This window comes from Colossoma macropomum, unplaced genomic scaffold (genome assembly GCF_904425465.1).
Source record: "Colossoma macropomum unplaced genomic scaffold, Colossoma_macropomum, whole genome shotgun sequence".
Classification (NCBI taxonomy): Eukaryota; Metazoa; Chordata; class Actinopteri; order Characiformes; family Serrasalmidae; genus Colossoma; species Colossoma macropomum.
In genome coordinates, this window is record NW_023494801.1 from 23,214,154 (window position 1) to 23,358,332 (window position 144,179).

The 144,179-nt window shown below is 38.7% G+C and overlaps 1 protein-coding gene across 1 annotated transcript; it reads right to left on the reverse strand.

The window, feature by feature from the left end:
• Window positions 1-57,295: 57,295 nt before the first annotated feature.
• Window positions 57,296-59,931, reverse strand: LOC118821331 (transcription factor Sox-8-like). Its single transcript, XM_036589892.1, has 3 exons — window positions 59,244-59,931; window positions 58,436-58,668; window positions 57,296-58,179 (listed from the first exon to the last, which is right to left on the reverse strand). Exons 1-3 carry the CDS (start codon window positions 59,630-59,632, stop codon window positions 57,443-57,445), a joined length of 1,359 nt encoding a protein of 452 aa, XP_036445785.1. The 5' UTR covers window positions 59,633-59,931; the 3' UTR covers window positions 57,296-57,442.
• Between the last annotated feature and the right edge of the window lie 84,248 nt (window positions 59,932-144,179).

Below are 144,179 nucleotides of genomic sequence, written 5' to 3' on the forward strand. Positions count from 1 at the left end.
TTCTATAGAATGGAGCATTTCACATCACAAGTCATCTGTTCAATAGGATATGATATATAACATGAGCACTGGGGCATGGCCTTGTACTCTACTTTTCACAGTTCTTTTCATGAAGGCAGGAGGTGGCAGCAGCTTTCTCATGATATTATTAAGTGGCCTTACCTTGATCCCTTCCTTCTGCACCCACTTCCTAGTTGACTCACCTTTGAAAACACTCATTCATAACATACACAACACATTTGCACACTCATATCCTCTCTATTTCTTTTCTTTCTGACTTTAAGTATGGTTGCTTTGATCCTTTGAAATCTACTGTCTTCCACCTACAAATCTCTTTAGTATTGGCAAATATGTCCAGTTTTCAGCACAATGGCACCTTACAGTTTGCTTTGGGGCTCTTAAGTCTGATTTAAAAACTTATCTTTAATCCATCTGCACTTCAGGGCTCTTAGGCTTGTGGTGCCAGACGTAATCTCATAACAAGAACATCTGGGCACAACCATGAGAAATACACCTCTGAAGTTGTGTGTCACTCTGCAGTTGTCATGTCTGTATCAGGAACTCCAGGTCCTCTCTCTACTACTAACACTATTATATAACACCACTAACTGCTCAAACTCAGACTACTACTGCCAAAGCAAAATAACTAGCGCATTTGGCAAAGCTTATTGGTTTGTGTAGAGTGTTATGATGAGGTTGCCAGTCTTGTGATATCAATTCAGTGTGCAGCAGGGTTAGCTAGCTTGTAGTAATAGTCGTAATTCAGCTCCTTAACCACCCCATAATTCAGAGGATCCATTGACGTTCGAAGGAAAAATATCCAAATGGAAAAAAGTATCAGTTATGGAGCATTTTGCTTTACCACAAGGTGTGACAGCATTTATTTTTGTAATCGGAAAAAAAAAGCTTATCTTCAGAATGACGCCAAGAAGAGAATGGTGACATGACTTCAGAGGTCTATTTTGGATTAAATGTGCTAAATGTAGTAAGGTGAGAACAAATGGAGTGTGATGTTTTTAAACCAATCTAACACCATGTGAGGGCAGAGCTCAGAGTAGGGGGTGATGATGCACCAGACAGCAATGTGACATTGATTCATGAATTCTTTTCACTCAGAATTATCATTTTGGTTGAAACTCATGTATCTTCCATTTTGAAATCAAAAATCGGATCATAAAAGCTTGATATCAGATGATCAAAGCTCATTTTGTTGAGTAGACATATGTGGCATTCATGCTAAGAACGATGACCAGATTTTCTGGACTACTACAGCTATTCCACATAAATCTATCCATATACATTCCCATCAGCCTATTGAAATAATGCTATTACACTGCACTGTCACTCATGAAATTACAGCACCGGTAAGGTAGTTGGATGACCCAGTGTATCAGAGACTCCATGCATAGATAAAGATGACTAGAGGCCAGAGTACCCACAAGTGCTCTTTTTTTATTCATGATTGGCACACTCTATTCATATCGCACAAGGAGGCAAAAAAAGGTAACAAAAACAAAAGGATTAAAAAAACTTGATGGATTCGAACAACTTGATTGAGAAATGTTATCAATTCTAGACAGTTATTCTAGTCACAAAGAATACTAGCTATCCAAGGACTAAACAGGACAATGGTTCTGCCTCCTCTCTCTCTGTATATCACTCTCCAGGTACCAAGACCCCTCCGACCTTAATCTGGTAGCCCCTCCCACACCTGGTCAGGAAGATACCACATTTAAGCAAAAAAACAGTTATCCCCTTCGCTTGGGCCAAGGGTCCTAAGGGTTAATATATATCATGTATTATAAATGAAAATTTATTTACTATGGACCACAAACAAATGTCATTTTTCCCCTTTTAACTCTTTATTTTTATATTGTGAAATAAAATTTTAATCTGCTCTCAGTCTTGTCTCCATCTTGCCCACACCTGGTCTCTGTCTTGACTCGGACTTGCCTCTAATGGTTTTGACTACAGCATTAATCTAGAGTTTGAGAATATGAGTCCAAGGATGACACACAAAGACAGACATGCACACACACACACTCTGTTCCCAGAAAGCAAGCTGTGCTCAGAAAGAAATGTGTGACGTCTCTGTTGATGTCTGGAATGAGACTGCAATAATATTGGCCTATGTCTCTTGAATTATAATCTGCCAGTCAGAACTGCTCACTGACATGTCCTTTTCTGACCTACTCTTCCCCTAGACCTCCACACTGTCCCTTTCAAAAACTATAGTCCTAGATTACACTACCCAAAATCAACAGAATGTACTGATATAGGATTTTCTTTAATACATAATTTCCTAATAATACATAATCAATTAATATTTGAGTGCACAGCTTTGAGTGCAATGCTACTGTAGCTTCAACTTTGGTTTGATTTTGCCACAATTTGTGAGCAGTTTGCTGCAATACACCAGCTGGAGTGTGACTGTGTATGAACATTGATTTCAGGATAATATGATCCACAAGCCAAAATTCAATCAGTTTACTTTGAAACCCTGATTTTCCTGCATTTCGCTTGTTGTCACTTCTTCTGTATTTGTAATTTCATTGAACTGCTAGAAAAACAAAAAAATAGCATGCTCATAGTTTTTCCCCTTTCTACTGAGCCCCTGAAATGACATGCTGTATATTTAGTTAGAATATGGTCACACAAGATACTATCAAGTGAGCACCAGACAATATCAGGTGCTCACCAGATACTATTTGGTGGGCATATTCGAAAGATATTTGGACAGTATTTGGTGCTCACCTGATGGTATTTGGTGTGCACTAGATTTTTACCTAAAAACAAAAACCATGTTCTTTCAGAGGCTCTGTACAGTAAGCAGAGCTGGGCAAATTCCTTTCTAAAGTAGTAATGGCTGAATACTGAATACACTGTCTTAGATATATTGGGTAAATCAAATTTGGTCATTTGATTTATCAGTCTACTCAGGCTTTAGCAGAGCTCAGTAAAACTGAGAGTAATAACTGATCATATTGATTTATCAGTCTACTCAGGCTTTAGCCGAGCTCAGTAACACTAAGATTAATAACTGATCATCACATTAATTTATCAGTCTAATCAGGCTTTAGTAGAGCTCAGTAACACTGAGATTAATAACTGATCATCACATTAATTTATCAGTCTAATCAGGCTTTAGTAGAGCTCAGTAACACTAAGATTAATAACTGATCATCACATTAATTTATCAGTCTAATCAGGCTTTAGTAGAGCTCAGTAACACTGAGATTAATAACTGATCATCACATTGATTTATCAGTCTACTCAAACTTTAGCAGAGCTCAGTAACATTGAGATTATTAACTGATCATCACATTGATTTATCAGTCTACTCAGGCTTTAGCAGAGCTCAGTAAAACTGAGATTAATAACTGATCATCACATTGATTTATCAGACTACTCAGGCTTTAGCAGAGCTCAGTAAAACTGAGATTAATAACTGATCATCATATTCATTTATCAGTCTACTCAGGCTTTAGCAGAGCTCAGTAACACTGAGATTAATAACTGATCATCCATTAATTTATCAGTCTAATCAGGCTTTAGTAGAGCTCAGTAACACTGAGATTAATAACTGAGCACCACATTGATTTATGGGTCTACTCAGGCTTTAGTAGAGCTCAGTAACACTGAGATTAATAACTGAGCATCACATTGATTTATCAGTCTACTCAGGATTTAACAACTTCAGTGTTGGTAAAGAAGCTGTTAGAGTTTGTCTAACAAGCATATTTGTACTGTGTACTGATTCTAACATACTTCATAAACAAGCATTGATGGTTTTAAAAGCTGGAATGGCAGATTATTAAACCTAAATTATTCTTTTTTTTCCTTGTCTTTGATTGTTTAGAATAGCAAATAGTTGCTAGCAATGAGAATCATTTGTCCTGCACTATCCATTAATGTGGATTTATGATCCTCCCCAGGAGACACAGTATCAATGCTGCAGCCACGGAAGTGCATGTGTTGTCATCACCATGTGACAGCTTCCTGTTTTCATCCGCCATCCAGCGCATGTTAATGTGGCTAATTTAGCCAGTGCCTGAAAACACATGGCCTCGTTTACGAACCAAAACAGGCCGGAGCCACTCGTTCTCCCTCTCCAACACAGCCACCCCCCCCCACAACCCTGACTCACAGCGACGGCCTCACTTGAGCTTGGCTTCGAGCTTGTCTCATGCTGAGGTCTCCATCATGGCTGTGACTGCACATGCATGTGGTGCATTTCCGCTAACGAGGCCTCCGTCTCTGCTAAGCGTTATGGCCATGCCGTGCTGTTAGCATCATGCAGTGTGGAGAAGGGCTGGGCGGTAGGCACAGACATAAACAAACACAGCCCGGCTTTCATCAGTGTTACGAAACAGCACTCCACTTGTCCCTCTTACTAGGGTTTCTCTGGGCACTGTGGAAAAAGGAATAAAAAAGAAAAACACCACTCTATTTTGCACTTCGACCATAGTGGTGTACTACTTGTAAACAATGTGGAGGTGTACCTAATCTAATCTTGTCCATTAGTCAGAGAATGAAAATGCCATTTTAGTGGAAACATGCCCCCGGCTAACGACCAATAAGGCAAAAGTCACGGTGCTGTAATCAAACTGAAGGCTTTGACCGCTGAATACAACTTCTTTTTAAAGGGATGCGGTTGTAACTGCAGTGGTGTTACATAAAACAGCATAAATGTCATTGACCTGACTGCTAGTATGGCACTTGTTATAGCTCTCCCACGTAGGACCCATAAAAAGAGCTAGGCAGCATCTTGTTCGATGTCCACAATGAGCAACATAAACCTTTAAATGCCTGGGGTTAGGCTTAGTTTGTTTACAGTTCAGCTTATTTTGACATCATGGTTCAAATAACGTCTAGGCCACATTTGGTAAAATGTAGCAACCACATGCATAAACTTCATGATGGTCATTTTTCAATCAGTGTTAAGGAACTACTGAACTATCCCAGTAAGTAAAAAGGATAAAGGGACTTGAGTATTTAAAGGGCTAAGTCAAGCATTTCCATATAATCTCCTTGGTTTATGGCTCTAACATAATTTATAATTTCATAATAAGGAAATCAAGTTTTGTACTGATGGCAATGTGTCTCCTAAGCAGGGGCCATTTTTCCTAGAATTGATGGATTATGAAGGACTACTGAATGATAAATGATTGTGTTTTGATAGTATAGCATTGTATAGTGTGCTTTTAATGTGTGTATGTTCTAAGTCTGCTATCTAATATGTTGGACAGGATAAATAAAGTTTTAAAGTAAAGTAGGTAAGCAAAGTAAGTCATTTATTTACAACAGATGAACTGACCGTCAATGCAGATAGTAGCAACAAATATTTCACAACATTGCTGGCAGAACGAACATTTAAATCACATTTAGTTAGTTTAGTCATTATTGTTAGAGACTTGGTTGTTAAAATGCTTGGCCTGATGGAACCTAGTGCTAGCAGAATGGATGAATCTGTCTACACTCACTGACTCCAACAGTAAGTACACCTAGCTTGATAATTATTGTTCATTTTATCAGGTCCATTTACTGTGTAGGTGCACTTTGTAGTTCTACAATTACAGATCTGTTCTTCTGCATAATTCGCTAGCCCCCATTTACCCTGTTCATCAACGGTCAAGACTACTATGAGGCAAGTACTATTTGAGTGGTGGTTCATTCTCAGCCTTGCAGTGACATTGACATGGTACTGGATCTATATCTATATCCATGCATATCTTACATACAACATATAGCATCATGATTTGAACATCTTTCTCTAAAAAAACAGTACTGGGGCATTACACCATACGAAAGAAAGTATGACTGGAATGATACCTGGTATCAGGACATATTAGAGGAGAATTTAATCTTATGAATATGGGAGAAGATGGACATTTCAACAAGACAACGTCTCCAGACATACAGCCAAAATAACTCAAGGCTGGTTTCTAAAGAAGAGGGTCAATGTGCTTGCATGGCCTAGCCAGTCTCCTGAGTTGTAACCTCATGACAATTTATGGAGGATTTGCCAGTCTATCAGAGGGACCCTCATAACCTTCAGGAAAATTAAGACAATTTGACAAGAGAAATGGGCCCAAATTGAACCACAAAAAGCTGACTACTTCTTTCCGTAGACGTCTCAAAGCTGTAATTGCCAACAGCTTTACAACAAAGTCATTTGCAGGGTCTATTACTTTTGGCTTACCAATTTAGTCTTTTAAACATACTTTTGTTTATGCATATTAATACAAAAAAAATACTTTTTGTTCATATTTATAAGTACAAGGTCAGAATTTGAGATAGGCATGTACTGTAGAAATATATTAAATAACAAAAACAAAAGTGCCTGAATATGTCCCTCATTCTTTATCATCTAGATTTGATTTCACTGGACATTTAAATTTAGCACACATTCTGGTAAATTAGTTATTGTAAGCCTATTAGGCAGCAGAAAGACATGGAAGAGTTGGAGGGTGGGCTGAGGTGGGTGAGCACACATGCAAGTTTTTATTATACTTGTAACTAGCTAATGTTACAATGGGGAGTGATTTAACAGATATATATATATAATTCCCCACTGGTCTTTAGAGCAATTTCAGTAGAATGTGATGGTGCTACTCTATCTGCATACACTGAAGAAATCTGTAAGGCTACAGATCTGAAATACACTCAACCTGTTGAGTGTATTTCAGATTATTAATTACAGACAATTTTCAAATACATTTTACAAATTACAGATATACAAGAAATGTTTCTACATATTACATTATGCCTGTATGACAAGCTTAAAAACTCTTAAACTGGGGCATCAAGGGCTGCATGTATTGCACCTATATATTGGTGTTACATTTGCACCTTAAGGCCCAACTAAAACTTCGCTATATCAAGTTTTGTTCAGCATTAAAAAAATATGCAGGAAAGCATGTTTGTATGCTTTTATTTCACTTATTAGGCTACTTTGCATGTACAAACTATTATTGACCAACTATACTGGAAACATTGCTAAAAGATTCAGGGGAACGGAATGAGGAATGGAACACTGGAACTGTTGACAGGTCCATTAATGTTTAGGTACTTTTGGAGCTTGCTACAGAAGTACATTCTGACTCCAACCCATCCATATAAAATTATACCAATCCATGTAGTCTTACCAACAGAGGCAGAACCTAAACTAAAATGGTCCATGTCTCATCTGTGCTAAGTTAGCTGAGCGGTTCAGACAGACACACAGTTCTATTGATTGAGCTAGCAGCTGGGAGATGGCCTTCTCTCCATCACACTGTGAGGTCAGACCAGGTGGGACGACCCTGCTGAACCTGTGCTGGCCGCACTCTTACATCCAGCCCCGGATAGAACAGGATCAATCAGGATGACACCGGTGCTGAGGATGACAGATGTGTTCTGGTAACTATCAGATGAAAAAAAAAAAAGACCAAAAAACACACCAACCTAAAAATAACAGCAAGGCAGGTTTATTAACACAATGTTCTCTTGATGTCATGGAAACATAGGCTCTTATAGCACAGCTTTTCCAATACCTGAAAAGACACTTGAATGTGTCTTTGGAGATGTAAGGATGTTTTCCTGATACAAATGGAAGATGAAACTCTCCATAATCAAGACTCTGCCCTGCAAGATCAGCTTCAAGTACTAGCTAGCTCAATATAAGTCTAGCATCATGCTATCACAGCTGTGGCATGTGATTATCTAATCAGCAACATATTGTCAATCATTAACTAGTCTGTTACATATATTATTACCATGGACTACAGGTTCATCAGCTTCCCTCTGATGTCAGAACAGGCGTTTCTATCAGCATCAGGTGCACAACAGTCATTTGCTTTGCAGTCATTTGCTAATATCCTCAAAGTGGCTAAATACTGGAGGCATAGCTTTCTTATAAGCTAAAGATCATCATCATCATCATCATCATCATGACACATGGTTAAAGAGTGGATCTCTTAGCATCAGATAGATGAGGAGCATTCAGAGAAAAAATATGGCTGTAGCATAAAATGGTGACTTTATCAATTACACCTTGTCTGGCCATGGTAGGCTGCTTAGTAGTAACAGCACTAGAGAATGATATCCACAGAAGGAAGGGATGTGGCTAGGAGACAGACACATATATTAATATATTTAGGGTTTTATAGGCCTCATATATATATATATATATATATCGGCATAGAAGGGGACACAGAAGAGGCCATGATTCTGCTGCGGGTAGCGCTCTTTTATGGAAACACCAGCAGAAAGGCACATAACATACACCCAAACCGGGGAGAAGGTCACCAATAGCCATAGGCTTCCACCTTACGGTAGCCCCTCCTTACACACAAGCTGCACCCCAGACACAAAATAACACATAACATGTTTTTTAACTAACAGACAACTACATAAACAGCAATAAGTCCCTTTTCTGGAGGGTACATGCCTTCCATGAGACTCCTTGCATGGCCCTTGGCATGGCCATGCCTATATATATAGTAGTGTCGTGCAGAAGAGGAGTCAGGAGAGGCCATAATTTCTGCTCGAAAATGCCCCTTTATTTTGAACATGGCAGAAAAGCCACTTGCCTAATGCCTGAAATAGCTGAGAAGGTCATTTACAACCCATAAAAATTCCACTCTCCAGTAGACACTTAACTAGGCCAACTAAACCCACCACCCACCACATTAACAGACAGTAAACATATAAACATATCTCAAAATAACAAACAACATAAACAACAATAAATGGTCCTTTTTCCGGAGGCCATGTACCTCCAATGAGACACTTGTAAGCTCCAATGGCAGTGCAGCCAGTACACACACACACACACACACACACATATATATATATATATATATATATATATATATATATATATATATATATATATATATGTGTGTGTGTTTCCAGGCCATGTGCTTTCCAATGCGTCCCTGTTTTTGTGGTTCTGATATTGTATTTCTTGATATCTGTCTTCCATCTATTTTTTTGAGTTATGACTACGTCTAACATTGGTTTTCTTCTTTTTTATATTTTCAGTTTCTTAGTAACTTCTGAAACCTGTGGAATTACACAGGACTAATACATCAGAAATGTCTTATACATTTATCTACAACCAAATGGGTTTATGTGATTGAAAACGTTTATTCCAAACCTTTCAGTCGTAGTTAATCTATTGTCTATAGGTAATCCTCTAAAATAAGGCCATGCTTAGCTGCAAAATAACACTCATAAATGCTACTAATGCTTTACTGTTAACAGTTAACTAAGCAAATACAGGAACATCACTCAGAATTTTATGTTTACAATTTATTAACAATATTTTCCAAATGGTAATGGCAGAAGACAATAAAAATCTGTGAGTTATGTAGTGCCAGAAGCATTAATGCTAGTTTTTTGAATGATTTCCTTCAGGACTGAGCACTTATTAAAGAGCAGACTATTTCAATTTAGAGGTGATGTCAGTCAGGCACATTACAATACAAGGTATTGACTGTTTCATCCTACTTCCCCTCTGAGAGACCCACCAATCATCACATGCAGAAGCCAAGCATCTAGGCAGGACAAAAAATGACTTCCAATAAACGTTGAGATATTTTTCAAATGCAAAATGCCCTCCCGATAGCCTCATAGACTCCCAGTTAAGCCCAGCCTCTAGGCAGGACACAGAATGATGTGAAAGCCTGCTGTCCAATAAACATTGAGCTTTGCTCCATTAAAACACTGTGTATTTGATTCTGATTTAGGAATAAATAAGAACAGATTCTGCAATTGAGTTCAGCTAAAAGGCAGAGAAGCTCATTAAAGCTAGCAAAGACTAATCAAGGAATTCATTAAAACTTAATTATAATTAACCTGTGCTTAAGTAATGATGTGACTTGTACAGGGAAAACACAAAACTTTGCAGTAAACAAGGCCCTTTAGGACTGGATTTATGAAAAGATGCTACAAAGCAGTACCAAACCCAAAATACGTAACTGTTTAGCTCTCCCTGACACCGTCATTTGCTATCTCTTAATAACGTGCAGACAGATGCCAGACAGTCAAAATACGCACCTGCAGTCAATCTCTGCTGGCTATCTGTGAAACCAAACACTGCTAAACAGGAGCACAGTGTCCATTCAATGCACACATACACAGCTGCAGTCACTCCCTTCACACGCGACCCAAGCTACTCTCACGCAACTGCTCTCGACATTGCCTGTCACAGACTCATTCACTTTCTGCCATCTCCATATGCCTCTACCCCACTCATCATATCTGTATATCTGTTATGAATTAATAAGGTTCACTTTTATTTTTGATTAAGAAACACTGACTTTGTTAGTGGTATCTGGTGTCAATTGCATGGCTCTCAGTGGACAAATAGGGCCTGGAAACTATAGTGTTACCTATTTTGGTCAAGCCCAGATTGTTTTTTGCATGCTAACCTTGATGTGGATCACTCCCCCAATTTAGACATGGCCAATTTCCACTAGCTAGCTAGGTCTCCCCTCTGTCATGTGACTCTACCATGCCGGGAGGGTGAAAGACACGAGATGACACAGTGCTTTTTCATGTTGCCTTGCCAGGGTAAGACCTACTAACTGCTAAACATCTCCTGTATGACTCAAGTAAACATACTTTTCAGTAAGAGAATAAAGTTTCTCACTCATTTCGGCTCTTACTCCCGCTTTTCCAGCGTGAAATCCAATCTCACATGCCCATCCTGATTTCACTTCCCTACCCTCTGGCTGAATTAGCAAGTTAAATTGTTTTCAAAATCATCCAAGCCATTACAGTTTGATTTCAAAATCATCTGAGCCATTACATGCATTTAAAACTTTCTCACTGATTTTAACTTGATTGTGTACCAGCTTTGTTGCATCTATTGACGAATATATATGTTCACAAAAAGTCAGGCACATACACATCCTTTTGAGGTTCCGCCCATGGTTCCTCCAATAACATTGAGAGAATTGTGACCGGTAACCCAGGGTAACAAAATCAGAAAGGGGCTGTATGACTAGGCACCTCCTGATTTTACCAAGTCATGGCTGTCCTGAGGGCAACAACTGTGATGAAGCCCTCAGGCCAACAAAACACATCAGCCAATCAAAATCTCTTAGCGTCTGTGACATCATCAGTGTGAGCCTGTTTTCTTTTCAAAAGAAATTTGAAAGAAGGAGCAGAGCTAAATCAGGAGCTGCAAGCAGAGCTAACTGACCTGCTAAAGTTTCTAATCTACACTTCTATCAGACTCCTGCTTATTTTCTTCTGCAAAATGGGTAGTTAGGCACAGATATGTGTAGGTTTTGTTATTTTTGTACAACTTTACCGTGAAAGATAGCAAATGTTAGCTAGCTAGCTAGGTGAGCAGTTAGCCTGTCTTACAGTGAAAGTTATTAATGTTGGCTGCTTAGAACAAAAGTTACCATGCTCCACAACGCATAGCAGCATAATATTATCTGTAAATTTGTACATTATATGTACATTTGTGAAGGTATCTTTTTAATGTAGAGTTTTGAGAGTTTCCATCACAAAAAAACAGATTATTTTCTCATTTGGTCCTTTGTGAGCTCAAAATGGAAAGAAATAGTATTTTTATGAATTGAGTAATAAGCTAAACTGAAATATTTAGGCTGTAATAGCATGTTTTCAACAACATGTTTAGTCATTGAAATTAATGTCTTTGTGTGTTGCTGTGAGTGTTGCCCTGAGTCCATCATCATCATGTATGTTGTCCTGAGTCCATCATCATCATGTGTGTTGCCCTGAGTCCATCATCATCATGTGTGTTGTCCTGAAGGCATCATCATCATGTGTGTTGTCCTGAGTCCATCATCATCATGTGTGTTGCCCTGAGTCCATCATCATCATGTGTGTTGTCCTGAGTCCTTCATCATCATGTGTGTTGTCCTGAGTCCTTCATCATCATATATGTTGCCCTGAGTCCATCATCATCATGTGTGTTGTCCTGAGGGCATCATCGTCATCAAGTGTGTTGTCCTGAGTCCTTTATCATCATGTGTGTTGTCCTGAGTCCATCATCATCATGTGTTGTCCAGAGTCCTTCATCATCATCATCATGTGTGTTGTCCTGAGGGCATCATCTTCATCATCTGTGTTGTCCTGAGTCCATCATCATCGCCATGTGTGTTGTCCTGAGTTCATCATGATCATCATATGTGTTATCCTGAGTCCTTCATCATCATGTGTGTTGTCCTGAGTACATCATCACATGTGTTGTTCTGAGTCCATCATCATCATGTGTGTTGTCCTGAGTCCATCATCATCATCATCGTATGTGTTGTTCTGAGTTCTTCATCATCATGTGTGTTGTTCTAAGTCCTTCATCATCATGCGTGTTGCCCTGAGGGCATCATCTTCATAATGTGTGTTGTCCTGAGTCCATCATCATCATATGTGTTATCCTGAGTCCTTCATCATCATGTGTGTTGTCCTGAGGTCATCATCTTCATCATGTGTGTTGTCCTGAGTCCATCACCATCATGTGTGTTGTTCTGAATCCATAATTTTTGTTTTCTGTTTCCCTGTCTTCATACTACTACTACTACTACAACTACTACTACTACTATCACTACCACTAATAATAATAATAATAATAATAATAATAATAATAATACTTTCTTTGCTTGTAATGCTGCTTTTTTATGTTTAAATCTAATTTCCCCTTCAATAGCTTCAATTAATGGTCAGAAATAACCAAAAAACAATATGTATGTTTAGTTTATTTGCATCTATTGTTGTCTTGCTTTTGTTTTGTTTTTGTTTTTTTTAGACAAAGATGGAGTCTGATGATGATGATGATGATGATGATGATTTTTTTAATGTAATTCATGTTTAGTATGTATTTAACCTCTTATTCTCCAGGGTATATTTGGGTTGGTCCATCTGAATTTACCTGACCAAATTGTAAGGCAAGTTATTCAATTACTGCATGAAATAAATGCATATTTTTATTTTTTATTTTTATTTTTTAAATTCCCCTCAAATTAACAGAAAATGTGTTTTATGATCATACACATATTGCTATATACTTACAATTTACTGCTGCAAGCCAAAAATCTTAGACGCTCTTAGTATTTTATAAAAATAATTTTTACAAAGCAGATCACTGAAGAGACACCATCTGTTTATAGTTTATAACCATGATTTGTGGAAAAATGTGTCGACTTTCAGTACAAAAAAAATGTGACTTCAGCTTCTTCTATTATAAGGGTTCAAAATTACATTACCCATCTATTTGACTGGAAGGAAGACAGTTACAGCTCTCATATGACACCCACCTTTTGAATGTAGCTCATCAAATATGAAAGTTATTAAGAATATGACGAAATGCATTTTGGAACCACTGGTGGTTCCAAGGAGCTTAAGAAGTTAAACAGATTCAGAGGATCAGGATGTGTAATTCTTTATGGTTTGAATAAAACTATACAATATGGTATTTTTACTGACATAATGACAAAGAATGGTGGTTTTATTTAGCTGAAGTTGACTCCTTACAAAATAATTTTGGTTTTTAACATGTTGGGAAGTGAGTCTTTCCCTGGGATGCACTTGCACAACCCAGGAAGACAAAGACCTGGGCTTCATGATGATGCAAAAGTCATGAAGTAATTTAATTTACATGAAAATGATATTTAATCATATATTGGGATATGGGCTCAACAGGAAATTTTAAGTATGTTTTTGTTTGCTATCTTTTAAAATCTGCTACACGACACTTTAAAAGTAATACCATATTATGGATGTACTTCAACACGTTTTTCAACTCCAGCGGACTGCTAAAAAATCTATTGTTCTGATTTTTTTTTTCTTTCCAGGAAAACCAAACAGACGATGAGGAGAAACTTGCATGTGCTCAGCGCGAATTCTGACCTCACTTCAGAAATGCATCATTTTGGCCCATTTGAAACAGACCTTTGCCTCTCTTTTGTTCAGGATTTACTAAACTAGTTACTTTTTCCAATAATGTTATGTTTTATTGGGTTGTTCAATAATAAATTAATTGATTTTGATGTTGATTTTGAGAAATGTTACTTTCTCCTCAAAAACAGAATAAAAACATGTACATCAGATCACAAATTTGTTGACAGGTTTAATTAAGACACACAGTAGCATCATTCAAGTACTTTGTATCCACTTTATTTTCCATGTTGCTGCTTATTTTTACAAACCTTGGTGACTTTTTTTGATTAATCCAAGTTTATATACTTGGACATGCACATGAAAGTGTGACATTTATGATGAACAGCCAAAAAGTGTAACAAGAAGTAGTCGCTAAAGAAGAAAAATAAAATCATACTATCTAAATATGTAGAAAGTAAAGTATTTATACCTTATAAATTTATAGAGCCCCTGTCACCAGGGTTAGATCAAGCTTAAAGTTAGCTGGGTAAGAAGGAATAATGCATGATGAGAGAGAACCCTGGTTTAAGAAAGCTGAGAAAGTCATCTGTAATTTAAATTGTAATTTAACTAATTAGAACTGCAAACAAATGTTCAATCATCAGCAACACACAAATTATCCAGTTATAAATTTGTATAATTTACACAGCTTGTGCTAGTCATTGTTGGTGTGGCTTTTAAGCAAGTTAGTGGTGTGGACTTGTTGATTGTGCGCTAATATCTGAAAAGTTTTCTCATCATTACTTTGTAACAAATGTTTCAAAAGCACAGATTGGAATAACAGTAGCTGGCCAAACTCTGAAAACCTATAAATTTAATTGTACAGTATACAGCTGTATTAAATTCACTTTACCAATCAAATAATTTTCTCACACTGTTTGTATATTTTGAAGTGTTGTATTGTTCTGCCTACAGGGGATTTAAGACCCTTCCAACTGCTTGTAGATCCTGTATTATGTGGTATCTTGTTTGTCGTCCACAGAAGCTCATCAGTGAGGTCATCCCATCTTCAGTTTCTTACTCTGCAGAGAAACTGGGACTTGAGGTGATGAAAAAAGCGTTATGACAAATGATAGAAATTAAATTTTAAAACAAAATACAGCAGAATAGCAAACTAAACATTCTCATACAACCTACAGAATATTTTACATATGCATATTCCTGACAACTGCTGTCCCCTTAGATATGGATACATTTCAAGAAGGCATTTTTGTGACAGCTGAAAATCACTATAAATGGATTAGCAATATGATCTAATCACATCATAATGAAATAAATTACTGTATTATAAGACTAAATATTCTAGATTTTTTCAGAAGTATATACATACCTTTACAAAGTTAGCAACCTGGCGAAGAAACCTCCATGATGTTTCTTCAAATTCTTCTTCCTGTCATACAAATGCATACTTCGAATAGATTAATATGTGGCTTTATATCAGTGTTTTTCTGTGTTAAAACTTACTGGGCGTTGTCTATATTTACTAAACATTTTTGTTCATTTATCCACTTACAAACATCACAACAGAGTTTTAAAAATACTAATGAATGAATAGCATTACATACCATGAAGAATGATTTCAGTATTGAGAAAAACTGCATGAAGTCCTGTCTTGTCTCTGTCTTATCAGGCCATTCATGCCAGATTCTCCTCTTGACAGCCAGTGCATCATGACTATGGCATTCTAAACTGTTTTCTAATGGGCAAAACATGTGGAAGTGCATAGGTTGTGGTAAGTATATTGCATAATTGTGGTCAGAACATTTGGAGCAAATTACAATTACTAATAGTACTTGTAGTAGAATTGAAATAGCATACCGAATATTGTAAGTATTATGTGTCACATCAAAATAGTGTGATTAGAATTCCATCATTAAATGAGGCAGATAGAAAGAACAGCAGATAATTTTAGGATTTATGCAAATAACAAATAATTTACACTTCACATTAATAAAGTACTAAAGACTTACATTTCATTTTAATAAGGACAACATATATGATGATGATGATGATGATGATGATGATGATGGACTCAGGACAACACCCATGATGATGGGCTTAGGACAAAACACAGAATGATGGACTCAGAACAACACACACAATGATGGACTCAGGACAAAACATATGATGATGAAGGACTCAGGTCAACACATATTATGATGATGATGGACTGAGGACAACACATATGACGAACGACTGAGGACAACACATAATGATGATGAAGGACTCAGGTCAACACCTGATGAAGGACTGGACAACACATGATGATGAAGGACTCAGGACAACACACATGATGATGATGGACTTAGTACAACACACATGATGATGAAGGACTCAGGACAACACATATGATGATGATGAAGGACTCAGGACAACACACATGATGATGAAGGACTCAGGGCAACACATATGATGGTGATGGACTCAGGACAACACACATGATGACGAAAGACTCAGGACAACACACATGGTGACGAAGGACTCAGGACAACACACATGATGATGAAGAACTCAGGACAACACATATGATGGTGATGGACTCAGGACAGCACCTATGATGATGATGAAGGACTCAGGACAACACACATGATGATGAAAGACTCAGGACAACACACATGATGATGAAGGACTCAGGACAACACACATGATGATGATGGACTCAGAACAACACACATGATGATGATGGACTCAGAACGACACTCACAGCAACACACAAAGACATTAATTTCAATGACTAAACATGTTGTTGAAAACATGCTATTACAGCCTAAATATTTCAGTTTAGCTTATTACTCAATTCATAAAAATACTATTTCTTTCCATTTTGAGCTCACAAAGGACCAAATGAGAAAATATTCTGTTTTTTTTGTGATGGAAACTCTCAAAACTCTACATTAAAAAGATACCTTCACAAATGTACATATAATGTACAAATTTACAGATATTATGTTGCTATGCGTTGTGGAGCATGGTAACTTTTGTTCTAAGCAGCCAAAATTAATAACTTTCACTGTAAGACAGGCTAACTGCTCACCTAGCTAGCTAGCTAGCTAACATTTGCTATCTTTCACGGTAAAGTTGTACAAAAATAACAAAACCTACACATATCTGTGCCTAACTACCCATTTTGCAGAAGAAAATAAGAAGGAGTCTGATAGAAGTGTAGATTAGAAACTTTAGCAGGTCGGTTAGCTCTGCTTGCAGCTCCTGATTTAGCTCTGCTCCTTCTTTCAAATTTCTTTTGAAAAGAAAACAGGCTCACACTGATGATGTCACAGACGCTAAGAGATTTTGATTGGCTGATGTGTTTTGTTGGCCTGAGGGCTTCATCACAGTTGTTGCCCTCAGGACAGCCGCGACTTGGTAAAATCAGGAGGTGCGTATGACTCGACCCCACGCTGGCATTTTGAATCACGCCTAATGCTATAAATGATTATAATCAACTGGATTACACTGTTGTCCCAAAATTAGGTAGTGCTTAGAAATGAAAATGAAAGAAGGCAATATCAAGTACATAGTTCACTGAATCCATACTTCCAGAAATTTCTAAACGTCAGCTTGCCAAACCAGCAGGAGATTTTCAACACTTCTATCCTTACTTGGCGTATGACTTGCTCTGGGAATTTGAATCGTTAATGTTGATAAATGAGTAACTTCTATGGCCTAGCTACATGAAATGTTAAAGTGCTCTGAAAAATTCACATGGGTACATTTATTCCACTTATTTTTGGCACTCTGTTCATGTATTATTTTATTCATATAGAAATATAATATAATTTGGTCATCTTATTGAAAAAAGTTCTGAGTACAGGCTTCTTCAAGGATCATTCCTCAAGATTTTCCAACAGTTTCAGCCTTTTTCATGTCTAGGCTTATGTGAATCAAAGATCAACTTAGCGTCAAGTATGTCATTTCTTTAGAAACGCATATCTTAGCGTTAGGTAAGCACCTTATTTGGACTAATGAGGGTCTAAAAATATAAGCCTGTGTCTATACGGTCACACAGCATGTGCTGCATGTAATATAGGCAGTGTGTGTTGAAGTGTGTGATGAAAAGCTGTGAAAAAGAGTGACGGCATGTCATACTGAAGTTTATTCATGGAATCATTAGCATGGTATGCTGTTGAACACTGATGATGCAGGTTGTGTCATTATAGCATTTTCACCTTTTCCAGAAATAGGCCAGATCTGTAGACTGACTGCAAAAAGTCCAGTCTTTCACACCTGCATCACAGCACTAGTAAAGTGCTTTTACCGAGAAGGTCTTGTGGAAATTGACGGTTGGTTTATGGGCTCCTGATCTTATAACCTTTAAGGTTGCTTGCAGAAGTGGCAGTTTGTAAAAAAAAAAAAGGTTGTGTAAGTGACTTGCTCACCACAGAACTGAAACCCACTGTGATTACACTGAGTCTTTGATGTTCAGGGAAAAAATGATGTAGCTGTTGACTCATCACAGAACCAGCTGCATTAGGCCGTGGGTTACAGTCTAGTTTGTTCTTTTTTTCTGATGCTTGTTTCTCCGAGGCATGCTGGCTTAGGAAATGTGATTAGCACTTGGCTCTTGCTAGTATGAGAGTGAAATCGGATTCTGGGGTGAGGCTAATGTTGCATCACAGATGGGAAGCTGTTCTTGGATCAAGTCCTTCTGGGACTTATACTAAATGGTAAATATTGATCCTTTTCATTATGTGAAATAAAGTAAAAACTGATTAGTGAGGACACATTAATAAGTTTGGCACAGAATACTTAATGTGCTATTCTATGCAAGCAACGGATTTCTCTTGAGTGCTTACCAAATGATGTAGGCATATGTCTACCCCATGCATTTTAAGTGCCTTTATAGTCTTTGTGACATCTATATATATATATATATATATATATATATATATATATATATTGCTGCTGTCGGAAGAAAACCTTGTATCTCCATTTTTCAGTTTTTGACATAATTTGAAAATGCCTTTTGCCATTTACAACCCCATTTCCAAAAAAGCTGGGACGCTGTGAAAAATGTAAATAAAAACAAATTGCAATGATGTGGAAATCATTTAAACTCTATATTTCATTGAAAATGCTTCAAAGACAACATACCAAATGTTGAAACTGAGAAATTTCATTGTTTTTTGAAAAATATATGCCCGTTTTGAATTTGATGCCAGCAACACATTCCAAAAAAGTTGGGACGGGGGCAACAAAAGGCTGGTAAAGTTGTGTAATGCTTAAAAAGACACCTGTTGGTTGATTGGAAATAGGTCAGTAACATGAATGGAAAAAGCATCCCAGAGAGGCTGAGTCTTTCAGAAGTAAAGATGAGGAGGGGTTCACCACTCTGTGAAAGACTGCGTGATCAAATAGTGCAACAATTAAAGAATAACATTTCTCAACATAAAATAGCAAAGAACTTTTGCTTTTCATCATCTACAGTACATAATAACATGAAAAGATTCAGAGAATCTGGAGAAATCTCTGTATGCAAGGGACAAGGCCAAAAACCAGTATTTGCTGGCCATGATCTTTGGACATTCAAAAGGCACTAAATTAAAAACAGACATGATTCTGTAGTTCTGTAAATACTGCATGGGCTCAGAAAAACTTCTGAAAAACACTGTCTATGAAAACAGTTCAGTGCTGCATCCACAAATGCTAATTAAAACTTTTAAACACAAAGAAGAAAGCATATATAAACAGGATCCAGAAATGCTGCCACCTTCTCTGTGTATCAGTGTACAGTTCAAAAGCCAGTATTCATGGTATAGGGGTGCATTAGTGCACATGACATGGGTGACTGGCACGTCTGTGAAGGCACCATTAATTAACGCTGAACGATATATATATGTTTTGGTAACATATGCTGCCATCCAGATGATGTCTTTCTAAGAGAAGGCCTTGCTTATTTCAGCAAGACAATGTCAAACCACATTCTGCATGTATTACAGCAGCATGGCTCCGTATTAAAAGAGTCTGGGCCCTAAACTGGCTTGCCTTCAGTCCAGACCTGTCATCCACTGAAAACATATGGCACTTTATGAAACGAGAAATACGATACAAGAGACCCCAAACTGTTGAGCAGCGGAAATCCTACGTTAAGCAATAATGGGAAAACATTTCACTTTCAAAACTACAGCAGTCGGTCTCCTTAGTTCCCAAATGCTTACAGAGTGTTGTTAAAAGAAGATGTGATGAAACACAGTGGTAAACCTGCAACTATCCTGAGTTTTTTAGAACGTGTTGTTGGCATCAAATTCAAATTGGGCATATGTTTTTCAGAAAACAATAAAGTTTCTTAGTTTCAATGTTTAAGTTGTTGTCTTTGTACTATTTTCAATGAAATATAGGGTTCAAATATAGGGTATGCACATATATTTTCTTCCATATAGGATACTTGATCTAACTATTGTCTTCAAAAGTCCTTAATTAGCTGACTTGGGTGTGCTAAGTATGACTAGGCCTAAAGCACCAAGTTCATTCTATAGTCAGAGACATGCTCAAATGAAGTCAGGTCTAAACTGTTTTCTCAACAGGAAAAGTGAATGTCATTATCACTAATAGTAGTCTTCCAAAGCTGACGTGTTGTCCTAGGTGCAGTTTCCCTCAAATGTCACTAGATCCTCTGAATTAGGGATCACTAAGTAGTGGAAAATATGAAAATTGCTGCATACATGCTACAAGCCAGCTGACTCTCTAGCAGACTTGACATCACTAAAATACGTAAAGGTAGGTCAACACTATTATCACTAAATAACATCAACTATTCAAATGCTATCCAACGACCGACAAAGCCACTTGACTACTGCAATAATGAAAACTTGCTGGTTTGTGCAAGCATATTTTGGTGACCTTGCTAGTTATATGATGTCAAATATGTGTGCAGGGGTGATAGTTTGCATGTAGAATGTTTAGGACACAATTCGTATTTTGATGAGAGGTGCATCAGTCTAAGTATTATCCCTTGCGAGTTGATCCTGAGTGATGCTACAGCTATCTATAGCCAAAAGTCCAAGAAAGCAATTGGCTTCACTCTCTTTTGGTGAGTTGGATGGCCCTCCCTCTCCCCCCATCAATCAGCATGATGCTAGCTAATGCAGGCAAGTTTTAGTTAACATAACAGAGCTGGCGTTTAGAGCTCTCCTCCAAGCACATCCAGCTGTTCAATGATATTTGCATTAGCAGCAGTTTGAAAAGATGTGGTAGTTGGCTTCAGCTAGCCTTCAGCCTCCTAGCGCTGGTAGTATTGGGTGATTAGGGGATACCTAGCTAGTGGGTAGAATTAGACACAACTAAATTGGGAGGAAACATTGGAAAGATTGTCCCCAAAAATGAAATAAATGACTTTATAATGGGGGAGGGGGTGTACTGTAACATTCTGTCTTGCCCTGCTTTGTCTTTTTTTCTCTTGCCTTTGTTTACATAGGCTATGTGCTTTTGTTGTTGTTCTGATCTTTGTCTCTTCCCTGGTCCTGCCACCTTGTCATTTGTCCCACCTATCTCTTGTCTGTAGTTCTGCCCACTCATTAGTCCTAGCTGTGTCTGGTTGGTTCCATGTGTATTTATATCCCTGGTCAAGCACTTTGTCTTAGCTTGGAGTTTTGTGTTCTCAGACCCTGTTTTCTTTGTCTCCTGTTTGTTTTTTAGACTTCTTCATATTCTTTAGTGTTATTTGTAAAATTCCAACAAAAAAGTTCCTTGTAAAAGTTATTTTTATTACAGCAGTACTCACTGCATGCTGTTCTTCAAACACACAGATTTATATCAGTACATTGAATTGGTGAAACATGGAATGGCATAGCCATGGTCAACAGGTCTTATGATGACAAAGTATACCTTTTGCAGAATGGATTTCAGTTAATGAGTGTAACCTAATGCACCATATTCACAAACTAGTTTTTCCCCTATAAGAGCAGTGCTTTATTCCAGACACTACCACTACACTGACAGTTCTAGTGGGCTTCAATAGAAAAAAATTCCTGGAAAACGTGACAGTAAAGAAGACCACTCCATCTGCTACATGTGTCGCTACCCTCATGTACCAATTAACCTCCAGCCCCAACCTGAAAGAACCAGCGCAGCACAGCTGGGTTAGAGGTGCAAGAGAGCACACAGACTGTGGATAAATTATGCATCCACAGTGAAAGTGTGTACCCTGCTGCTTTTTTTGAGTAATTGCAAGCTCCAGGCACATGCTGTTCAACTGAAACCCATGTTGGAGTAGCTTTCTTTGAAATGAGAGGTCCAGCCATGACAGCTGGATTCTATTCATTTTCGTCTGGAACTAAGTACAGCATGTCTGATTGCCTTCTTACACAACGGATAAAAGAATAAGGAAGCAGATCCTGCATCATCATGTCTCGATGGCTAACCAAACACTACATCAAACTGCACCTTCTGTACTGAAAGTCAAGAGGTCTGTACTTTAACTGTGCCTTCAAATTTCAAAGATGGAAACATTTCTACACTGTAGAAAGGTCTGAGATTTGCACAATTTGCTAATTTCATAACAATTTCCCACTGTGAGTGGCACAGCCCCTTGATTTTGATCAATTTAAAAAATGTATTTATTAAATCAAAAATGTATTAATTTATGCTCCTGTAATGCTTTCTTTTTTACAATCCCCTAAATTCTAGGTGTTAACCAGGTAAGGGTGTGGTACAAGTACTGTGTAATTATTTTGGGTAAGATGTTGGTAAGTGTACAGTCTGTCTAACTAAATTAAATAAATGAAACTAAATGATTAGCAGTTTTACATACACACCCTGAATTGTAATGTATTGTCATTCATTTAGGCAGGAAAGTAAATAAAAACCACCTCAATGTACCTAAACTAAATACCAGATAAGTTATATGGCATAAAATGACAGCACAAAATACAAACATGGTTTTCTGAAGTAAACAGTAAGGACCCACCGTAAGAATCATTGCTTTCTTTTACAGCCCAGATTCAATTTTGTTTATAGGTAATAGACAGACTACATAAGACTCATTGTGCTTTATTTACGTCTGTTTATGTCATATAACTACCTGGTACATTTTACCCTGCAAAAATGGCACAGTGCTTTGGATTTTGGGTAACACTTTATTTAGATTGTCCACTGTAGATGCTCTGTATGTCTTTAGATAACATTCAACTAAACATCTATTAAATGCAACTGAACTTGAAGTTGAGTGTGGAAGATTCTATCCAATCTATCCCTAACACTAAACCTAAACCTAACCATAACTTTAAGGCACAACCTACACCTACTCCTAAACCTAACCCTAACCATAATGTTGCTGGTAATCAGCAATAAGAGTATCACCAGAAATTTTGATAATGATTTAAGTATCTGTAGATCATCTATAGGGGACCATCCAAATAAAGTGTGACTGGATTTTGTACCACATACGCACTGAGTTAATACCTAGAACCTTTAGTGTAATTAAATAAGACTGACTTGGAACTAATCATCATGTTACCTAAAATAGTAACCTAGTGCCACAAATAGCGTAGGACCTAAAAATTACCGGTACTGACATACCACGGAAAACTATTTTTATGTGTTTAAACACGTAAATATTTGTCAAATTAGTTCTATCCAGCAAACATGCTTTCCATGTCACTTTTAATGGCTCTCATAATATTGTAAAGAAGGTCTTCATAGCGACACCTTTTCTATCGTCTTATCAATGTAAGCTGTTCTTAGCATTGAACTGCATTGTTAGTGCATTGCTTATTGTAGAAAGCCAAGTCCTGATCTGTTTCTTTACTGTTGTATGCACCCAAGTCAGAAACATATCAAAACAAAGAGAGAAAAAAATTACTAATAATTTCAATTATGCCAAATATTTGAGTTAGGCTAATCATTAACAGTGGCAAACCTTGAATATTAGAGCTAGGCCTTTAGTTTAGGCCATCAATCAAAGCACTTCTATAATCCTATTTTCCATTAACCATCCCTGTAGGGTAGCATTAAGCTAACAATGGTGCACATTAATATTTTGTGATTGTTTTGATATTAAACATTGACATTTGAAGCTTGTAAAAGACAATAGATATTTAACACTGTAAGTTGCAGTTTTACTCTTTCAGTAAAGAGCCCTGGCATAGAACTGATGCTATTTTCCACTTCTAAGAACAGACTGAAAGACGGCTACTTGCATTCATACATTGGTGGTTAAGCTAATAAATCAGGCCTTCTGTCGAGCTCCTACAGGCCTAGAGCTAGTTTAGATTTATCTAAAATTTAGATTTTGTAAAAATGTATGTATTCTTTCAATTTGGGTTTAAGGACTTGATCCTATACCATAATTGATTCTCTTTAGAGAAGTCTCTAGTTAGTGTCTAGTTGTTTGCTTTGCTGATGAAGGTCCAATTAAGGCACCTCAACTCTCTTGTAGTAAATAAAAACAGTACATCTCTGATCTTTTCATGGACTTTAATCATTAAACAGCCATAGTCTCCAGGCTGACTGTGGTCTCCATTTGGCTGTATAGCTCTTAGCGGCTTCCTTACAGGACAAACCAGACCCACTTAGGAGAAGTCCGGAGCCAGCTGCCTACGATGACAGTACACAACATGTAGATGTTTTGTCAGTCTGTGACGAGATATGGGAATTAGTCTGATTCACTTACGGGAAGAATGGAGACGAACCAGAAGTCAGAGGCCTAGATGGCAGTAAGGATTGCATCGATAGGAAAGCCAGAGCAAAAACAAAAACATGATCATTAAGTCTTGTTAGAGGCTGTGATCTGGGCTTACCAAAAGCAAAGACTGTTTACGCTCATGACACCACTTCCGTTTGATTCTCTTTGTGAAATGGACTACTTGTTTTTTTGGCAGGTCAACTACTTTCAACTGATTTCTCACTAGCCAAATAAATAAAAATTAGATTCCAATTAAAGTAAACCTGACAGCTTTTTTACCTTGTTAGTTCAACATACGCCACTTTAGAGAGGTCAAATATTGTCTCTGACTCACTGACTTTAAGAAGGTGTTCAAGTCTTTTAATTTTCTTCCCATATCAGCCTAAATAGTACTGATGTAGATAATCTTATTGTTTTTGTAGGAATTGAGTCATAATGAGATATATACATAGCGCTGTTATCGGAAGAAATAGTCCAACAGTCCAATAGTAACTTTACAGGAGAAGGAAAAAAACATACTTTACTTTTAATGTAAGTCAATGGAACCAGACTTTGTTCCAAGTCATTTTGGGTCATTTCTTTTGGTCCATTCATCATGAAATTAACACACAATATAAAAGGCAACAGGCATTTTCAAGTTATGTCAAGAACTAAAAAAAGACAAAAATGGAGATACGAGGTTTTCTTCCAACAGCAGCAATATATTACACACACATATTTCAATAGAGAAAAGTTGACCAATGGAGTCAGCAGTCAAACCAACTGCATGTTGTCATTTTCAGCTTAGTACCACACAAAATGGAGGTTCTACAAATATGTTTTAAAATTTGCTTGTTTATTTAGCCCATGATATTTTTAGATGTGAAGCACCTCTTACACCTCAATTGTAACTCATTAACTCACTCTGAGCTGGCTTATGTGCATGGTAGGGAGCTCCACCACCAAAAACTGTAAGTGACTACAACCTGTCTTCACAAATATTTAAGGCTGTTTAATTGACATTGTAGTCCTTATTGGTGCTAGTTCTGTCTAGCACTGCTGCCGTGCTGAATGTAATTATGATAAAGTTCGGAGTTTTAAGTCAGCATGTCATAGTTTTTCATGTTCATGATGTTTTTTGAATGTATTTGTTTAACAAACTTTCAAACATGAATCCATGTTCTTAAAATTGATGTTAAATTCAGTGCAGGAGTGTCTTCTGAAGTCTGAGCAGGACCACCGAATACAATCAAGTGAATCTCACTGATCAGCGTGGCCCAGATCTAAACATTGTTTGTTCTGTTGGACACTGAACTGCTGCTTATTCTTAAAATTATTCACTGATTAAAGAAATTTGATAATGAAATTTTAGCTCAGGTGAAGTTGTAAAGACTTAGTAACATTAACCACAGCTGATTGCCAGTTTAGCTAACCAGACTAGTTTACATGGATATCCTCCTCTAGTTCTGTAGTCAGGTGACACTAATGTCAATAATTGTTATTTTTCTTTTGGGGGTTTGAAACAGAGTAGTGTAACAGCAAGAACATCTCAGATAATATGAGAAGTACATTCTCTGTCAACATGTCTTCATTTAAAAATGGCCAGCTAACCAAAACTAGTTAGCATGTTAGTGTTATGTTATGCCTGCTGGCCTAGAGTAGGATCAAATGTAATAGAATCTCCTCCTAATTCAATACGCACAGTTATGTCCAGCTTAGCAATATTTTGCTATATATTCATTGCTGTTGTCATGTGGTTTTAAACAACAGAGGCTCAAACCTACTCAGATGGAGTGCAAACCTAGGCAAAAGTTCAACTGGACTGACTACAAGAAAGCATAGTTAGGGTTGGAAAATGCTTGAGTGATTGTGCTTTTTACATGGTTTTTATATTCATTTGGAAGATTTGTACTTTACCCAAGTATTAGTGAAATCACGTAGTTGTACTCTCACTTAATTATATTTCCAAGAGGCAAAAATATGCGTACACACTTTATTTGACTCCATATTTCCACTTTTATGTTATTAAAATACTCATGCAGTCTCTTAAGTTTATTTCTCTGTAATTTTCCACCTTCTAGTGCATGACTCAATGCCACATCAATGGATACTTGATTACCTAATTCTGTACAAGGTCAATAAGACACTAAGAGCCTTTGTCAAGAACTCAACTGGAAGTTAACACAAGAAGCCACTTCAAAAACAAACAGCCAGGTGACCATAGTGTGTGACTATAATATACTAGAGATGCTCTGTAATCCTGAATCAGTGATCAGTAAGAGTGGTATGGATACAAGTTCAAGAACAGAGCTACTAATTACCATCTTCTGTACATGGATGACATTAAACTGTATACCAAGACTGAAAGAGACAGTAACTTACCAGGATCTACAATGAGGACATTGGGATATCATTCAGGTTGGAGAAGTGTGGTCAGTTGATAGTAAAAGAATCAATGTGATCAGGATGGAGGCCATAAAACAAGACAGGGCAGCTAAATATCTGAGGATCTTTCCCATGAGGTGGAAAACGTCTATAAGTTCTGTTTAGCAAGCACCATCCATAATAAAGTACAGGCTATATGTCATCTTCAAGCACAGAGCAAAAATCCTAAATGGGATTGTGTACTGTTAGCTACATGCTACTGTCACAGACTTACAATTAAATGTGGATGTGGGGTCAGTGCGACTGTGTTGTCTATACTTTTTTGTATTTGCAACTTTTTCTCATTGATCATGCAAAGTTCTATATTGTTTTCTTTAAAAACGGATAACTTAAGATGTGAGAGCTTGCTTTTCTGGATTGTTACTAGCTCTGAATTCATTATTCTTTTCAAATTACAGTTACCCATGTAGCTGCAGTAAAACTATCAATGTTATTATTTTAGATTAGAAAATGTTTATAACAAAGTGAAAAAATTGAGGAGTTTAAAAACTCTAGTAACATTGCTTTGTCTGATCCACTGATACTAGCACAACACACACTAACATGCTAAGACCACGTCAGTGTCACTGCAGTGCTGAGAATGCACCCAAATTACACCTGCTCTCTGTTGGTTATGTGGGGGTCTTGGCTATTGAAGGATAACAGGATAAAGGCTAACAAGTATGCAGAGAAACAGATGGACTACAGTCTGTAATTGCAGAACTACAAAGTGCACCAATATGGAAAGTGGAGCTGATAAAATGGACAGTAAGTGTAGATACAAGGAGGCACTTTATGAAGGGATCAGTCAATGTATGTGCAGTGATATATTCAGAAACGCTCAGAAAATGAGTTTCTAGTGTAACATAAAGTTTTGGCCTTACTGCCTACTACTAATTCAACTTTATTGTCCTTTGTGTGTACACTTCTGAAGGTGTAGACGTCTACAAAAGCCTCCAAGTCAGTCTGCTTAGCCTACATGTGGGAAAAGGCTGCCATCTGCTGGTGCATAGAAGGGAGAACAGTCTGTCTTAATATCTCTGAAAGCTACACCACATAAGGTTTTACATGTAATGGTTATGCTTATGCTGCCTGATGCCTGAGACATTGTTTTACAATAGTTTTAAGATCACCTTAGATTTTTTTTCTTTCAGATTTAACAGTATTTTACCACTATCAACATTACATATAAAAACTCAGAAGACAGTGTAGATTCACTGATCGTAAATAAAATGGCTTCTTTTGTGTTGTAGACATCACCACAAAAAAGGTGGCCACTTGGCGAGTAAAGGGATAATGTTTCATGCTGAACTCACAACTAGACTGGTAAGTAAACAAGGGAAGGAGTAAAGAGGGAGGAGGAGAGACTATGTGGAGTTTAAATTCATCCTACATATAGCCCCTTTTAAGGGGGAATTCCACTGATTTTTCTAAATGTCTGCATAATTCAGTGAAGATTGAGATTTAATTCAGAAAAACTTGCTGGTGGTAACAGACATGTGGTCACCATGTCTACAACACACATATGACCATTTTATTCACTTTCCAAAACCGCCAGTGAACCTATACGTGTCTTCTGAGTTTGTAATGCTGTTTATACATAATGTTGATAATGGTAAAATAGGAATAAATCAGAAAAATAAGTTTTCTTTGGGGACTATTGTGCCTTACAACACCTTTCATGTATCCCTCCACCATTAAAATAAATTGATTGAAATACATTTTAGGTCAAAATTTTATCACAAAAGTACCAAAAAACAAAAAAAAAAAAAGAAAGAAAAATGAATGCAATAACCTTCTGAGACAGAGCTTCTAAAGGCATTACACTCTTCAGACCTCTGGTTCCTATCACCACCACTGTAAACAAATTCTGATTCAGTTTCTCTAGAAAGAAGCACTTTAGACGACCACTCAAGTCTAAAAGACTTTATTTACATCTTAACCACTTAATAATGCAGAAATTTAGCAAAATTCGGGGAATTAACCTTTAAGTAACATAGCAATTAATCAATAACTAATGACAGAAATAGGAACTAATATTATTTTAGATTGTATTATGTAGTTTATAATCACTGCTAAATTGTTTAGTAATATCTCAGTTATTCTTTAACTAATTAATAGAAATGATAACTAGCATATTGTTTTAGATTTTATTAAGTAATTTATTAATTTGTTAATTAATGTGATGCAACTGAGATAGTAAGAACTAAGCTAGATCCTTTTTAAAAAGGGTTCTATACAGCACCAAAAAGGGTGCTGACAACGAAACAATAGCAAAACCTTTAACCCTTTTTTGGTGACATACAGAAATCTTTTCAAAAAGGTTCTATATAGAACCATTTAGGGCACGTTCTCTATCAATCTAAAGAACTCTTTCATGATGCAAAGAACCTGCTGCTGCATGGGAGAGTAAAGTTAAGTGAAGTTAATGGATTTGTAGAACTGTGCATTAGTAAAGAAGGTTTATGTGCCTGTATGCAATATCCAAAAGAGAAATCACAAGCAAGGTGTGCTCATTACTGTGAGCACTGTGCTTTTGGCTGTATTGTTTGTGTTACTGTTGTTCTGTGTTTTGACCTTTGCTTATGATTCTGACCCTGACATCGGCTTGCCCCTATACTGTTGCCATTGTTGTCTTATATATATATATATATATATTCTACAAACACTGTATGGACAAAAGTATTGGGAGACCTACATATTACACCTACAGGAGCTTTTATGGCATCCCATTCTAAATCCATTGGCATTAATATGGAGTTGTTCCCCCTTTGCAGCTATAACACCTTCCACTCCTCTGGGAAGCTTTCTAGCATCTCTTGATTTTGCCAAGTCGCAACTGTCCTGAGGGCAACAACTGTGATGAAGCCCTAGGGCCAACGAAACACATCAGCCAATCAAAATCTCTTATCGTCTGTGACATCATCAGTGTGAGCCTGTTTTCTTTCCAAATGAAATTTGAAAGAAGAAGCAGAGCTAAATCAGGAAGTGCAAGCTTTCTACAGGATTTTGGGGTGTGTCTGTAGGAATTTTTGCCCATTCATCCAGGAGAGCATTTGTAACGTCAGACTCTGATGTTCGGCGAGAGGGCCTGGCTCGGAGTCTCTGTTCTAGTTCATCCCAAAGCTGTTCAATAGGGTTGAGGTCAGGGCTCTGTGTGGGTCAGTCAAGTTCTTCCACACCAAACCATACCTTTATGGACCTTGCTTTGTGCACTGGGACACAGTCATGCTGGAACAGAAAAGGGCCTTTCCAAACTGTTCCCACAAAGTTGGAAGCATGGAATTGTCCCAAATGTCTTAAGGGGCCTAGGCCAACTCCATAGCATTATCCCTCCTCCACCAAACTTTATAATGGGCGCAGTGCAGTCAGGCAAGTAACGTTCTCCTGGCATTCGCCAAACCTAGACTCATCCATCAGACTGCCAGATAGAGAAGCGTAAGTCATCACTCCACAGACCACGTTTCCACTGCCCCAGAGTCCAGTGGCACCGTGCTTTACACCACTTACTTTTGTCTGTTTAGTGCACCATTAGTTGTCCACCATTCACTCATTCTATTATGGCCCAACCCCAAATGGGTCATAACAAAAATGTGAAAAATGAAATGTATGGTGTGATGTAATAACTCCGTGCAAAATACAAAATGCAGCTGGAATTTCATGCTTGTTTGTTTGTTTTTACCAAAGATATCAAATAAGAATCTGAGGAAGGTGCTAGTACATGGGTCAGGGGAGTGCAATATGATGATATTTTATCAATGTCATGATAAATTTTGCTATGACAGGGTTTTCTGAGCATATTAATGATAACGAGTACTTAAAGAACTGCATGTTTCATTACAAGGAGAGCATAATTAGTCATGTTTGACTGAATTTAGTGGTGCACAATAATCATTGTACTTAGTCCTAGTCTTTGATAGTATTTGTGGCACTACAGGTTCTTTTTTTGTCTATTTCAAGTTATAAAACCTTAGAAAAATGATATGTCATGAAACATATCTTGTATAATGAAATTGTCTTCAGATGTCATGACATTACGTTTTTGCCATTTCACCCACCCCTGGCATCGGCACTAGTAAACTAGACATCTGTTGTCTATGATATGAACCTTTTTATTGACATTAGTATAATGACATGCGCAAGTGTAGTGCTATGGGCCTTTTCTGTAGCATGCACCTTTCTTGCTGAACACTAGATGGCATAACTAATTCAAACATTCAACAGATCAGAATGAAATCTGCTACTTTATGTATTACAGAAGTGTAGATGGCCATTGAGCAAGCCTTTTATACTCATTCCTCTGTTTTCTTGCATTTTTATCATTCTAACTGTTGGTGATCATTTATAATGTCCTTTCACTCTGATAATTTTTAGAAGATTTGATCAATGATAAAAGCTTTTATTAATAGTATTTGTTAGCAGGATGGCAATATTACAGCATTTCCATGTGTGCTGTAATGGTAGATAGGAGATATTTTCTTTGCACTTAGGTCAGGTAAAATATGGAGCCACTAATACTGCAGCTCTGGTCCCCATCCCGCCTTTTTCCAATCTCCCCCGCCCCCCCTGCGGTCCCACCTGCGGGACATCTGTCTCTTGGGGCTCAGCCTGCTTTGACAAACGGAATTCAACTCAACTTTCGGTTGAGAGATAATCATTCCATCTGTTTCAGCCCTCTGCCCCCCTTCCTCCCCTCTTTGCCAGAGTGGAAGTGCACAGATATGTGGGGCGTGTGTAATGCACTCGTTCGCTTGTGGACCACTTTGGAAGCTGCTATCAGAGGCCGTGCTGCTGTTCCTTCGGACTTCAGGAGAGGAGGGAGGGAGTGATATGCTGTTTTTGACACATGGAACGGTGGGGTGAGGGGGGTTCTGGTGATGGAGTTCCAGCTGTTGTTATGGGGCTAGGGCCTTAGCAACAATAACAGCTGCAAAAGGCCAAGAAAGCAAAAGTGATTACACTGCTAAACAGTTGCTCCATGTTGGACATGTCAATATTATCTTAATAACGGGTGCTTCTTGACTGTTGGTGATAGTAACAAGGATCGAGCGGTTAATGGAGCAGTCAGGGCTTGAAAGAATTCCCAGAACTGCAGTATTTTAAACTGATTTGTTCTGTAATTCTTCAATTTAGGCAGCTATTCTCATTCTCTTGCTATGATATTGTAGTAAGGAATCAAAATCACTAAACATTTCACACATTTTTTTTATGTCATGTATGTCAGTCAGTCACTGAGTAAAAAGAGAATGAGACATTTAGTAAGGAAAAAAACTAGTAAAATGTTATAAAAGGTAAGACACTAGATCTGAAAAGAGCCAGAAGAGATGAATATGTGGATATGTATGTATGTGCAGGATCTGAGGCAGCATATAATCATCTATTATTTACAGTATATTACAGATATCCAGAGGGAAGTGGATAGAGGAGGTGATGTTCAAGGTGAGAGGCGTCAGATATAATCTATAATCTATAATCTGTTATCTATAAACGCTTTGCGAAAGAGTGAAATATGCAAAAATGTTATCTAGAAACCTCTCACTTATCTGACAACAACATAACACACATATATAAAACACAAGATAGTAAGAAAGAGGTTGAAGGAAAACAAACAACAAAAAAAGCCAAATATCCCAGGTCTTCGAAAACATTACTGTAATTGTTTGATTTAATGAAAAGTATAACATGCTCAAACAATTTGAATGCAAATTAATTTAAGAGTAGCTAACTACATTTGAATATTCATACAAATACTAAATATATTTCAATAAACCAACAATTATTTTTTTACAGATATAATCAGTTGTGTTTTCATTTCTCAGCAGGTCTGGCACTTACAGGAACCTTTGCGGTACCCATCCTCAGTCCACATTTACTCATTTATTAATGTTTAGTTTTAAATTGAATAGTTGTTCAAACAGTTCATGAGGCAAAGTTGTCAGATTATAATGTGAATTTAAAAAATAAGAATACTAAATAAAATAAATAAAATATACATTTTAAAAGTATGAAAAAGTCAGATAGTAGATAGATGTATACAAAAACATAGTTATTTATAGATACTCTGTGGAAATGATTTCATAGATAATATACAGTTACATATAGCGATAGTTATCTGTTTGTGGTTTGCCTGTTAGAACCATGCATGTTTTGTTTAGTCTATAAAGGTTCCTGGCATGCTAGACTGCAGGTTTAAGGGAAAGCCCCCAAAAGCTCCCAAAAGCGCACACCTTGCTTTACAATTCAAATGATCCTGGTTAATGGATAAGAGTCCAGATGTGTGTTTGTGTGTGTGTGTGTGTGTATGAGTGTGTGTGTGTGCATGCGTATGTGCGTGTGTGTGTGTGTGTGCGTGTGTCCAGAGGGATGCAGTGAGGAATCACTTCTAAGAGCCAAGCACAAGTCTAAAGACTAATGAACTTTCCAAAAAAAGCAAAACAGGGAAAGTCCCTCTAAAATAATTAACCGATTGACATTATGCTTGGAAAGCTCCCGTCCAGCTCTGAACCCTGAGCTCAGTTCATCATATGGTTTTAAGGCATGATTCATTCTGTGTATCTGCTAACGTTTTTCTTTCTGCATGTTGAAGTGTATGGCATCTGGGGTAGGAAATACGCAGCTGAATCTAAAGGGAGCATGGAATTACGGGGGGATTAAAAGCTTTTCTGGAAGAGTGTCAAAAAGTGCTGAATGAGCAAGACTAAACGTCGGGATGGCGGTTGGGCAATCCTCACATGTGCTGCTCACCAATGCACACATAATATCATGTACGCGTGCATGTACAGCAGCATATTTTAGTATTGTGAATATAAGCAGCTTTTTGACACGGATCGGGAAAGGAGGAGGAAGAAGCCAGGGATATAGATGAAAGATAGAGACTTTGAATAAAGAAGAGGAAGGATGGGAAGCAGTGACCATGACAAACAAAAATGAAATAAAATTGATAAAACAAAGTTAAATAAAATAAAATTGAAAAATCCAATTAATAAAAAATGTACATCAGACATCAGCATTAAGTGGGAATTTAGTTTTATTTATATTTTTCTAATGCATAGTATTGTTATATTTAACACTGAAGTTCAAACACTAATAAAACAGCTTTCTCCAAACAGAAAAATATATATGACATTATATTAATTACTTTTAATTTAAGTTAGTATATTTTATTGTAAAGATTGTACATTTCAAAGTTGCTATGCATATTTCTAAAATCATTTTCATGCATTATTTAATTTACAAACTGGGCTGGATTAGAGAAGTAAAGTATTGTTGCTATTTCCTGGTGCTGAAAATCATGTCTTATTATTATTATTTTTAGTGTCATACCTCTTTTAATATAACTCATTATATGATATCAGACTATATATTATGTGTACTGTTCTTAATTACTTGTAAGTGAACTACTGTATAATGCCAGTTTTCTGTCAGGGTTTTATTTTTTTGCAATCCTTTGTTTGATTTTCACATTACTGATAGACTTACAGTACTGTGCAAAATTCAGAGAAAACCCTTCATTAACATAATTTCCTATTAAAACAGCAACTGCAATTAGTACAATTGCAGCATCAGATAAAAAGAAAAAGTATATTTAATTGAAAAGTACACAAAATGCTCAACAGCTAAATACAACACATTTGTCAGTATTTAGTGTTTCCACTCTTTCCTTATTTCAGCTTCAATTATTTTCAAGGGTTCTTGCCTTCAGTTTTTGAGGAAATCTGTGCAGATATTATTACATGCTTCCTGTAAACATCTCCAAAGTTCAGCATTAGTACTCGGTAGCTTTTTACTTCTTTTTACCTCTTATTTTCTAAATAATTTACACATTCAGTGATGTTGAGGTCTGGACTCTGGGGTGGCCAGTCCATTGTTCTGAGAACACCAGCAGCTTCTTTGTTTGAGAAGTACATCTTGATTCTCTCAGCAGTGTACTTTGTCTTATTTTACTCTAAATAATCCAACATTTTCCAGAGGATATTGCATGATGTATTAAAATTAGTTTGTACTTCATGATGACTTCAATCAAAAACTTATCACCAACTCTGGATGTTATACATTCCTAAATGCTGCAGTGATCCTGTAGACATGGTTCAAAAAGTCTTTTATTGCTTTAGCAGCATAAATACTGCCTTCTGTCACTTCCAATGATCTTAAATTTAGATATATTACTCTATAAAACTTTACTCCACATCTCATATGTCCAGTTTTGGTGTTCTTGTGCATTGGTGTTCTTTTTCCTTTTCTCAGTAACAGCTTCTTGACCTTTCAGACTCATAGTGTTGAGTTGTCTTCTCACAGTGCAAGGATGGACAGAAGTAAGAGTGAAGCATTTTCTCTGTTGTTCTGCTATTTATTTGTTAGTGACACTTTTGGTGTTCTATCAGGTCTTGTACAGCTGTTAGGAGTGCCATTTCCTCTATATATTTTTCTATTGTCTTTGCCCTTCCTTATTAGATTCAAAGAAATCGCTTTTAGCCATTTCAGATGCATGAAAAAGAAATATGCAAGGCAGCTGAGGTGAGTTTGGGTAGTTGCTTATGTGAATGTTAATGCCTTTTGAACGTCAATGTCAGTGACTCTTTTAGGACCAGCTTTGCTGTGGAGGACACAGCTTTAACCATCTAGCTTTAAGATTTGAAGGATGAAAGTGTTAAAGTGGCAGTTGGGTGCACAAAACAAAAAACAGACAAATTAAATACTGGTAGATTTGATGTTATACTTAGTATTGAAGGCTTTGGTGTAATGTTCTGTTAAATATATAGCTTTCCTGGTGCTGAACAATGAATGACTCATAGTTAACAACTGTTCTGACCTGTAAATGATATATATATATATATATATATATATATATATATATATATATATATATATATATATATATATATAAAGAAAAAAAAACTTTGAAGAACTTTTCACTGATCTGCACTGAAAATCCCACAATCCCAAAATTATCCAGAGGCACAATAATATCCTTCATCAGTTGGGGATTTGTAACCTCTCATAACCTACAGGTCTTTCAACTTCCGCTCCTCGGCTTGTGTTTACCTCCTTCCAGGAATGGAAACAGGTCTTCTCAGGAATATCAAAGAGAGGAACACAGTGAATGGGCTGTTTTATTAAAAAAGCCACCCACCCAAGACTGGATCACTTTACATATTGAATCATATAATCCCCGTCGTCCTGCCTGCCTCTCGTTCTGCCTGGGAGTGAAACAGTACCTAACAAGCGTAGTGTGTGCATGTGTATGTGTGTGTGTGTGTGTGTGTGTGTGTGTGTGTGTGTGTGTGTGTGTGTGTGTGTGTGTGTCTGTGTCTGAGAGAGAGAGAGAGAGAGAGAGAGAGAGAGAGAGAGAGAGAGAATGTGTTTTGATATTGATCCGTTGGCCCACCACTATAAGTATGGTGGATTTGAGTGAAAAGGGATCCAAATTAAATTAGTTGACTGTTGCCCAATATTTGAAAATGTGTTTGGAAATGCAGAAAAATTGTATTTTTCTTTTGTGAAATCCTCATTGGTGAAAGGCTTCCTCATGTGAAACCAGAGCAGTACACAGCATGTTTGTATATTCTTGTGCTCCCTCACGCCCCCCGCATATGCATTCTTTCATCGCCCCCTATCATTTCATTGTGAATCCTTACGTCCCTTATTCGTTCACTCATTCTTCTCTGGAGTCTGTTATCCTGCCCTCTCTCTCTCCCATATTCACCTCCTGGTCCACGCTCTCTCTCTCTCTCCCCCTAGTTATTTTTCACTCGTAAATCCTTTAAAACAGTCAGGCCGTACCAGGGGCCACCCGACACGCAGGCCCCGCAGCCCCCCTCCCCAGAAAAAAAAGCCAGTTCAAACTCGTTAGCACTTTTAATGAATGGCCGGTCATTAGGAGGCAGGAGCAGGCAGTGCTCACGTCCACTGCTGTCTCGTTCCGCTCCCGATGTCATTCATTCACAGCCAAATGTGGTGACATCATGGCACATTACATCATCAGAGCGCTGCTTCTCCCATAAAATGCATCTGGACTAAATGTGATTGGTAATGCTGTGACCGAAAAGCTCTTCTGATCTGAAAGTAAACAACGCTGATGCAGGACTGAAATGAGAATTCCACCAGTTTTGTAAAATTTCTGCATAAGTAAATCGTTAAAATGTAAACAAAGTCATTCAGAGTGGTTTGAAATGTGAAATGTGCTGCAAGAGAGTCAGAGTCAGAATAGTTTGCAATGGTGATAGGAACCAAACGTCTCAGAAAAAAAGTGACTACGTGAAATGGTTATAAAATACATTGCTTGTTGTCTAACGCATTTTTCAGATAAGCTTTGGACCTAAAATGTATTAAAGGGTGGAAGAGCACATGCAGGCCATTATAAGGAGAAACAGTTCTAGAAAAACTTTGTTTTTTATTTTGCCATTATCAACAATGCATATAAAACTCACAAGAGACATGTGATTGTTTTGGATTGCAAACAGAATGGCTGTATTTGTGTTGTAGACATTTCAGCTCTTGGTTTCTTTTGCCAATCTGACTCTGCACAATTTCACATCAAGATATTCGGAATGACTGTGTTTACATCTCAATGGTTGAATTACACAAAAAACAGTGCAGTTCTACCGTTATTTAGGTCATTCACAAACTGCTTTACTAAAACACCAGTCTCAGTATTAGACTCCCGTCACTTTGCTGGTAAATCTTGGGCCACAGGGTTGTTTGCTACCTGATGTTTCTGGTGCATGCTTTGAAGACAGAATGCAAATGATCACTGATGTCAAGTCAGTGCATCTGTGATGTCATTTCGTAATAGGTCACAATATCTTTATTTAATTTGAACAATATTTGAAGAGTTCCTTTATAGTCACATTAACTTAGCTAAAGACGTCTAACATAGAGAAGAATTCTCCCATTGAACTCTATCTTTTGGCCTTTTGGAAGAGGAACAGAGTGTACGGTTTCATTCTTTCATTGTTCATTCAGGACAACTAAGTTCACAGCATGGCCAGTTTAAAATTGATGACATGAGAAATTAGTGTAAAACAGAGAGATGGCCACAGTTATGTTGGCTCAGGACTATGTGTCACCATGAAACACATGTCTTTAAAACAACATGTTGACCATGCAATACATTTTAAGCCTTTTCTTTAGGACTTGCGTTATGAATGCTGTTCTCCTAACACAATGCCTGGGTAATGATGTTACTTATAGGCCAATGACAGCAACAGCAGCACATCTAAACTTGCCTGAACTGCATACGTTATATCTCTCAGAGCCAATCTGCCCACACATCTATGTACAAACAGCATCAATGACTGGCACAGCATCAGTTCAGTTGTTTTGAATGACTGTGTGTAGGGAAAGAGTGGATGCAATTACCTATGTCAGGCTTTGCTTTCGATTAAGACAGACAGACAGAACGAGAGATAAAAGCAAATCCAGAAACCACAGGCTCCAGCTGCTCTCCTCTCATCATCTCCATGATAGCCTGGCTGAGGTGAGAGCTGTTTTTCCCAGCGCCACAGGCAACCTCTGAACTTCTGTGAACTCCACAACCCTGTTTGTGTTTGATGCCAGTGACTGAACTAGGGTTAGACAGCTATAGATATGCACTGGTGACTCTGGCCACAAGATTCATTGGGTTGGTGGCCAGAGTCACCAGTGCATATCTATATAATTGTGGAAACAAATAACACTTACACATTTTCTTCTCCAAAAAACATTTGTCCACGTCCATTGTATTTTCTTTCATTACACCAGTCAAACCAGGCAATGGTGTGAAGGGATCCTTGTTATTCACAGTGTAGTATCTTCCCACCGACCTACCTTTATCTTCATCAAACTTTGATCAGTTGTCCCTGTGGGTTTGTAATTGGGATCACTGAAGATCATTGCACATTCATGTTGTAAGCTGTGGCTGTGCTGTTGAATATTGTGTTTTCTGAACGAGTTGCCCAGGTAAAGAATGAGCTTGTGGTTTCTATGTGTTGTGTGAACTGATGACAAAGGCTGAAAAATTTGTGGTTCAAAATATTTAATTGCGATCTCTTCTGACCAATATTACAATTGCAGTTTAAGCATTTATGTTCTAGTAACTAAGCTTTATGTAATAAATAAGCTATCCAGCAAAAAAAAGGCATAATATATAAAGTAACTTAAGTTATCCACAAAAGCAGATTGGAGAGGGGATGCTATGGGTATTGCGATTGCAATTTAAATGTAATTATTTTCTATAAATTAAGCTCTGGGCCTGTTTTGGGCCAAGAAAACCAAAACATCCATTTTTTCAGAATTGAGGCTTGAAGACTGTATGTAGTGTGCCCGGCAGCCTGTTTACAAGCTTTGCATTATGTAAAATTTCTCCTTCTCCTCATTGTTGTCTTAAGACAACAATGAATAATGGGTCAATCAATTTTCAATATAAAGCAAGTAATGTTTCAGCCCTACTGATGACATGCTTAAAAGAATATCACATTCTTTTCAAACTCATCCATTCACACAATGTCTTTCTTCCACTCAGCTTCTATTATTTAGATGTATCATCACTGATTGATTCTTTTTTAAATTCTCATGGTAATAAAGGTGATATGGCTAATGGTAATACAGCTATTTTAATAACAGCCATCGTGTCAGGCTATGCTGACAGTTCTAGAAAGATACTGGCACTTGCCATCACGTTAGCTATTGGAGTGCTAACATGACATTACATTTACAAAGTCGGATTTAATGCAATTATGTCCATGTTAGACCAAACAGGCTCATGTGAAATGGTGAAAAGTTACTTTTTTGTTATTAATGGTGGATATTTGTAAATATGTAAAAAATTAAACCATTAGATGGTTTGTTCAATGAAAAAAGAAGTGTTGTGGCCTGGGGCAGGGGAGGATGATGCAGACCAGCCCACTTTAACTGTATTTCTCTTGCTACACACACAGCATTGCCCTCATGCATCATACCTTTTTCTAAAATCTGTGCATTTTCATCTTCTTTTCCTACTCTTATCTTGTATTCATATGCTATGCTGAGATAAACAAGGTGGCTAGATAGCTGACAAAAGTTTTTTTGTCTGAAATATGACAATAATCAAGACAGTTAGTATGCTCCAAACAATGCTAACGTTAGCTAAGTAACTTAATGTCCTGTCAGCATACCTGCTTGAATACCTCCTCATCCTCCTTAACTAGCTTTTCCATACCTGCAGTTCTTGCCACTGCTGTCCATTTTCATGTAATTCACATATGAAAATTGTGAAAACAGTAATAAACTCTGTTTGTCAGTGTCTGTTGTGTTAGCCAGCACCACATCTTCAACAAAATCTCTCAGGGCTGTTATCAGCTTCCTATTGGAATTTCTGTTCTACCTCAAACAGTGTAGCAGTTACAAGAAGCAGTTGCAGGGCTTCTTCTGACACTCCCAATTTCTCACTCTGGCATTGGCCTGTGGCAACAAGAAATAAGCAATGTCAACCCCTGGACCCGGATAACTTAAAACACTCTTATGATAAAGACAGTGACAGTGTTGAAGTTATTGTCAGTGGTTACTGACTGTATGCTACAGATGCAACATAGGTAGATAGAGATTTTGTTTAAAAAACTCATGTATTCTATTAAAGAATCAACTGAAAGGGCCTCACAGGTGGTTCTTCTATGGCATCATCTCAAAGAACCCTTTTGGCACCTTTACTGCCTTCTTTAGCTGAAGTATCACTTTAAGATGCATGACTGCTTTAAGAGGTCACTCTTTTTCATTGTCCCTCTGCATCTAGCAGAAAACACGTGTTTTGCATGGAAAGACGTAAATTGATTCTCTCTCTCTCTCTCTCTCTCTCTCTCTCTCTCGCCTACTTCTTCTTCTCTGAAGAGCGGCGCCACATCGATGGGCCGCGGGTGACCTCTGTAACCGCGGTGGGTTTTCGCGGTTACCTTCTCGCAGCCCTAATGAACCCCTGCAGGCCACTGAAAAAAGAGTAGCTTCCTTTGACCTCCTCGCCACAAGCTCCTCTCTTTCTCTTCAACTCCCTGTGGAGGAGCTCTCCCTGGATCCTCAGGCCAGTCAGCATGGGGCAAGAGAGGTGACTCTGCAGGGGGTGTGCATATGGAGATTTTTTAAGAAGGGTACACAGTAAGGTTAAGGGCTGCTTCCTCTCTGTTTGTATCTCCTGCTGTCTTATTGGATAAAATGAGGATAGAGCTATGATGAATTGAATCGGCAAACAAGATTGTTTGAATTAGGGCCTAACTGACATGAAAACTCTGACTGATACAGATTTCCATACAATATGCTCAAAAATTAAACCTCCTCTCATAGTTTAGTTTTTTTTTAAACAAAGCTTTACTGATTTGTATAACTCTCAGTTCTCAATTATCATATTTCTTCATTTCAAACAGACACTTACAAAGTCTCAAATATTCTAAAATAGGGGCTTATTTTTCTTACTTTTTCTTTCACAGCATTTTTTGTGTGTTAACGTTGATGAAGCATTTTACATATTTATGTTATTTTAACTAATTTATCAGTTCAGCCAGTAATAGAAATGAGCTGCTGGTGGATGTACAGTCATATGCAAAGTTTTTTACATAAGACTGTGTGTAATTTGACCAAGAGCACCCAAGCTTTTACATACGACTGTAAGCTTAGCAGTCTCTATACAGAATGATATATGTGTCTGAAACCACAAAATTTTCAGGAGTGGACTGTTTTCTTCACTTTAAAAGTGTTTGATAACACTACTATCAAACAAGCCACAAATATTTTGAGGGATTTTATCCGTAAGACCTCAGCATCAGTGCTAATTTGTACATAGCTTCATTCATACAGTCTCTGGTCTGTATCTTAGTTGAATTCACCTGTAAAGATGTGAGCAATTTCCTTATCCTTTCAACATTTGTTTTCTCATCACCACTTAGTTAATAAATCTAGTCTCTCAGTTACACCAAACGGCAACAGGGTATCTGACATTTTGGCCTTAGTACCCTAGTAGCTAATGTTATTACACTATTTACAGTGTGCAAGCCTTTTACGTTTTGTTTTCTGTAAAATACCAGAACCGTGTAGGCTCATTAACGCTGCTGTTCACTAAAGCTGTGAGAGAAGCAAGTAGCTGAGATGAGGTTTTATGCATATATAAAATAACTGTAAACATCTGGGGCCTTATTCATTTAAGCCTGCGGTGAAAATGTTCTAACTCTGTGCTTAAGAACAGCCAGTATGCACTAGGAAAAAATGGATATTTATCAAACATATGTATGCACAGCTGTACATGATGAACAGTGATAAGTTCTACACTCCTCAGCTCATACACAGCCAGGCACATTTACATAACGCCCCCAAAATAGATATGGTAAACTCAGTAAACAGTAAGCCTATGAAGCATAGGAAAAGTCAAATTGAACTTGTACATGCAAAAATGTTGTCATTATAAAAATACAGTTTTCCAATTTTAAGTATAAAAGTTTAACATTTAAAATTCACAATTTCACTTTTATTTATTTAATTCAAACATGAAATAATTATTTAACAATAACTACCATGATTTCGGCAGCACGCAGTGGGTAGCGCTGTCGCCTCACAGCAAGAATGGCCTGGGTTCGATTCCCGGCCGGGCAACCAGGGTCATTTCTGTGTGGAGTTTGTCTGTTCTCCCCATGTCTGCGTGGGTTTCCTCTGGGTACTCCGGTTTCCTCCCACAGTCCAAAAAAACATGCAATCAGGCCTATTGGACGTGCTAAATTGCCCCTAGGTGTGAGTGTGTGTGTGAATGTGTATGTCTGTCTGTCTGCCCTGAGATGGACTGGCGACCTGTCCAGGGTGTATCCTGCCTTCTGCCCAATGACAGCTGGGATAGGCTCCAGCGACCCAGAAGGATAAGCGGTTTAGATGATGTGTGTGTACTATGATTTTAATTTCAATATTTTTGTGGCTTTGCTTTTGACAGGTCAATTGCTGCGTGTTACGGCAAGAGTAGATGATTTTGTAGAAACAGGAAGATTGAGCTAGTTCTTGAAAAAAATCCAAACGAAAAAATCTCACAACCTACTTTTAACCCATCTTCCAATGCCACTCCCCCAAAACACATGAACGCACACGGCCCAACTAGTCATGACAGAGAGCTTTGGAAAGCAGTGCATTAGTAGCTAGCTATGCTGGCTACATAATTCAGGAAAATAACAAACTCCCCCATAAACAAACAAAACAGATAGCAACCTTGGTGTTGCTTTCCAGGCCGTTCAGCTATCTCAGGTTTCACTACCTTTGGAAAGCCACACTGATGTTCACTCAGGTTTGACCTTTTGCTTCATCCAACCTGTTTTTGTTTTAAACATTCTTTGCTTCTGTCTTTCTTTTCTTGCTTTCTTTAGCAGTGCAAGCTGTTGTAGGTACCTGTGTAACTTTCTCTGCCATTTTTGTGAGCCTAGCTCGCTACCTTTCAGCTCTGTGTGTGTGTGTGTGTGTGTGTGTGTGTAGAGTAGACCTTTACTATGAGCATAACTTAACTATCATCTGTGTCACCCATCTGCACCACATCTGGACACTGTAAAAAAACAAGATGTGAAACAAGTAATTGATTAATGAATTTGTGAAAAATGTTGCTTTTGTTCACCTGAAGTATTTTCATTTGTTTCCAAGTATGTATTTGACTGCATGTTGTAACACTGAGTATATATTTAAGGTGTAACTAATTAAATGTAACGTAAATGTATAAGCTCATTAGTCAGCAAGCATTTCATCATTTATGCTGAAATAGCTGATAATAAATGAGTTTGTACATCTCATAACCAGGATCTGGATCCTCTGACCTACAATGTCATCAGTCAAAATGTGAATATTGCTACAGCCATGCTATAAGGAAGCTAATGCTTCTGCTCATTCAAATTATGTCTCATAAAAGTAAGTACAGTGCTGTCCTTGAAAGCTGTTTTATAATAACATCAGCTACTCAAAGTGCAGACTACTACTGCCTAAGCAAATTAACCACCACACTTGACAAAGCTTGTGAGGTTGTGAGTCTTGATATCATATCATTGTGCAGCAGTGTAAGCTTGCGTGTAGCAGCGTTTGTATTTTACTTACTACTGAACAACCTTTTGATTCAGAGGATCCAGAGACATTCAGTGGAAAAGTGCACATGAGATAAAACGTATCAATTTTTGTTTACCACAGGGTGTGGTACCGGTCATTTTCTAAAACTCCATTCATTTTTCCCATAGAGAGAAAAGACTTAGAGTTCTCTGTACTTTTGTAGGAATGCTCAAAAGGGGCTTAAAATATTTTTACATAGCTACACTAACAGTAGGCTTTACGCTACTTTTGTGAGGTTAAACTTTAGCTATTTTATTTTTTTAACTAGCAAACTATAGGCTGTAAACACAAATCATTACACCCAGGCCTACAGCAAAAACTACCAAACCATACCAAGAACAAAGTTAGCTTCTGACAAAGACATGGAAGTGTGTATTTTCTCCAGTGTAAATAGGCACTGCAGGTAATGTGGTATTACTACATGACCTGCCGCACTGGAGGAAGGTGTCTCGCATATTGATTGGGAAGACTCTTAGTCTGTCAGTATGAGAAGGAGAAGCCTGTACTTTCAGAAAGAAAAGGTACTAAACTGTCACTCACATTACTGGGTGGTACCTTTAAAGGTACATCTTTGGTACCCTTAGTTAGAGAACATAAATTCACCATATTCTGTTCAGACAGTGGAATGTATACAGTCTTACAATTATCTTGGGACAATTATTGACTCACAATTGAACTTTGAAGCAAACTGTGAAATCATGTGTGCAAAAAGGGGCACTAGCATTTTTATTGTCCCAGGAGACTGTCCTATTTTCACATTGACAAAACCATGATGACCTTATTCTGTCGTGTTTTATTGAATCGATTTTAAGCTCTTTGGTGGCATGGTTTGGAAATCTATCTTCCTGAATCAAATAGTCAAATGGTCTAGTAGGCTGTCAGGTGAGTCACAACCTAACCTAGAGGACTTCTATGCTAGAAAGATAAGGCGGATAACCGATTCAATTTTAAAAGACAAGGTTTATAGCCCCAAAGTGCAGAACTAAGTGATATAAAAATAGCTTTGTTCCAACAGCCATGATCCAGATGAATAAGTTGTAGTAAATATTGCAAAGAGGACTGGAACCTTAAGTACTTTTTATTTTTTTTATGTATGTCATTGTTAGCTGTTTGTGTTGTTTGTAAAATGTGTGTTAAGATGGATGCCCACTTATGCACTGCAAAATAAATCTACCTATGGATACAAATAAAGTTACCTGAATCCAGACTTTTTATCTTATATTTCTATTTTTCTATGAAAGGGTCAAAAAAGGTGCACAGTCGGGCCATAAGAACATTTTATACCTTTGAGGGTACATTTACATTGGACAAAAATGTACTGTATTTACTCCTCCTTTGACCTGCCTACTCTAGGCCTGAGCCCCCACACCCAACCTGCCTTCCCCTCCCCACAACGAATGTATCAATCAACAATGGCTACAGACCACAATCACATGATTTCACAAGCCGAGTTCGGATCACAAAGACCATTCCAACTCATTCCAAAGGTACTGAATGGAGCTCCACCACTACAGAGAACACAGCTCTGCTGCTCCACAGCCCAGTGCTGGGAGCTTTATACCCTTCTACCTAATGCTTGTCATTGGACATGGTGACTTTAGGCTAATGTGCAGCAGCAACAGAGAATCCTATTCTCAGTGCTTTTCTATGGAGATTGTTTTATTGAATTCATTAAATGGAATGGCTGTCTGGATACTACATATATATAGAGTATGTTTAAGTGTATGTGTATGTATGTTTCGGAAGCATCTGGTTTGCCCCTGCATCAAACACCTGTGACCTTCCACAGAGCCCTTCATATAATGCTCTTCTCCACTCACCTACCCCAGCGAGCCTCCTATTGTTTCATTCACCGACAACAGATTTACTTACATAATGAGCCCCGTCCATATCAAAGCATGGGCTGGGAGAGACTGTGGACTCCTTCCAAACTCCCTGAAACAGGCCAAAACCACATGGGAGAACAAACTCTCTTTTCCTCTCTCTCGCCCGCTCCCTCTCTCTCCCTCTTCTCTGCTCATTACCATACAGCGAGAAGATATCGAGTGTGGGGGTAGGAGCATATGTTGTTGATCAAATGGGTATCACTGACTCACTTCATTTTCAAACTATCAAAATGGTGGTCCAATATTTTGCGGTGCGCATTGTGTGGAGAAGCCATCGCTCATTATTTCATTATTTGCGAAGATGTCTCGCTGTTTGCTGTCTTCAGAGGACCTCTTTGATATACAGTCTGTGTAAGGGATATACCGCAGAGTATAGACGGAAATTTATCACAATAGAGTAATTGTTTTCCGTAGCGAGCTGTGTTTAGCCACACGCTGCTAGTCGTGCTAACTGACAGGCTTTGGTGCTCCAACAGGGCTCGCGCATTGCTATGCCAACACAGCGCTAACGTTTAAAACTCCGGTCATGCTGTCCCTGCTTTTCGCTGCCAAACAACAACTCGACTGCAAAAAGAGGAAAAGGAGAAAAAAAGACTTTATCTCCCCCCGTCTCTCTGTGACCCACTCTCTCACCCTCTAGTTCTCTCTCAAAATTTTCTCTCACTTTTTCGCTCTCTCCGCTCCTGCCCTTCCCCTCTCGGTCTATCTCTTTCTTTCTCCACCTCCATCCTGAGAGAGTATGAGAACTCTCCGCAAATGTTCCTCCCACGCGCGACATTCCAGGGGCGACAGAAACCCACACACTGGTGGCGTTCTGTTTAGACGCGGAAACAATGGCTGAAAGTGGGCTACCTTGTAGAACGCAAAGCATTCGACCCAGGCCTGGATGGTTTAGTCGAGTTCCCTGCCGCTCTAGGGCTTGTGTTTGAACATTTCTCAGAGTGGAAGTTCTGATCTAGGATTGTTTTTTTTCTTTCCAACTTTGAACATATGGACCTTTGCTTTTGAGATGGTTGAGAATGGGGCTCTGAACTGTTTTGAGGCACGAAAACATGAAGTAGAAATGAATAGTATATTAGCTAGTAACACTGCATCAACCTCCGGTAAATTACACTACTATGCAAAAGTCAGAGAATCCAGAAAATTCAAGTCAAGTTTCCAAAAATTGGAGTTTATTAAAAGGTGGGACTCTTAACTACCATGCAAAACTGGGTAGCCCAGAATCAAGCTCCACTCTTGCTTCAGATCTAATAAATCCACAGGTGTTTCTGTCCATCCTTCTACTGTGAGAAGACAACTCAGCACTATACTTCTGAAAGGATGGGTAGCTGTCAAGAAGCCATTACTGAGAAAAGGAAATAAACATAAAACAACATTTGCAAATCAAACAAAAAAGCTGTTGGTGTTCTCAGAACAATGGACTGACCACCCCAGATTCCAGACCTCAACATCCCTGAATATGTTTCAAATTAGTTTGATTGTGAGAAGCACAAAACACAACCAACTTCTAAGACTGAACTTTGGAGACGTGGAAAAATTCTTTGAAAAACTGAAATCTCCTGAAAAGAAAGGAAGCTGTAAAGGCGAAGGGTAGACACACTAAATTGAACACTGCAATATTATATTCAGTTGTTGAGGCTTCTGTGAAACGTTCTGTTCAACTTTTTGCAGATGACTCTACAAAATAAAAAAATTATGTACTTAATGGCTGTCTTGACTGGAAATTCAATAAATGAAGAGAGGTTTCTAACTGATACACGGTATTTGTATATTATTATTTCATAAATATTTGTAAGAGTGATTTGCTGATTCACAAATAGTTAAATTGGTGTGTGTGTGTGTTTCAATTCAATCACAGCTGCTGGGTCTAATAGCTTTCCAAATCTACTATACAGTTTGTGTAAAAGGAATAGAAATATAGAAAAAAAGAAAACAGTGTTTTGTTTTATTCTAACTGGTTCTACCCAATGTGGATTGATTGGATTTGTCAACTACTTTTGATTGCCTAGAGAACTTGGATGTTACTTAAAAAAAAACTCAATTGTAACCACTCGAAGGAAAAAGGTTTTTTATGGAACCACAGTCTTCCTATGGCAACTTTTTTGCCACCTTATATTTTAAGCAAGTTCTAATGATCCCTTTCGTAGGGGTTAGAGTTCCAAGCCATTTGGAAGTTTTCTACAAATTTTCTTACTCATGTTAGACCCCAACACATCTCATGAAACAGTTCATACTATGGAAACTGCAAGCACATTGAGAACAAAACAACAGTTCCCTGAATGTACAAATGAGAGAAATTAAATTGAATCTCTCCGAATTGAATTAAATTCCACAGTGCAATGGAGGTAGACATCTTACTGCCTCATTGCTGTCGTCCATCCATTCACAAAGAGCGTCTTTCTCCTCCTGACTATGCTGTTGGACAATCACTGCATACAGCCACCGTTGCTCGCCAGTAACATTTAAGTGGATTATTCAATCAATTCAATCAGTTTAGCTCTATTAAAGTTGTGATATGTCAAATGTCAGCAGGTAGTGCACAGACAGCATGATTCATCTGAGGACACGCAAATCATTGCCCATATTAATCATTTCTGTTCGTGAAAATAATTGTGCAGATGGACTGAGTTAAGGTATCAGCATTTGAAAAGCATTCATCCATTGCTGTCTCTTGTGATGACGAATTGATATAGGACAACAAAGACAAATGATATAGAAAATGTGATTTAGGATGGTGTGTGCAGAACAAATAGACCAATATGCTGATAAAATAAAAATGACAGAAAGAAGGGAACTAAGATCCATATAGGAAATTGCATAATATAAGGATGCAATAAACAGTTGTATATTACTGATTTTCTACTAGTCACATGACGTATGCCTTGTTGAAACTGCATGTTCAGCCCAATAACCACACAGCATTCCACACTTACTGCTATAAATGTTTGTTTTTTTCCGTCACAGATAAAACTGTTACTTCTGAAAGACACCACAGAGCATATTGTTTGTTTGACTTCAGTAAGAGTAAGTCAACTTTATTTATATGTAAGCCTATAGACTGATAAATCAGTGTGATGATCAGTTATTAATCTCAGCATTGCTGAGCTCTGCTAAAGCCTGAGTAGACTGATAAATCAATGTGATGATCAGTTATTAATATCAGTGTTACTGAGCTCTGCTAAAGCCTGAGTAGACTGATAAATCAATGTGATGATCAGTTATTAATATCAGTGTTACTGAGCTCTGCTAAAGCCTGAGTAGACTGATGAATCAATGTGATGATCAGTTATTAATCTGTTACTGAGTTCTGCTAAAGCCTGATTAGACTGATAAATCAATGTGATTGTCAGTTATTAATCTCAGTGTTACTGAGCTCTGCTAAAGCCTGAGTAGACTAATAAACCAATGTGATGATCAGTTATTAATCTCAGTGATAATGAGCTCTGCTAAATCCTGAATGGACTTATAAGTAATTTTGATGATCAGTTATTAATCTCAGTGTTACTAAACTTCGCTAAAGCCTCAGTAGAATGATAATAGTAGACTGTTATTTGTGTCAAAGCTGTTTTGGTAGTCATGTACTGGCCAGCATTTTTTAATTATTAGCTAAAATTAGCACTACAAAAACAGTCATTACTTAAGCATTTGAAAAAGTTATTATTGCTTTGGTAGTGACAAAATGCAATGTTCAATCATTTATTTTAATACATTAAACATAATTAAGGTATAGGGTAATTCAAAGCAAAAGGATTTAAAGTCCAAGTCAGTTAAAAGCCTGAACTGTGTTTTGAACTCTGATTTTGAAACAGTTCAGTAGAATGATCCATATAGCTTGGTGTCATATATCATATAGAGATTTTGAAACAAATGATGCAAATAATAAACTCTGTTCTGCATTCAGCTGGTAACCAGTGAGGGGAGGCCAGGAAGGAAGACTTTTAGGCCAACTGCCGAAAAGACAAGGTTGACTGAGAAAGTCTCATATGCAGTACTGTGTCCAGTACAATTTCAAGTCAAAATGGCCATTATGCACAAGTTATTCATTTTTCAGTGTCAGAAAATAGCAGAAAACATATGTTTAACTGAAAATGACACAAAAACTTACACTTTTTACTTTTGTGCACACTACTGCCACTTTAACTCTTCCATCCTGATAATGTTAAAATCCATTCAAGCAATTACCTAAACACAGCTCAGTTATCTAAGGAGATAAATCATTTGCACAAGGAAATTTTAAAAAATTCAAAAAATTACTACAAGATATAAAGTTATAGGCAAATTCTGAGCACCTCTCATCAATTAAGTTGAAACATGTCCCCTACAAAAACACACTTCTGTACATTTAAATGCACAATTACACTGTTTGCTATCCGGTGTCGACCAGAAAAGGATAGGTTCCCCTTTCGAGTCTTGGTTCCTCTCAAGGTTTCTTCCTCTTGCTCTTAGGGAGTTTTTCCTTGCCACTGTCATCACTGGCTTGCTCATAGGGGCTTGGACCCAGATTTTTCTGTAAAGCTGCTTTGTGACAACACCTGTCGTAAAAAGCGCTATATAAATAAACTTTGCTTGCTTACTTGCTTACTGTTTATTTGCAGAATTTAACATATTAGAGAAAAACTATAACATAAATTATGGCCTGTGCAAAAGGCACATTTAAGGAAAACTAAAATTTGCAGAAATGTGTCATTGAAGTTTGTTCCTATGTCTTAACAACATAAGAAAACATCTGATTTGACCAGTGGTGTTCAAACTTTTGCATATAACTGTGCATATATGAAGGAGTAAATTAATAAATTAAATATATTTGTAACTACATATGAGTAAGTATTCATAAAAAAAAAAAGACTTTATTGACCTATTATCACTCAGAGTCTGAAATGATCAGTTTACAAAGCATTATTTTTAAGATGTGGCTATGTCTGGACATGAAGGAAAAAATGACTGTCAATTTCTTAAATTGAAATAATAATTAAAATAATAATAATGGTACTTAAAACAGACAAACAGTAAACGAGAGTAAACCAGAAATGTACATCAATCTACCATGGAAAGCTATTTCTGTATGTATGAAAACGCTTAAGTAAAGTTACGCTCTCCAGTGGAATGGCAAGTCTGGTTTGCAGAACAGCGATGAGGCATGGCTGGTCAAACTCAGACGAGCTATACACAGAAGCGAGACCCAATATAGAAGTGAGTTCCAGAGAGGGCACACTCTGGCATAGTCAGTTCCCCCTCTTCCTTGAGGCCTGGGCAGAAGCCGGGGAAGTCACTGTTGGTTCTGTCTGGGCTGCTGTTTGCTTTGGCCAAAGCCTGCCAGCAACTGCTGGTAAAACTTAGAGTTTTGTTTAGCTAACCGCAGAACAAGAGGAGTAGGAAAAATAACACTGAATTATGAAGGAAATCATTAAACCACTGACAGAAAGGTTTAAAACAACAGTTTTGGATGATATAAGGACTCCAGAAATGTTGTGTTCTCTCTTTGTATCTTTGATTTTGCAAGATTCAAGTAATGATCTTGTATTCTAACCTTAAGAATGGTATCTCCAGCTTGAAGCGTATACATCATTAAAGAACCTTAACATGATTAATGCTGAATAAATAGTAATATTGGATTATCATTTCCTTAATGCTAACACACTGAATTTTACTACCATTTTTGGTATTTCCAGCTCCACACAAAAAACATTACCTGACCAGCACTAAAGAAAAAGCCATTGGGTTATAAGTTAGTATAATGTCATAATGCCTACAGCAGGGCTGGCAACCCAAAAGAGCCATTTTGTTCTTGGGAGCCATAATATCTTCTGTCAATTTTACCATCTTGTCTGTAAATATGTCTAATTATGTTTTAATGTTTAAGTATAGGGTAACAAATTTAATATAAACAAAAACACACACTCACTTTGCTCTGCTTTAAGCTTTAGCTCAACTACACTGAGTTTTCTTGCACCTCCAGCAGGAAACTTTTTCAAAAGTAGAACAGTTTCTTGTAAAATGTCTCTTAACTTTACGAGGCTGAAGTTAGCTTCTCATTCGCCAGCTTCTTGTTTGAATTTTCCCGTTCCACCTTAAATGGTGTCTGCTGCAATGGAACCAGACATTTTTCCAGGTCACATTGTGTCTTTTGTTTTGGTCCTTTCATCATGAAATTTACACACAATGTAAAGGCCAACAGACATTTTCAGATTATGTCAAAAATGGAGGTACAAGGTTTTCTTCTGGCAGCAGCAATATGTACAACCCCATTTCCAGAAAAGTTCGGACGCTGTGCAAAATGTAAATAAAACAAAATGCTATGCTGTGCAAATCATTGAAACCCTGTATTTCATTGAAAATAGTACAAAGACAATGTATCAAATGTATGCAAGATATATACCTATTTTGAATTTGATGCCAACAATATATTTTAAAAAAGTTGAGAAAGTTGGGGCTACAAAAGGCTGGTAAAGTTGTGTAATGCTAATAAAAACACCTGGTGGTTAATTGGCAACAAGTCATTTACATGATTGGGTATAAAAAGAACATCTCAGAGAGGCTGAGTCTTTCAGAAGTAAAGATGAGGAGGCATCCACAAATGCAAGTTAAAATTCAGCAAAGAAGGAACCATATATAAACAGGATCCAGAAACACCGCCACCTTCTCTGGGCCCAAGCCCATTAAAAATGGACTGAGGGGAAGTGGAAAAGTGTTCTGTGGTCCGACAAATCAACATTTGCATTTTTTTATTTTTTTTTTGGAAATCATGGACACTCAGCTTGTTATCAGTGCACAGTTCAAAAGCCAGTACTCATGATGGTATAGGGGTGCATTAGTGCACATGGTATGGGTGATGTGCACATCTGTGAAGTCACCATTAGTGCTGAACGATATATACATGTTTTGGCAACATATGCTGCCATCCAGACAATGTTTTTTTCAGGGATGACCTTGCTTATTTCAGCAAGATAATGCCAAACCACATTCTGTCCCAACTTTTTTGGAACGTGTTGTTGGCATCAAATTCAAAATGCGCATATATTTTTCAAAAGGCAATAAATTCTCTCAGTTTACACGATATATATTTAAATTATTCATAGTGGAAAATCTGAAATTAATACATTTTTTAACATTTTGTCTTGCAATGGCCTATGGTTCCTACCACCACTGCTGTGCACAATTCACTCAGTAAGCCTCTCTAGTAACATTTACTTATGCTGAAATGTTGAAACATTAGTAGCAATTCAAAGGGACAGAAGTATGCCATACTTGGTCAAACATGAGCTTTGCTCATAAGTGAAATGTTTCATCTTGAAATTCTATGTAGAATATAGGCTAATAATTTCTATATTAATGTATTGTAAATAGAGCTGCATTGTAAAAGCAAGGATGCAACAAGTTGAGTCTGAGAGGCAAGAGCAGTTCAAACAGGGGTGATAATGGCACTTTATGTCCAGTTCATTTCCCTTGCAAATCTGCTCCAAGTTCACACACATGCACGCGCACACACACACACACACACACACACACACACTGCGTCCCCTGAATGAAAAAAGCCAGCTAGGCTCATTAAAAGGGATGAGACTATTACTCTGATAAATGTCCCTCTCTGGAACAATGGGATTTGGTGGGGCAGTAATGGCAGAGCCCCCTGGGTTCAACAAGTTTTTCTTATGCAATTCTCTCTTCCCAACACTCTGCATCTCTTTGAATGATGCAGAAGCAACAGATGGAACACAAGGCACTGAGTGCACGTTTGCACATGCAACACTCGCTCCGCTCCATATGCCCATATGTTCCTATGTGAAAATAGTAATATAACCATAGGAGATGTATTTTGTACCTCTCAGACCTAACTAGTCTATTTTGGTTTGCTTGCTTCCATGTGAATGTTCATGGATGTACAAAATTTGATTCCGAACATGTACTGTGTTAGAACATGTAAATTACACAGTTATCTTGCCTGAGTCACCAATAAAACCATCAGCTCTTTCCTCTGAGCATTTATGTGTTAATGTTTTTAGTAGTTTGGGCCAGGCCAGGACGTAGCGGTCGCTTTTCATGCTGGGCAGCTTATGGGAAAGGCTCTCCACTTCAGCGTTATTGTTTAGCCATTTACAGTAGGAGCTCCTGAAAGGCCAGTTGCTCACTGTGGACGTTTCCTAGTGAAATGAGACCCAAGCACCCTGAAGTGCCTGTTTCAATGAGTTTTATTCACGTCTGCTCCTTCTCAAGAGTTCCTCCTGAAACTATTTGGCGAACAATGGGGGGAGAAGAAGAGTTTGAAGGAGAAAAACAACAAGTCGTTCTCCAACCACCCACATCCCATCTGCTCGCGAAATATCTGTTTTATTATTAACAGTGCCGTTGTCACAGTTATGGTTTTAAGTTTTGCTTGTTGCTGTGGCGGTTGTTGTCATTATTGTTGTTGTTGTTGCTTTTTTTCCTGTTCGAGTTGAACTGCCATATGAAACGGTGCAGTGGGGGAAAAAAATTCCACCCCTATGTGCATCTAATCGTCCATTCACAACCCTCTTAATGACTTGTCAGTTCCCCTGCTCTTCCATTTTCTGTCCAATTAATTCTTTTCTTGCGCTCCGGATAAAGGCAGACAATAGGGCCCCTCCACCACATAATAAATCATTAAAATTCAGCGGCTCTCCGCTGTGGCACTTGGCTTTCTCCCTCCGCCAGTTGGGGAAGGCTGCTTGGCATGCATGCCAGTGCCCAGTTTGAAATTCTACCCTGCAGAAAAGAGCACTGGACAATTCTCCCTTCGCTTCTATTTCAGCTGTAGTTGAACTTTCGGGCCAGTTGGGATATGTTTTCGTGAATTTTCCCACATTTAAAAGATGAGTCATGAAATGTCATGCCAGTGTTTTACGGCTGTGTGTGATGTCTTAGCTAGAAAAGCTTTTAATGAGTGGCCTTCCCACTCTCCGAAATTATAAGTGCCCTCTCCTGTGATCTCTAATAAAAGGTCTTCCATACAAAATAAAAGGCCACCATCATTAGATTAAATAAAATACAGTACTGTTTCCCAAGCCAGTCCTCAGAGCCCCCAGCCGGGTTGGGAAACTCTCTAATGTTTATGGTAAGTGAACTCTTTTTTCTGATAAAACTAATTATTTTAAGATAGAAACTCATGTTCATTAACAGATGAAGCAGCAATCTTTGTTGCAGTATAGAGAAGTTAGCTGCCCTGTATTGTGGAGACTGGTAGTCAATTAGACTAAATGCAGAATCATAATAGACTGAACATCCTTGAACATCCTTAATGGGGGAAACTTTACAACCTGAACTGTTGATTGATTGATTGAGTAAGTGAGCAGCTTAGTTTTTTATAAAATTAATTGGTTTATTAAATCTAAGAACACTGATTAAGCGATTGATTGACTGAATTAGTGCGTTATTTGATTGATTGATTGATTGATTGATTGATTAAGTGACTGAGTGGTTCAATGAAATTAACTGGTTGATTAGATGAAAGAACACTGATTAAGCGATTGGTTGACTGAATTGGTGTTTGGTTGATTGACTGATTGATTGAGTTGTTTACTAAATTAATCGGTTGATTAGATCAGAGTTTCTCAACCCTGGTCCTGGAGACCCACTGCCCCGCACTTTTTAGCGATTCCCTTGCTCCCAATACATCTGATCGAACTACTTAGTTCATAATGAGTTATTAAGTGGCTGTGTAAAAGCAGGAAAAGCACTAAAATGTGCAGTGGGTCTCCAGGACCACGATTGAAAAACACTGGATTAGATAAAAGAACACTAATTGAGTGTTTGACTGATTAGTGTTTTATTTGATTGATTCATTGATTAACTGACTAAGTGCTTGATTGATTAATTGATTGAGAGGTATGATGTGGAGTGAGGAATCAGCAGCTATTGTTAAGAACAACAAAGAAAAACGTGGCTCGAGGCAGCTGTGTTAAAATGAGCGGGGCTTGGACAGCAAACATTTGCACAATCCAAAGGGAAACAGAGAAAGAAGGAAATAATTTTCCGTTAGTACTGTTTTGTTCTTCTTTTCAATCTGACAGTTATTAATATTATCTATGAATTGCTTTTGTATTGTGACATCAAAAGAATGTATAGAAAATGCACATATAACAGAATTCAACCTGTTCCGGAAGTGCTTTTTTTGCTTGAACAAACTCCAGAAAGTCATGGTTCAGGAAAAAAAAGTTTATTGTTTTTTCACAAATATGGCCAGCAATTAAGGTTAGCTTCTTGTAAGAATGCACTTGTTAACACAAAATAATTCACAGCCGAGTTGTTTAAAATGGCACAACAGGAGAAAAAAAGTAGAGAGAACACTGTTTTGCGTCTCACTGCCGCAAGCAACCATGTTAAAAAAAATCACGCTATGAATCTCAAATGGCACCAAATATGAAACTCAAGACATTTCCGAAGCAACAGGTTAAAAACAAAAGGGGGAAATTGAATCGCTCATGTTAATCAATCAAAACAAGACCAACACAAAGCAGCACGCAAGTCTGTCTCTGGTATACGCTGAGCTCTCATATAAAGACTCTTGTTCAGGCTGTATCGAAAAAAAACCCGACACGAAAAAAGGTGGCGATTCTTCAGCTGCTGTTTTTCAAGGCGGAGTGTTCGAACTGCAGCTTTCTGCTTTGGCTCGCGCGAGAGCGTGTAGCGCGCGCTCCCGAACAGCTGACGCGTCACTCACGCGCTCGCGCTCTTCTCTTCCCCGCGTTTCCTTCACCGTGACATCATGACTAATCGCGATTCGGTAAGCGTGCACACACCTGTTGCGTCACGTGGCATCACGATCTGTTGCTTCTTCTAAATAATATGGAATGAAGATGGGCTTTATTTCTGTCTCTTTACTCTTTTCAGGAATGCTGTAGTCTGGAATAATACAAATGATTGTGAAATCAGCACAAAATTCAGTAACTGTATCTGTACTGAACAGCTTTTCATCCCCCCACCACTTCACAACCCCACCCCAAAAAAGAAGCCTTTTTACAACTATACAACTGAAACACAAAGAAATGAAGGAACAATAAACATAAATACATAGGGAATATCTCTAAGTAAGAAGGAAACATTTCTGATTAGAATGAAGGAGGGAGACCAACTGATGCTGAGAAGTTTTAGAGCTGATTTGAAAAGACGGAGCAAACACTACTGCTTTCGTATTTTAAAAATAATTGGTCCCAGTGCACATGTGTGTATTTGTTTCTCCATCTGCTTCGTAAAAGGATTTTGGCTTGCCCGTGTGCTTCTCTCCTAAACAATTCAGTGGCATATACACAGTCATTAGAAAAGAAACATACGACTGCAGGAGCAGGCCTGTATGTGTGGCGGGGAGAGAAACAGTGACAGGTGGTCCTCACAGAGGATTTCCGCTTGCTGTACAAGCACCAATATATCAAGCTCTGCACCAACAGCCCATGATTAAGTGTGTATGTATGGGGCGGGGGGGGGGCATGATCAAACATACAAAATCAGCAGGCACTTTTTTTCTTCTTCTTTTGAATGAGCAAATGTCCCCCTCATTTTCTTGGCCTCTGCTATTCCTTCACAAGTGCATCCGAAGTACGGACCAAGTTCGCCAAGAGAGGACGGCTCACGGCCTTGATAAGGTGGTGTAAACCGGCTGGTCCCAGTTCGTCGTGGGGCTGTGGGAGGGTGGAATGGACAAGCTGTTGAGGATGGGGCCCCCATAGGGTCTCCGTGAAGAGTGGAAGTAGGGGTACTGGTAGAGGCTGGAGGGGTAGCTGGAGTAAGGGCTGTAATAGTTGGGGCTTTGGAGGTCTGTATAGTCACACTGGGAGCTGGGGAAGGAAGTGGCAGCCGAGGTGGCGCAGCTCTGAGCGCTGTAGGAGCTGTAGTCGGGGTGGGAGGGCGAGCCGTGAGAGTGCTCGCTGTAGTGACTGGGACTCAGCTGTTCTGTTTTGATGTGAGGTCTGTGCTGACCCACATCGCTAGCGCCAGGGGACGGTGAGGAGGCCGAGGCCAAGGCCCCTTTGCGGCACCAGCCGGCCCCGTTGGCCCCAGGGTGGGCGTAGGACGTGGTGTAGCTATTGGGGTTGGGTCCGTGACCAGACTCTGAGGCCATGGAGGACACCCCCGCTCCAGAGTGCCCATTGACAGGGAGGTACTGGTCGAACTCGTGGACATCGAAGGTTTCTATGTTGCTGATGACATCCGTGCTAAGCTCAGAGATGTCCACATTGCTGAAGTCAATGTTCTGGCGCCCGGCTTCCAGAAGCCGCCTGCCTTCGTGCTTCAGGTCTTGCTTCGCCCCATGATGGAGGTCAGTTTTGGGTGTCGTTGGTGGTGTTGGTGGTCCATGGGGCTGGCCTAAAAATGATAATATCCAAAAAGCTTTTTCTCAGAAGTCACAAAATTCTGTGTACACTTTTGAAAACAAAGGTGCTGAAAAGGACAGTGTTTTTTAAACCATTTTAAAAAACAACCACTGAATTGTTTTTTTTTACTGATATATGTATTCATATTCATTGAAGCTTAGATGACAAAGTGAGGGCTGCCATTTGAATGACAATTTTTAATGAAATTCTACATTACAAGCTTAATTTGTTGAGTCACCAGCACTCACCTGGATGGTCTGAATGATGATGATCAGCTAAGCCCACTAGGCCACCCATCCCAGGCTCAGCTTTGTACATCTGATGGCTCAGCTCGGCCCCAGAGTCAGAGTCGCTCTGCCCCGGCTTCACGCTTTTCCGACGCCTTGGCTGGTACTTGTAGTCGGGGTGGTCTTTCTTGTGTTGGACCCTCAGTCTCTCTGCCTCGTCTACAAAGGGCCGCTTTTCACTCTCTGACAACAGGCTGTGGTAAGGAAGCAAGAAACGAGAAGTCATTTATTAAACCTTGAAAAGTCTTTTCAATCATCCTCAGTCAACAGCAGCATGAGTTCATTACAAACTACAAAAGCGAACATGTGCATGATCATGAACATTCATCTCTAAATTCATGGTATTTTTCAAAATTAATAGGTAGCCTAGATATCTAAGTCAAATCAAGATATCTACGCTAGACAGAATGAGGAGCTTTAAACTCTAAGGCCGAAGAGGGGCTTTAAAACTTCAAGGCTGGAGAGAAGCTTTAAACTTTAGAACTGAAGAGCTTTGAACTTTAAGGCTAAAAAGAAAAACTTAAACAATAAGACTAGAAAAGAGGAGCTTTAGATTTTAAGGCTGAAAAAAGTTGAGTTTAAACTTTAAGATAGTAAAAAAGAAGCTTTAAACTTTACTGAAAAGTACGCATGAATCCCGCATAGAAATTGCAGAATGTTTTAATGTCAGGAAATTAGTCCTAAGAAAGAATGTTTCATACACCCAAACACTCAAAGCTTTACCCTAATAAGAGCTAAATAAATTAATGCGATTAATGGATCAACTCACCGCCACAGTTTGCCCAGAGTTTTGCTGAGCTCTGCGTTGTGCAGATGGGGATACTGGTCCGCGAGTTTCCTCCGCGCCGCCTGCGCCCAAACCATAAACGCGTTCATGGGCCTCTTCACGTGCGGCTTGCTCTTGAGCGCGCCGTTGCCGCGCACGGGCATGGGCACGAGTGACCAGTCGTAGCCTTTAAGCACCTGCGACACGGCGTCCCTGATGCACGCCGGGAACCTGTCGTCATCCTCGTCCAGTTTCTTGCCCGCGCCTGAGTGGAGCGAGCCGGCAGGAGAGGAGGGCGCGTCCGAGTCAGACTCGTCCGGAGACATGGAGCTGGAAGTGCCCGCCGGGCTGCACGGCGGGTCTGCCGCGGACTTCTCGCGCTCCTCCGTCATGTTCGTCCTAATAAAATCCGTCTTGGATCTTAGAGTCAGCGAGCGAAACTGTCATAAATGTTAGTCTGCGCGGAAAAACACTTTTTTACGATCCGTACATGTGGAGTAGTGTTGATCCAGTTGTGTTTGAGCTCGCTGTGCAACTCGGTGACAGTCGATAAAGACTTTACACGAAGTTAGAGCGCGTCACGCCTCTCCTCACTCCTCATTGGTGGACTGTCCTTCCACAGTCTCCTCTGATTGGTTGAGGGCCATTCACAGTCAAGTCGTCTGATAGACTGCTCTGAGCGAAGGTATGCTTTGGGATTCGTTTGTGTTATTGATTAGACAGTGATCAGCTAGATTTTCGGATTTGCGATGTTGTATAATCGACCTGCAAAATCGATTATGAAGTCAGTTTTGGAAGTTTTAAAAACTAAATAGCTGTTTGCTGTGTATGTTATTAAAAAAATAATTATGGCGGATAAAATCAACTGAAATGTACTTATTTGTACCAATGGGTCAATTAAGTTTACGAATTTTGTAGCCAAGCAACTAATGCACCTCTGTCCTATGTGCTGGAACCACCATCAAACTATCCAGTAAATACAAAATATGAGGAATAATCAAAAAGACTGGCAATAAAAGAGGAAATAACTCGGCATTACTGATAAGATCGCCCATCGGAGGTATGTCCACTGTTTTTACTGGAACACAACAAAACAAAAACAGGCCCTAAACCGTAAAGCTCAAGCACGTTAAAAACGACTGTTCAGAAAGCTGGAGGAGCTGTGCTAACTGGAATGGACACAGCCTGCAGCGGTTTGCCTGCACCAGCTACTGAGTTGGTGTTATCGCCTCGCAGCTGTCAGTCTTGACACCCCTGTGACAGATTTGTGAACATTACTGGTAGCGTACATTCTCAGAAAAAAGGTACTAATCTGTTACTAGGGTGGTATCCTTAAAGGTAGTCAGATAATATAATTGTTCCATACTCCATTGTGATTATATTTTCAAGTTGTATTGACTCCACACATCCTTAGCTCCAGGCTTCATATTTTATTGTTCTGTTTTAAAATATAATGGAAAGGTACAAATATAAACATTTGCCCTAGGGAAAAAAAAAAACTTAGTTAGCAGTTGGACCTTTAAACCACTGTCTACCACCTTTAAGGGTACATTTACATCGTTTACCTTGATGAACGAAGAATACCTGCACAGTATTTTGTGACAGTGTATAACAATGGGTTGTCTCAGATAATCGCCATAATCTTAACATACTAGGCTACGTGTTTATTATTTTAATTTAAAGATGAATGTCTTGTAAATTGTTTTTATCCTTTTACAAACTGCCAATACTAAACAGAATAAAGCTCCGAGGAAAATATATACAAACAAGGGGATTTTTTGTCCTTATTTGTATGTTCATTCTTAAATAGAAACAAAACATTTGCTTATACTTGCTTAGACACTATTCTGCCATTTTATTATTCTATTTATTATAACTAACCTTTTAAGTAAAGTTATATTTATTTAATTCTAGACCTAAACCTACCCCCCATTGGTTATCGATGTTTTTCATGCAGGCATAAAGAAGACGACATCTTCTGTAAAAACACAACCTCAGTCATGACTCCGCTCTTTCCCGACAATAGCAGACGGTTAATGCGAAGTGAACTGCAGCCTTCTGTAAACATTAATGCCTGTAGACGATGTTAGGCTGATAATAGTAGTGAAATTAAGTCGCCTTATGTTGACTTGTTGCGTTAACACCGGCTAAAAGAGGAGAAATGAGGCTAAGAGAGAAGCAATGAAGTCCTCACAGAAAGCTCCGAGTGACAGACTCAGCGAGTGGCGCGAGCGAGCGCTTTTCGCGGGCTTCACCTTCAAAGCGCTGCCAGCCTCTTCAGCCAATAGGAGAAATAAAAGTTCAGGCGGCACGCGGAGGTCAAACAGGTGTACAGACGGCTGCTCGCTGAGTGACAGCAGAGAGGAGAATCCAGACAGCAGCTAAAGAAACTACATCACTCACAGAGGTGGGCAATATGACAATATGTCGTCGTATCGTGATAAGCAACGTCACATTAAGCCACAGCACACTTGCCAGGGCATATCGTGGAAATGGTCAGTACTTAAAGAACGCTGACCAACTGCATGTATCATTACAAAGAGTGCATAATTGGTCCTGTTTAACTTTGTTCAGCACAGCACCACACCATATCTCCGGAGAGACTCTCTTGCCTGAACTGTTAAGCTAAATATATATGTTTAAGTGTTAAGTGAGATGCTCGCTCTACCACTTAAGAATCTCGATTGTGCTATGTTTTTGGGAAATCCAGCCTATTACAGCTAAAATATGGGAGTTCTAATAATTCACGTATAAATGGATGCACTTATGTAAAATAACTGAATGTTATTTTAATAGCATTTTAATAATTAATTTTGGTGCTTTAGTTATAGACTATAAGTAACGGAATACAATGTATATGGAGAAATGGTGTGTATTCACAGTGTGTGGATGAAGGTGCACATATTACAGTGGAGATATCAAAATGTCTTCAAATAACACCAAATATTTTGCTGTTTACATTTAAGTGCATGTGTGTATGTATATATATATATATATATATATATATATATATATATATATGTGTGTGTGTGTGTGTGTGTGTGTGTGTGTGTGTGTTAAACTTTTAGTTTAGTTTACATTTCAGTGTCTGTCAAATATTATCCTACTTTTATTTTGGTGAAATCACAGTGTTCCTCAAGCAAATTAGATAAGTGTTGATGTAATGAAATTCTCACTGTTAAAATTTGTTGTAGCTTACAGGTGACTTTTGTAGGTTTTCTGAAGCCCATTCACCTGTATAATAGAAGGCCCATATACTTGTTATTTCAAACGTCCTCTCTGTGGTGCCAGCGCTGTCTTAATTTGAATGTAAACAAATGAACCAGACTTGTATTTGTACATTATGGAAGCCATGTAAAGAATACTTCTGTTGTGGTGAAACAAAGGCCTCTGTCAGCCTTTGATATCGTAGCAGAGTAACAGGGTGCCACAACTGCAGGCCTACCTAAAGGTCTCTTTGTTATATCCATCATTACAGGTCTACACATTACAAAGGAAGTTAATCACTGACATCAGTCTGATTGTGAACTAGGAGTGAGGAAAAAATAGACGCACATTTCGCTTTAAAAGAAACAGGCCTTTAGTAGTATATACGAGATACGGAGAGAGAGACTGAGGGGGAGAGAGAGAGAGACATGATGATAAGAGAAGCGATTGAATCACAGCCTTTGTTAGCGAGCCATTGTATTCATGTATTGCAAAGTTGATTTTTATCACTGGCTTTCCCATGAAAAGACAAGGTATGTTTCACCCGGTAGTCATTTAGTTTGCCCAATGCTTGCAGTAGGTAGCTGGAACAGCAGAGCAGAAGCTGACCAGTGGATTTTATTCGCGTGGAGAAAATAACCAGGGGATTTTCTTTTAAATTGTGGATTCTTCATGCTTTTTAAATAACATATACAAAGATTATATGTAAACTATGTTGTTTTGCTGTGAGGTAAGTGAGTCTTTTTATGGATTTCAATATGTAGTGTGCAGTAGAGCAACAGAGAAAACTTTGTACAAAATATCTGACAGAAAATATGCATTGCAGCTGATGTAGAGAGACTGAAAATCTGCAGTTCTGTTGATTCCCTCAACAGAACTCATCCTTAATGTTAGTCCTCTATATGGACGAGATCAGTCCAAATAGTTTTCCAAATAGTTTTGATTGAATTTCTCTTGTTTATTCTCTTGTATCTTTGTACGAGGGGTGATTCTGGTTATGAGTGGTCCTGTATTATTAGCCACAACAGAAATTTTCATTCAGGGCATTTCTCAGTAATTGTATTTGGCTTTAGTTTGTTAGTTCACTGAACCATAACCACAGCCCTACCCCCCCACCCGATGTATATGTTACACTTAGCATAAATTGGTGATTACAGTTACACTTTCGAGGAGGCAAGCAGTCATTTGATTCCAAAGAGGGTTCCACTAACAGAAGCGGTCCATATTCAAACAAATGTTCAACTGCTGTGAGGAATGCTAAAAGGACAGGGGCATCTGGCAGAGGGAGGAGGATAGTGAAAGCTCTTGCTCAGCAAAAAATTACAGGAGGGCTCAGTTTCAGCTCACAATTAATGCTAGGAAGTCTCCCTGCTCAAAAAGCAGAGAGAAAGCGTAACATTGACCGACAGCTGGTTTCACTTGCTGCCAAGTGGTGGGATTGGCCGGTGGTTTTGGTGGGGTCTGGTGTCAGGAGAGGGGAAAGGCAGGAAAAGAATGACGGTAAAACAAATCCAGCACTCGACCTTCACGGCTCTCTGTGTTGTGGGCAGAGCTCTGTGAGCACCCCATGCTCTAAAAGAGAGAGAGAGAGAAAAAGAAAGAGTGAGAGACAGAGAGAGAGAGAGAGAGAGAGAGAGAGAGAGACTGAGACTGAGAGAGAGAGGGAGGAGGACTCGCATGAACCCGGAGTGGCCCAATGCGGGACGGAAGGTTTTAATTTCAGCTTTTGTGATTTCTCAAAGAGGGGGGACTTGGTTAGAGACAGCCTCAGCAAAGCCTTCTCTAGCCTGAGTCTCACAGACGGTGGTCAGCTTTACCCCTACGAGTGTACAGCCTAAATAATACATCATTCAATTCAATACCTAAATTCAATTACAGAATCCCCCACAGGAAGCTTATATGCCCAGGCATCTTTGTCTTGACCACTTCCTTTGAGACAGTCACAAGTTACGGGTACCATCAATCAATCAAGTGAACATGCTCTTCAGAAGTTAATTGGTCTGTTGCATATTGTAAAGTCAGGGTGCTCCTTTGTGATGTTTCCTACATTTCAAAGGCACACTTTTACAAATTAAGGTGCCAAAAAAGGTCTTTGGAGCAAAGCTGTAGAAAAAACACTTTTTTGTTTACCTAAAGAAACTTTCAGTGGAGTTTTTAAAGGGGAATACCACTGATTCTTTTACATTTCTGCATAATTCAATGGTTGAGATGTGAACGAAATTATTAAGAGTAATTTGATATTAAATGTTTCATTGTAGAGAAAGTTGCCAACTCAGATTTGTTTATAGTGGTGGTGATAGATTGTGATGTCTTTTATGCAGAAATAACTATTTAATTTTTAAATTTATTATTCAAAATTACCATTGAACCTACAACTGTCTACTACGTTTATATATATAATGTTGATAATGGTAAAATAGTGGTAAAATTCTTTCTTTGAGGACTATTTTGCCTTATATATACTTCTCTGTCAGGAACATATTAAAAATCTGTTTTAGGCCAAAACCTTATCTCAAAACTATCTGAGGTGTGTCTAATAATATCTCTGGGAACAGATTTATAACCATTTCGTCTACTAACTTTCTCAGTTGTAGCTTTTGAAAGCATTAAACGCTTTGGACGTCTGGTTCCTATCACCACTAGTGCGATCAAGAGCAAAGCAACCAGAAAACGCTGGTGGTGAACCATAGCAGTTGTAATAGAGCCTTACAGGTATAGCCTTGTGAATGAAAGTAAGATGCTTATCTCTGTTGGTACTGTGGGCTTAGTTGCTAATTTTATGCTGTGGACTCCACAGTGGACTGGTCTTGTCATATCCTTCCCACAACTGAGCAATTGGAGCCTTTGAATAGCTGAGTCACAGTTCAGGCTGTGAACTCAATGGCTTGAACTCTCCCCTGCCCACGTCTTCTTGCCCTCTTGTTCACCCAGGCTGCTATAGACACAGCCAAACCACACACTAAACAAGCTCATACAGCTACTGTGCCACAACACAGCACTGTGAAATTGAGACCAAATTAAAAGTCTCTCTCTCTCTCTCTCTCTCTCTCTCTCTCTCTCTCTCTCTCTCTCTCTCTCTCTCATCTCACTGATCTAGTGTCTCAACAATGACTTTTGGATTGTGTAAACTGTTTATGCATCGCTTTAGGGCTGCACAATTATTGATTTAATGGGAATCATGATATTTTGACTTAGAATTGATATGATGCTTACCTATGATTCTTCATGCAAACATGTATATTGTATTGGTATATTTACTAGTATATATGTATATTTATTATGTGTAAGTATACTAACTAAATTTACTGTGTAATTTACTACATTGCTTTGATAATTGCAAATAGTTGCAAAAACAACTGCCTACACCTACTTTGACCTACAAATCAAGTGGTGAATTTAAAATATCAATAACAAAAGCCTGTGCATAGAATTTTTTGTAGCCAGGGGCTCAAAGAAAAAAAAAGGGCACCCTGAACATCAGTGAATTCATTTACAGCATATCACTTACACTTTTATCTAGAGATGGTCTAATCATGTCAGAGTGAGGCAAATGTAGTTTTATGATTTTCGTCCCAAATGACTCTTATAGGCAGTCTAAAAGTTACATGCTGATATATGGATGTTTTTGCCAGAGAAGGGCACTGAACCAGTGAACCAATGAATCTCCTATTCATTTTTCTACTTGTCCGTTGTTTTCTTTTTATGTTGCTGTTGTTGTTTTGTTGTTCTTTTGTTTTTGTTTTTGTTTTTTTTTTAATGAGAAAAGCTTTCTGTAGTTTTTCTTTAAAGCACCACAGATTCTTGCATAAATCATTGTGTTTTACAATAACACAAACATGGTTTAGCAAGTTATTAGTGGCCCTTACTGTCAATATGCTGGGTGGTTTTTCAAAAGAACGGCATTATGCAAAGATACACTTTGTAAAGAGATTATCTGGATCTTAAGCAATGGTGGAGGCCATGTTAAATACGATTATTGTACACAATGACCAAGAGGGCATTTGCGGGGAAACAAGCAACTAATGGCACTGTTCTTGAACCAAATTGCATTAACAAGTCAGGATCCTGATTTTAATGCGATTTATATGCATTGCATCATGAACAGGTCAAATTGAAGCATATCATGGAACAAAACCAATTTTTATTGTGTGTTTTTATTATTATTATTTTTTAACAGAATCTGGAAACACCAGCTGCCTTTTACAGTGTGTTAAAATTTCAGGGGCAGTAGAAATCCTTCAAATGCTCAAATTTAAGATTTTTTTTACTTCTCCTGAAGAGTTATCATTTTGGAGAGCCAAGGTTTTGTCATGACAGCAATGATATATTACACTGTTTACAGATCTTTACGTGTGCAAATAAATGAAGAAAAATGCTAGAAGTGAGTCCTTGCAGCCCCTCCCATCAGAAATGGACAGTTGATGTATTCTGTGCCTGGACCTTACCAGATGTGTTTTGCAGGTTGTGGGGTGAGTCATTGGCGGATGGACCTGTGGATGTTCAGGCAGGCTTGCCATTTGAACTTTTCTGGTTCTAATCATGCCCCGTCCCCGCCCAAACAGCTGCTGAAAGTTAGGCCCTCCCATTGACCCCTGTGCCCCCTGCTCCCCTATATTCATTCTATAAAAACATCTTAATGAGGAGTTTACTGGGCCAATTGGAGGTTTTATTTAAACCTATTAGGAGGCTTGGAGAGATGCTTGAGAGGTGTAGGGAGGGGGGGAGGTGTTTCGGACTGAAGGAAACAATTAGTACAAACAGCTAAGAATAAATTGGCCTGAAGCCATTTTTTTTTTTCAATGCCATGAGGAAAGCATTTCAAGTACTTCCAGATTCTTTTGTGTGTGTGTGTGTGTGTGTGTGCTTTCTCAGACACACTGCTATCTTCTTAGTTAAAGCTCATGCTGGAGGGACTATGGTCAGCCATGTTGGGGCTGATTATTTCAGATCTGGTCTAGTGCGTGACCGCAAAGCAAGTTTCTTTGCTGAGAACTACTTGATGGAGTTAGCAGCCCACATGTATACCTGCAGGCATGAAATTGACTCTTGTATGTTCCCTCTCCAAAGACGAAACATGCGCATGGTGTTTTGGCCACCAGCCAGCAGCTGTCAGTTTATCTGCCTCAGTCCGATGGACCGACTGCTTCTGCTTTATTTTCCAAAGTGACAGGATAAGTGTTTGGAATTGTGTGGGGAATTCTGCTCCCATCCTGTATCTAGTCCTGCAGTCAGACAGTGGGAGTAGTAAGGATATATTGGGAACATTGTGTATAGTTATCCTTTTCAAATGTTACACTTTGACGCACAAATGCGCTGCTTGTGCATATGGTCTGAATAAAAGTTGTGGTTTCAGCTCCGTCTTCCAGCTCGTCTGCTTTTTTGATCCCAGATTCTCATAAATCATCTCCCAAATTTTCATGCGAATTAGACGGTGTGGGGACATGCAGCAGTTTGGAGATCCGCCCCCTCGGGCTCTTTTACGGGAAACGCTCGGGCGCAGGCCTGTCACATTACGGCTCTGGGGTTCTGTTTTATGGGCCTGCTCCTCTCCAGCGGCTTGTTTTGTCTCTGGCAAAATTAAATGCACCACTCAAATGAGCACACTCACAAAGGCAGTCCGCCAATGGTTTACGTCAATTAGCTACTCGGCACTACTCAAAGTCAGCAACCCTCAGGGGTTGTTGTAAAGGTCTGGGCTAAAGGTCGCCATCAAGGAAGCCACCCATCCTTTTTTTTCTTCATGACTAGCCCTGTCTTGTATCTATGCAGATACCAGTATTTGTGTAGATGAACTCTTTGCCACATCTGGTACTGATGTAATGATAGAGGGCAGGAGGGCACATAGCTACACGCCACTATACTTTCTGTCATAACCACTAGTAGATAGTTGAAACCTTGAGCATCGGCCGATATTATCACAGGTCCATTGCTGTATACAGCTAACAACATAAAATAACACTGTGAATGGGTGTGGTGTCAATCTAGATGTGTTACAGGATTGGATCAGATTCATTCTTTCTCCTTACGATATCCGATCTAGCATGCTCATTTCTACCTAGTACCGATACCCGATAATGGATTGGTGCCATCTGTAGTTACTAACAATGCCCTGACTTGGCAGCTGATTAGGTACAACCACCTTGTTTCTACACTCATTGGCCATTTTATCAGACATACCTTGTTGGTGTAGCAATAGAGATTACATCTTATTTTTTCCCACAATTTGTGTTAATCATTTTGTAATCCTTTATCAATGGTCCATTTCTGACCACAGAACCACCGTTGGCTGGATTTTCTTTGTTAGTGGACTGTTGTGAGCCTAGCAGTCACTGTCAGTGGTCAGCAGTCATTCTATGGTTGCCCCGTTCTGTTACATATATATTAGGTGCACCTATATGGTTGGTTTACTCATTAATTTGATCAATGAGTGTAGATAAAAGCTGGGTGACAACTATACTGGCTATTCTGTGTACACAGTAGATTCTATATTAAACAAGACCTGTATTCACCTAGTATTGATAAGCGTTATATACATGGTTTTGCAACAGTTATTTGCAAAAGTTTGAACACTCTTGGTCAAAATAAATATTTTATTGGTTTTCTAACTGAAAATAAGTACACATCCTCTAAAGGCAACATGCATAAATATGTCATTTTCTGCAAATTTCAGTGCACAATTATTTATTTGCTGTGTTTAATACATTAAAAAATCAAGCATATAAAGTAAAATGTGCCATAACTTTTGTACTGGCCACATTTTATGTCTTTTTTTCCCAATATGTCATTAAATAAACAGTAATTGTGCATAAAAATGTGCAGAAGTATGTTCTCTTTAGCGGATGTGTTCATTCCACAACAAAACATGTAATCTGACCAAACTTTTGCCCACAGCTGTATTTTCATCATTATACACTTACACTTTTACAGTTACAACTATCCATATAAACAAGACTAGCAATTATCCTTAATGGGGAAAAAACATAAACAGCTCTTGCTGACCTTAACTAGGTCTACAAGATCTGCTGCATTGGTTAAGTTGATGCTATCCCACAAAAATGTTAGGCGGGACTACTGCTTAAAACATACCATGGCTGTTTTGACCTTCTAATTTCATATTTCAGAAACGTTTTAACTCCCAGAGATCTTAATTTCAGTCATGCCACTGACATTTTTTGACTATCCAAAAGTCATAGTTGCAGCAGAGGCCCAAAATAGGCTACAGTTGGGAAAATTGTCTTCTGTGATCTGTAAATTGAGGCAGATTGCTTAATGGAGGCTCACTCTGTGAGGGCTGCCAGACAGGGTGTTGGGTAAAAAAGATGACACTCATGGATTTGGACTTGCAGCAGCTGTGCCAAGCGCTGCCGTATGATTTGCATTTATGAGTGACACTTGGACAGTCATGAAGCCACCACGTAAAATCATAAAAAGGCGAGGTCAAGGGACTGTAGCTGTTAGCTTACTGTGAGATGCGTCAAACAAGGATAACTGGAGAAGAATTTTGGAGACTACTTGTCAGTTTGTTTAAAAATAAGAAACAAACAAAAAGTACATATGAAATCCTTGAATTTTCTAGATTCATGTTGGATTTTTGGTTTCGTTAACACAGAAAAATTCCCCTGTTTTAATTGTCTATTGTGGAAGGTGTGTGTGAAAGATCCTACTTGCTGCAGGGAGAAAGTTTTTCCTCTCTGCTACTTCACTTTTTCAAACCGTTGCCTCTCCTGACAGCTACATTACTCTCACTGCATGCAAATCCAAAGCCTTTAACAACACACGTCAGCACTGCGAGTATATTTGTTTAGTGTGAGTGCACGTGCATGTGTGTGTGTGCGTAGAAAGTCATTTGTGTGTGCACACATTTGGCTTTGCATTTTTTTTTTAATCAGCTTTGTTGGGACAGTTACTTTTCCCCTCATTCTTCCATCTCTGTCATTAAGATGAAGCTTATTTAACTAAACCTATGTTAACTTTTAGAAGTTTTTATATTTATGTAGATTATATTTACATTCTGTACTGACAGGCTTGAATCAACTTTTTGTGTTTGTTTTGATAGCAAACAATGATAAACAGGTGATAAAACTGTAAAGGATGCTTGCTTTCCACAAACAAGACTGTGTGCATCACAACAACTTTTTATAAAAGTTATGAATGATTAATTAGGCCTGTGACTATTATGACATAATTGCCGGCTTTTACAGTCATATCTTTACATTGCAATAAACAGAAAATAGATGCTTTTTTATCCATTGGATTAAGGCATATACATGTACATAAAAGAAAGCAGAAAATGCCTTCACTGAGACACATCATGGATCTTATGAGAACCACAAAAGTTCTAATTGGTGACTGATGCTGTAATATGTTTTGAGGCCAGCTGTGAGCTGTGTTTGTTTATTAGTATTGACATCTAGGAAGCAGAACAGCTTATCAGCCAGTTTGGCCACATTAGGCTTGTACTTTTAATAGTTGCAGACAATAAGCAAAAAAACACAATTAAATTGTTAATTGCAACCATTTATATGGCAATTAATCGTCAGCTAAAATTCCACGATCATGACAGGCCTATGAGTAATGTAAAACTACAGCGTGCTGTTTTTATTCTCAGCATTAACTGTGATTTGTAAGGCTTCATAGGTTTGTACTCATTCTATGTGCTGCCTCTTGGCATCTGTGTGCATGTGTATGTGTGAGTGTCTGTGTGTCAGCAGTGGGATGTGTTGGGCCTGGGCACCATTCTCCTCCAGGTCACATGCATGAGAGAGGGGTCGGGGGGTACTTCCTATGAACTCTAAAGAGTCAAGGGAAATAAAAGAGGGAAAGTGAACTGACGCAGTATGAACATATAAAGAGTCTTTTCACCAAGCTGCGCGCGCCAGGCTTTCTTGTAGAATTTCTCTTCAGCACAGGAAGTGCTAGTGAGGTTCATTTCCTTTCTATTTTTTTGTCCTGAACACACTGACGTTTGCTTAGTGTTATTTCCTTATCCCAAAATGTGCCACTATGTTAGCCATTAGCATTTACCTTGTTTATGAATGTAACAAACTATCAGGCAATAATGAGAAGAGCATGTTTCTGCATGATTATTTGTGTTACATTTATAACAGGACCCAACAATTATATTGATTAAATGATAGTATTGGCCAATATTGAAGCCCTGCAGCTTTCTCATTACAAGCAAAAATCCTGCCAATAAAGCATTAAGATGGGAAGATCCTGCTGTTTATTTGATTTTAAGGCTGTGAAACTGATGTAGCTAGAAAATAGTTTCCAACAGTTACACAATGCAACTTCAAAATGCATGGTTGGAAAATGGTCATGTAAAGTGGCACAACCATCTAATCGTCATTGGCGTCATTGGGAGATTGCACTCCCGGTGATACCACAGCCATCAGTGGCCAGAGAGTGTATAAATGGCCTTGCTCTCCATTTGTGGGTTGGATGGTCCTCCCTATCCCAATGCATTATATATTAGCTAATGTAACAGACTTTACAGTTAGTGTTCTCCAAGTGTAATAAATAAATTTATAAATAAATACTGGGGAAATTTATGTTACACATGTCATGGAGGAAGCATGTGCTAGCCTTCACTATCCTAGCTTGGTAGCACTGTGTGATAGGGGGGAAGACCTAGGAGCGTGAATAACACTGGATAAAAAAACATACATAATTTTGGTGTTTTAGGTACATAAAACCATACAAACTTTATAAATAGACCACAGGAAGAATCAGTTGGGCTGTAATGTATATATTCTGCTAATACAAGACATTTTTGTAATTTATTTTTTTCACTCAGTGGCCAAAGATATTGACCACTCTCAGACTCCTGTGTTTGTGTGGACAGTTTGTCCTCTATCTGGCCTTCCTTTATTGCTGGACACAGTCAGCTATTCATTCTGGTAGCCAGTGTGCAGAGGATTGAAATTTCATATCAGCAGAAGTTGATCAAATCAGTGACACCCGCTCTTCCCCCGCCACACCTCGCCATAACACACTGGTTTACTCTCTCTCTCTCTCTCTCTCATGTATGTGTCTGTGTGTGTGTGTGTGTGTGTGTGTGTGTGTTTCTGAAATTACAGGTCATACCAGGCCCTTGTTCCCCAGCAGCCTCATGATATCACATGCTCTTACTTCATTTATACTTAACTCAGCTTTCACTTGTAAACTGCCATTGTTTACACCTCTGCTGTCATGTCATTAATACAGAACTTGTCTACATTATACATTCCACTAGTTTATAGCTATATTAGCCTGTCAGCACATCCAAATACTTCCAAATTTCATTAAAATGAGATTTGAACATATTTGCTCATGCCAAACTATTATAGGTCAATCACTATATGTTTTCTTTATAGCAGAAAAGCTGGAGCTTTTTTGTAGCCATTTTTTACAGCTAATCTGGTTCTACTGTTTGATTTAATGGTATATTAGGCAAGGTGAGTCGCCTGCTGCTACCTCCAGTGTCCTCTAATGACAACCCTAGAGAGACGTTAGGACAACTTTAATATCCTTCATAAATTTGCCTAGTTTAACTACACATGGCCTCATGTCTGTACCCCACATTTACCTTTGAAATGCCACTGTTAGTTCTCCTGATGCTTATTACATCACTTTATTTCTGTCTCATTCATTCTTTCTGGTATTTTCTGGCATCTTGGTATTTATGACTTGGACTCTTGCAATGAGTTGATCTGAGGGAGCATTTTCTTTCCCTCTGCATTAGGAAAGCGTGTATGTTTTGTGTGCCTATATGTTTGTCTGTCTGTACATTTGTCACAGAGTATTTTCATATACTGTATTGGGTAACAGTCAGAGACCACCCTTTTATTTATTTAATTTCTGTTCACAGTGCTGTTAATTACAGGTTTTTTGGAAATTTTCCAGTGTCAAAAAGCAGAAAACATGTATTGAACAGGAAATTACATAAAATATATATTCCATGCTTCTTATAAATTCCACCGAAGTTCATCCTTCAATGTTACTTGGATTTTCTACTTGTACTTCCATTTCAGATGAGCTTAACCCCAGAGAAGTCGGCAGCGTTTCTAGATGCATTTTGTTGACATATGGCTTACATTGTGAATTGTACAGTCTTAGCTTGCATTTGTGGAGGCAGTAATGGGGGGTTTCCCATGCGGTGATATCCATTACCATAAAAAGCTGATTTTTAATGCATTTGAGGGCTCAAAGGTCACAGGCATTCAGTTACGTTTTCAGCTTTTTCCTTTATGCACAGATATTTCTTCAGATTCCCTAAATCTTTTGATGTTATTATGCACTGCAGAGAGTGAAACACCTAAAATCCCTCCAATCACTCACATCAGGGAATGTTACCTTTAAACTGCTAGAGTTTTTTGCTGATGCATTTTTGGCAAAGTGGGGAGCTCAGACCCAACCTTGGTCCAAAAGGCTTGCTCCTATATCCAAGCATGATTACATCACCTGTTCAAGATGTTCCTATGTTTTTTGTTGCAGGCATCAATTTCAGAATGAATGTATTTTACAAAAAACACTAAGTTTTTGTTCAAAAACGGGTTAAAGTAGATTTCTAAATGACTGCCTTCTATTTTTATTTGCATTTTACATACTGCCCCAACTTTTTTTTCATCTCAGACATCACCTACACATCCAGTTTCAGTGTCACCTACACATCTTTTCAGACTCACAGTATTGAGTTTTCTTCTCACAGTGGAAGGATGGACAAAAACACCTGTGGTTTCTTCAGATCTAAAGCAGGAGTGGAGCTTGATTTTCTCCTCTCTTTCAAAGATGAAAGCTTTAAGTACTGTTTATCTGATGGTGACATTTTTGGTTGTCTACCAGGTCTTCTTAGGAGCATCAATTCTCTGTATCTTTTAATCATTTTATGAACTATAGTTTTGAAAACTCCTTACAAACTGATGAGTGGACCAGAAGAAATGGTCTAACTTGATATAAAATTACATTACTGTGCATTAAAGTTAAGAATGTTTTTTTTTTTTCTTCCCATGTCAAGTGACCATTTTGGGGACGCAAGGTTTTGATAAAATACATTTACATAAACTTTCACAGACCGAGTAGATTAGTAGATGTCTGCACACACCCAAACACATGTTTAGAGAATAAAGACATTGGAGCAGAATTTAATGAAAACCAGTAAATGCACTAGTTTCCTAATGCACCCCCACACTATATTTATGGTGCTCTATCCAGGCTTGTATTTATGGTGGCAGTAAAGTAGGTTTCTGTTGTTAATCGTTCAGTGCTCCCCCTCTGTCTCCCCCTCATCAGCCCTGCTCGGGCTCTACCCCTGGCTGACCGATGCTGGAACGGGCACTGGACCGACTGAGTCAGGAGCCCTGAGACTAGGAGAAAAAAAACGCACAGAAAAAACTAACATAATGAAAATGTATTACAATATATTTCAGTTATATTTTGGAATATACTCATAGCATGTACCAATATATTTCATTTTCATAAGCAAGGGTTTAGTTTAGTTTGGGGTCTGGAAATGACAGAACAGGTTATTTGAGAAAACCATAACTTGGGCTACAGTCATATCTGCCACATTTGCAAAATCTTGGTTTGTGTTCTGCCGGGCAATGCACAATTTGAATATTGGGCATCTGCATGTGAAATTATGGGGCCGCTCAGCCGCACGTCATCTGCGGTTGTTTGTATATGTCTATCAAATGTCCTTGGCACTGTACAGTTTATCTGAGGTGTTTTGGGTACATTTGATGAACCCTTCACTGCAAATGTAAAAAAAGTTCCAGTGGCAGTTAAAAACAAAAATAAGCCATACAAATGATGCCACGTAAAAGCCAAGAAAAGCTATGACTAGTTTTGTCGTTTTTTTGTCTGCCTCTCTCTCTTTTTCTCTCTCTTTCTCTCCTCTCCATCTACTCTCTATATCTAACCCTTTTTATAGCCCTATCTATCTATCTATCTATCTATATATATATATATATATATATATATATATATATATTATATATATATATATATATATATATATATATATCACACTTTCTTGTTTACCCTTTCTCTCTCTTTCTCACTCTCTCTCTCTCTCTCTTTCTCTCTCTCCTTGCAGTTGTATGTGCGTCCGCCTCAGGGAGATCACAAAGAGGCGCTTTGTGAGAGGATGCAGCTGCTGAAATCTGACTAGATCCAGCTGAAGAGAGAAGGGAGCAGGTGGGTCAACGGCGCGACCCCTCCGTTCCCAGAATATCAGGCTGCAGCACCATCCCTCAGCACATGCACACACACTCACACATATTGAATTCTTTATTTAGGTCCACAATTTAAAAATATATTATAAACGGCCACAAATTTTGTTAGATCCATTAATTATCCAGTGATGAATAAACTATGTCAGCAACAGTTACACAATATTACAGAAAATGTAATTCATCAATAAAACATCTTGTCTTCTAATTGTTGAGGATTGCTTTAAAAAAAAAAAAGTAACCAATCTATGTACATGAGCACGACTTCCGAATATAAATACAAGGAAAATACAATTAGTACAACTGATTACCTACACAAGGGGCTGGTAGGGATGTAAAATGAAGCGTGCAGCTGAAAAATAATGACGTGCGGACCCACTTTTCTAAATAAAAAATATGCCATTAGACTATAGAATGTTCAGTAGCTCATCATGGCATATTCAACCTTTCATATTTAGGTCATGTAATCTTGATTATATTGCAGCTGTCAGCCTCTGAATTCAAACAAAATGGTCCGTTTACATGACCCCATTTATCATACCTATGTTTCATAGTCCATATAAGGAACACTTTTTAATATCTCTGTGCATTAAAATAAAGATTTAGTTGATGTTTGCACTCATTACTGTGTATAAATTGGGTATTTTACAATTAGAATGTGGCCCAGCCAATCAGATATCGGAACCGGAAATATTTGTTTTTGATATTTTGATGGGTTGTGTCCTTGATTTTATGCTTGCCGGTTAAAGATTCATCGCTGACTGTTGACAGTCAGATAAAAAAATTTGCCAAAATTTGTGTCCCTTGTGGCTGGTGTCTCAAAATCTTAGTAACATGATGCTCCACCATGTAATAATCAAAAGAACACACACAAACACTTCTTTGAAACAAAAAAGTAGCAAGCATGCAACGCAGACAGCAGTGAAAAAAAAGGAGTAGTGAAAATTGTAGTACTGAGGAGAAATGTACCATGAAAGTACAAACAGCAGGAGCTGAGTGTGCCTGCACTGTATGCTATTATGAAGCCAGACAAATAAACATGGCTCAAGCACCTATACCACTGGGACACAAACACATAAAACACTCGCCGCCTGAGGAATCATTTCTCCAAAAAGAAACTGTTTTGAGTTTTTCTGGCCTTTTTTTTGGGTAAGACTGTGTGTGTGTGTGTGTGTGTGTGTGTGTGTGTGTGTGTGTGTGTGTGCGTGCATATTAGAGCTGAGAGATATGTACCACATTTAAAAATACGGTCAAAAAGTCTGAATCCAGTGATTTGTAGTCGACATTTCACGTATGATGCTAAATCCAGTTTAACAGGACTAATTAAGCTATCTTTGTAATTAAATAGTTGGGAAGTGTTTAAGTACTGGTGAGAACCTCGATATGTTTTTGGAAACGCATGTTAAATGATTGAACATTACATTTTATCACTAACAAAACAATAACAACACCAATGAAACTTTAACAAATGTTTCAGTGGTGATTGTTTCAATAGTGACAGTTTTAGCTAATTTTGAGCATAACATACAAATACTAACCAGTACATAACAAGCAAACACAGCTTTTAACAGTTGTACACACATACAAGCATAATATTTTATTAAAATGTACAAAAGTTACTTAATTGCAGGAAATGTGTTTTAATAGTGGCAGTTCTTAAGGTTACACACATTTACTTTAAAACAATGGGATCTAATTGCTCACCATGTGGCCATGAGGGACAAGGGTCTCAGGGGTGTGTGTAAAATAAGGCTCGCACTCTGGACTAAAACTATTTGTGTTTCGTTAATGGCATGAAAACATGGGACTATATTCTTTAATGAAGTTTTTTTATTTAAAAATTAAACTCTTCCTAAATCTTTCAACATTGTAACATCACATCAAAGAAATGGAAAAGATCTTTTAAAAAACAACTATAAAAGAAATACAAAAATATATATATATTTTCACAAGTTAAAATGTAGGGGTTAGGTTTGAGACAGCCATCTATATTTAGCTTTAACACACTCCTAAAAAAAGATGATTCTCTAAGGGTTCTTTAGAACCATGAACACTCAAAGAACCCTTTGTATGATTAAAGAGTTATTCGCATTGTGAAATGGTTCTTTAGATTGATGGAGAATGTGCTGTAGATGGTTCTATATAAGGGTTCAATACAGCACCAAAAAGAGTTCTTCTATTGTATGATGTTGATTAGGACACAAAAGAAGAGCCGTTTTTGTTGCTATACAGAGCTGCTTTTCGAAAAGGTTCTATATAGAACCATCTACAGCACATTCTCCAACAACCTGAAGAGCCCTTCATGCAAAGGGTTCTTTGAGTGTTCACGGTTCTATATCGAACCATTTTCTTTTTTAAAGAACCTTTGAAGTACCATCACTTTTAAGTGTGTATCTCAGTTAATGCCTTGGGTTTAAATAGATCAGATCATATAGATATAATCCTTGGTCCGAATATTTAATTGTTTTTTTTTTTTTTCTGTGTTTTGCAGATGTATGTAAAGCTTTAGTGAATGTATCAGCATTATTTTGTTACCAATGCATTCTTTGCTCCAAAACATTGTCTCTATGTATAAGTACACATCTATCTGTCTTGTACTTCTTTGGAATGAATAAAACTCAATTGCATTGCTCAAAGGGAAACGATATGAGGCCTTGTTTGTGGTGAGAGACAGGGAGAGAGAGAAGATCCTGTTGGGTCTATGGGGTAAAGATGTTAACAGGTCACAGAGCTGCCAAAAAGTGGGATTTCTGTAGGGCAGCGGGGACTTTGGTAAGATGACCCTCATCCGGCTTTGGGAGAGGAACAGAACGAAAGAAAAGACAGGAATAAAGAGAGGAAGTCGCTTTGGACCTGTGTTCTTGCTTTTCACAGAATGGATCAAAATTCTCTCTCCCTCTCTCTCTCATTCAATCTCTCGCTCACCTTCTCTCTGACTGACATATCACAACAGAGATTCGACATTAGTTGACATCAAATGGATACAGATTCACCACATGATTTTAATGCGCGCCTTAATGCGAACAGCCTGGCCCATGAAGTCAAGTGGAGGAAAACGGGGCCAAGCAAAAGTCAAAGTAGTGGAAGATGGCCAAGTCAGCAGTTGTTCCCACTTTATATTAGCATACATCCACCAATCCGCAGCCTGCCAATCATTTGCGGAGCAGTCTGCCCTCAGACCTCGGCATGGGACCGAGGGGGGAAAATATCAATAGATTTTCCTTTCGTGTTCAGCTGTTTTGCACTTTATAGTCATGTTTCATAAGTCTGTCTTTTGATAATCATGAAAGCCAATGGTAATGAGTGGAGGGAGGAGGGACTGAGCTGGTGGTTACATTCAGAGTCTGGAGATGTTTTAACTATTCACCAGCATCAACCATAAATGACCCTTCTACTGCAGACTTCAGCAATGGCTGCAGTGTATTCACAAGTATAGCCCCCTTACCCCCACCCCCAGCCCCCCATCTCATCGCTGACTGGGTGCTTTAAGTGTTTGCCGCAGCCTGTGATGAGAACAGGGCCCTCTGTCATCGGCCATGCCTGCTCACATTATGGCTGACCGGACTGCCCTACCCAGCATGCCCCCGAGGGTCCAGGCCCTGAAAGACTCCAGTGTCTCCCACACACTTAGTATTCCTCTAGGGAGCTGCAGGCCACATCCTTATCACCACCGCTAATACACGCACTGCCCACTCATTCAAGGGCCCCTGCTAATAAAGCCAGTCTGCATAAAGCCAAGTGCGCTTGTAGCTTTTTAACATTTGACCTTGTTTGCTTCTTTTGTTCTCGCTGTCTATTACTGTCTATTAATATCTATGTTGATGATGCCTTTACAAAATTAAATTAACATTTGACTAGTAATGAACCAATAGGAATGGCCCAAAATGAAGTCTTACTTTACCATCCATTAAGGACAATTCTTGGAGACACATGGTTTTATTTCAACAGCAACGTAGACTATGCTATCTTTTTTCTACTAAGACTTCACAATTGACCCATACCCAGAAATGTAGGGGGCTAAGAGTTCAAAAAAAAAGAGGCAACATGGGCGTGAATAAAACACGATTTGGAGCATATAGCATTGCCACCACTTTTATTAAGAGACACAGTCATGTTTCAGAGCATGAATTCAAACCACAGTATCCCACATACTAGACTGTAGTGTTGCCCACTATGCCATCTCAGTACAATAAATGAGTGAGCAATGACTCCACAGAGGCTGGTGTAAGCCTATGTTTTTTGTGTTTCTTTACAATAAAAGTTGGTTTAGCAAGTTGGTAGTGCCCTTTACCAAAACAACCACATTGTGCAATGTGATGCTTTCTTAAAGAGATTATCAGTGCTTTATTGACTGTATTCCCCAGTGTTGTGGGAATACAGTTGTGTACCCAAAAACGACAAAGCTTATAGAACCTGAGCTGACCCACCAACTCCATTCCTGTTTCTTTAAGAATGGCTATATAAAAGCATTTATTACACGCACTGACCAAAAGTTCACTTGTACAGAGAGAGGGCAAAAGGCCAGGGGTCTGTCTGTGCATGTGTATAAGTGTATAGGAACTGAGGAACGAGGTAGATTTCCATCAGAGAAGCACGGCTGCGTAGGTGACAAGCTTATCATGCCCATCTGATGGCATGCATGGCTCTTGTTCCGCTTTTGAGTTTCTGACCACTTCAGCTGCATAAGCTCTCTCTCCCCTTCCTCTCCCTCTCTCATTCTCTCTCTCTCTCTGTCCCCATCTGCTAATTTGGAGCGCTTCATGTTCACAGATTTGATTAGCCTGTTAATGGCACAATGTACAACATCTTTCCAAGAATTGTTGGAAGTTTGGTGTCATCCAGCACTTGTGACTTGGCTATGACTTTGTGTTGGGCATGATAGAAAAAAAAAAAGAAAAAAAGGAGAAAAAAACAAAAATCAAATTTTCTACCCAACCATCTGGATTCTCTTTTAATGATAGGGTGTCTGAGAACTGCCAGCCTTTGGTCTGTGCACTGTGCAATTCACTAATAGTTTTAACATGTGTGCTGACCATTATGGGAATAAATGCTTTTTAGTGTGTACTAAATGCATTTACTTAATGTTTGCACCTACAGCTTCAGAAATGTCTGTTTGGTTATTCTTTCGTGTCCAGTTATGTCTGGCATCAGTCCAGGTTGACTTTAGGTAGCTTCTGCTTCTTTATGACCTCTCAGATTACACTTAGCCTGTGCCTACAGAGCAGTGTGGCCTGTTTTTTAAAGCACTCTGCTGAGGATATGTTGAGCGTATGAGGAGTTGAGAAAGCTTGTTGAGACTGGTTCGGGTTTTGGATTTGAGGGGCAGACGTGGAATAGAAGAGGGAGAGCAAGAGTGCTTTTATCAGCTTGCGGCTGTCAAGAAGTGTTTGTGTGGTTAACAGGGTTGAGAGGGTTACTTGAGAGGGAACTCTTGGGATTTTTTGCCTTATTTGTTAAAAATATATTGCTCATCATAACACGTCAAAAGATTGGTATAAATCTTCTTTTCATACCTCTCTTTAACAGTAATGATAAATAGAGGCTGTTCTAGAAACTCTGACTGGCCATCTTTTGTGTTCTATTTGCTAAAAGGTCTGTAGAAGCTCATAAGGCTTCATATTGGTGCATCATTGGACTTTGATGCTCTCTGGCTCTCAGTGGTTCCAGCAGTCTACAGAAATCAATAGGCTTCATTAGTATAATAATTCATAAATAAGTTTTTTCTTAAATTGTTTCTAAGAAAATATTTATGTCATATTCATAACGTTCTTAAAACGCAGAATTGTTCTCACCTTTGTGCTCACACAGAAGTGGCAGCTGTTTGTCTTATTTACAGATATTGACACCTTACACGTATTAATATCTTGCACCTATTATTAATTACAAATAAAATCTACAGGGGTGTAAATATACACTTAGCCCACAGTTTGATTGAATTCATGGCAATGGGTTCACAACTTGGTATTCTCATGATATTTGGAATGAAGAAAAATGATAAATACAATCATGTTTTTGCACAACTTACTAATGACACTAGAGCTGGGAAGCTGGAGGAGTGCTGAAGTGAGCTGTTGATTGGTGCTGATTGTTTACAAACTTTGGCGTTCGAACAATGCAGCTGCATTAAATATCATAATTAATAATGTCCATTCTCTACAACGCACATTGTCACAGTTTTGCAATATCATGAATAAATGATCATGATGGTCACAATGCATTGTTACACCCCTAAAAATTTATTTTATATATGTGTGAAAGACACTTTGTGTGTGTAATCAGGCTATAATGTTATCATGGTGGTGAATTCATAGTCGTTTCCAACCTGCCCATTTTCAAATAGGTATGTGCAGACAAAGACAAAGCATTTAAACTGGAAAGTCAAGGTTATGTAGCACATCTAATCTGCAACTTAAATTCATTAGGCAGACTTTGCAACAGTTGCTATGATAGTGCACATTTGTGGATGGAGCATGGATAGTCAATCCATTTTTTTTGCATTGTAATAGTTTTAGGAATTACTTGAAAAAGAGCATCTAGAAGAAATCTCGGTGCAGATTTTGGGTTCTATAGCTGACCATTCCAGTCCAAAAGGGGTGCTATTGAAAGACCCATGGAATGTAGCAATGAGTGACAACACTTTGTAAAGGACTCCAAAGCTTGTTGTGGAGTTTATAGTTTCTTGACACAAGGAAGTATATTAAAAAATAAAATGAAATAGGATTAGAGAAAACTTTATTTCCAATGAGAATCCTTCCACACAGAAATTCTCAGAGAGGATTCAACTGTGTGTATTAGTGATCAGCTAAAGAACCTTGACTTGAAACCTTTCTTTCAAATGTGCATTTGTATATTTCTTTGTGCTTGTTCATAGCTGTATGTAATATGCATCACATGTCTCCTTCCTCTTTTCAGAAAGGTACTGCTTGGATTTTAGTTTGAAAGGGAAGTTGCATGGCACATACCATGACGTTCTAACTGTCACCCAGGCTTACTTCATTTTCCTATTCTTCAGCCTAGTCAAGAGGCCCATGTGGTGATAATAATCGCAGCCAAGCTGAGTGCTTTGCATTGACAAATGCCTGGCCTCCTGGGGTGTCAGTGACGGCACGATAAGCTCAGGTGAAAACAGCCCTGATTTGCTTATTCAAAGCCACCCCATTTTCCCTTTTTCCCAGCAGTCCGTGCTCTGGACCTGCCCAGGCCGACCAGGATGTTTTGGATGCAAAGTGGAATGCAAAAAAAGAGGGCTATTTGCATGTCCCCTCTCATTGCTCTCCCAAGCTCACCTATTAGTCATGGACTGTGGTTTCACTATTAGCATCTGACTGGTACTCACAACGTTACGCTTAAGGCACTTCTTGTATTAGATCGGCCTTCGCAGACAACGTCCGTTGCCATCCACCATAAATGGACTGTATTACAGCATAAAGGTGGACACTTGTTGCCTGCTCCCTGACCTAAAGGCAAGTGCAGCTGTTCAGATGCTGAGATGTCGCTCTTGATTCTAGCCTTTGATCTGCTCTCTGTTTACCTTTTTGCCCCTGACTGGCCACCAAGACCCGCAAGTCTATCCACACACCACCGAACCATTCCACTCAGGTCTGCTGCAGTCCTCAGCTCTGTGATGTCATCCTTTCGAAGCTAACTTTCAAATCACAGAAGTCTGATGTTTTCTCATTTCGCCAGAGGTTTTGGCTATAAAACCCCTGTCCTTTAACACGGCACATTTGCCCAGAAGAAATAACATGATATACATCTAATATGCAAATATAAAAACAGTCAGACGTCTCGTCTGGCTTTTTAAGGGGCTCTGCGCCTGGTGCTTTGGCCGCACAGTGCTGCCTGCCAAATGCTGGGATTGCCACAGTGCTGAAAGTGGTTTTTCCATTAGTCCCGGTGTTGCGCATTTTGCAAAACTCAGGTGCCAAGCATATAATTTTCCTTAAGTGCTTACAACTGTAAAAACCAAAGTTGATTCCCTGAGATCCAAATTAATTATAGGCCAGTTAAAGAAATAAAAGACTAGGTAAAGCTGTTAGTATTCACAGAATTCTGATATTTTTATGTGGCCTAATATTTATTTTATTCTAGTGTTTCTTTTTATGCCTACGCACTTGGTAATTTACACTGCCTGTGTGCTGCCTGCGGTTAGGTGATAAACTATGAATCATTGGAAACATCTTGAATTTCAATACCAATACCAGTATGGAAAAAAAAATATTTTAAGTGAAGTGGACCTAAAGATCTGCATCTGTCACTGTTCCTCTTAAGAGTGGACAGTGTTGAATAGTTGATGGCATGGCCAAGCAGTCAGGACATTGGGCCAGTGCCTGTGCAGGCGGGTTGGCTGTGTGCAGGACGGCTTGGCGCTGCCGTCAGAGCGTGACCACACACCTGTCCCAGAGGAAGGCCTGGCTAATCGCTCTAATCCGGACGCAGCATTACTATGTGTGCCAGGCCGTATTGAGGGGGGGACCTCCTATAGGGAGGGGAGAAGAGAGTGGTGGCGCAGAACGAGCAGGGGGCTTTGTAGTTCCTCCATATTGTTTCAATAAAACCCGAGGATGTGTAAACCCCCTACAAGACACCCCCTCTTCCACCACCACCCGCTCCATGTCTCCTTTATTTCCCTCAAGCTGGTTCCATTAGAGCAGGTCCAAAGGTCTAATTTCCATCTGAAGCTTCCCTTTCCTCCTGTTGCATCATGCTGCCGATCCCTCCCTCCCCTCCCATTTTCTGCTGAATCATCATTTCAGTCATGACCTCATCATCAAAAGCCCAGCCTGCCATTAGCCAGCTCCACTGTCCACAGTTGACTCCTAAGAACTTGAATCATTCCTTGGGAAAGAACATACAGGATCTACTGAGAATCGTCCGAATATGCTCACATTCTGTTGACCAAGGGTGAGGTTCTGCTCCACTGGTGTAGAGAGCAGACCACACAGTGTGAGAAAATCTGGACAGCAGACACACCTCTGTTGGTGTGTGAGGTTATGACGATGACACCCAGCTTTTCCCACCACAACTTGCAGACAAAAAAAAAACTGAAAGATAAACGAAGTTCATTTCACTTCCATCTGCAAAAAATGGAGGTCCTAAACAAACGATACTGATATGGCTGACAATAAATGAAAGCTAGTGTCCCCAGCCTAGCCTGAACTAGCTTTCATTCACTGTCAGATTAGCATTGTTTTGTTCAGCCGCGCTTCAAAGACTCAGGAACTAGCACTGGTTTTATTTCAATGAGTCACTCTTGGCATGGCGCAGGAGTGTGGCAGGGTGAATAACCTGCTCTAAAGCAGTGCTGCATTCACTTAATGGTTGTTTCTGGGCTCACAGGAGATCTAAGTATTTGTCTGTGGTTCACCACTGTTAGCTTGTTGCCGAGTCCCCTAAGTGAGGGAAACGGTTTCAATAAAACATCAAAAGGAGCGCCTGAGAATGGGCTTCAGATGGGGAACCCTCCTCCCTCTCCCATCTCAAGCAGTTACAGCATCCAGTCTCCTTTAGACCTAAGTTTAAGTCAATGAATCCAAGACAACAGACATATATTTTTTCGTCATCTGTGAAAGGCTCTCATTTGGAGGGATCTGTTTTATGAGTGTTCAAGATAATTATATTTCTTCAAACTCATCTGTGTCAGCTGTGTCTTCCTCTGACTTTTTTCACCGTAACATTCCTGAAAAGTCAAGCCCTGAATCTCATGTACCAATCCAGTCTCCTAGGCCACATCTTCATATTTTGTTCCATTTACTTTCCCCACAAGTGGCCAACAGAGAGCTCTCTGATGTGCTTCATCTAACTCTAGCCGTAACACATAAATAGGTTTTGTAGCGTCTCAAGGTAAATCAAAATGTGAGTTCCGTAATGGGATTGGACACAAAGGTCAGCACTGGCCTTTTTACGATGGGCAACAAGATCACAGCTCAAATTAAGTCCCCATGACTCAATGTGATAGCAATTATACCCGTGGCTGTAAACATGCGCTTTTACACATCTTCACATCTTCATCTTGTTAAATTGCTGGATGCATCATGCCTCCCCCTCCCCACCTTCTACCCCCTAAACGTGTTATGGAACTTGTTTTAATTGGGAACATGATGGTTGTTGATTACATGGTGAATGTCCACCAGGCAGGCTCACTGAGATAGAGGTTAATAATCAGTCTTTTTTTTTTTTCACCCCACTGTGCATTCCCAGATTTCCATGGTCATTAAGCAGACCAGCAACTTTGTCATTTGTTAAAGCCTTTTGTGGCAATTAATGGTAGATGTTAACACAATGTCAGTGTGCATGAAGGAACTTTTGGCATTGTATGTTACAGAAATGTTTCCTGTCTACAGTCTGCCAGTATGCTTCCAGTTAAAATCTTTCATTCTGTCTCATTCTGTTCCCTGCTCTCTCTCTCTCTCTCTCTCTCTCTCTCTCTCTCTCTCTCTCTCTCTTTCCTTCTCTCTTTCTCTGAGGCTTCAAGCGGTGTCCCCAGGACTTTGTTCCCAAACAGTCTGTTTTGTTTTGTCTGCTGCCTGGGCTCTGGCAGAGCTGTGCTCTGGTTTGAAACTGAATCTAAAGCTGTTCTGTGGGAGCCACAAGAGGTGGTGGTTTCTCGCATTTTCTCTGCGGCTGCTGGGCCTTTGTCTGGGGGCCTGTGATCCTGGCTAAAGCTGAGTTTTGTGTTCCCGACTGACTCTGTAGGCATTGGCCTGCTTAGTACAGGACAAAACACAGCAGAAGATGTATACTTACTCCACTCTAGGAACATCTTTTCAAGTGAATGGAGATATGAAAGAACTAGAAATGGCTTACTTCTCTAAATTTTCTAAAAATTGTCCAGTGGAGTGAGACCTTCAATCTTCAGACAAAGCCCACTTTTGTTCTTATGTTCTGAGTGCTCTTCTCCAAAGAAGTCCCCAGAATGTCATGAATCAACTTTGATAGGAATCAGCTGTCCCTTGCAGGAATACTCAGTGCAAAATGAAAACCTTATGTTTTGACACTCATTCTTGAGGGTCATAAGCGCATAACAAGGATACACAAATGACCCTATGCTGTACCCCTCTCTGAAAAATTGATTGACCAGTCATAGCTTATCAACTAAGCCCAGGCGCTTCTTACATGTCTCAACGTTTCATGTGGTATAATCAGATACTCGATATCGCTAACCTTTGGACAGGAGAGTGAAAATGTATCCATTTCCTAAACCTCTGACAAAATGAGAAATGTGTGATCTGGTTTGAACAGTGTGGATGACCACATTACCATTTCAAGCCATGAAACAATAGATACACTATCGGTGCAGCCCTAATTTTTATTAGCATTAGTTTTATAATATTTAAGAACAGCTAATAGCAAATGGTTAGATAAAAATGTAAGTAGCTTAAATGAATATGAAATCCCAAATAGAAAAACATATAGCAGATTCTAACAAGCAATTTCTCTGTTCGCTAGCTAGCTTAGTGATTTTTTTCTAATAAAAGAATATGATATGGTTCAATAAGTCTTGAACCTGTTTCATTTGGTTGTACATTAACACCCATAAAATCACAGTGAACATTTTGGGCACCAATGGGTTAAGATGCATAGAATTATTTCTAGGTTATTTGACCGATGTGTTTAAGGCTTTGCACTTTGTCGTTATACTTTTAGAGCAGTGGTCACCCAACCTGGTCCTGTCGCTCTACCGTCCTGCAGAGTCTAGTTCCAACCACAATTGGCCACACCTGAAGTAGTTAATTAGCTGGAGCTGATGTCCTTGATTGGCTGGATCAGATGCATTAGCGTTAGATAAGGTGGGGAAACATATACACAGGTTGGAACTAAAATCTGGAAAGTATATCTCCAGGAAGATGGTTAGTGACCACTGTTTTGGAGCTATTAGCCTGCCGGGAGATCAAGATGTTGTGGAAGCAGCCTTTAAATGTATGCTGGAGAACTTTTTATCTACTCTTTTGTAAAATTTTGAATTTCTCCTTAAAACTCCATAGGTGACATACCAGGCGTTAACAAAGGGTCAATTAATAGAGAAGATTGTCATTTTTTGTCAAGTAGTAAAAATTTATGTATACGTGGTTACGGAGGCTTACTTATATGGGATTTTTAACTAAAGATGCATTTAAAAAATAAAGCTTCCTAAATGGTTCTCGATTATGATATTAGGAAAACATTTGTTATAGATCCTTTACATCATGTGTGTGGTTCTTCTATGCATTGCTCAAAAGCTCTACCTTTTTTTTTTTGAGAGTGCAATAACTTTTCCCAGAAAACAGAGACTGCAGTTCACCAAACTGGAGACAGTGGAGAAACATGCTGTTTTTATTTGTGTTGTTTTGGGAACCAAAACAGCCAAAGTTTGCTGTTTATTTGCCTTGTTACAACATTTTGATTTAAAACCTTAAGTTTAAGTCTTAATTAGAATGCTCTCAACATATTTCTTTGATTTTGGTGCTGTTTATAACTCACTGTTGCTGCAACTGATAGCAGCATATATACTTCTGTTTTTAAATGAAAATATGCTATCAATTCCCTAGTGAAACATTGGTTCCCTTTTACACTAACTGAAAGGAGTGGGGGCACCGAAAGGTTGCTAAAGAGGGAAAGAAAAACAAGCTTGCCAACCTCTCAAACCTAAATGAAGTTGACGCCATCTGTGTTGGGCTGTTGTTCTTGCTACTGTACCTAGGATCGCTGGTAAAACGCTTTACCTCCCCTCCTCCTCCGCTCCTGAATGCCTTCCACCTCTCCCTCATAATTACCAAGGGGTGCCCCCAGCCAGACTTGGTGTAGCATGTAGCCTGTATGTTTTATTAGAGGCTGTTCGGACACAGCTAATTACTTCCTGAGGGAACTGCCTCTCTGGACTGGCCCTCTCCTCTGTGACTGACTAACGGGGTACATTATGGGTCTGGACAAGTCTCTGCCTTTTTATATGCTTTTATTACAGAAGATTGGCATAAATCTACAAGGGTCCCAGTTCGAGCCTGTTCTTCAAGTCCCTACAATGAGCAGAGCATTGTGGCTCTCAAGCCTTTTCTGACTCATGTAAATGGTCTTTATAAAACTGCTGCTTAGATTTCATGACCTCTTGATACGTTGCAACTGATCTGTTGCTCCTGTTTGTTGACTGATTGTTTAAAGTCAGTTTTGGATGCAGTTTGCTTTTTTCTATTGTTTAATAGCTCTGGCATTGTGCAGTGTTCTTCGGGATCACTTATTTTATCAGACACACATAAAATTGTGCTTAATATGTTCATAAATTGGTTTCAAACATTGAGACATCAAGTCCTCACTTAGTGCAAACCAATCTTACTTTATGTATGTATGTATTTATTTATTTATGGGTAGCATTGTGCAAGTATGTAGGTTCAAAGGCTTTTAAGGCTGTCATGATTGATTGTTTCCATAACTTGATTACTAAAAAAAATATAGCAACAAATAAATTGCCAGTTACACAATACTAATGCATATCTTAAATATTCGTACTAATCTCTCTTACTAGTACTTGATTTGTGCACCTATTTATAGCATTTTTTTTTGCCACACAGTGTGTTTGTACAGTACCATGCAAAAGTCAAAACGGCAATTAAGTGCTAGTTAGTCTTTTTTGGGGAGATGTTTCTATTGTAAGACAATCCACTTGTATTAGGAATGTAAATGTTAAAGGAAAATAGCTGAAAAACAGGAGATTTTATAAATCCAAAATTATAGTCATTAATCTCTGAGGGAAGTTCAAGCTCCACTCTTGCTTCAGATCTGATAAATCCACAGGTGTTTCTATCCTTCTTTCCACTGTGAGAAGACAACTCAACACTCTGAAGGATGTGTTGATCAAAAAACTTTGACCACCCCAGAGTCCAGTCCTTTACTGAATGTGTTTAGAATTACTTAGATTGTAAGAAGCAGAAAATACAGCAAACTTTTAAGACTGAAATTAAACTGAAATTTGGAGGTGTGCAAAAATATCCCTGCAGATTTCTTAGAAAAACTGAAAGCAAACTCTCCTGAAAAGGTGTATAAAAAGCAAAGCACAGACACACTAAATACTTTTGTTTGTTTTAATATAATTGTTGACTTCTCTGTATAATATTTTGTTGATATGTGCTTTATTTTTCTGTTTTTCTTTGTTTTTTTGACACTGAAATAAATAAAGGGTACATTTTGGAATCTATGAAAGTCTATTGTTAGTTTTTTTTTTTATTGTTTGGTCCTCTGAATACTTGGTTAACAATCATGATTGTCGGTAGATTTCTCAAACACTAATGTAATCGATAGTGATAGCCAGGGGCATTGCTAGGCCAGTTTTACAAGAGATCTTTAGCCCACCTAATTACTTAGCCCTCCAACTGAACAGACATTCAAATCACCAATAGTGTTCTGCATTTATTCTTCATTATTCAACTGTGTTATCTTTGTCTCCAAAGTCAAAATAGACTGTGATAGCAAAGTGTGAATTTTGAGAGGTGCTGCTGCAGCTCTAATCCACCACTGCCTCAGCAGAGCTTGTAAATCAATTATATTAGACCTTGGGGAGGGTCTCCAGTGATACTTTGTGATGTAACATCACTCAGCAAGAGCTGAAGTTGTGATAGGATTTTATCTGTAAACAGACTAAGATGAAAACTTGGTCTTATTCAATATATATATAATGTACAGTCTGAATCAGTAAGTAGTTACAGAGTGAATATATCTACCTACAATTTGGATTTGTGAAAGTTGTGGTTAGTACAGCTGGCTATCAAGTTTTTAGCCGGTTTCTTGTTAGCTAGCTAATGTTAAGTTCACATGAGGTAAAGAAAAAAGAACGGGCCATAAAGCTTGAATGTTAGCTATCTTAAGAACAAACTACTTTTTTCTAAGAAGTATTCAAAACAATCATAGCAGTATTAGCTATATTCTGTTTTACAATATAATATTGGCAATTGCTATTGATAATACTAGTGTTGTGTTGATCATAACAGTTTTATATCCTTTAATTTCTCAGTATGTAGATGGTAATTAAGAGGTGGCGGCTCTTTTTTACCAGCTCAATCAAAGAATGAACTCATTGATCCTTGAGTTCTTGTAAATTGAGTTTAAAAAAAAAAACTAAACAAAAGCGATGAGACGGAGAGAAAGGAGCTGATGGAGACTGACAGAGCTGAAGAAGCAGGTCTGATAAAGGTTAGTGATCAAAAAGAAAGCGGGTGAATTCTTAGAAATGTTAGTCCCTAAATATATGCTCAGTTGTGAGACTAAATAAAAAGTAATTGAGGAAATATAATTTTTATGCTATCAAATGTCACCATAACCATGTCACTAAGACTAAGTGCATGTAAGTGGAACTACAGAACAAACTCACATTCTGTCTGGTTGCACAAACTGAGACTGTACTGATCTGTAATCTGTGTATTTGAATAAGATATTTAGGAGCTGCAGCTTCTCTAAGAGAGAGGAAGTAGCATTGCTTGACTTTAATACCAGTGTTTGATCTGTGATCTGTGTAGGTGGACAGATACAGTATTTAAGTTGTAAAAGATCTGTCTTTATTACACTATGAAGAAGCACATCTTCTGTGGGGCTGTTAAACCGTCTTCCTGCCCCCAGACCCCGTCAATAAAGGCTTAGCCCCAAGACCATAAATCTGAAGTGAAGCCCCTGGTAATAGCCCTAGTTTGCTTGCTAATATGAACTTGCATTCTAGATAACTATCACAAAACACTTTGGGTTATTTAAGGCTACACATGCATGACCTTTAAAATCTCATTAAATCACTAAGGCCCAGAGGTGTTAGGTGAGGTAACACGCGGTGCAATTGATAGATCAGGTGAATCAAAGTGCTTGCCACCTTCCAGCTTCCCATTCAGAGAAAACGGAACTTGGTCAAGGCCAGCCATCTGGAGACGAGCATGGTCAACACTTTGCTCCTTACGAATATAATTGAGATAACCTAAATTGACTAATACACTTATCTCACATTCCTGCCTCTTCAACAAACAGATGTCAGCATATTGATGTCCAGGCGCCTTGCGATGTGCTCTCTCTGCATGTAGGCCAGGCAATCATGACCCACAGGTATGCCTTAAAAAAAAAAAACTTCAACTCAATTTGGCTGTAATCAGGTTGTGCCTAAAAATAAAACTCCAAATAGATTTTTTGCGTCACTGCCATTAGTTCAGAAGGAGGGCCAAGGTGGTGTTGAAGTGGTTTGGTGGCCAATTATTATCCTTTCCCAACTGAAAAAACATCTGTCTCGTTTATGTATCACAAACCAGATTATCGCAGCAACTTAGCAAATAATCTTACATTGGCTTTCACCCAGTGCTTTTAAGAGCATTTAATTATTTGATGTGTGATGGCTGGGCCAGGAGCTATAAGACAGTCACCAAAATCCCATTAAAGTCACAAAAAATGCTGCAGCCTCAATAGGGTGTCTGTCTTCAGTGCTGTTTTTGATCTTGTGTTTTTACATCCACATAGTGTCCATCAGTGTCTTTCCGTATACATTATGCATCATGGAACTACATTTACACTCTACGCTTGATCGGTGAGGAGCAGCATGTTGAGTGAACTGCTCCTGTGTATCCTGTGTGTGTGATTGTGTGTGTCTGCTCTCTACACACAACCCCTCTGATGGTACTACTGGGATCTGGGAGCAGATGGGTTTCAAAAGGACCTCTTCCCAAACAGGATGTGAGCGAGTGGGCCCATGGCTCAGTCTGAGCAGGGATCAAATGCTCTTCTTCCACCTCCCACCGTTTCCCTCACCCTCTTCGGGGCGGGGTCTGCGCGACTGAGGAAGAGGAGGTGGAGGAAGAGGAAAGGGCTCCACGGTGCACTGGTGGTGCCGTGCTGCCTACGATCTCCTCTGAGGAGATGCAAATGTCAAGGTCACAGCGCCTAAAAGCAGACCCCCACTTTCCTCAGCATTTCTGCTTTATCCTTTTGTAATCTGGGATTACAGTTGGCACTGATCTGATTACAGAATGCAAAAGTCCGCTTCAACTTAATTTCTTAAAACTTAATTTAACTTCTTAATGAGAGCTCGTTTTGTGTCAAAATGCAGAAATGTATAGTTTGTTATTGAATTCCAAAAGTATTAGGATAGGTTAGGCATTTTTTTCCATTTTTTTAAACATATAATAACATTTGTGGGCAGAGCATAAATAGGTCAGCTGCAACATAAAGTAAAGCGAATCAAAGCAGAACAGGTGATAACAACAATACCCACATGTAGCCTAATGTTAACGTAAAAACAATAGGTAGTAACAAGCTATCTCACAAAGCTTGTTACTACCTCACAACACTATTGTGTTGGCTTTGTAGAAATGCTTCACATTTTCAGATGGCTGTCTTAAGGGTCATTCCACGTCACCTCACCTGCGGACCTGTCCGGTCACGCCATGGATTACTATGAACCAATTCAAGCCAATTTATTTTTAGGTTTTAAGTTTTTAAAACAGAAATTTTTAAAGTTTTTCCATTAGGCTGTAAATGATGTCTTGCATATTGAGTTTATCTACTTTCAGATTGTAATAGTAAACATAAATGTATTAAACCATGAAGGAGCCAGAGCACATCAGTACTTTTTATATGTTCATAAGACATAACTGTTCTTGTAGGAAAGATTTAAAGGAAAAAGTATTGGTCCCTTTTGAGAAAATATAGGGCCAAAAAGGACTAGAAAATGGATTTTTAGTTCAATTTTATTTTAAACTTATGGTGGTGCTTCAAATATTGCATGCAGAAATCAATATTTCATACATTTGCAATAAAAGACAATCTACATATTTAGCAAAAATAATTTTGAAAAAAGACTAAAAGATTACACTTTAAAGACGAAAAATGGCACAAACTTACATAATAAGCCCATCTTCCAATAAATTAACCTGGAGAAGGAATATATTAACATTTAAAGTGAAATATTATTCTTAGTGTTGTATTTATATCAAGTAAATATTTCATTTTAGTTCCTCTGTAAGTGGTGTAAGTCGTTCGGCTACATAATTTAATATATTTAAGAGCAATATATATCCTGATGGAGCAAACGTTAAAAATTAGTAACTAAAATATGAATTGAAGTTTGAAGTTTTGTATGAGTGCATGAATTAAGTTTTTGCTTTGCTTTTGATTTCCTTCATCCATGTCATAAACGAAAAGGCCCAAGGTGAGCTGGCGTGAAGTGACCCTTAAGTGAAGCATATTACTAAAATAGCTCATTTTAAAGCTAATTTGTTTTTGAAGATAAAGAGTACGGAAGGTTGTATTGTATATTGGTCTGTATCAGCTGAAATGTTTCAGTATCAGTACTGGAAAAGAAGCAGTGGTATCATGCCACCTCTGTCTGGTATCAATAACACTTCATGTTTTTTTGCTCGGTACAATTGAATCATTTTTCACGCTTATTATTCTTTTTTTTGTCAGGCTCTACCTCCCCTTGACCCCCTTCATTCAGCGCTGTTTAATCGCTGTCATGATCGAGCACACACCAATGGCTTACAAGCCTCTAAAAGGCATCCAGGCAAACTGTGGTCTTAGAGGTTTGGAAGAAGGCCCTCCAAAGCCCTTTTTCTCAAAGCAAGAAGAAAGCAAGTGTTATGGCTGGAGATTTATTATTGACATGGATTTGTTTTGCGCCCACTCTCTGGACATATTTTCACTATAAATGTGTCAGAAATTGGGGACATCTGCCTCAACGTGTAGCAGCTGATGGATTTGTCCTCCCCAGTGCCCCGCCATGTGTGTCTGCAGAACTGCAGCTGGTGGCTGCTATTTGGTGGCAGACAATGGGACTGGATGGCAACTCAAATGGAAGAATTTTGTTGCAAGTGGGAAGCAAGTGATGTGCTTGCAAAGTCGGGGAGGAGGGGGGTCAGGAGGTGTGTGCATGGTGGGCAAGAGGAGGGGGGTGGTCATTTTCACATTAGCAGAATCACATTTTGAGAGCAAAAAACCCTACATTCCAGCCCTCCTTTATTTGATTAGCCGTAATGTCATAAATGCAAGAATGTACTCTGATAAATAGCAAAAGTAGCAGATGAATTAGTTATTCCCGTCAGCAAATACCCACGCCGGTGCCCCGCCCCCTCCTCCCTCTTGCCCACACGGCCTCCTCAATCTCCAATATGGAGCATAATTATACTAATTTGTTCAATTGCATTAGTGCGAGGCCCGGCTAGAAGAAAGGCCCTCTTTCTGTTCGGGCCGTTGCAGACTCTGCAGACACGGCAGTGTATGACGAAGGCGCTGGGGAGTAGACCTGGCCCCCATACGCCTCCTCTCACAGGCCTTCTCTCTCTCTCTCTCTCTCTCTCTCTCTCTCTCTCACTTTGTCTCTCACTCTCTCACCCCTTTTCTTTGCCACTCAATGTCATTTCTCTCTTTTGCCACCCTTTCTTATTCCTCCATAGCAGTTTTTTCTGTGGTCAACTTGGCTTATCGACATGGTTCGAATTAATAGGGGTCATGAGAAGTGTTGTAGTGTTGTTATGCAGAAGATGGCACGCAATCTGCAATCTGTGTTGCTTTCATTTTTCATTTTAATTTTGCAGTTACATGACATCAAGTCATTTGAATATACTTTGCAACTGTTGTAAACCTGGGCTTATCTTGTTCATCTGTTGTATTTGTAGAAATACACATACACATATCTACTTGGATATTCACACATCTCATGTTCTTTGCTCAGTTTCGATTGATATACAATATTCCAACATTCTAATTTTGTGTCATTTTAGCAAGAGTATCAAATGCGCTACCATTCAAAAGTTTGGAATTACGAGTTAAGGAAATAATTGCTGTTTTATTCAATAATAACACAAAGTGTAGATTGAAATATTATCAGCTAGACACCAGAAGGCAATTAAAATGCCTTTGGCTTGTGCCTGAAACCAAATCACAGCCATGGAGTCATTCTCGATAGCACACGCACTCTCATGTTCAATTGCTTTTATACAACAGTTTTGCAAAATAAACAAATAAGTGAACAAAAAAGTCCCAAACATTGCATCATTGCATCAACACGCTTTAATTTTGGCAATTCCTTTTCCTAATAGCCTTTTGCATTATGGATAGAGCCATTAAAATATTGAAACATCAACTTCAGCTCAGTTTTTTTCAACATTTACCAGATAAACCCAAATGTTGTTCTGTCCCAGTCAGTGTCTAAAGTATTTCACAGCCCATTTTGTTTGCTGAATTGTATTTTGTCAAGTATCTCGCTAATTCCAGTTTGTTTAATTGTTCTGTCATCATGGCTGCTGACCAAAAGGTGTTAACGTATCTTCTATAGTGTAATGTACAATATTCTCTTATAAAAGGTATCAAATATATTTTCTGCTTTTTTTTTTAACTAAATATGAAAAAATACACTTCTCAACCAATCAGATTGTGTTGCTGGAAATAAATGCTGTATAATCAATAATAACATATATGATAATGAAATGCTATAATCCAGACACTACGAGGTATTTCAAGATGGCAAATATTGCATTGTTGGTATTCATGTATATATAAGTAAGCATGTATTTGCTCAGAATGACACTAATATTATAAAAAAATACAAATAATATTAATACAATAAGCAGTGATTTTGGGTCATTTTAAGCACTGCAGTGACACTGACGTGGTGGTGGAGTATGTGTGTGTGTTTCGCTGGTATGAGTGGATCAGACACAGTAGTGCTGCAGGAGTTTTTAAACACGGTGTCCACTCACTGTCCACTACATTAGACACTCCTACCTTGTTGGTCCACCTTGTAGATGTAAAGTCAGAGACAGAGACAGTAGCTCATCTGTTGATGCACAGTTTGTGTTGGTCTTCCTCTAGTCCTTCGTCAGTGGTCACAGGATGCTGTTGGCTGGATATTTTTGGTCGGTGGACTATTCTCAGTCCAGCAGCGACACTGAGGTGTTTAAAAACTCCAGCAGCACTGCTGTGATCGATCCACTCATACTGTCACAACACAGACTAACCCACCACCAAGATGTCAGTGACACTGCAGTGCTGAGAATGATCCACCACCCAAATAATACCTGCTCTGTGTATGTACGTCATATTTTTCTATATCTACATCTACAGCTCTGTTCATAGACATATCTAACATTTCCTCATTTTTCTTAATCTTATACTAGAATCAGGTTTGTATATTATACCATGGAAAATAGTGATTCCAAACTGTGGAATAGTGGCTCCAAACCTTTAAACTGTCGTGAATATTCTGGAAAGACATTTTTAAAGCCACTACCAAAAAGGCAAAACAAGATTCAAATAAGCATCAGACTGATAGCATAAGAATCCATTAATCAAGCCTTATCTCTCTGTCACCGCCCTCTTTTTTCCTTTCGTCTGCTCAGCCATCTTCAGAAACACACTGTGACCCCTCTTCTTTGTGTCTGAAAAGGTCAATGTAATTAGATGCATCTCCATGAATCAGCACCCGTCACAACGGAGGAAAAATAGTGCCTTTCTTTCTCTATTTTTTCTTTTATGTTCTGAGAAATTGAATTAGTTATGAGATTACTTGGTAGGCCCTTGGCAGAATAAGCAGTCGGCCCCTATGTAGCTTGTGTTGGATCAGTTTGGAGCATCTATCAGCAACTGGCTACTATACAAGACTCTGGCAAACTCCCCCCCCCCATCTTTGGCACATTAGCATGATAACTATATTTAGCTATGAATATTTGAAGGCTATTTCTGTTTCAGAGTGATTCATCGGCTATGTTTAGACGGATACAGAATGCTTTCTTCAGCGGTGGCTGCTACTAAAATCAGCTTGAAGGTTTGCGATTTTCACATGCCCTTTATTTCCCAAATAGAGATTTCAGAGAATTGGGTTTTAAAGGAAAGCATCAAAGAGTGTAATCTGTGACTGTTTAAGAGTGTTTACTGCATAAAAATGTGACAGATTACTCCAGTAATTACATCTTTGTTCTGGCCCAAAAGAATACTCATGACTTTAAAGCAGCGTTGCGGAAGTTGAAGACCTGGAGGCCTCTCTTGTAGAAATATGTAATGTTCTAGCAACTTGCAAAAGAACTCTTTTCTAATGTCCCCAAAGTAAATTAATCTGGGGCTTTTGTTTTGGACCATCTCTCATATTCTGATTCTTTTGGTATATTGTTGTGTTTGTGCCACAATGAAAATGAACAAACAGGCAGAATGCAAAAAGACCTAACAAAATGGGCAAACTGTGATGTGGCTAGGCTACGTTCCATTTTGGAAAATTGAAAGTAATGTGGAGAGCTTCACCATTTCACCCAGGAGCTGAAACAGGGTGCTTCCACATGTAGCTTGTATGTCTGTAGCCTAATTTGAGCCTTTTTTGAGCTAATTTTGGAGATGCTAACACCATTTAAAGTTCCCACAATGGACCACTAGCCCCTTCGACATTTATCAAAAACTTCTATCAGTTTGACTGAACAGTGAACAGTGATTGGTCAGTGAGTTCATGTTACCTGTGCAAGTGCAAACATTGTTGCAGGTCATAGCTACTACTAGCTATATTCACAGATTCACAGATACAGCATGTCAAAATTAAGAAATGAATGGAATTATCAAGGCTGTGAGAACTGAGAATACAGAAATAACGGCTTGTTTTGCTAAAACGCCAATGCTATCACAATAAGAGTCCCATATAATCTTACTGTTAAATTTAGGTTTACTGGATTTTATTGAACACTATGTATTTATACTGTTATGAATACTACTTCTACTACTAATCCTAATAATAATAATAATAATGGTAATAACAATTATTATTATTATTATTATTAGTAGTAGTAGTAGTAGTAGTAGTAGTAGTAGAAGTAGTAGATGTAGTAGTGGTAGTAGTAGTAGTAATATTAGTAGAAATAGTAGTAGTAGCAGTAGTAATATTAGTAGTGGTAGTAATATTAGTAGAAGTAGTAGTAGTAGCTGTAGTAATATTAGTAGAAGTAGTAATATTAGTAGAAGTAGTAGTAGTAGCTGTAGTAATATTAGTAGAAGTAGTAGTAGTAGCAGTAGTAGTATTAGTAGTGGTAGTAATATTAGTAGAAGTAGTAGTAGTAGCTGTAGTAATATTAGTAGAAGTAGTAGTAGTAGCAGTAGTAGTATTAGTAGAAGCTGTAGTAAGAGTAGTAGTAGTAGTAGTAGTGGTAGTAGGAGTAGTAGTAGTAATAGTAGTAGTAGTAGTAATAGTGGTACAAGCTGTAGTAAGAGTAGTAGTGGTAGTAGGAGTAGTGGTAGTAGGAGTAGTAGTAATAGTAGTAGTAGTATTTGTGGTAGAAGCTGTAGTAAGAGCAGCTTGTGGTGACAGAACAATTGCTATTAAACATTGATTATGACATGCTTAAATGTGTGTACCATTGTATGCAAAAGTTTGAACATCCTCAATCAGATTTTCTCAGAACATACTTAGCTATGACATTTTCTGTAAATTTCAGTGCATAATTTCTATTTACTTGCTGAGTTTAGCATATAACATAGCATATAGCTAAAAATAAAACATACAGTACAAAAAATGCCATTACTTTTGCACAGGCCACATTTTATATTTTTCTTCCAATATGTTAAATTCAGCAAATAAACAGTACCTGTGTATTAAAATATAAAATGTGCATAAGAGTGTTCTCTGTAGAGGATGTGTTAACTTCTGCTGACTTGGAACAACAACATGGAATTTGACCAGGTGTGCCCAAACTTTTGAATACAACTGTATATGTTACATAGTCCAAATTCAGGGGGAAAAAAGTCACACCCTCCTGAAAAAGACCCCGAAGTACTCTAAGTTTATGACCCCTGCTTAACAGGATGCCTTGCAGAGGCACGACAACACAGTGTTTTTGTGTATTTCTTTGACGATTTCCTTCAGTTTCATCAAAAATCGCACTTACTGCGACTACAAATGCCTGGTTGGGTCTAACAGCCTGCTTGACCAAAGTTGTTCATTTCTATTTTACATCATCTACATACATTTTCCTTGCAAATTGCCATTTAAATGACCCTTCTGGAGGCCACAGGTTGCAGTATTTTGCAGCATTGCAATGCAAAGTGGCAAGTCAGTAGCAGGACACGTTGTCCTTTGGGCCATTTGAAGGCCAGCCACAGCCTGTTTGCTGGAAACTGCTGCACTGGCCGCCATCTGGGGATCATGTAAAGGCCGAGCCGTTCATTTCAACACAGTGACACTCTTTACAAACCAGGTGTGCGTGTGCGAGCGTGTGCGTACGCAGATGTGTGCACGACTGTATCTCGTCTGTGCATTTCTGTGTGTGTGTGCTTCAGCCGTATGCTGTCTTGTGTGGGTTCAAGTGTGTGTGTCTCACACAAAGGCAGCTCTGTGTCATCTTGCACATCTGTGACTGTCTGCTTAAGCTCTTCTGTCCCGTCCTCTGGCGTCCTTTGAGCACATACACAGGTGCCTGACACATCTGGAGCTCTCTGTACAAGCCTCAGCTCTCTATCAGCCAGCTCCATAGCCCTAACCAGGCTAGGAACAATGTTATACCATGACCTATAATAAACGTATCAGCGTTAGGTTATGACAAGAAGGCAGATTTGTACTTTCATCACAGTCATCTTCAGCATTTTAGTACATTTCATTTGACCCCTGCCTGCTGAAAGGCAGTCCTTTATCAAGGCCGAACCCTTCTCTTGGACATCATCCACAACTCAGATAAAGTGAACACATTCACGTCTTAGTACAAGACACTGATTCTTAATTTTTTTCTAAGGCCTTTGCATGAAGTGTAAATGTTTGGCTGGGATTAACAGTGGCCTCTGTGTGTAGATGCAGAGCCAAACACTGACAGTACTGTCAACATCCGAGACCATCAGTCATGATGACCCCTCTGAAAGATTCAGGCCTTTGTATGTCCAGGAAATCTAAATGAATGAAAGCGGAAGATGGTAGCATTATGTTTGTCCACTGCGCCATCTAAGACAGGCAGCAATGGCATTTTACTAAGCGGAACACTAATGAATCTTATGTAGACGCTACCGTTCAAAAGTCTGCAAAAACTATTCATCAAATGATATTCAATATTATACAGAATTCTGTAAAAAAGAAGTGAATTTGATGCTAAATTCTATTGTCGCTGTCACACAAAAACCTTGTATTTCCATTTTTGCTTTTAGTTTTTTGCATAGTTTGAAAACTCATGGTTTGCATTGTGTTAGAAATAGAAATATGATGTAAGGACCAATAAAAATCATCCCAAACTAATAAGAAAAAAATCTCTACACATTAACTTCCATTAAAGTTGAACCTGCTTTTTCTTTCTCCTGTAAAATTACTATTTTGAAGATTTTGTTCTGAAATACTGTATCTATTTACAATATTTTTTGTCAAGTTTGCTGCTTTGTCATTAGGTCCCCACTTTGGAAATATGTTAAATTCTTGATTGTAATTGTATTTTTAACTTAATTCTCGAAGCAATACAACTTTTTCACTCCTTTTAGAGTCTTCTGCAGCTCTGGTCATTGTTCTGTTCATTGTTTCTTTATTTCATACACAGCTTCATACAGGCCTACTAATTAATTAAAAGCCTTAATCTAAAAAGCGCTGGCTATGTTCAAAGTTACACTAGGTCAACAGGGAACATCACACTCAACTAGTTTTTCAACCTCATACTTTTTATTTAAGTTTTTTTTTTTCCACTTTTACTTAATTTTTTCATTGAAGTAACAGTAGTTTTACTTCACTCGACCCACCTCTGCACACTAAGGTAGAAACTAATGTATTTCCTGTAATACTGTGTTTTTGGCTCATGATTATCAGACGTGGTGCTGTCATAGTGTGTGTAGGTTTAACACAGTTGCATGACTTACTCAACCTGCTTTGCATAAGTCAGAAGGGTTTAGTGCACAGAGACGGAGAGGTGTGTGAGTCAGGTACAGTTTCAGTTAGTGACGTCAGAGCTGCTACATCCCTGAACAAATTCTGTCCCTTTAAACTATAGATTTATCTTGAGAGTTTTTTAGAAACTACTTTAAATAATATGGTAGTTACAATGAAATTTGATCCTATAATTTGCTGAATTCAATTCAAATTCATTGTAGCTACCAAATTCTCATAGTAGACAAATGCAGTATATGCACTACATGCAGTACACGTGGCGTTTAAAGAGGCATGAATAACTTGAACTGTTGTTTGCATGGCAAAAATGCTAATTAGCACAATAGCTAATTTAGCTGAAGTAGACATCTAAAGATTAATAACTGAATAATACATCTACTTGTGCTATATATTAAAACTTCAGCTAGATTAGATGGCTAATTTAGCTGAAGTAGTCCTCTAATCTAGCTCAGGTTTTAATGGAATGCACAAGTAGGTGTATTTTTCAGTTATTAATCTTAAGAGTTATTATTCAGAAACCACTGTAAATATTTCAGCAACTGTAATGAAATTGACCTGTAAAATTCCACAATTTATAGGTGTGGAGAACATATTAAGCCACATGGCTGTTCTTGATCTTTGATTTTTAGTCCATTTGTTGAATGAAACACGCTTCTTGCCCCAGAGGCTCAAGACTCGACACAACACCCTGTCAAATTCAAGTGACTTGAGACTCAACTGAGACAAAGTCCCCAGAAACTTGAGACTTGACTCAGACTCAGACCCCAGAGACTCAAGACTAGACTCTGACTCAGACTCCACAGACTAGAGACTCGACTCAGACTTGCACCCTAGAGACTCGATTCAGACTCGCAATTAAGAGACGTAAGACTCTACTCTGACTCAGACCTCAGAGATTCGACTCACACTCCAGAGACTCGAATTAGACTTGCACCTCAGAGACTCAAGATTCGATTTGGATTTACTCTCCAGGGACTCAAGACTTGACTTGAACTGAAGTCTCAGGTCTTGGGGTGCAAGTTCAAGTCAAGTCACACCCTAGAGACTTGAGACTCGACTCAAACTCACACCCAAGAGACTTCAGACTCAAGACTCGACTCGGGCTTGCACCCCAAAGACTCAAGACTTGACTTGGACTCAGACCCCGGAGACTTGATACTCAACTCTGACTGAGAACCTAGAAACTTGAGACTCAACTCAGACTTACATCCCAAAGACTCAATACTTTCACACCCCAGAGACTCAAGACTTGGAAACAAGAGACACAAGACCTGGCTTGGACTCAGTCAGAGGCTCAAGACTCGACTTGGACTCAGAAACCAGAGACTTAGATTAATACCCCGAAGACTCAACCTTGTCTTTTGCTCACACTCCAGAGACTTAAGACTCAGCTCAGACTCAGACCCCAAAGAATCGTGGCGCAAGAGACCTGTGAACATCTTTGAATTTTAGGTCTCACTAATTTCTTAAAATTGGCAGAATTCTTGCTGATAAAGCACCAATAATTATTGTCTGTTATTGTAACAAACAGATGTGAAGTCAACTGTTATACAATGTTGTATTAGAACTTAAGATACCTTAGAACCTGCAACAGCAACAAAATGTTTGCATTGGCCAGGGCCTAAATTTGAAGTGACTGAAACCTTGCGTGTCTGAAACCTTTCTTCTTCAACCTACATTTAAGAAGTGAAATTTCAGAGGAAACTCTCTATTCTAAATCAGAGAATGAAAACTCTTTTTCTCTTATTTGACAGACATATGCTTTCTGTAGCCTAATGAACAAGATGCCATTATAAACAAGACCCTCCTTACTCAGAGATGTGTGTGCGTGTATGTGTGTATGTGTGCATGCATGCAGAAGGTCAGATCGCAGGACGTGGTCGCTCAGTCATACACACATGATCAGTGGTCATGGTGAGTGTATCTTGTCTGTCTTTCTGGGTGGTCATTGTTTTTTAAGGGTGGAAGAGTGAGTGGGTCAGCAGTGTGCCGTGTGTACGGCTGTTGCTCTGTCATAACGACGTTTCTTGGCTTTGTGTGTGTGTGTGTGTGTGTGTGTGTGTGTGTGTGTGTGTGTGTGTGAGCTTCCTGTGTGAAGCAGTGTGGGGGAACAGCAGTAGGGACTAGCTGACCTCTAACCTGGCCACATGTCTTGCTATCTTCCCTAGTTCCGCCCGAGGGGGCTCTCAGGATTCCTCGGCCCACTCATCCTGCTCATCAGCATCATCATCACAGACATTAGTACTCTCGTTAGTATAGCATTAATTATGTCCTCCTGAGAGCAACTGCACTTATTATGTGGTCACTTATGTGTAAGTCAGAGTTTCCTGAATGACCTAAAATTTCCCATCATCTCCTTTCATTCTTACTTTACTTCTTTCTTCTGAACTACATTTAATGTTACAGGAATTTTTATCTAATGATGCCAACAGCTGTCTTGCTAGTTGGCTGCTTAGCATTATGCAGATGAGAACTAACTTTTGTTCATTTTTAGCATTTGCAGTGTTCCTTTAACTCTTAGAAGTCAGTTACAGAGCTCAAAAGTAGTTTTGGGACAATTCTAGCATCATTTGCTTTTTAGAATTATTTAATATATTAATGTATTGTGGAAATTGTTCTTTACTATATTTAACAGTGAATAATTTCAGGTACATCATGACTTATTATCTAATACTTTGAGTGCAGCTGGGCTATAGCAAACTAGAAAACATTCACATGACTCCCCATTTTACTTTAAAACAAAGATTGCGACCCAGTCCAAATGCACACACCTTCAAGCCGGAGATCTCCTGAGTACCATCCAACAGTGATTCCAAAATTCAGGGCAGATCATCAAAACAAGATGTGGAATTATGTACAAAATGCACATTCTAAACTTTCAGTTGATACCAAATTTGTGTTCGTAAGTACAAAAGAAAACATTTTATTCCAAACAGTCATAGGCAAAGGTCTGGGCACCCCTGGTCAAATTAGGTTTTGTTGATTTTTTAAGTTTAAATAAATTTACACGTCCTCTACAGACTTCTACACACTTCTGCATATCACTGTTGTCGCAACAAAACCTTGTATCTCCAAAATGGTAACTTTACAGGAGCAGGAAAAAATCTTCTTTACTTTGACTCACTAATGTGAGTCAATGGAACCAGACTTTTGTGGGCCATTTCTTTTGGTCCCTTCATCATGAATTTTCACAACAGGTATTTTCAAATCATGTCAAAAACTGAAAAACGTCAAAAATGGAGATATGAGGTTTTGTCCCCACAGCAGTGATATTTTAATGCACAATTACTGTTTATTTACTAAATCTAACATACTGGAAAATAAAACAAATTGTGGCCTGTGCAAAGGTTATGGAACATCTTATATTTTATGTTTTATAATTGGACTCTCATGATCACTATCATCACTTTCTTCTCATTTCCTCGATGTCTCTCATGTACACACTATTGGAGTTAAGCTTATCTCTCTTCCTTCCTCCCACTGGGTGAAGCCCCTCACTTGACCTGTATGCATAAATGCAGTAACCTTCCTGATAGCCCTTAATAAGAAGATTACGCAGGCAAATGGCTTAAAAAATGTGCTGAGCTTTTTCCCTTTTCACTTACCACCCCTGCACTCTACCCGGCGGAGCCTCCGAACACTAATTATCGAATTACCCCTCTCCTATTCTCCATCCTCTCCCAGCTCACACACCACTTTACCAGCACAGCCAAATACAGCCCAGTAATTGAATGGCAGTCATTGCAGTCAGTCTGCAGTAGTGCTGCTATAAAGGCAGCAGTATGCGCGTTGGCAGGATGGCCTGTCTTCCAATATCCCCCCCACTCCTTCCTGTCATTATACACGGGGCCTGCATTTTGGCCTTATTGAATTTATTTTGGCTTATTAACCCGGGCCATGAGCGGAGATTAATGCTGGGATTGGGAGAGATTCAGGCCAAGACTCCACACAGCCGTCCTGCCACTCACACACATCACCTCTCCAAGCTACTTCCTCCAAGTTGCTTTAGTTTTAGTTTATTATGTTTATTTTATTAGGGACTATGTACAAAAAAATGGGCATCATTCACCAATATCTTCCCAAGTTTTTTCTCAAGTTTGTTCTTGAGAAAGGTCCCAAGAAAAAATCTATGTCAGCTTCATGACATGTTCTTAAACCACAGAATTGTTCACACCTTTGTGCTCTCGAGTATGCAAAGATTCTTTTCTTACCTAAGAACAAATCCCAAATAAGAAAACATTGGTGAATGTTAAGCATGGTTGGTGAATATTCATCTTAAATCAGAGTTAGCAACCATCTGCAGTCCATAGGCAGGTAAACATAAAGTTAACTGAGTCTTACATTTTTCTTGTATTTTGTTTTTGTCTCTGAATGATGTTTATGTGGGTCATAGTTCATCTTTACATTAATATTTTCTAACCTGTCTTCCTTTAGAATTAAATAGGCTGTTTGTTACTGTGGTTTTAAGACTGATATGTAAAAGAGCTATGTTCTGATTGGCCACCCTGTATTGCACCTCATTCAAAAAGCAATGCAAGGTGAAACACTCTTTTTAACTTCAGTATAAATGGGCGGGGTTAAACTGCTGCATGCTGAATATGTGAATATATGTAAATGTGTAACAAAAATATTGGATTCAAAACAGGCTGTTCTTTTAGCTTCGTTTCCATATGTGGACTATTGTAATGGTGGCAGACAGAACCAGACACTCACAGAAGAGGCTTGAGTTAAGAACTTTAAAGGGAGAATCCAAAATCACAGTTGATGAACAGAAGCAGGGAGTCGAAAACCAGAAAACCAAAACAGAGCAAAGGGATATGGCAGAAATCAAGGTCATTAACAGAATACAGGTCACACACTAACTAACATGAGAGAACCGATCGGTATGCACAACAAGGTGACAATACTTCGCAATGAGAGGTTACTAACAGACTGATTATATACAGGGGTTGACAGTTGTGTGTGATTTGAAGTCTGGGTAAGCAGAACGGTGATAGGTTGATCAGTGAGAGTCCTGAGTCATGTGATGAAGCAAGGGATTCTGGGAACTGTAGTCTGGAGTGGCCGCGTTGGCTATAGTTTCGGCCAGGGCGGAGAGAAGCGTGACAACTATATGGACTGGGGAGCGAATGGTACATTTTGTGAATGGTACTCTGAAGGGTCTTCAGTACCTTTAGTTCGGAAACTTTACTGTACCATTTTCCATGTTTTTTAAGTTACAGTGACTCACATCCCATCTTGACTCCAGGCTTTAATTTTATTTGCCTCTGTTCCCTGGGAAAGTGAATGTAGAGTACCTTTATAACTCAATTAAGATACACAGCTGGACCTTAAGGCCATTGTTGTATGTTATATTTATATTGTTGTATGTTTATATTCACATTGTTTGTATCCTGATTAAATAAATGTACCTCTACAGTACCTTTTCACAGGTCTTGAATGCTAAAACAGTAGGTGAGACTTTATGAATAGTATACCATACAAACATTAATATTTTCACAAGCAGTACCACAGTAACCCCCCGCCCCCCGCCTATTTTTCAGAAGTCGCAAGTGCCACTGATAACAAAAAACGTGTTAAAATTTTATATACATTTATACAAATTATATTTTTCATGTGTAGTTAATTAAAACAAGCAGAGAAATTCTGTTGAAGGTACAGATTTTAACTCACAGTCAATCATTTGCATTTGTAAGCACTTCATTTTGATTACAGTTGGAAGGTTCTTGCTGTTTTGCAGAAAGAAAAACATCCTTTACATTTTTCCATGTTTTTATCAATGTTTGACATTAAAACAAGCAGAAAAAAATGAAAGTGCAGACTAGAACCTGTTGATACAGAAGGTACATTGAAGGAATTAAATGAAGAAATGAGTTTATTTACTCATTAACTGTGTACTAACTACAATGACAATTTACTAGTATTTTATCATTACATTTTTTCCTATGGTGCAGTCTTGTATGGAGCACAGTCCTCGGGCATTAATGGCCTCTTTCCTTCACAGCCATATATTCAGCTGCATCACTATGCTCAGAGCTCATTCTCCCCATTCTCTTAACTGGTATCTACTTGTGTTTGTGTTTTGTATTGTCATGCTCATACAATCATAAGCACATAGTGTAACTAAAGATCTTTAAGACAGATCTAAGCCTAGTGAAAAGTCTGAGTTAACTGATATATCAATAATGAGTATTCCATAACTTCAACAACGTAATCAATGCTTAATTTGTTACCATTAAAATAAAGTGTTACCAATTACGTCAAGCATCAGACTTTTAAACAGTTCGATAGCATAAAAATAAGTACTTTTTAATCACAGGTTAGGACCTCGACCTCACATCACATTGTTTCTCTCTGACATATATAAGCAGCTCTTAGTAAGTGCTTTTCTTTCTTCAGCACTCTGCCCATCTCTGCCCGTTATATAGTTTTGCCATCTCTGTTGATGGGTCCTAAGGGTGCATGTTAAGGGGATTCTCTGACAAACTGCCTGGCGTTAAAGCTGTTTACGTAGTTGGAGGTGTGAGCGGGATTAGCTCGTCTGTCACGAGAGGCCGTGTTTTCCACGCCACCATGAACATCTTAATGAATAGCTGCTCTGAGCGAAGCTCCCTCTGTTGGGTCTGGACACTGTAAGTGGAGGCGATGACTCTTGGAGGTGATTTCCTGAAAGCCACACGCCCAGAGTGAGGTACGGTATTAGGAGAAAAACAGGCCAAAGAAGAGAGGGAGGGACAGAGAGAGAGAGAAATAGAAAGATAGAAAGGGAAGAGAGGATGGAGGAGTGTAAGTCATGCTGGGTAAACAGCATTCAGAGTTGGCTCTTTCGCTGTTTGTTTTCCAAGCCCGTGGAAAAGTTTGTCTTTCGGACCTTCTCCCTTTTTCAGTGTTGATCTTCATTGTTTCCAGATTGGACTGAGTAAAGAACAGGGTGAGTGTGGTGAGATGAGGAGAGAATGAAGAGAGGAGAGAATGTCCTAGCCAGGGTGGCTCGCTGTGCACTGGACCATGTGCTGTTTGTTATATCAGGCCCATGTGGAACATTTGGGTTGGATGAAGAGGAACCTCTCTTGGCTCTGCTCCACTTGGCTGTTGCATTTGTTTGTCAAAGATCTCTGACACTTCCACTTATTCCTCTCTTCTTCATTTCTCGGCCTCTGTTTTCACAGACCTCACAACAGTTCGATTAAATTCTTTAGCAAATGATTCAGTGCGTCATCAAAACTCACATTTCACAGTTCAAATGAGGATAAGTCAATTTTTGAATTTTGTTCGTAAAAGCTTTAAAATCTAAATAGCAAGTTCAGAGTTTTTATAATCAAATTGGCTTCTCTCTAAAGGTTACTGCACGCTGGAAGAGAAACACTGTATTGTTGCGTAGCAGGTTATATTGTGCAACTATATCACATTAGAAGCATTGCTGATGAAATTAATGAAATTAAACTTTAATGAAATAAACTTTCAATGTCATTTAGGCATGTTATCATGTTTTTATCATTTTATTATGTTAATAGGTGGTGAACTGGGACTATTAGAGCTAGGCCTTTAGTTCGACCCACAAATGACAAAACTTTGTCAAAAGCGAGAAAAAACAAAACATCTCAAAACGATAATGTTAATTTATGCTAGCACCCATATGGGATTATCATGGTATGTCATCTAACGGCAATTCACATGAACATTTTTTGGCCATTCTAGATTAAATATCAATTCTAGATTGATATTTAAAACTTGCAATAGACATTTTATGTTTTTTTTTTTCATTTCTAACATCTAACTGAAGGCTGTCACATGTACTCTTAGTCAGTGACATAGCTTGGACTTCTTGAAGGTGATATTTTTCTCACAAAATTGTTCCTGCTCATGGTAAATCAAAATGTGATTGGTTGAGTCCACTCTGACTTCCTAATTATATTAGCAGTTAATCTGACACATTAGGCCTTCAGTTCAGCTCCTGAAGTGCTGACCAATAGGACAGCTGCATCTATCTAAAACAAAGAAAAAAAAATCCTGAATGGACAATTTTTCCTTGAGCATTTCAGAAATGTAACCCTATTGTTTCAACCACAATTTAACAAAGAAATACAGTACAGAATTTAACTACAAGAAGTAAGATGGTTATATCTAAGTTTAAATGCAAGAAGATGCCTTTATTTAATAAAAATAACTAAAAAACCAAAAACATTTTACTTTTAGGAGTTGCAAATTTGAAGAAATTCAATTACTTCCTCCACATATATAATGAAGCTTTTGGCAGTTTATAAGATTATTTGGTTAGGCAAGGAACACAGCAAACGCAGCATACCAAAGTAGCCACTAAGCACTGTGATCATGGAACATTGGGGTTGTAATGTATAACACAACTGCACTCAGCTTCACAGGTCTCCGCAAAGTAATTGCTTTTCAGAAACCTTCTAAAATTTGTCTTCGTTTCCTGCTCGACATGGGAAAGTCCAGAGGGTCTCTTTTCAGTATACCTCCCTGCCTTTTCATACCCCCCAAATTACCAACCTGTTTGCTTGTCTGCTACCAATTTTCAAATAATACATATAAATCCATGTGCAGGTACGGTTATTAAAAGCCAAGTACGGCAACACTTCACCTCCAGAGCTCATAAAGTCTAGCAGAGAAATTTAATCGCTGCCTAGTGCAGTAATAGCCACTTCCTTAATCAGGCTAGCCAGCAAATAGCCATCATTAGCACCGGCGGCGTATGGCCAAAATGTGCCGTTAAACAGTTGTTAAGGCTGTAGTCAGCTGTATGGGACACACCTACACACACGTACACTTGCTGACTAGGGTCTGTTTGCAATCAGACGTCTGCGGCCCGGTTATCCAATTAGGCAGCAGTAGCATTGCCCTGAGCACAGTGGTGGGGATGATGTCATCTCTGTTTGCTCACTGGATGTTGGCCACTCTCTGCTGACCCACAGTGTGCCCAAAGACCCCAGTCTTAACTGGTCAGCAGCACAGCTGTGTTGTCAAAACTGGCTTCTAGTTCTGGTTCTATCAGATAAAGATTAGATCAGATCTCCTATGTTGAAGCTCTGAGATAAACACTACAGATACTACAATACACAAAATCTGTAATACAGATAGTAATAAATTCATTATTTGCCCTTTCGTTCTCAGTAGGTACTGACTGAATATGAATATGAATATGAATATGAATATGAATATGAATGACCACAGGACATAATGAGTTCTGGACAAGAACCCTTACACCATTAGAAATCTAGGGTTATTGTTGTCAGTTTGCTATACATTTGATTTACAATACATAATTATTTATAAATAATTATATTAGTACATAATCAGGTAAGCAGTTAGTTCCATAAGTAATTATGTTTACATTCAATTTACATTCTGTATTAACAGGAGTGTGTGCACAGTATAATGCCTTCTGTGCTTGTTTCATAAACTTCACCTGAGAAATAATTGAACAAAATGAGTTGTTGAAATGTTTCAATGCATAGCAATTAACAGTACGGGTATTGCCATGGTAACCGAAGCACCTGTTTATTCACATGTAACATGCAAGTTATTTTTCTGTGGTCTTAATTATGTTGTCTATTCTATGCCTTTATTTACTGTTTTGATTCTATATCACAACATCTAAATGAAGATTGACAAACTTTAAGTCAAGCTGCATTTGACTTTAGCTTGTAACTCGGAATTTCAGACCAAAGTCAATGCCCCCTCGGCATTTCACATGGACTTGAGTTACATGTTGACTGACTTTACTGTTGACTGACTCAAGACTAAATTTCATCCTGAGAAAAACATAAGAACAATGCCTGCAGCTAATAACAAAGTCCTGTTACTGGAAACTCAGCTGGGACTCAAACCCCGGTGACTCAAGACTTGACTTGGGCTTGAATACCAGTGATTTAAGACTTGACTCAGAATTGCACCTCTAAGACTCAAAATACAGCTGGGACTCAAATCCCAGTGACTCGACACTTGACTCAGACTCGAACCCCAGTAACTCAAAACTCAACGCGGACTCTGTACACCAAAGACTTAAAACTCAACTTGGACTCAAACATCAGTCACTTGGGTCTTGACTTAGATTCAAAACCCAGAGACTCAAGACCCAACTTAAACTCGAACCCCAGTAAGTTGAGACTCAACACAGACCCATACACCAGTGACTTGAGACTCGACTTAGACTCGAACCTCAGTGGCTCAAGACCCAACGTAAACTCGAACCCCAGTGAGTTGAGACCCAACACAGACCCACACACCAGTGACTTAAGACTCGACTCAGACTCGAACCCCAGAGGCTCTCAACTCTGATTCGTATCACAATGATATGAGACTTAACTCAGACTTGAACCCCAGTGATTCAAGACTCAATTCAGACGCGAACCCCAGTGACTCAAGACTCGCACTCGCATCCTAGAGACTAGAGACCCAACTCTAACTCGTATTTGAACCCCAGATACTTGAGTGTTGATTGGGACCTGAACCCCAGTTACCCAAGACTCCAAAAACTCTTGTTTTTCCCACTTTGTAGCTTCACGTGTGGAGGTCTAAAATGATGTAATTTTGAGTTCTGACTTCCCACTCCCAAGGTAAATCAGGATGTTAAAGGTCTGTTTCTGTGTTTCAATACATCACCTGTAGTCTGCTTTGGGTGCAGGTGATCTGGTAAAGCGCACACTGGCAGGGTGCTCTGCAGAGAGTGTCAGAGCAGACAGCCTGTGGAGCTCAGTGCATTTCTCACCATCAGCATGCATGGGCAGCGACCCAACAACCAACTGAGTACAGTTCTGCAGCCTTTACCTCTGAGCCCCCCCAGGGCAAAGAGGAGTTAGAATAATTATTAAAGCCGAGAGTAAAGTGTTGCAGCAGAGCTGGGTACAGTGTTACCATGCTAACACACACACATACTCATAGACACACATATTCCAGAACATAGGGCTGATCTGAGATCGGCCGATCCTGCATCTGTTGCTTGTACGTCCGTCACTGCTCACACATCTGTGCTGTCCAGAAAGGGAGTGTCTTCTGCTCTCAACCCTCTCACTCTGAGCTGACCCACACAGGCACACACACACACACACACATACGCTCAAGCTTGTCCAACATTTAACCCTTGTCTAGGCTTATTATGATTATTTTGCTCTTTTGAAGTTTAATTACACCATAATGTGATTAATTTCATACACTACTGTTAAAAAGTTTACCTTTCAAAAGTTTAGCATCATTGTTTTTATATACGTATAAAAACAGTTTTTTTTGGATGTACATGTATTCAAGGGCCCATATCCTCCATTTGTCTTATATTTTCATCTCTGAGATCCAGTTATAATCTTCCAGTTTTACTATGTCCCAGTAATAATATGCACTAAAACTCGCAGTTCATTTAGAATGTTCTTCAGAATTAAATTCATCCTTTGGAATTAAACAGGCTGTTTTTGTTACTGTGTTTCGATAAATGTAAACAAGCTCTGTTCAGATTAGGTGCCCTGTATTGTTAAAAGCAATCTGAGCTGAAACACTCCTTATAACTTCAACATGAATGAGCAGGGTGGCAGGCTGTCAGCACAATATAAAACAGTGAATTCAAAACAAGCTGTTTTTGCAGTTTAGTTTCTATATAGGGACTGTATGGACTGGTGAGTGAACTGTGAAGTGTTTTTAACTTAATGTTAATATTTTATATCATGATTTTCCATGATATGGGCCCTTTAAATGACACTGTTACGCTACTAGCTCTCTAAAACTTTATAGGTTTCAACTACGTAAAAAAAGGAAGAAATATTTGATTTGTCCAGAATGATGATCAAACTGTAGATGATTCCTTAAAATGATGTAAGATGTAAAATTTGGAGATTTGGACACCTCTGTGGTAGAAATGTGTAATTACATGCAACATGCGAAAGAACATTTTGAAACGTGGGTTTTGTTTCAGACCCCTTCCCCGAGTGGATGAATCTGAAGATTGCGAGTTCATTGATAGATTATTCAAAGAGAACTTGGTGAAGATGTAAGTGAATTATCTACTATTATCTTCATATCATTAATAAAGTTTAAAATTCACACTGACAGAATTTCTCTGCTTGTTTCAGTGAGGTGCAAATATAGTACTAGTATCAAATCACACCTTTTGTTATAGATAGCAATAATGAAACTGTGACATTTTAGGCTTCACATAATATGCCATAGAATAACCACTTTTGTTTCCTTGAACTTTGAGAGGATGGTTCTTTAGAAAACCATTTTTATAAATGAGATGTGTGAGAGTGAAGTCTCAGACTTTATGAAGTCTGTAAAGTTTCTAAAAAGAACTCTTAAATTGATATAGAGCCTTTATATTACGGTTTTAAGGTTTCATATCTCTTTTCAAGCAAAAATTGTTCTTCTGTGGCATCACTCAAGGTCCCTCTTTTAGAACCTTTCTTGGCATGGTCTTCTGTTAAAGATTTTTAGTTATCATTGCTCTCTTTTGTCTCCATGTTACACTAAGACTTTTCTTTCTAGCTGATTGAAAGAAGCTAACAACTGCTTTAATGGACTGGACTAATGACCATATCGAGGTATGGCCTTTGCCAGGCAGCAGATGCTAGGAGCTTTTCTGGCACATGCATGGCCAAATGCACTCCAGTGGATTAGTTTTTTCCCCCTTAGCGATTTGCTCTCAAAGCAAGAGCAAATGTAAGTTAGTGAACTTACATTTTACAGCTGTAGGAGGATCCTGTCAAATACAGAGTGAAATGCAAACAGTCGCAGTGCTGCTTCATAGCACTAGCTGTTTATCCCTTCTCACCAGCAATAACAGAGGCAAGGTGTAGCTCAAAATGAAGCAGATTTGCATTTCCTGAAGGAAATACAGTGCTTGCAAATCAAGAAAAGATCATAAACAATTGTATGAAATGAGTCACAGAATTCAAATGTAATAAAATGGGGAAAAAATGAAGGAAGAAAGAAAAAAGAGGAAAGAAATAGAAAGAAAGGAAGCAAGCAAGGAAGAAAAAACAACAAAATAAGAAAGTAAGGGAAAGAAAGATAGAAAGACAGAAAGAAAACAAACAAGAAAGAAAGAAAGAAGGGAAAAATGGAAGAAATGACAGAAGCAACAAAAAAGAAGACCGAAAGGAAAAGAAAGGACAGAAATGAAAGAGAATAAAGAGAGAAAAAGAGAAGGATGAAAAAGAAAGAAAGAAAGAAAGAAAGAAAGAAAGAAAGAAAGAAAGAAAGAAAGAAGGAAAGAAAGAAAGAAAGAAAGAAAAAGACAGAAAAAGGAAGGACAGAGGGAAGGAAGAAAAGAAGAATGTAAGAAGAAGAAGAGAAAAAGGATGAAAAAGACAGAAGAAGAAAGACAGACAGAAAGAAAGAAAGAAAGAAAGAAAGAAAGAAAGAAAGAAAGAAAGAAAGAAAGAAAGGGAAAAAAATGAAAGGAATGACAGACGCAACAAAAAAGACAAAGGAAAAGAAAGAAAGGACAGAAATGAAAGAAGATAAAGAGAGAAAAAGAGAAGGATGAAAACCAAAGAAAGAAAGAAAGAAAGAAAGAAAGAAAAATAAATAGAAAGAGGAAGGACGGAGAGAAGGAAGAATGGAGGAAGAAGAAGAGAGAAAGGATGAAAAAGAAAGAAAGAAAGAAAGAAAGAAAGAAAGAAAGAAAGAAAGAAAGAAAGAAAGAAAGAAAAGAGACAAAATAGAAAAAGATAAGGACAGAATAAAGGAAGAGAGAATGAAGGAAGAAGGATGAAGGAAGAAAAAGAAAGGAAGGTAGAAAAAAGAAAGAAAAAGGGAAGGAAGAAAAACAAAAAAGATAGAATGTAAGACAGAAGAAGAAGGGAAAGAACGAAGCAAAAAAGAAAGAAAGAAAGAAAGAAAGAAAGAAAGAAAACAGAAAAAAAGATAGAAGATGGGGTTATTAAATTAATTCTAAAGTCATAACGAGCACTGTATTCATAGTATTCGATCATTAAGAAGACCATGATGCCATGTTGGTAGGCGAGTAACTCTGTCTGTGCTCTGATTGTCTGCAGTTGGCTGAAGACAAGACCGAAAGCAAAAAGACCAGAATGACCACTTAAAAGATTTAAAGATATGTAGACACTTTAGATGCAGTGTCCAGAACCTCTAATGGAATATGAGCTATTTTTACTTATTTAGTGTGCTAGTATGTGGTTTAGGACATGAAAACCCCAGCCATTCAGATTTTAGCTTTCGTTTGTCATCACTATGACCACAAATTAAATGAAATCAAGCCAATAGACTCAAATATACTGGCTAATATGATTTAAAACTTTAAAAAGTGTTTTAAAACATGTTTCACTGCGCTTGCTGGATTGGTTTTGACATTGTTCTCTCATTACAAACAGCCACAGCACTGCTACCAAGATGGTGCCAGTGCGCATGTGATGGCATGAGAATACTATCAATAGTAGAAGCACTTTAAACAAGCTCAGCCAGTTGGCCTCAAGCACATTATGACATCATCAGATATGGCAGTTGGAATTCAAACTGTCAGAAGATTCAATCAAACAAATCTATTGGAAAAATGTATTTTAATCTAATCTATTTTAAAAAGTGTAAATATTACCAAAATGACAGAAACAGAAACCATCTCACTTTCATGATCTGCAGAAAAGGTGTTTGAACGGAGTCTGTACATAAAGCAGTTTAAGCTGTATTAAGTTTATTAGTCAAAGAAAAATAAGAAATAAATACTAATAGAGAAAGCAATACAGTGCTCACCACGCAATTAGTCTATTTCCCTCTCAAGCTCACTGAAGCAGGTGGAGGAATTTTGCTGAAAGTGTAGATTTCAATTCATATCATATTTGTATAGTAGAAGAGGAGAAGTTGGAGGAGTGCTGGAGTGATGTTGATTGGTGCTGATCATTTGCAAACTTTGGTGTTCAAACAGAATGTCCATTCTCAAAAATGCATTGTGGCATCACCACGATGCATATTGTCACAGTTTGCATTGCGATGTCACAGTGCATTGTTACACCCCTAGTTTCTAACACTGAAACTAAGAAAGAAAAAGTAGAAAAAGTACAGAATCAATGTTCCTCACTGTGTGAATTACTTTGAAATTTAATAAACAGAAAATGGGTCATACACAGGAAGTCAGTCAGGAACACAGGGGAAACGCTCGGTACACACATAGTGTGACAATACTTCGCAAGAAACCTAAGCTAAAGCCCGGGCTTATATACTAAACTTACAAACAGGTGAAACAAGAAACAGGTGTGAATGATTAGTAGTCTGGAATAGCTGAGCGATGATTGGATGGATTAGTTAGTTAGGATTGGTTAGTCCTGAGTCCCGCAAGTCTGAGGTGGCCATGTTAGCTGTAGTCTCAGCCAAGCAATTTTGTTCTTTTGGTTCATTCTTTAGAATTTACAATGAAAACATTAACGCTGAGAGATCAAACAGTTAAAAGTAATACAAACTCAGTTTTATAATTACAAACAGTAAAAAAAGTTATACGTATCTGTAATGAGAAACAAACATGTGGGTTTATTGCACTTATGAGAATTAAGGTAAAAAATGTCTTTTTGCCACACCTATAGAGTTCCAACTGATCTACTACATTAAATGAATATATTTTTTCTGCATGTTGACTGACACTTAAATAAATGGGTTGAAGCGCTTTCGTGAGAATTATCCAATTATGTAATTACCTTTGAATACTGTATCAGCTCTTTGACTTCTGAAGGTTAATTCAATGCAAATGGAATAAGAAATAACAGTTGCAGGTACTTTTTGCATGCAGGTCAGGGTGTGTTTTGTTTGTTTGAGCTGGTCCTGGGCCTGTGTGACAGGTTTAGCGCCGTTGTTTGGGGTTCATTGACCATTACTCATGAATATAGTGTGTGTGAGTGTGTGTGTGTGTGTGTGTGCGTGCATGTGTGTGTGTGTGTGTGTGTGTGTGTGTGTGTGTGTGTGTGCGTGCGTGCGTGTGTGTTTGCTCCAGCACAATAGACCCCATTGTTTACCCTTTTCTGGAGGCTGCACCCTCACAAAGCCCACAACAACTTCCTGGGACAGAACAAGCTGTACCCCACAACACACACACACATACACTTCTGTATGCCGGGCTTGTTCCAAGCCTTTGTCACTGTTGATATTTTTCAGATTATGTAACATGACACAGGTCTGTGCAGTGCGACAGTTTTGCTCATTTATGATGAACCCTATCAAAGCAAACATCCCGTTCACGACACATTCAGAAACTTCGGCTTTGTCCTTTTTATCTTGTGTATGCTGTCGAAGGAGTTCTGGCATATGCATGCCTATGTTGACTATAGAACTACTGATGCATGTATATTGTTAGGTGCACTGGGATATTTTCTCTGTGAAAGCACAAGCTCATTCAGAGCACAATTTAGATAGATGAGTTTTGTTTATAAGAATAATAATAGTAATAATAATAATAATAAGAGGAAGAAGAAGAAGAATTTTTATTTATATAGCACTTTTCATGCCGGTGACAGCTCAAAGTGCTTTAAAGACAGGTGATAAAGTTAACAGTAATACAAGAAATTATAAGTATTTATGTAGAATCATGAGTAAATGACACAGATCAAATTAAAAGATAAACACCACGATCAGAGTAGAGACATAGAGTTTTAATTAAATGCTAAGTTAAAGAGATTTCCACAGAGAGTTCCACAGTTTAGAAGCGTAATAACTGAGAGTTTTCTGTATTTTACAGAAGGTATTTCTAGAAGTAGAAGTATCAGAAGGCCAGTATGTGCAGATCTAAGATCTCAAATAGGAACATAAACAGATAGACTCTGTGATGTAGGCAGGTGCTTTTTACTAAAGACTAGCAGCAGAACTTTAAAATCTATCAAAAAAAATCTAGTTCTTTCAAAATGGGAGTGATATGATCTCTCTGTTTTGTTTTTGGTAGGATGCGCGCTGCTGCATTTTGTACGAGTTGTGAGGAATGTACTGTTTTCTTAGGAAGTCCAGTAAGTATTACAGTAGTCAAGTCAGCTTGTAACAATTGCATAAACAAGTTTCTCTGTGTTGCTCTGAGAGAGAAAAGGCTGAACTTTAGCAACATTTCTCAAATGATAAAAAGCTACTTTTGTGCAGTGGTGGACTAAGTACACAAATCATGTACTTGAGTTACAGTAGAGATACCCAGGGTAAAATATTACTCCAGTAAAAGTAGAAGTTCTCCCTTTAGACCTCCACTTGAGTGAAAGTACAAATGTATTTGCCTTCAAATGTACTTAAGTTTTGAAAGTAAAAGTACTAAAAGATTAATTATGAGTCTGATGTCCTATTATCATTTATGTAAGAAAACTCTTGCTTCATAAACTGATTTTAGGTGAAAATACTCTAGTGTCACTCGAGTAAACCAATCTTTTAATAGAATGTCATTAATTAATCTGTCACTGATGTCTATTAAAATTATCATAAGCACAAAACACTAAAGGCGAACAATTTCCATCAGGTAGAACCAAGTGGCTATGAAATAACCTTTTGCAAACAAGCAAAGTTTCAGTTTAAGATTTATTTGCAAATTAGTTACAAGTTTAAGTTTAATAAGAACTTGCTTTAAACTCAGATTCACCAATGAGTTTCCTTTACTATATTGCATCTGTAGGTTTCTGTTCATAAACATAAATTAGCAAAAACAAATTCACTATAAAATGAAAGTGTTTGTATAAATTCAGAAAAAAGACACATGCCAGTCACAACTGCATATGTGTACATAGTTCTGTATTGTCGTCTATTTACACAAAGTTAGCTTAGTTCCATCATTTATGTTGAATAGACTCTCCCAAACTTTTACGCTGCTGTACTAACGTTGAACCGTATGCTTGCACTGGGTCGGTATGTCCAACAGGTCAAAACAAGCTCAAAACAAAGTGTGCACTGTACCCTGATTGGTGTTCTTGCTTCACACTTCTTTCGTTTTGACATTACGTTTTTATACACACATAAGCCAAAAGGAACGACAGATTTCGCATAATGTAGTGGAGTAAAAAATTAAGATATTTGACTCTGAAATGTAGTGTAGTGAAAGTAAAAAGTCGCCCAAAATGGAAAAACTTCAGTAAAGTACAGATACATGAAAAAACTACTTAAGTACAGTAATGAATTACATTTACTTAGTTACCACTGCTTTTGTGACTTTGTTTACATGCGTGATAAAACAGAGCTCAGAGTCCAAGATCACACCCAGGGTTTGTATTTCAGGTTTGATTTGTGAAGCTAAAGAACCATGTCTCTCATAAATCATTTTTCTCGGTATTTTGTTTTTTAATGGTTTAATTGTAAACAGTTTTGTGACATCCACTGAGAAATATCTGACACACAGCTGGTTAGTCTGTCTACAGAGTCTTGATCTTAAGAAGGAATGGAAATGTATGACTTGGTCTTCAGCATAGCTAGGAAAATTTATACTATGTTTCCTAATGACATCACCTAGAGGTAGCAATTACAAGGAGAAAAGCAAAGGCCTTAAAACTGAACCTTGAGGGACTCCACAAGAAATGCCAAATCTTTTTGATGAATGATTTCCAATTGAAACCATGAACTGCCTATTACTTAAATATGATTTAAAACCATTATAAAACTGTGCCAGAGAGGCCGACCCAGCATTCAAGACGCTGGATTGAAATGTTGTGGTCAACGGTATCAAAAGCTGTACTAAGATCTATTAAACCATAACAGAAGGATTTTTGTGCATCAGAACTGAGCCTAAGGTCATTCACAACGCAAACCAATGCTGTTTCTGTACTATGGTTAGAACAAAAACCTGACTAAAACTTCTTTAATCAGAGTAATCAGATAGGAACAAAAGGTAGCTTGTGATAAAAGGTCTAAAAAGGTAGTTTCATAAAGATTTCCCTAATTTGATTAACCCCTTAAATTGCCAGGGCCCACCAGCAGGCCCAAAGTTTTATTACACACTTCTGTATCCTAAGAACAATCAGACATTTTGCATTGAAGTCCCTGTAGTTACTGATACGAAGCCTTATTGTGTAATAACATTTATGTTTTCTCAATTCACATACATATTTGCACTTCATATGTTGTAAAGGCTATTTATTTTTGACCAGTAATATATGTCTTTGAATGTAATCAGTGTGCTGCTGAATTTTTAACTTGCTAGCACATGTGCTACCACCTACACAGCAAGCGTACAGCCCTGTGACGATAACCTTACCCATTTTCTTATAATCATCCATCAAATCTGGAATCAGCGACACCTTTTCCTGATTCACTGCTCCCCTGGTCACCAGACAGGAAGCCCATTCATAACAAGTTATATTAATGGACTTGTGGTCAGATGATTAGAGATTATCCTAATCATATCTGTCTGTGACATGTTTTGGCCTGTCAAGCTAATTTACAGTTACATGTAGCAGAGCTGAAAAGTAGCCCAGATTTTGGGGGCCACTCCAAGCAAGAACATCTTGGTTCCCCCTCCACAGCTTAAGGGAAATCAGCCCTTAACAAGTATATAAGGAAAAATAGAACCAGCCAACACGGCAAAGGGCCCGTTCACTGTTACTGGCCAGCAAGTAGAAAGGACTTCACCTCTCTCTCTGATCCTCTATTAGACAGTGAAATGTCTATTGAGTAAAGGTGTGTAATGAAGATTTACTGTCCTTCTCACATCTTTGCTGCCCTCAGGGCTTTGGCTCTGGAATGTGTGAGTGGGAGTGCCCAGTGATTATGTACAGTGATAGTGTGTGCTGGTGCCACGAGGGGTGCTGCAGCCAAAATGGACTGCATTGCAGGCCTTTCTTGTTCCAGCTAAATAATGGGATTTGGTAGAGACAGAAACACATGTATTTTCAGCTGAAAATAAATGAGCATGTAAATAATAAAATTGTTTGGGCCTCCAAAAGGTTGGGGCTATAATCCTGATATTGTTTTGTTTTGACTGGAAAAAATATCTAATTGCACTGACGACATGCTCAGTACTGCCGTTAGTATCCTTCCATTGTGGGGCTGCATAACCTCCTGTGATATCATAAAAAAAATCCCTGACCATCCTAAAAAGGTAGCCATGTAGGGGCCCACCAAACATTTGTGCCCAGGGGCCAAAAACATGATGATCCGGGCCTGCCTTTATTTCTTTCTATTCGTCAGGTCCTTCTGGTGATTTGCATGCCCACAGCATACACAGCAATGAAATCAGCTGGAGCCCAATCTTCGCGCTTCAAGAAACTTTTTGTAGCCGAATAAACTACTCATTGCATAAGTCCGTATTGCAAAGCTTAACAAGCTCCTCTTTATCCTTCATTGTTCTCCTGCCTGTGCATGTCTTACGTCTTGGATCTCATCTATTGTTTAGTGTGTGTTTGTGTTTGCATTCTGTCCCTGGAGATTTCACTTTGTGTGTGTGTGTGTGTGTGTGTGTGTGGGCAAGAGTGAAGAACTTATGATGACTGTTGTCCCTAATTTCAGAAACTGTCACTGTTCTTGTTATATTTTCTCTTCTCCGTCCATACATACAGTAACGATTACATTCTCCATTACACTGTCCCCCATGCTGTGAAGTCCTCTAGCCAAGTAGCTGCAGTGTTGTCTCTTCCCCCAGCTGAGCCGCTCAGCGGGTTCTTGCACTGGGTGTCAGTGTGTGCAGCGGAGCCGAGCTGAGCAGTTTGGCGGCGAGAGCCGAGAGCGAACGCACATTCGCCTCCGCACACACACACACACTGCCGAGTAAAGCCAGACATGAGTTACGGCTTCAACTTCCCAGAACCAAAATCAATAGGGGCGCGATAATTTATTTACTTTTGCCTTTTTGTGGTGTGATTTATTGGAGTCGATCATTGTGTCGATGCTTGGAGTGTGAGCATAAAAGCTTTTCGCCTTGCTCTCTCTCTGTCAGAGTGATCCTGTCCTGTTTACTCTCTCTCTCTTTCTTTCAGTCTCTCTCCCTCTTTCTGGCTGTCTTGTTTTCAATCTCTCTTTCTAATTCTATGACTGCTGAGGCTGTTCAGTGCACCTGTATACATATTTAGGCCACGTTCACGCCTGGCATTAACATACATCCTGGCTGATCCGATCATAAATAGGCATCACATAAATGGGCTGCATTTATATGAGAATAGATGATTTAACGTTTTAACATCAATCAACTCATAGTATATCTAATTTCATGAGAGCCTTGGGTCATGAGGTCCCTAGTCTGCTGCCCACTTTTGCCTAAAGCAAAGGTCACCCCTCATTACAGATGTGAATCTAATGTGCTCTGTGATCCAATCACTCAAACCACCTTAGGAGGTGATCAGGGATGCATATGTCCACAAAACATTTGTAGCAAGAATGCCAAACTGTCCTGATGCATCAACAGCAGCAAAGAACTACCTACTACTGAAAGCCTGACTATAGAGCCAGCTTACGAAATTACACTGATAAACATTGTGTTTGCTAGATTAGCTAGCTAGCTGCCATGAAACCATTTGAATTAGTACCTTTTATGGCAACCCATTGATAAATATTTGCTATAAAAAATTTACAGTATCAATACAATGGGTCAGGGCTTCCCAACATTTTGCAACTCATGGCCCACAAAACTGACCACAACATTTTTCAGAGCCCCCAAAAAAGATTTAACCAGCCAGATTATTTTAAATGCAATAATCAATATGAAATTTCACTTGACTCTATAATCAACAGCAAAAATATGTAAAAAATTCAGTAGCCATTTACTCACAATGGACAAATTCCATACAGTCAAAAAGAGAATTGTTTTACATTGACTTGCATTGAAAATATAAACATGTGCTCACAGTTGGGATGTAGCGGAAGGCAAGTATTGGAAATATGTATTCAGAGTACAGAAATTAAGTAAATTAAGTTACTGTTTGAAAAGGCAGTATTCATAGTATAGTTACTTTTTACATTTTTCAGAGAATACTTTTAGAATACTTACTCAATACTTTGATTTGATTTGAATATTTTTTTTCAAAAGAAACACCATCATTGCTTGTTTAACTATTAATTATTAACTATGCCAAGTAGCAAACATGCTTGTTATCAAATTCTAAAGAGGATCATAATTAATGGCTTCTTTTCAAACACTGAAGTTCTGATTAAAGCCTGAGTAGACTGATAAACCAAAGTGATGAGCCAGTTATTAATCTCAGCATTACTGAGGGATGGTCAAACTTTTTTCTTTTCTAGTAACAGCTTCCTGACATCTAAACATCCTTTCAGACTCATAGTGTTGAGTTGTCTTCTCACAGTGGAAGGATGGACAGAAATACTTGTGTATTTCTTCAGATCTCAAGCAAGAGTGGAGCTTGATTTACTCCTCCTTCTCAAAGATGAAAGCTTTAAGTGCTGTTTATCTGATGGTGACAGTTGTCTACCAGGTTTACGTGGTTGTTAAGAGACCCATTTTCTCTGTGTCTTAATCATAATCGGTAATCATGTTTTAAACTCCAGCTCTGGAAATTCCTGTTTTTTCACTTATTTTTTTTAGATTTCCCCCTTCCTAATGCAAATGGGTTGTCTTAAATCTAATCTACTCAGAAATGTCACTTAAAAAATAATTATATTTTTTATTTTTATATATTTTTTCAATTATATAAACAGACATTGCTGAAAATAAGCTTTTGGTACTAAAATCTCTTACTGTCTCTTTTGATGTCCCCTCACAAGTTATTTATTGATTTATTTATTTTCTTTTCAGGAAATGTTGGGCTGACCATGAATATGCATGATGCCATAGTGCACACACGCACTCACTCAGCATGGTGGCCAACACAGGTTCACCAGTAGAGGCTCATGAAGTGGTAGGTTTGCAAGAATTGCGTCCTGTCTCAGCAGGAGATGCTTTTAAATTTGAGGAAGACGTGCGTGTCCCTCTGTGTGTGTGTGTGTGTGTGTGTGTGTGTGTACAAGGTTTATGCCACATTGTGGAGACCAAAACCTGCTTATACACTCACACTTCGGGGACCTTTCTTCCTCGTGGGGACAACAAGCCGGACCTCAGATTGTACATTATTACATTTTAGACCTGCTTTAAGGTTAGAGTAAGTTTAAGATCAAGGTAAGGGTTAGGGTTAGGCTGGTAATATTTACGCTTAAAGTTTGGGTAAGTTTCCAGGAAATGAGTTGAAGTCTATGTAATGTCCCCACAATTCACAGAAACAAACGTGTGTGTATGTGTGAGTGTGTGTGTGTGCTCTCCAGCCTTTCAGCAGCGTACAGCCCTGGAGCAATAACGCTAAAGGTAAGGCGCGCTGCGTGCCGGCCGCTCCATAAAGAGTCCCCGCGCGCGAGGTGCGGACAGGCTCCTGGCCAGCAGCCCGACCACAGCACTCAAAGAACACTTTGTCTGAGCCGTACCTGCGCGTGCTGTGGAAACAGAGCCGCCATCGTCACACAGTTGATTTAATAAAACTGGATCCCCAATATGAGACTTTGAGTGTTAGTGGAGTGGAATGTCTGTAATGGAAACAGAGGGAGAGAGACAGACAGACAGAGAGAGAGAGAGAGAGAGAGAGAGAGAGAGAGAGAGAGAGAGCAGAATTAGAATGAGAAGAAGTCTGCAGGATACCTTTCTTTCTATTTCCATCTTTTCTCACTTTATTTTCTCTATTTTTTCTGACTCTCTCAATCTAAATCTCCCAATCGCGGTCTCAATCTTCACAATTCAGTATTTTCTTCATTGACAAAACTATTATCAAAATTTCACTCTCTCTCTTTTCTTTATTCTTCTCTCCCTCTCTCGTGTCTCCTTCTTCCTCTTCTCTCTCTGTAATTTCTCCCTCCCTCTTCTCTTTTCTTGTCTCTTCGCTCATTCTGCCTCTCTCAGCTCTCTCACCCTTTCCAATTCAGTATTTTCTGTATTGACATTTATATTGTCAAAGCATTTTCAACATTTTCTGTTTTTTTCTTTCTTTCTCTCTTTTCTCTCTTCTGTCTTTCTTTGCTTCTCTCACATTTCTCCCTCCCTTCTTTCTTGTATCTCTTCTCTCCCATTCTTTTCTTTCTTCTCCATCTTGCTCATGTTTCTACTCTTTCTCGCCCCCCTCCCTTTCTCTCTCTCTCTCTCTCTCTCTCCTTCTCTTTCTTTTCTTTCTCTCTCTCTCTCTGAACACCCGGCAGGCATCACAGTCACAGTGCTAATTTCTCTAAAAGCTTTGGAGGCCCTGGCTGTAAGCGGGCTTAAACACATGTTAAATGATGATAGAAAAAACAGAGCGGTAGAGGAATTAAAATAAAGGTAGAGTTTATGTGTGTGCGTGTGTGTGTGTGTGTGTGCACGCAGGCCTCATCGCTGTTGCGGTTTTGTAAGTTGGTTTTTGTATTTGCAGGGGGAACCACACCGGAGCCCCTGAAAAGCTCCAGTGGCCTTTTTATAAGACACATTATTATATTTGTAATCTTTCTCTCTTTTATTTCTCTCTCTCTCTCTCTCTCTCTTTCTCTCTCTTTCCTGTAGTTCCCTTTTTCTGTTTTCCTCTCTCCTTCTCTATTTGTCTCAAATTTTCCCTCGTGGGACACACACCTTGTCAACAGTGCATGCAATGAGGAACTTATTTAATGTTATGTGGCTAAATTTCAGGCTGGATTGAGCTGTAGCTCTGCTGCCGTCTGCTGAATGGCTCTCATTAGGATGAGTAAGCGGCCGGGGCGGGTTGTTTGTTGACCCGGTCGGCTGTGTTTGCGTCCAGGGGCCACAGCCAGGGGACGGGGCAGGCGGTCAGCGGCCTGCGGCTGGAGGCTCGTTTGGCCTGGGGTGGGGCGCCGTTCACAGACGTCCGTTTGAGTCCGAGAATGGCCTCTCTCTTCTCCATTGCTCCGGAATGACGTCAGGTGTGGCGTGACTCACCTGAAGCCGCAGCTGCACAAAGACACAGATTCAGGCCTCAAATGGGCCGGTGGCACTCGCAGCAATTAGCTTTTAACACGCTAATTACCATGATAATTTGTCTGCCTAAAACGGGGAACGTTCCATCTCACGGTTTGATTCACATCGTATTGCGCGGTTAATGGACTGTGGATTCAGTAGTGGTGGAAAGTAACTAATTGCACTGACTTTAGTTACAAGACCTAAGCAGTTTTTTTCCAGCATATGTTTTTAAATGGTGCTACTTCTGCTTGAGTATAATTTGAAAGATATATTTAACTTTACTTTACCACTTTCCTTCAAACTGCGGCCAGCTACTGCTGCGTTTCATTGGTCAGAACAATTTTGCACACCCTAATCATTCGGATTCAGCCATTAGCAGACGCTTGCATAACCTCCAGTCGGGCTCAGCTTTTCAATTTGCATTCTGACAATTAGAATTGAGGTCGTGCACGCGGTTCCCGAATTTATGGGCAAGTGAGCACTCAGTTGATCAGACAAATGCAATGCAAAACTTTTTTTTCATATGTAGCATAAAATTATTCCTTCCCCTGCAGTCATTTCCTGTAATAGCAATACTTTTATTTCTATTCCAGTAGATTTTGTCTGAAGGAGCTGTGCTTCCACATATGTTACAGTTTGCTACTACTTTTTCAACCATTGAAACCTGTCAAAGGTGAGGGGACACATTTAATTTTTAATGGTTTTAATACAAATGATAATGTCTTTGTCATTTTATTTATTTATGTATTTATTTATTTTTTGGTTACCACATTTAAAGACTAACCGGGTTTATCAACCAGTTTGATCTTGGGGAAAAACATCAGACGCGCAAACCTTTGTGACAATACTTGTGACATGAAAACCCAGAACTGTATAGTATTTTGCTAGTAGTGAAAACCACAAAGATGATGATTATTAACCCCTTAAATGGCCAGGGCTTACCAGCAGGCCCAAAGTTTTATTACACACTTCAATCACCTTAAGTATATAAATTATAAAGCCTTAGTATATAAATAGCATGGGACAGTGATGGTTAACTGTTCTGGAGAAGGAACGTTAATTTGAAATCTTTGTTAGCATTATTTTAATAGCTTTATTTCTTTGTTCCATGTAGCCCACAAACTTATTATTTATGTGCTACTTCTAAACTCCAAAATGTTTTTTTTTGGATCAACATCACATCTTACAGTATTTTTATTGTGATCTTTCAAGATTTAACTGGCACGTATATGTTACTTTTGTGCTTAGGCTGTAGATTCATTGGGTTATCATGATCTATATGTACAGAATAGCTCTGATGCTTCTGTTTTCTGAACATACATGATTTTGTCTGTATCACATGTCATGATGCATAATCCTAGTCAGGTAACATGTCTAAGCTTCTATAATCAGGGAATTTGTTAATTCTTAAAACCACTGCATTTGGACTTAATTTGATCATAACTACTACAATTTTTTTTGTTGATGTGAAAATAAGTGCAAATAAGTTAACACATCCTGATTTTTGTCTGCAATTGTAGTGCACAATTACTGTTTATTTGTTGAGTTTGACATATTGGAAAAGAATAAAACAAAATATGAATTGTGCCATAACTTTTTCAATGTTCACATTTAACTTTTTTCCATGTTAAATTCAGAAAATAAACAGTAGTTGAGTGTTAAAATGTGCAAATATTTGCTCTCTGCAGAGAAACGTGTCATTTGAGCAGGGGCACTCAAACTTTTCCATACGACTGCATGTTCAGTAAACTATTACAGGCTATTTCATATCTATATGTTGGAGCAATGTACTGATTCACAAACAGTCAAATTCTATAGCATGGACATGTCCTTATCAACACAACTGCTGGACCTACTATTTTGTTACATTAGGCCTGCATACAGCCAAAGTTAAAGGAACAGAATTAGCTGTTTTTATTTTATTCTAACCAGTTCAGAAGTTGTTGGAATGTTGGGGTTGGAACACAAGAATGTAAATGTTAAAAGACTGATTCTGCTTGGAGTGAACAGATTATATTTCTGAGCCCATATCTGAGGTAACAATGACATAACTTAATTGTTTTATAGGCTTTCAGATGTTTTATAGGCTTTCAGATGTTTACAACACCTTTAAGGCGAAAGATTTTTAATATGAGCCTTTAATAGTATAAAGAAAACTTTAATATTATTATTCAGGCAAAACAAATATTACACACACACACACACACACATATATATATATATATATATATATATATATATATATGTATATATATATATATATATATATATATATATATATATATACACACATACTGAAGAGCACACTTAAATATGAAGCTGAGAGTTGCAAAAGAATAAATCAGTAGCTATGTTATGTTAATAAAACCCACAAATCTTAATCTTATTTATTGAAAAGTAACAGTTAAATTCAAATTTCAGAAGGATGCAAGATGTCTTTAAATTGTTGATGAGCAATGTGAGCAACAGCAATAGCGTAAAGCTCAAAATAAACATGGCTTGGGCGATACTACTAAGTGGTTTTAGGGAGGCTGAAGTGATGCTGGTGAGGTTGGGCAGATAACTTTTGAGGTCAGATAAGAGCCTTACACTCACTTACGCAACCATCATCACACCACAGACCAGCCTTTTCAGCCCTGGCAGGGATAAAAATGTGCCCTGATTTCCCATCCATGCTCACAGACTCTCTTTAGACTCATTTACTCACAGATGCACCGCTGTCCCACAAGCCCCACTTTTGGCTTTCTAGTGGCCAGACTTCACTCGTGAGCGTGCCCAATTTCAGAACAGCTTAAAACTGAAGAGGGAGGGTTGCAGTTATAATTAACCTCCATGGTGCAATTTGTGTTTCTTTATGGCTCTGAACTTTGTTGACCTTTTTGCACATCTCTGTAAAGACTGATGGGCCTTTTCTCAGCACTGTTTTGTCTCTCTTCTGTTTTTTTTTTTTCATATCAAACATGTGCAGATCACTTTGGCACAATGACAAGTGAATCCTTTAGACAAAAAAAAAACACAAAATAAATGAGCAGCAGAAATTCTCCACTCTTCGTTTCTTCTCTGTCTCCGAGAACTCCCTGCAACACATCTGAAGTTGATTTTGCGGAGCTCCCCTGGAGAGCACTGTGGGATGCTGGGGTTCAAGGAAATTGCCAGCGCTCTCTCTCTTTCTCCATTCGACCTGCTCCCTGAACCTCAAGCGGCCACCAGGGATCCCCATCAGTCTTAAGTCACGGTCAGACTGAATGTGAATAAAATTTGCCTGGCGAAATTCACTTGAATGGGAAAGGAAGCGAAAAAGGAATTGGTTAATTTCACTTTGTGCTGAGTTCATTTAGGTGAACTTTAAACTTTTATGAACTCGCAAAACCTTGGAAGCATGAGACAATTAAATAGCAAGAGAGCAGACTATGGTCTGTTCTTGCAGCTAGTTTTTGAAGTTTCAAGATACCTCACTCATTTATTGCAAAAAAATAAACTAGCTAGCTCGCTAAAGTAACTGTTCACTAGTCTCTCAAGCTTTTCTGCCTATCGTCTAAAGGTCTGGTGCATTTTGCCATTTAACGTGCCCAAGAACCACCTTCTAAGACAGGAAAGACAATTTTACTGTCACAAAAATAGCCAACCACAGACCACTGTTTCACCATGACGTCCAGAGCAAAAAGTGCTTTGTTGTCCACTCAGAGAAAGTGTCCTGGCTAGCACAAATAGGTCCAAACTACCCTTCAGCTATCACACTGCAAGAATCAAGAGTCAGTGCTGATACCTAAAAAGAAAGATGCAAAATACAGAATTAATATATGGCAAAAGTGTAATACATTTCAATAATTGCTAGATTAGTGTTCATTTAAATGCTGGGTAAATAGATGGGTCATTTAAAGAGATGGGTCTTCAGTGGTCATTTGACATCAGCCAGTGAAACAAACCACCACCTGGGTGCCAGAACAGAGAAGATACCTGATGGTGTTTTCCATGCATATTGAGAGATGGTGGGTCAAGCCATAGTTGAAGCTTGAAGTACACAAGGTATGGATTGAATTTTGACCATTGCAATCAGGTAGGGAAGGGCTGGTTCATTTTTGGCTTTGTAGGGTTTTAGATCCACAGGATCAGGCAACCAGTGAAGGAAAGTGGAGTGACATTATTGAGCTTAAGAAAAAGAGCCTTGCTGCTGCATTCTGGATCAGTTGCATAGGCCTGATGGCCTGCATAGGAAGACCAGCCAGGAACGAGTTGCAGTAGTCAAGCCTTGACGTGCATATATAATTTATATTTTTTTTTTTAGAATTTTGCATTCTGATTGGAGATCTGATGGATAATTGCAATAGTTATGGCTTAATAGGCCAAAGAGATCAGACATCAAAGAGATCAGACATACCCTCTCTGTGTAGACAGAGCTTCTGACGCAGAGACTAGCTGTACACTGAATCACTGCATTCCCTCCGAAATCACATCACACCAGGACTGCTTAGAATTGCCCTATTCCACCCCAACGAAGAAAATTGAGAAAAAAATCAAGTGTGACTGCTTCTTTAGACTTGCAGAATAGGGTCCACGGACTTGCAGGATATACAATAGATTGGCATGGCTTCACCCCAAAAAAAAACACGTAAGGGGCAGCACGTATATGTGAAAGAAAAAGCTGAGGAACTCCATCTCCACTGTAGCAATGCTAAGCCCAGGGGAAGCAACAATGTGTTGTCAATAGAATCAGCCAGTGGTTCAAGCTATATCCATGATGTGGATGATACTGATTGTTCTAAACCGTGCCTGTTGCTAGTTACCTTACTCTGTAGTTTGACTACAGAAGTAAGACTCCTGCTATAATGAGAACCTAAATAAGCCATATATTTTATGTTCATGATGTGTGTTTAAATTATGACTACACATGGTTTAATTGGAATAAATTATATAGTTCATAATAGTTCATAATAATAACAACAATAATAATAATAGTAATAATAATAATAATGAGCTGGTGGGGCATTGCCTCACTAAATGACCCCCTGAGCTTATCCAACCGTATGTCTTAGCCAGCATGGCAACATGGGCCTAACAAGTTCTGAGTGATTTGAAGGTTTCCAGTTTCTCCACTGTCAAGCTGTGGGTAGACTGAGGTGCCAACACTGCATTACATTCCCCCCTGTAAGCATAGGCCCTCTGGGAAAGTCGATATCACTGCAACGAAAAAAACAAAAAAGAATAGAGACCTATAAGTAAACCATCATTGCTTTGAGATTCCTTGCAGGCAGTCAGTTCCACAGCACAAACCTCAGACTCTCTGGAGAGGAGGCGAGTGCCAGTTGGACCTCATGAGAAAACGTCGTCTCCCAGGGCACTGCCAGCATGACGATTGCATCTCCTAACCAGCTTCCAGTTCCTGCGCATTGGCCCAGTGTGCTTTGTCAGTATCAATGGAACATGATTTGGTTCATTTCAGTTCAATTCAGTTTATTTGTGTTGCATTTTTCACATTGTCACAAAACAGCTTTAAAGAAAATCAGGTGCCGTCTAGTCTAGTGATCTCATAACAACAATAAATGTCTGGAGAACGTGGATGAGGGTGAACAAGGCTACACCCACCAAAATTCCCTCTAAATCCCACCCCAAATTTCTTCACCTCAGTGCACTTTTGAGTTCTATATTATAAACAATAATACAAGCAATAAAACCAAACTATCTAGCAAAACAATATTGCAACTGTGGACAGCAAAGGTTGTATAATGTAATAGCTTACATTCATGGTACCAAGCACATGCACAGATAAACCTCAGAGGGTCTTGAGTCCCTGACCCTTTTCACCTTAGACTGGGTAGAAGTGCCCTCGTGGTTGGTGTGTATAATAACTGTATTTTATATCACCTCTGCCATTCTTCAAGATCCATTTCAGCAAGATGAGGCTCAGCTGCAGAAATAAGAGGTGATTTGCTAATAATAATTAATAATTAATAATAATTTGTTAAAAAAAATTTACCAGAAAAAAATAGAAAAACAGGAATTTATACAAGACTCTTTAGAGCTCTTACATTTTATAATTTATTATTTTTTAGATGTAACTAATTTATAACTAGATTATATAGATATAGTCATAAAGATTATATAATTAAGTTCTGTCTTCATTAGACATTACATTAGTTTTAACATTTCGAACAAGTTTGTTCCCACCCTAATACATCTACAGTCCCACCCAAATTTAAGCCAAGTTCCTCATGGCTGTCTCCAGACATGTACTCTTACTATGAGGTCACGCTTCATCCTGCAAGACTGGGTCCAGATGCCTAATGACAGTGAGAAGGGAAAAAATCCCAAAGAGCATTAGGGAGAAACCTTGAGAGGAACCAAGACTCTAAAAGGGAAACCCATTCTCCTCTCCATGATCTTCTCCATGCTCACTTTTAAATCATTGTCTTAGACTTCAATAAGCGTGTTCGCATACATAGACTCGCTGTGTAATGTCATCCTACTTCCTGTGATTCTCAGACAGTGATCTGGTGCTGCTCTCTCCGCTTCCCCTCTGCGGTTTCTGTTCAGCATTTCCAGCACGAGACTCCTCGACAGCCACAGAGATTAAACACTCTGCTCATGCTCTCCCTGCTCCGCTTGTTTCTCCTCTTTTCTATCTCTTTAGCACCTGGTAGCAGAGACGGACGAAGGCTAAACTGATCCTGTACGCTCAAAACATCACCCAAAATTTATGCAGTTTTCCACTTACCTAAGAAGTAGGTGATCAGCCGAGACCTGCTTGGTGTCTCTTTACTTTAGCAGTGGAGCTGTGAAGCTAATATTCTAACGAACACTAGGAGTCCATAGACACTCAAATCTTTTACATAAATGCACACCCAAAACTCATCTCAACTTGCTCAAACCACCTCCAGGTCTTCATTGAGGCCAGGCAGATTCATTGAGGTGGAGTATGACTAACTGTAAATAATAAAAAAAAAGAGAACTAAATTTCCCTGTGTAGCTGAGGGCTCCATGTATGTCACATAGGTATATGGATGCTAAATTACATTTGTAATGTCTGTTGTTTCATTTTATAAACATTTATAAACTTTGATTTTAGAGTTTTGCTATGTAAAATTTTGGGGATTTGAAGGCCCCTCTGTTGGAAATGTGTGGAGGCCCCTTCCTCAGGTGGATGAATCTGATGAATTGCAAGCACCTTGAAAAAGTATTCAAAGAGAACTCAGCCAAAACTTGGTGAAGGATGAGGTTTTGATCATATCTTCATCGGTATAATGTTGTATAATGTTGATTTTTCAATCGAGACCTAAACATTAAGTCAGACTTTCTTTTTGGGCCTGTGCATGTGACATTAATGCATACAAATTTCCAGTTAAATCAAATGCGACACCTTTAAATGATTTCAGGCTTTACAGGGTGACTTGCAGCAACACACGCACACTATATTTTAGTTTTTAGTTTTTTTTTTCCTAACGTTTTTTCTCCTGAGGTAATGATACTTATTTCAATTTGTACAAAAAAGTTTACATAGTGCTGCTTTAAGTTAGTACATTCAAGATATGACAGTTATTTGGTAGTATTGGTAGCGTCTAAATTCATGCAAAGCAGAGACCGAATTTGGCACAGCTCCTGTTGTCTAAAATGTTTTGTTTGTTTTTACAGCTCATAGTAATTCATACCGTGTCCTATATCACAAAGATAAGTCTGGAAGATCTTAGTTAAGACATGGTCATTGTGTCAGCCGTATGGTTTTAATAGAAATATTTGCTAGAACTTGCTAGGGTTCTTCACAATTGTACATGTCAGTATCAAAAATGGTTCTTTAAAGAGCTGTCCACTGAAAGGTTCTTTGGGGAGCCATTGCATTACTGCAAAGAATCGTTTGGGCACCTTTATTTTTAAACAGTGTGTTGAGGTTGGGGGTGGTGTGAGTAAACAGCTCAACCGGAGACAGGTGGCACTTCCCACGATCCCGGAAGTACTTATCCCGTGCTCCTTGTTGACCCCTGTGGAGGAGGAGGAGAAGGGGGGAAGAAGGGCAGGAAGTAGGTGGCGTGACCTCCCCGAGCGGCCTTTTTTTTCCCGGCGCTCCAGGAAGGAAGGATGCGGTTTGCTGTCCTCCGGCGCCATTCCACATCCTAAAGAAAGAGACGGCATTATTAATTCCAGGCTTGTCTCTTCTTCTTTTCTCTCTCTCTTTCTCTCGCTCTGACTCGTTTTTCTCTTCCTTTGAGTTCCTGTTAGACTTAAGAAAACAATGTGGAAGCTGACAGACCACATTGCTCTTTTCCTCGCCATCGCAGTGCAGGGAGTGGTGATGCTCTTGTTGGGTCGTCTCCTGCTTCGCATTAATCTGCTTATTTGTTTGTCTTGCCATTTTATGTGCCTGCTGCAAGACACAGAGCGAGTAAAATGGGTGTCTAATGTGGTGAAGACTTTCCATTGGCATGCGACGCTCATGTCTTCTTTTAGACTGATCTGTGCCGCTTTGTGTACACACAGACTATGATGAATAGCTGACTACTGCAGCTAGAGTTTCTTTCTTGTTTAGTTTATGGCTAAAAAATCACATAGAATGGCTTTCATCACGTACATGCAAGGGGAACTGCAGTGGAGTTTGAAGAAGGGAGTGTGTTTTAAAGTCTTTTTGATCTGGCAAATCAGACTGAAATGGTACAAGGCAGAATTTACAAATTGCAAGTTGTGTGCATAACTAATTAGTCTCATTTGCTCATCTTTTCTGAGGACCAAGAATGTGGTTCATTGAGACTATATATCTAAGACAGTGTTTTGTGCATTATGTGTAACTGCTTCCTTAGCACAAAACGCCTTATCAATTCCATTGCGCGCTTTCATTTTTTTTACTCTAACAACCTCTATTAGGAACTAAACTCATTTCCCATCAGTTGGCCTAAGCATTAACCGGTTGTGGGCCAGCACCGTTGCACTTACCACCAACGGCACACTTACCGTATAAAGTCATCCACAACGCCTCAGTACTGTTACCTCATTGCATTTGGTTGTATGCAAAAGAGTCATTTGTAGCTTAAAACAAGCATAGTCAAATGCAAGAGCAGGTGAGAGATTTTGCAGCATTTCATGGCAGAATGAGGAGCTGAAATGACCCTGCCATCTGGTGGTAATAGATGTGCACTGCATTGACTTGGGCAATAGATGCTCAAAGGTTTTGTAGTAACAAAAGAGTAAATACAACTTATATGAAAATGTGAATAAAGAGGCAGCTAGAGAAATAGAACTAGCAGTGAACAACCAGCTCTGTGCAGTGTGATTACTTCTATTAAATACTATAGACATTCCACGCCATCTCTGTTTGACTGCACTCTCTCCCAGTCAACCAGCTCCAGGTCTGTAGGCTGAAATTAGAGGAATATGCCCCTCCTTCCAAACAGATGAATTAAGGGTAATCGTTATTGGTCACATGGTATGATATCATTCACATGATGCAAACTGGGTCATGCTAGCTTCCTTTCAGTGTTAGCATTTGATGGGTATATTTCTTTAAAGTCAGTGAGAAATCATAATGCATTTTCATGGCACATCTGTACCATGAGTAAAATACAGTATCAGGGAGAGTCACTGAGCCATGACATTATTGGTCAGTATTATTTTTCCCCCTTGCTGGTGTGAAATAATGGAGTCAAAAATCATGCTACAAGAAAACAAGACATTTTTTAAATGGTATGTTACGATGAATCATGCTTAATATGTTCAGGCACTTTAACTAACAAGGTTTAAAAAAGGTAAATCCTAATTTTAGGTTGGCTTTAAGCAGATGAAATTGCACAAAGGGGGTGCTCATTCGTCACAGGGGGAATCACTTCTTATTAGCTGAAACCCAAAGTCTAATGGCCTCTAAATAGTTTGCTCCAGCAGTGTGGGCAGCTAGCGAGCAAGCGGGTCGTAAATGTCTGTTTGGTTTCAGCTTGCTAATTGGTCCCAGTGGTCCTACCAATATTTTAAATTTTATAGGCAGCGTCCATCGAAAAACAAGCAGCCATGAAAAATGAGGCTGCCGTGGTTTATGTATTTTCAGAACTGTTGTGTAAAATGAAAAAAAACTGTCTATCTCACTGTCTCCCTCTTGTCCTAAAATGCAATGTTTGTATTATTATTTGCTATCCTCACATGGATGGACCAGATTTATTTTAAACACTCAACTAAAATTAGTGCAAAAATCAGACACCACCCTTCGTGCATTCAATTTCCAGTCAAACTGGCCATTGCATACAAGTTATTCATTCTCAGGAGATATTTCTGAGGAGGGTAGATGTAAAATAATACACGTGTATAAGGAAGTGGAAAGCAAAAACATAAGTGTTTCTTTAAAGATACAGAGAAAACGGGACTCCTGGCAGACGACTGAAACTACCACCAGATATCAGACAAACAGCACTTGATGCTTTCATCTTTTATCTGTGCTTTACATCCCAAAAAATCCACAGGTGTTTCTGTCCATCTTTCCATGTGAGAAGACAACTCAGCTCTGTGAGTCTGAAAAGATGTGTATCTGTCAAGAAGCCGTTACTGACAAAATCAAACAAGTCAAACAAAGAAGCTGCTGTTTTTCTCAGAACAATGGACTGACCACCCCAGAGTCCAGACCTCAGCATCTTTGAATGTGTTTCGATTTATTTGGGTCATGAGAAGCAGAAAATGCAACCAACTTCTAAGACTTCCCTGTAGATTTCTTTAAAAAAACTGAAATGAGAAGCTATAATAAAGTTAAGAGTGGACAAACTAAATACTGAGGAATTTGATATTATATGTAATTGTTGAGGCTTCTGTGTAATTTTCTGTTAATTAGATGTTTTCTTCTTTTTCCAGATGCTGAAAAATGAAGAACTTAATGGCCATTTTGAGTGACAATTAAATAATGGACACAGCACAGTACTGTATTCATTTTACTATTTTACATATTTCTAAAATAAAGTATAATGAGGTTCTCTAGTATTGAATCATCTGAATGACATAGTTCTACTACTGAGTCATCGGAACAGTATAGCTCATGCACTGAAACCAGCGACTGTCCCTGTGCTTCTTGTCTTGAGCAGTCTATGATGCCTAACACTACAGAGGTCAGTCTTTCAGCAGCTTTCTCCTAACTCGACACTCAATCCCTTGTGCTGGTCAGATGGCCTCGGATCTATACTGCTTTCGTTACAGGCAGCTTTCAAACGAGAGCTTGGCTCATAATTGAGTTAACGAGTGTGTTTGCTTGTAACCTGAGCCAGCAGTGGCCGAGTGCAGAAGAAAGGCTCACAATACATGGCAATCCTTTCTGACAACTGGCACTTTCACACCCCGGCCCGGTGGGAGGGGGCGGGGGGTCGAGGCTTGGAGTGGATCTGTCCGTAATGAAAAGACAACATGCGAATGAGGCTGAAGTGGCGGGAGCACAACTGCACACTGATGCTGGCAGCAGCCACCATTCCGACTGTCTTAGACTAATCAATCCAGGGTTGTGGAATGAGTTAGTACACACACACACATAAACTCACATGCACATACACACTGAAGAGCTTCTAATATCTGACTAGCAGAAGTGTGGACTTGAGACACATGATTTAGACTTTTGATGACTTGTAAAACGACATGACAAAATAAAAAAAAAAACTTGACTTATGTTATACTTTTTTGAGATGTTAAGTGCCTTGCCCAAGGGCAAAGAAACTAGGAATACCCTGTAAATCTTGGGAGTTGAACCCATAGTCTTCCGGTTGGCTCTCTTGAACACCAATGACCTTGTACTTGAGCCAGATGAGACCCAAAGTGGAAGATACACAGAGAGGCATCTGGCCGTAGGGATGCTAAGACTGCATCAAAAATATACTTGATATAGGCCCCTAACAGCAACTTTGTGAATAGCTGTTGTTTTGCTTTGCTTATTTTATTTTGGATGACAACTCAGACAAGATTGAGTACTTAAGTTAGCCTCCATAAGCTGAAAAAAGCTAAAATCAAATGAGCATCAATAAGCCTTTACTCAGCACTGTTACTCGAGTAATGTACCAGGCTATTTTTGCTAAACAAAAACTGAGCTCCCTCTGTTTGAAGAATTTGAATGATTTCTGAATAATAAGCACAAAGTTCCCATCATTTCGCTCTCTTTGCTATAAACTTTGCCTAGCAGGGCCAATGGGAGCCGATTTTTTATTTTCATTTAAATTTTATTTTGTCTGGCGTTCATATTTTTGTTACTCAGCCATAACAATTTATGTTAAAAAATACCAGTTGTTTACTTTATCCCACATATAAGTAATAAAGACAGCATATCAGTGACAATGATGAACAATGACCGCCAACAACCTCTCCCTCAACACAGATGAAATCAAGGAGCTCATTGTGGACTACTGGAAAAACAAAAGCTGCACACTCTCTCCTGTTCGTATCAATGGTTCTGAGGTAGAGCGTGTCTCCAGCTTCAAGTTCCTGGGAGTGCACATCTCCGAAGATCTTTCATGTACACTCAACACCTCACACCTGGTTAAGAAGGCACAGCAGCACCTCTACTTCGAGAGGAAACTAAAGAAGGAACATCTGTCTCCTCAGATTCTCAGAAACTTCTTATATATATATTTCATAGATGCAACATATTTATGCCTGTTATTGCACATTTGCTCTGTCCATTTTGCACTATTGCTATTATTTGCACTTCTAGTAGATGCTAAATGCATTTCATTGCCTTGTATTTGTACTGAGCAGTGACAGTAAAGTTGACTCTACTACTCTACTCCTCTACTCTACTACTCTATAAATGGTTAATATTTACCATTTACCTTTGTTAGATCCTATTTATAAATAATAGTGCTATCCGTTTTTTGTCTCTCTGTTTCTCTCTCTCTCTCTCTCTCTCTCTCTCTCTCTCTTTGTCTCTCTCTCTCTCTCTCTCTCTCTCTCTCACACACACACACACACACACACACACATACACACACACACATATTATAGTTGATCAAGGTAAGAAAGTCAGACATAATGTATGCAACAGCATCTCACACTTACTTCAGCTTCTGCAGATGGTTGTTCTGTGGATCTGTGGGGTGAAGGGACACCAGCCTCCTCCTCCTGAATGCTGCTCAGGATGGCTGCAGAAGCTGACCGTCTTGGGATGTGTTGTCTTCTCTGGATTTGAGGTCTCACCAGCGCTGCAAGCCATGTAGGAGGTGGACAGAGTGAAGGGACACTTCACGCTTTTATTACCTGTGGGTCCAGTAGACCCGAACACCACATGTATAATATAAATGCGTAGGGTGGGTGTACAGTGTGAAGTCAATGAAAATGTATTCGTTTGTATGTTCTTCACAGATAATGAGATAAGACCAAGAAGTTTGAGGTTGAAATATTAATAAATCGCATCATTTTTCTTTTGGTAAACATTGAAAATGGGTCCCACAGACCCAAACACCACACAAGGGGTAATTCAAACTAGCATTTTTTATTCATTTTCAGATATAAAGTGCCAAGGTTTGTAGTGCTTGTTAGGATGCACTTGGGCAGCGCTGGGAACAACGCATTTACTTGGTTCTTGAGTGTCAAGACTTGACACTTGCTCCTTGCAAATTAGTGACTTGTTCCCACTTCTGTTAATTTACACACACACATTGAAGCTGCTGTCATAATTTTTGGTTCTACTATCCTGATCTCAAGCAGTTACTGATATTGTATCTGTAGTATTTTTTATATTATAAGACAATCCCTTATCCATCCCACAACCGGAGAAATTCACAATTATCACATCCAGTGATCAAAGGCCCCAACATGCCTTTGATTTGTAAAAGTGATAATAACTTGTATACCATATTATACACACTGGGCATTCATTTTTCTGCCCAATTCCGATTCCTTTTTAGTCATATTGGCTATGGCTGATTTTTATCTGCCTTTTTATTACACTCATATTTTGTGGGCTAAATGCACAGATGAAACACAATACTTTCTATTAATGACAGGTCAGGACATAAATAACGGTTTTTGCTCTTTAATGGGCCAAACTGGCACTGAAAAATTGGTTGCCTATTTAAATAACAATCAAATAAAATGCTACATCTAACATAAGAGGTAACTGGGTGTTCAGCAGAATTATGCCATGATGTTTTGGTGTCAATTGTGCTGTAGCATTCAAACATAATGTGAGTGGATTTACCTGAATCACATTATTTACCCAACTGTACAAAAGTCAGAGACCACCTTTCATTTAACTTTCAGTGAAAATGGCTATTAAGTACAAGCCATTCATTTTTTAGCATCAGAAAAACAGCAGAAAACATTTAACAGAAGTGTATGCAGGCTCTTCGACAACTAAACTTAATATCAGATTTTTCAGTATTGAGTGTGTTTACTATTTGTCTGTATTACAGATTACATTCTTTTTGTAAGGCTGGCTTTGAAGGAAATCTGCTGGGATATTTTTCCACACCTCTGTCATTTTCCACTGTCTTTGAAGTTGGTTGCATTTTCTGCTTCTTACGATTAAAGACATTCAGCAATGTTGAGGTCTGGTCACAGTCCATTTTTCTGAAAACACCAGCAGCAGTTTTGATTTGCAAATTTGCTCCTTTTTTGTTTCCTTTTCTCAGTAACAGCTTCTTGACAGCTACACATCCTTTCAGACCCATAGTGTTGAGTTGTCTTCTCACAGTGGAAGGATGGACAAAAATACCTGTGAATTTTTCAAATCTGAAGCAAGAATGGAACTTGACTTTTTAAAGATGAGAGCTTAAAGTACTGTTTATTTGATGATGACTGTTTTGTTGTCTACTAGGGGCACATTTAAGCCCAAAATGTTGCGTAACATTTTGCTACAGTTTCCAGGTTGAATGACACGCTTCATCTAAACGACGCGAAGTGGTGTACAACAGGCTTTGAGGTACGTTTTCTCTCATTTGATGGGTGTGTCAGAGGTGTTACTCCATCAACAGTGACATGTATATATACCCTGCTGTATTAAAAAGGCAGCGTATACAATGGATGCTGACAAAGTCTTTTACAAATGCAGCCACTGCAGCTTGGTGTATGCAATTATAGAAGACATTAGAAGATGTATTTTGAAGTATTAAACACGTATTTAAACCCAGGCTTAGAACAAAATTCTAAAGAACTCCAAAAGTGGCCCTCTCAGTTGCCATAGTTGCAACGCCTGCATAACACAACAGAATGTTCAACGTACCACCGTTTCTATTGAACGCAGAGTTGAATGCAGCCTAGGTCTTGCATGGTTGTTACGAGTTTCATGTTCTCAATACCCCTAATACCAACTACTATGCCATATTGTACATTGTTAGAAATAAAGGTTCTGTGCAGGTACATATTTTGTTCATCAAAGTACAAACAATGTAAATGTTCCCTCAAAGGTACAACAGTGGTTATAAGGTCCAGTTGTGAACCTTAAATAGGTTTTTCCCCATTGAGAAGTACATATTTGTATATTTTCATAACTTAATGTTTTAAAACAGAACACTAAAATAAAAAGCCTGAAGAAGAGATGGGGTGTGTGGAGTCAGTACAACTTAGAAAATATAATTTCAAAGGATTATACTGGAGTACAGTTATGTTCCCTGACTAAAGGTACTGAGATGTACCTATGAGGGCACCACTCCAGTGACAAGAGGGGTACTGCCCCAGTGACAGTTTCATACCTTTTTTTCTTAATGTGTACCATCTACTACCATATACTATGTTGAGTTTCTAGTTTGTTAGGTACACCTACCTTGTACCTACGCTCACTGGCCAATTCGTCAGGCACACCTATCACAGACCATATACATTTGCCTTTCAATTTCTGGCTGTAGCCTGACTGGTGTTTTTCAATTTGTCAGCCACCTTCTACCCTGTTGATAAATGAAAAGAGACTACCATAGGACTATCGCTGACCAGATATTGAGTGGTGCATCATTCTCAGCACAGCATTGTCACCAAAATGGTAGCGACATGTTAGTGTATGATGTAGTGGTATATCAGATCACAGCAACATTGCTGGAGTTTTAAAGCAACTCAGTTTGACTGTTGGCTTGAAAATCATTCTTAAAAAAAAAACGTGCCACAAATGGTTCTTTGGGGGATGCCATAAAACAGGGGTGCCCAATTCTGGTCCTGGAGATCGTCCACCGGCACACCTGGCTCTAATAATCAGGTGTCTTCATTACCTGGATCAGGTGTGATAGATTCAGGTAGGAGCTAAACTCTGCCGATTTGTTTATCTCCAGGACCAAGACTGGGCACCCACTTTCGTAAATGAAATGTGTGACTGTGAAGAACAAGGTTTAAAGAATATTCACATGATTGAAGTTTTTTTTTTATCAATTCCAGGGATCTTTCTAGAATCTTTGTATTATGTAAAGAACTTTTCATGTCAATTTTTTTCACTTTTTCAAAGATCCATTTACTTAAAGGATGACTAATACAAATTGTGCATGGAAGTAGAAGCACTTTAGTCTCCAATTCTACACCAACCAAGGTAGACGTTGCCAGTAAGTGTACATTGTTGTACCGGATGCGCCTATTCCAGCGCCACTCACACTAACATGCCAATACAGTGTTGGTGCTACTGCTGTTCTGAGAACAATCCATCACTGAAATAATATCTGATTAGCAGTGGTGCTATGGTGGTTCCTTTCCACTGATGGATGGGGTATCGAGGGGCTGATGAACAGTATGCTTTTCCACTTTGAATCTTTACTTTCATCACAGTACACAAATATGCCTCTGCTTGAAGTTAGAAGTTGACATGCCCACTTCATGCAATGTCTGCAATGACTAATGCTTATACCATGCCATGCCTCCAGCTAAGCTAGAGAACATGCATATAACGCTTTAAAGCTGCAGTCAGGGACATGAAAATGACTGAGGTAAAACAGAGTGTCCAACCTGGAGTGAGAGAGGGAAAGTGAGTGATACTCCTGAAGTGAGAGAGGGAATTTGAGTGGTGCTCCTGGAGTGAGGGAGGGAAAGATTGTGCTACAGCAATATAAAATGGAAATGAGCTCTACCCATTTGATTCTAAGATGGGCTTTTTTTTCTTTTTTCTCTTTTTTACGTTGAACACCATTACCGTCAAAAAGTAGAAGAGCTTTTCTCATCCCTCTTACTGAGAGTCAGTCTTTGTTCTGGTGCTTTCTGTCTTTCACACATTCTAAGATCATTTTAATAATACCTCTCTCACGACTCTATCTCATGTAGTCACAGTCTTATATTCAGGTAGGCCCTAATAACAAAGGGATACTTTCATTTACATAATCTGTTGTATAGTAACTTATGGTCTATGACCACATGACAATAATTTTGACACAGAAAAAAATGACAGAAAATAACAGAAAACACACTGGCTGTGTTTGTATAGTATACCGTGTACTGTATGCTGCATGCTGCATCAGTATATAATGATTACTACTCTTCATCAGTAGTATACTGCACAGTATGCAGCATATGAAAAAAACTTGTTAGGTTTGGATTCATCTGTGTAGTTTCCAAACACACCTGTTTTCCTCTATTTGGAAGTCATTTAATTTTATTACATTCTTGGTATTATGAGCTATTTTGACCGAATAATAAGCAGTGTGACTTCACACAGGAGCCACAAAAGCAGACACTGTGTAGATTGTTCTGCCAACTTTAGTAAGTTACTGTTTTAACCATGTTACCTGTAACATGTAAGTTAACTTTTAAACAGATAAACCCACCTTAAATCCAGCAGAGAAAGCTGGTATGGCTTTACCATTGCACCATTGACTGCAAACTTCTCTCATTTTGCCTTTTTGAAAGGCTGAATCCAGAGCTATTAAAATATCCAGGTGGTTACATCAGTGGTTACATCAGTGGTTATATCCTCCTTAAATTGCCACATTGCATTTTGGAATGCAGTATTTTGTAAAGACAGCTCTGGCTGCAAACTGGAATATTTGGTCAGAGCACGTCAT

What these genes read in the sequence shown, in the direction of transcription:
- LOC118821331 (XM_036589892.1), bottom strand. Translation starts at nt 59,632, where the DNA reads ATGACGGAGGAGCGCGAGAAGTCCGCGGCAGACCCGCCGTGCAGCCCG. An exon ending in ACTCTGGGCAAACTGTGGCG is followed by an intron (nt 58,669 to 59,243) that starts GTGAGTTGATCC and finishes TCCTTACCACAG; the next exon opens with CCTGTTGTCAGAGAGTGAAA. An exon ending in TCATCATTCAGACCATCCAG is followed by an intron (nt 58,180 to 58,435) that starts GTGAGTGCTGGT and finishes TATCATTTTTAG; the next exon opens with GCCAGCCCCATGGACCACCA.